The following is a 131,860-nucleotide window of genomic DNA, read 5'->3' as shown; positions in this document are numbered from 1 at the left end:
AGAGCCCAAATTCATGACTCACCACCCCCAAACTCCATCTCCCCATCTCTTTGCCTAGAGCCCCCACCTCCAGTGACTGCCTCTCCCCAACTAGCCAGCAGAGGGAGCCTCTAACATAGACATGTTGGTTTGGACAATAGGAGAGTCTCTGGGAATTATGTATGGAAGACCAGTTTCCCAGTACAGCTGTGTCTGTGGAGAAACCAACCCAGAAGAAGTAGTGAAACTGGGTGCGGTGATGCAACCCTGCGATCCTTGCTCCCGGGAGGCTGAGACTGGTGGACCACTTGAGCTTGGGAGATCTGAGCTACAGGTGGGCTAATACCAATTGGGTGTCTGTCCTAAGTCTTGCACCAATATTAAACCCCTGGAAATGGAGGGCCACCTGGGTCCCCAAGGTGCAGGCTTTCATGTCCAGGAACAGTGGTATTAGGTCCATGTGGGGCTGCTGTGCTTCCAGCCTGGGCAAGACAGGGAAGTTCTGTCTTTAAAAAAAAAAAAAGGAGAAGCTAGTGAAATTTTATTTGTATTGGGGCAGGTAGCCAGGCAAATATTTGTTATATCTATTCCCCAAATTCATATGCTGCCCACCCTCAAAAAAAAGAGAGGAGAGGAAGGACAAAGACTCCTCCTCCTCTTAGTCTTAGAACATGGCACCAAAGGCTAGGAGGCAGAGTTCTCATGGTGTGTCCATGTCCCCAGCCTGGCTGCCAGGTGACCTGAACTGTGTCATCAATTCTCTGCTTCTTCCTTTATGGAATAGGGGGACCTCACCCCTCCACCCAGCTCCACCCTGCTCCTCCAGGGCCCTGGAGCTGAGGGTAAGATTCTGATTCAGGGTGGAGGGGAGGAAGGGAGTCAGAGACTTAGTCAAAGCTGGATAACCCAGGTGATGATGTCCACCCCCTTACTCCCCCCACCCCCACCCCAAGCAGGGCAGTGCCTTCTTCTAGGTGGGTCAGTTGGTGAAAGAGTTTTAGGTTTCATCTTTAGGACATTTCTTCATTGCAGTCCTAAGGAAGGTGAAACCAGAGCCTCTACACCCCACCTCCTCCAAAGTCTAAGGGCTATTATCACCTTTTCCAGACTGCCTTTCCCTCTGTTCCCAAGAGGAAATACTCAGACCAGCAAGGGAGAGCAGCCCTCACAGCATATTTATATATGATCCTTTAAGGTTTGCAAAGGGTTTTACATATGTAAGTTCCCTCATTTTTACACATTTACCCATTCCCTCAAATCTACACATTTTTACACATTTACAAATTTCCTCATATTTAGACACTGGAGCCTCACAACCACTGTGGGAGGTGGGTGCTATTATTATTCCCATTCTACAGTTGAGAAAACTGCGGCTGAGGGAGGTTGTGACTTGCCCAGGATCATACAGCCCTGGACAAGTCACAACCTTCCTCAGTCCCAGTTTTCTCAATAGTAGGATTCAAACCCAGGTCTTACTGACTCCAGGTTCAGCGCTCTATCCACTGTGCTGCTTAGCTGCCTTATAATATAGGGTGTTGTGTATCTGAGCGCATGTATATCTTTATGTCTTTGTCTATGAGTGTGTTCTATGTCACTGTATTTTGTGGAGTATCCAAGAGTGTGTATGGATCTATATATTTGCCTCGGTGGTTTTGTTCATGGGTGTGTGTGTGTGCCCATGAGTAGTTGGTTAGGTGACCATGTCTACACCTGTCTATGGCTCCTGTATATGAATGGATAGCTGTGTACTTGGGGCTGTGAGTACATGTAGGAAGCCACAGCTTTCAGGCATAAGGAGGCAGTCAGTGGTCCCAGTGGTCTCTGCCTTGGCCCAGCCACATGTGGGTTAAGTTCAGTTCTGGGCGTCACCATTTAAGAAAGATATCCATCAACTGGAGAACATCCAGAGGATGACAGCCATGTTTAGCACCTCCCCCCCCCTAAAAAAAAACTGGAGGGGGAGGGTGGTTATTTGAAGAGCAGTCATGTGGAAAAGGGATTTCATTTATTCTGTTTGTCCTCGGTGGGCATAACTAGAGTGATAAGTGGAAGTTACAAAGACGCAAATGTAGAGTTGATGTCAGGAACCTGTCCAAAGAATTGTCTGAAAGTGGAATGGGCTGCCGGGAAGGGGTGGGATTCTTCCTTATCAGCAGTCTTCAAACAAAGGCTGGATGATCAGTTCTTGGGAGACGAGGGGAGGGGCAAGGGATTTCTTTCAGATATGGACTACACAAGGTGGTCACTGAAGTTTCTTCCAATTCTAAAATTCTGTGATTCTCTATTTGTGTGCTTTGTTTCTCTGGGGGAGGTGGGAGATGGGGAGGTGGGGGGGAGGGCGCTAGGCACTGGTGGTCTTTTTCTCTCTCGTCCAGCCTTGTCCCTAAGATCTCCCTTGTGTCCATCAGTTCCTAGCACCATGGGCAGTGGAAGCTGACTGATGTGGGGAGTAGGGGAGGAAGGGGGAGGGGGTTGCTATGCTGGGAGACATTACCCTACACTCTCTTTTCTGTCTTACTCATCTCCCATTCCAGGGGAGCCAGTCCCTCCTACCCTCTCACTGACGCCTCAGTCTCTCCATTACCTAGCCAGCTCCCCAAACCGGTGAGACGGAGTCCTGTCCCAGCGTGGGCCCTCGGGGTGGCTCACACAGTCTGTCTCTCAATCTCGCCCCGCCCTGGACTCTCACCTATTCATTTCTCCCTGCCCCCCTTCCCCAACCCCCTCCCTATTCTTTGCCACATCTTTCTTTACCCAACCCCTGGGATATTTCCACTTATCTTTCAGGGCCTCAATTTGTCCACCTGGAGCATGAGGGGAGAGGGGGAGAGATGATTCCAAAGTAACTGGAGACAAACCCCACAGGGGATCTGCTGGAACGAGAGAGAGTTCCCATGGGTAGGGAGTGGTGGAGGAGAGGGAGAGGACAAAGAGTTTTCAGGCATTCTTCCCTTTCGGTTTATGTCACCATCTGGGATGTTGGGTTTTCTTCTGGGGAAGCAGCCAGGGCCTGAGAGAGGATACTAGGTGGACTGACAGGATGTGGAGACGAAGTCCCCTTTGCAGCCAGAGGCAAGGAATTTAGGAAGGAAGGAAGGAAGGAAAGAAGGGGAGGGGGGCCTCAATCCCTTGGTGTTTCCTCTGCCCTCCTACACAAGGACCCCAGGCTAGACAATAATTTCTTTACCACCGAAGGGCTCTTAGAGGAGGGATTGAAAAGTCATAGGGAGTCTGAATAACAAAGGGAAACTAGGGACTTCCCAGTCTAAAACCCTGATGACCAAAGCCTCTCAGTGGAACCCTTTTTGGGGTATTCTGTTCATCTGTCTTTAGTCAGAACGATTCCTCTCTAGATGGCACAGTGGATAGAGTGCTGGACTTGGAGTCAGAAAGACCTGAATTCAAATCCTACCTCATTCACTTCCTAGCTCTAGGATTCTCAGCAAGTCACTTTACCTCTATTTGCCTCAATGAACTCCTTTCTGAGATGGGGATAGTAATAGCACCTACCTCCAAGGGTTGTTGTGAGGATTAGATGAAATAATATTTGTGAAGTACTTTGTAAACTTTAAAGTGCTATACAAATGCTGGCTGTTATTATTATTTCTGATAGGGAAGGAGCATTCAGGGCTGGAAGGGACATTGAAGACAACCTTGTTCAATCCTTTTTTGCAAATCTAATTTCAGTCTTTCCCTTGGTTAGCAGGTTAGGAATCCCCCCCCAGAGGGCACTGGGACATGTGCTCCAGGGGTGGAGGCAGAGGAGAGTTGCAATGGTTGCCTCTTTCTGGTGGCCAGTGATCTGACATTGCGGGAATGTGACCTAGTTTTGGGGAAGACATCCTGGTCTCTGGTGAAGGGGTTCTTGATAGAGCAGGAATTAACTTGACTTTTCTGAGTGATTCTTCCAAAGGCAAAAGTCGAGGAACCACCAAAGGGAAATTCTATTCTGGATTTGATTTTTACTAACAAGGAGGAAGTGGGGTGGAAATGATGGGAACTCTGGGGGAAAGTGACCATGGCCTTCTAGTTTGTGATAGAGGAAAGGAAACCCAGGCAATAGTCTTACATATATTCTAGATTTTGGGAAGGCAGATTTCAAAGGGTTCAGGGGAAAAATGGCTAGGATCCAAAACATTATAGGAGGAGTTGGTCCAAGAGGGAGGGGAGATGCTCAAGAATGGAATCTGAAGACACCAAAGGAAACAGTTCCAGTGAGGAAGAAAAATGGAATTTATCTGAAAAGGCTTATGTGGATGCACAGGTAACTCGACCAATTGACTAGATTTTAAAAGAAATAAATTGAATATGAAAAAAAAAAGATCAGTTAGGAGAAGGTAAATCTGAGTGTGTCCCAGTCCAGTAAAAATAGTGTCAGGAATATTAAAGTTCAGAATGAGTAGAGGCTGGTAAAGGCAGTTAAGAGCAACAAAAAGGGTTTTTTAAAACTATAGAGGGAGAAAAAGGAGGATCATAGAGCTTAGGGTGGATGGGATGCTGATAACTGACAGAAGGGAGAAGCCAGAGCTTCTCCATTTTTATTTTGTTTCTTTCCTCTGCCAAAGTGAATAGAAATCACAACAGAGTTGACTGAGAGGTAATTGATACCCTGAATAACAAGAGATAATAAGAGAACATCTAGCTGCCCTTGATTTTGAGTCACCTAGGCCAGATGAACAGCCATCCCAGGATACTGAAAGGACTGGTTGTATGACCCTGAGCAAGTTACTTAAACTCTGTTTGTATCAGTTTCCTTATCTGTAAAGTGGAAGTCATAATAGCACCTACCTCCCAGGGTTTTTGCAAGGATGAAATGAGATTACATTTATAAAGTACTATATAAATGCTAGCTGCTTCTTCTTCTTCTTCTTCTTCTTCTTCTTCTTCTTCTTCTTCTTCTTCTTCTTCTTCCTCCTCCTCCTCCTCCTTTTCCTCTTCCTTCTTCTCCTCCTCCTCCTTCTTCTCCTCCTCTCCCTCCTCCTCCTCTCCCTCCTCTTCCTCTTCTCCTCTTTTTCCTCCTCCTTCTTCTCCTTATCTTGGAGAAGGACAGATGTTCCGACTTTCAGAAAAAGGAAGTGAACAGAGTCTGCAAACTATTGTCCAGTGAGTCTGACTTCACTTCCTGGTTTAGATGACTTGCATATCAAATTAAACTTGCAGATGCCAAAACACTGGGAGGGATAGACTGGTGACAAAGTCAAAATCCAAAAGGAACTTAACAGCCTAGAACATTGGGCTGAATCTAACAAGATAACATTCTATGGGGATAAATGTAAACTTTTAGACTTGAGTACAAAAAAATCATCTTCTCAAGTTCAAGATGGGGAATGACTGAAACATTAAATATGGGGGCAAAAATAGGAAAGTAAGATAGTTTCTGCTCTCAAGGAGCTCACATTTGAGTGGAGGAGGCAACACATGAGGAAGGTCTCAGCTACCAGTCAGATGGGAAAGTCTCATGGTCCTTAGGGTGCAATAACAATCCTTTTCACTGATAAGATCATATAATTTTCTGATGTTGGACCACTTAACAGTGCCAAAGACTGGTGAGAAGAACTTTCTTTTCTGGGTCTTCGATGAGTGGAGCTGGGGCAGGTAGGTGGTGAAGTGAATAGAGTCAGGAGGACCTGAGTTCAAATCCTGCCTCAGACACTTACTAGCTGTGTGACCCTGGACTAGTCATTTAACCTTGATTGCCTCTCCAAACAAAACAAAATCAATAAATGGGGCTGTAGCAGCTGCAGGAGCAGTTGCCAGGCTACATCTCCACAGGGGTTGCTTCCCAGGATGAAGGCTGAGGGCATGGACTGGAAGGAAGCATGGCCATTCCCAAGGGTCTCGGGTTCAGCTGCTGGGCTGTCTCTATTAGGGACTGAGGGGAGATGATGGTAGTGGTGGTGGCCTGCACTACCTTTCCCATGGTGTCTCCCATCTTTCCCCCAGGGAAATGGGGGTGATGATGGATTAGACATGATTAGACAGCAGAATTGTTCTGAGCAAGAGCTAGAGTTATTAGTAGAATGCAAGCTTAATTTGAACATGATGGGCCATATTGAGAGACATAGCTTCTAGGAATAGGAAGGTGATAATTTCACTGTACTCTGCCCTTGATCAGACCTTCTCTAAAGTATTGTGCTCAATTCTGGATGTCACAGTATAAGAAATGCATTGATAATAATAACATTAGCTAGCACTTATACAGCACTTTCCAAATACCATCTCATGGGGCAGCTAGGTGGTACAGCTGATAGAGCGCTGGCCCTGAAATCAAGAGGACCTGAGTTCAAATCCAGCTTCAGATACTTACTATGTGACCCTGGGCAAGTCACTTAATTTCCTCCAAAAAAGAAAAAAAATGTGATCTCATTTTATCCTTACAACAGCCCTGGGGAGGTAGATGCTATTATTATCCCAATTTTACAGATAAGGAAACTGAGGCAAACAGGTTAAGTGACTTACTCAGAGTCACACAACTGGTAAGTCAATGAGGCCAGACTTGAACTCAGATCTTCTTGACTCCAGGTCCAGTCCCCTAATCACAGCGTAACCAGACTAGAGTGTCCAGAAGATAACAACCAGGATGGTATAAAGGGGTCTTGAGTTCATGGTCATATGAAGATTGATTGAAGGAACTGAGAAGATTCTTGGGAGAAATGATAGTTGTATTTAAGTATTTGAAGAAATGTCCTGTGGAAGAGGGGCTAAGTTTGTTCTCTTTGGCAGAACCAAGAGTCATGGGTAGAAGTGGCAAAGAGGCCAATGTAAGCTTGTTATCTAACTTCTTAACAATTAGAAGCATCTGAAAGTGGAAAAGGTTGCCTTGAGAGGTGGTGGGTTCCCTCTCCTGGGAGGCCAGACGACCACTTGACGGGTATGTTAAAGTGGGGATTCCTATGGTATACGAGTTGGCCACTGTGTATGATGGCCACTGAGGTTCTTACCAAAGAATTCTAAAATCTATGATTCTGGTTGGGGCAGATCTAGGGTACAAGCTCACTGAGTCTCTTCCCTTTTATGCAGCTGTCTGCTGTACCTACCTCCTACTTCTTTCATAGCCCTTCTTCCCTGGAGAAATGGAAAAGGTATGATCTCATCAACACCCCAAGAAAACCCCTGAGGGCCAGGGAAGAGGTGATTGGCCCTGTTTTGGGAGCACAGAAACCTGAGGCCCATAAGAGGGATGGGGATGGACCCACAGGACCAGGTTCTCATCAGCCATCCATCTTAGACAGCCCCACCCTATCCAGTGATCAGGCTCCTTGATGGCACGAGGACAGGTGCGTCTTGGGAACCAGGGAGAATCTGGGCATTGACCCCATCCCCAGCATGAACGCCTGGCTCTGTTTGCTGGTTAAGTCATCTCATAATCACTGCCTTGACTGGATTACAACTGGCGCCCTGGTACCCATATCTTATCTTCTCTGATCCACAAGTAGCCCCAAGGAGTGGGGATGGCCTCTAATTCTCATTACTCAGGTAGGGAAATTGAGGTTGGGGGCAAATATGTATCTTCTTAATCCCCTCCTTTCCATCTCTTTTGTCCTCCAGCACATTCTTTCTCTTCTTTTTCTTACTAGGCCTATGTCCAAAACAGAAATCATTATTTTTTCTACCCAAATTCTTCAAATTCTGCCTAACTTCCTTATTTCTATTGAGGGTACCATTATACTTTCCATTAATCAGATCCACAGCTTTAAAATCATCCTCCATTCTTCCCTCTCCCTCACACCTCAGACCCAATCAGTTGCCAGGTCTTGTTGATTTTACCACCACAATATATCTCAAATCTGTTCCCTTCTCTCCATTCACATGGCTACCATCTATAGTTCAGACTCTCATCATCTTTTACCAAGACTGTTGCAATAGCCCTCTAACTGGGTTTCTTGCCTCAAATCTTTCACCTCTCCCATCCAACCTCCACATAGCTGCCAAAGCAATCTTACTAAAATACGAATCTGACCATGTTTCTCCCCTACTCAAAAAGGTCTCTCTCTCTTTAGGATAAAAATATAGTCTTTGACTCTTAAAACCTCTTATAAGCTGGCTCCAACCTACCTTTTCAGGCTTAATGAACATTACTCTTCTTCATGCAATCTATGTTCTGGCCAAACTGGTCTGCTCGCTATTTCATCTCCCATCTCCATGTCTTTGTCCAGGATATCTCCCATGCCTGGAATGCCCTCCCTTTTCACTTCTGTCTCTTAGAATTCCTGGCCTCCTTCAAAGCTCAGCTCAAGAGCCGCCTCCTGTCTTGAGACCTTCAGTTGTGAATGCCCTCTGCCCAGAATTTACTTTGCAAATATTTTGTATTTAATTTTCCTTGTGCATGTTGTTTTCCCTCCTAATAAAATGCAAGCTGCTTGAGGGCAGGGACTGTTTATGTTTTATTTTATCTTTTCATCCTCAGCCTCTAGCATGGTTCCTGGCACATAGTAGGTGCTAATAAATCCTTGTTGAATTAAATTGGTTTAATCAACATGTGTTTGCAGCACTCAGTTTGTCTGTCAAAGTTGACTTAGCTAAGGAGATGAAGTAGATATGTAGGCATCTTTCTTTCTTCTACTCATTTTAGTAAAAATACGGGGTGTTGTGAGAGCAGGTAGCAAGATTTTGGGGAACTTATTTCCATTGATTTGTGGAGGCCTCCCTGGAGGAGGTAGCTGGGAAGGATCTATGTATGGAGAAAAAAGGAGCATAGGTGGTGTCCAGTCTGTCTTCCAATCCCTGGACCATCCCTAGCACTCTTCTCTCTTCCAAGCCCTTGCCTCAGCTCTCTCCCAAACATTCGCACTAATCAAAACCCTCCACCCTGACCCTCCCTCCATTTCCTCTCCTCTCATATACTCTGGTTACTAGTAGTCAGTTGGAATGATAAATTATCCATGAGTTGTAGGCTGTTCCTTTAACTGTAGGCTAATGTGCTGATGAAATATTCAGGGAGCTTCGTTCCCAATTCCCACTGCTCCCCTGATGGGGGTGGTGGGTGGTGGTGGGTATTGCTTTTCAAGGCTAAGAACCACCAAATTTCCAAACTGGAGTCCTTGTCCCAGGGAATTATCTACATGAAGGTAGTTTGTACTAAAGGAAAAGAAGGCAGAGGTCAAGAGGATGAGGCTGAGACAACAGGAGAGTGAAGTGGGGGTGGAGGTGGGGGAGTGGCTAGAAGTCTTATTACTTCACTGATATCTCCAGCTGGGGGTAGAGTCATCTGTTCTGATTACAGGGAGCATGGGATAGAAGTGGTTATTGATTTACAATGGAATCCCTGGAGGAAGCAGAGACAGTCAGGAAAAGTCTCCATTGCCTCCCTTCCCCCCAATTCTGGCCTTTCTTCTAAGAGCAAATTTTTTCAGAGGTCTCAACTAAGTCACCTCACTGCAATGATAATAGCAGCCTGAATTGATTTTGGACTTTATAGTTTGCAAAGTAATCTTCTCACAACAATACAATGAGCTGGTATTATTAGCTCTTATTATGACCAAGTATAATTAGCTTTGTTTTACACTTGAGGAAACTGAGGCTGTGCATTACCTATAATCCTGGAGCTCATATGTAGCAGAGCCTGAACCCAGAATTTTGGTTTCAGGTCTAAAACTTTTTTCATTTTTCTGCACAGACTCTTAGACCTCATAGCAGTACTGTAATCATTTCACCCACCTTAGCCTGAATCTTGTAGTTAGAACCATGAACACGCTATTCTAACATGAGGGAGTGTCAAGACCTCTGGGAGAGAAAGAGACCTACCTGAGTTCTAATCCTTGTTCCACTTCTGATAAGCTGTGTGACCTTAAATAGATCCCATCTTGTCTCTGGACCATTTTTTTCTATCTTTTACATTTCTTTGTTATCCCTAGCACTTAGCATAGTACATAGTAGGTGATTTACAAAGAAGAGAATTAGCTGATGCTATGATTCTTCCTTGAGAATCTCTGGAAGCCTCTGGAGAGTTGCTTTGGGGTTGGAAGATAGGGGTGGAGTGCTGAATCTTCCCCCTCACCCCACTTGGAACACCAAAATGTAAATATGGAAGGATGCGGGGAGGCAAGCAAATGGATGTCAGCTGGTGGCATGGGTGCATGTTAGGACGGGCCTTTTCCCTTGCCTTGCCCAGCTTTGGGTATTGGTGGGAAGGTGGGGCAGGTGGGATGGGTGGGGCAACTGCTGTGTCAGCTAGAAAAGTCAGATGAGAAGCAGGTTTAAGGAGCTTGTGTTGTCTACTCTGGCTCCCCCTACACTTCCTCCCCCCCCAACCACCTAGGTGTGTCAAAGGATTTCCAGAAACTTGGGGGGGTGATCCTAGGATAACAAACCACTATATATTGAAGCAGCCTTGGGGAAGGGAAATTTGGCCCTGAACTCCTGAGTGAGGTTTCCCCAGTAAGAGACTTTCAGGGATTTTCTGTTACCAGTGAAAGGAGAACAGCTTGGGCTACCTGGGATGTGTGTTGAGCACAAATATTCTCTGGGATTTCATAGACATGTCTATGAACCTTCCAGATCCATCTCCTCCCCCTGAGCCTGTATCTTCCCTTTCTCCTTCCTCTCCCCCTTCCTCCTCTGTCTCAGTTTCTATGTCTTTCTGTTTTCCCTCTAACATTCCATTTCCATCCACATTTTTAACAGTGAAGTGTTTCTGGAACCACATCTGTAATTAAGTACCCTCCCCAGCATGGGTCAGGCACACCTCACCTTCAGTGTCAGGCCACTGGGCAGTTCGACCTAGAGCTAGGCCACTGTTCCTTTTTCTCTCACACCTCCCCCCCCCCACTCTACCCCAGCCCTTTAGGCTCCAGAGCACAAATCTCTTCTAGCTCTAAACAAGAGGGCTTGCTTGCTTAGGAAGTCATTTTTCCCTCCTTCTGCATCACATATCCCCTTCCCCAGTCCATAATGGTGTCTCTGCTGAGGTATAAAGCATTACAGAAGCTTTGGGTTTCTTTCATTGACCCTAGTTCTGGTGTCTTTCACCATGACCATTAGGGAAGTCCTTAGTTGTCTGACTGTGTTTCTTCTGATGAGCATTTACTATGTGATTAATCAGGAACCAGCCTGATTCAACAACCCAAGTTTGGGGGGATTACCAGACTAACCTCCCCTAGGTACTTTTTTATTCTGACCATTCTTTAAGCCTGAACTGAGTGGAACTGAGGGAAGTGAAGTGTGTGGTGTGTGTGTGTGTGTGTGAATATACATATGCCTGTCTGTGAATGTCTTTCTATGAGTTTGTGGGTATGGAGCTTCATGTGTATGTGAATGTATGTCCATGTGTCTCCCAGTGTGGGTCTTGATTTCTGTGTGGATGGGAATGTGGGTATAACTGTGTATGGGTCTCAGTTCCTATGAGTGTACAAGGTGTGTGTGTATTTAAGTGTGTGTGGGTGGAGTGGAGAGGGGGTTCAAATAACAAGCAGAAGCTTCAGTACCTTATATGGCCAGAGGCCTCAAATGAAGAGGAGGGGAAGGGGAAGATAAGAATGAGAAGGGGAGCCTATTCCTTTTCTGGTATAATGGCTGCCAGAAGCCCTCTGGGCTTCACTGGACAGGGTGAAAAGGAGATCTTCCCCTCTTCCACAGAAACTCACTATCTCCAGACAGGACCTCTACCTGCTCCCCTTCCCCCATAGTACTTCCTGCCACTCTTTGAGCAACTCCATTTTCGAGTTACTTTTGTTCCCCTGGGGGGGTCGACCCCTTTTTATGAGTTAGAGTGAGATGGGGAAACCCTTTCTCCCAGTCTAAATGTAGCCCTAGAAAGCTGAAGTGATGGGGGAAGTGAATTCATCCTTTGAGGGCTAATGTCTCAGCCGCCACAGAAGTCTGGACAAGAGGAAACAGATTTAAACCACAGCAAGGGAATTTATGTTAAAAACAAAACAAAACAAAACAAAACAAAACAAAAACTTTCCACATGTCGCTAGCACAATTGCACTTTTTTTCTAAAGCAATTTGGGAATTTTGTTTTTCCCCAAAAGGAGAATTCCCTGATTGCCTTGGTTTAGAAGCACAGAAATGGCTGTCTCATCTTCCCCAAGCTCAGTTTGTGGCAGAGAGAGAGAAAAAAAAATGTCACTCTTGAGAATCAGTTTAAATTCACCATGTTGACAGAAAAATGATGATCTCCAAGCCTCTAACAAAACAACAACAACAACAGAAATCTGATTTGGGGGTGTAGGAGAGGGACAAGGTTTCTATATGAGGAATAGGGAAAAGAGACCCCTCCTAGTCCAGCTTTTGGGTCTTCTCTGCAAACTCTGCTTCTACTTCCATCTATAGTAACACCCTATGCTTTTTAGTTAGGAGCAGACAAGTTGGGACACGATGTGGGGTGAGACACCCTTGAATTATTGTTGGGAAGAAAGGCACACGTACTGTGTTCTATTCACTCCATTCAGAGGCTTTATGTTTTCCTCTCTTGTTCCTGATACCTTCCCCCTTCCCCTGCTCCCCACCCTCTGACCAAGTCAGTCCAGGACTCTCCTTCTTATTGAGTGGATCATGTGAAACAGAGATGTACCCTAAGTAGGGGTATGGGCGAGAACTAGGACAGAGTAGGTGTTGGCCTTCAGGAAAGGGAAACCCAAGCACCAATGGGGGGAAAGGCTCTTGTCCCCAACCAGGAAAAGTTGATAACTTGGGTGAAGCAGAGGGAGACTGGGTGGGTGTAAGCAATGAAGAGATGAAAAGGCCCAGGGAGGGAGCAGACTAAGGGGGCGGGTCCAGGAGAGCAGAGCAAAGAGTATTTGGAAGGCTGATGTGTTTGGCGCTGCTGCAAAGTCTTTCCTGCCTCTCTGCTCATTATCTCCTGCAGGAAGACCTCCTGGATTGGGGTAGGATGTTTGGTTATCAGCTGTGGGCTGGATTGGAAGGCATCACCGTGCCTGAGGTAGGATGTGGAACCCATTGCGAGCCCTTCTAAAAACATCCATTCAATAAATACCCAGAAAAGGAAAGACCATGTTTTTCTCTCCAGAATCATAGGACCACTGTGGCTCTTTTTTTTTTTTTCCCGCCTGCTGCCTGGTTTTCTTTAGCCCCACAGGCTTGCTTCTTCGAAGTCTTCTTTCCATCATTCCATACGTGGCTATTCTTGGGCCGGCGAGTTTGCATTCAAATCCTCTTTTCACTCAATCCGAGGTCTTTGCCACCTGATGATTACTTTTTTGCCCGCGGTGAATAATCCCCTTAAGGGAATTATTCCCCGATGCTGAGTTGGTTAGGCGTCTACACAGACACGCAGCTTTCCTCCCCAAGAGCCGCTCCCCTGACTCACCTGTAGGACAGGTATGGGGGGGAGGTGGGGGTGGTTTCTACCTGTTGGAGAGCATGGGTGGGGCAAGGCACACCCCAACCATCCCATTGGTTTCTCCCAAAGGCTTACTGACAGCGCCTCACCCATTCACGAGGCAGTATTCCTTCTCCATCCAATGGACGCGGAATTGGGATCGAACCTCGGGCTGGGGTCGGGCCCTAGAGTCGACTGGCAGGGCACAAGGCCAATGGAGAGGCGGTAAACACTGGTGGTCGGGGCGGGGGCGGACTTGGAGCTGGGCCCCGCCTACCAGCGGGACGGGCAGGCCGAGGGGCCAGTGGGAGCGCGCGGCGGCGGGTGGGCGTCGCCCCCGGGGGCGGGGCTCCTAGGGGGAGCCCGAGGCGTGGCTTGGCTGTCAGGTCTCTTCGCCTTTTGTTCGTTTAGGGAGTTGCAGCCGCGGCCAGAGTCCGGAGCAGCCACCGCCCGAGCGGAGCCGATCCTCCGATCCAAACCCAGCCTAGCCCCAGTCCTGCCCGCTGCTCCGAGCCCTAGCTCCAGCCCGGACCCCGGCTACAAGCGCAGGTGAGGGGCGCGTGTGGCTGGGGCGGGGGGCGACAGTGACTCCGAGCGCGCTCGGGTGCGTGGGGTGGGGGCGCCTGGAGAGGCAGGTCCGTCGAGGTGACATTTAGAGGAGGAGAGGAAGGGGGCGCCAATGGGAGGGGGCATGAGAGAGCTTTTGCCGACGGGGCGGTGGGAACAAGCGCCTACTTATAGGGAGTGGAGAGGACGGCTGCTTTTGGAGTATTGAGGTCTGGGATGGGTGGGTGGGTGGTGGGGACAGAAAGGCAATCGGGGTCGCGAGATTTTTCTTGGGGAGAGGGTGTCTGAAGGGTCAGGCTGGCCACTCTGAAGGGGGAGTGGGTTAGTGGAGGACTGAACTGGGTGGGGCGGGAAATGTGGAGCAAGAGATTGAGAGGAGAGTGAGTTTGGGGAGGGTGGATCTCTCTGGTCCTTTTTAAGGAGGGGAGGTGGGCAGCAGTGGCTTGGGAAGGGCTTTGGCCTCGTCCTGGAAAAGTCTGCGCTGGAGGGGATGGGAATTGGAGGAGGGGTACGGTGGAGGGGGGAGAGTCAGGTCTAACTAGAGCACTGCCCTCCCTGGCAGTGGCCTTAGTGGACTGGGATTGAAGGGGAGACTTTGACCTCATTTCGCGTGGTGAGCACATAGAGCATTCTCTCTCTGTCCAGCTGGGAATTTATAGTTAAAGAAACTTGCAGCTGGGCTGCCCTCCCCGTCCCCCTTCCATCTTCCCCCCACCAAGCGTCATTCTTGCCCTCTTCCTCCCCCACTTCCCCAGGCCTGGGTGGGGCCCTATTGTCTGGGTCCAGTTTTCCGAGCCGTGGGGTCAGTGCTTTTGCATTGGAGGCGGGACCTCCATTCCTGGTTTGCTGAGCAGGTGAATTTGTTGTTAGGCATAAATTTGCCATTGGGCATTACACGGATCCCAGGTCCGAAGGAGTTAAAATCAAAGTCCTGGATTTTCTTCTCTCTAATGCCTGTTTGGGTTTCAGGAGGTGCGGAGAAGTAGGTGGCTTGTTTTGTTTTAGAGTGTCTGACTTGCTGAGACTTAGGGAGGGCTTCAGGGAGGAGGTGGTTTATGGAAGGTCAGGAAGCACTAGGGGTGGTGGGCATTGATGGACCAGAACAGCAGAAAGTTACTTGGTCTTGCTGGTGTGTTCTTCCTATGCTGTTGTCTGACTTGTGTAGCTTAGAGACCGAAGAACTCAGGATTCTAAATGGCCCTTAGGAGGGGAGGGCCATTTAGAGAACACCTGGTTCAAATACCTCATTTCACAGACTCTTTTGAAACTAGCTTTTATGAAACTAGATTTATATGGACCTCAGTTTGCCTTAGTTTCCTGAACTGTAACATGGGAATAATACCATTTGCCTTGAGGGGTTGTGAGGACCAAATGAGATAATATTTGCCAAGTGCCTAGCACAGTGCCTGGCACATGGTAGGTGTATATACATGCTTATTTTACCCCTCACCCTGTCTTCCCCCCTGTCCTTTTTTTCTCCTTCCTTCCTAACACTCCTCCCCCCTTTCATTTTTTATTGTGGAAAATTCACCTAGCAATAAACCTTCTTGTTGTTCAGTGCTGCCTGACTCTTCCATGATCCCATTTGGGTTTTTGGGGTTTTTTTTTTTGCAAAGATACTGCAGTGGTTTGCCATTTACTTCTCCAGCTAGTTTTACAGCGGAGGAAACTGAGGCAAACAGGGTTAAATGACTTGCCTAGGGTCACACAGCTAGTAAATGTCTGAGGCTGGATTTGGACTCAGAGCCTCCTGACTCCAGGCCCAAGGCTCCAACTTTCTAGGGGGAATCATGGAATCAGATCTAGAGCAAAAGGATTTTATGGTCCATGAAGTTCAGCTCCCTCCTCCTCAAGACCTTCTTAACTCTGGATAGAGCTCAGAATAGAGAGCTCAGAGTCGATCCTTTCTGATCTTATCCCTTCCCCTCCCCACCTCCATTCTGTTTACTAGTCCCTTGGAGATAGAGGGAGCCCACTTGCACTTTCTTTCCATATCCAGGGGCACCCCTTGTACTCCTCACCCCTCTCTCTTCCCCCATTCAGGCCAAGCCTTTGTAACCTTCTCCTGTAGCCACTGCCCCCAGCCCAGAGCAGGAGATTTGAGCTAGGAAAAGAATTGTGTCAGAGACGCTAATTATCTCATATTCTTACCCTGTCTTTTACCCTTTACCATTCTCTGGTTTAATTAGCCACCTCTTAATTTAGGAGGAAGCTAGCAGCAAGCAATAGGACTTGATTTCCACTTGATTACCAAGTTATGAAGTTTGCTGAAGCGTGACTACTGCAGCTATGTTTGGGATATCTGGGTCTTTTGAGGTACTCCTTGAACAAATCCTAGGGTCAGAGGATTTTTACAGCTGGAAGGGCTTTCATGTAGCCTAGATCCTTGCCAAGACATGGGTAGGGTTGGTAGTCTGGTCCACACTGGAGAAATGGAAGAAAGTTTCATGACTACTTGGGTCTTGACCAAGAAATATAGCTCACATTTATATATTGTTTTCAGGTTTACAAAGCACCCTTTTCAAGCAGATAATGCCAGTACTATTGTCCCCATTTTAGAGATGAGAAAATGGAGGCTGGGAGAGGTAAAAGTGACTGGCTGGTCACACAGCTAGAAGGCAATCCTGAAGGGGAAGAAAAAGGGTTGGATTTGGAATCAGTGCACCAGAGTCTGAACCCCAGCTCTGCTGCCTATTACACACTGGGGTCATTCTTTGGCAAACCTTTTCAATTCTTCTAGTCTCAGTTTCCTCATCTGGGGAAGAAAAAAGAGGATATTGGACTAAAAGACCTCCAAGATACCTTCTAACCCTAAATCTATACTCATAATCCTTTGTCAGATATGATATTTGAACTGAGATCTCCTGACTACATATTTCAGCACTTGGCCATCACATTGCCTCTGAGATTTTCTCATTCCTCTTCCCTTACCCCCTTTGCTGTTGTATTGTTTTTCAGACACGTCCAACTCTTCATGACCCCATTTGGCGTTTTTTTGGCAGTGATACTGGAGTGGTTGGCCATTTCCTTCTCCAGATCATTTTACAGATGAGAAAACTGAGGCAAACAGGGTTAAGTGATTTGGCCAGGGTCATACAGCTAGGAAGTGTCTGAAGCCAGTTTTGAACTTGGGAAGATGGGTCTTCCTTACTTTAGGCCTGGCACTCTATCCACTTCACCACCTAGCTGAATGCCCTCTCCCCCTAATCCCACCATGCCCCCCCCCCAAATCTTTGCAGGTTGAATTTAGGGGATTTATCAATGAGACCTAATTTTCTCCTATTAGCCCAGGGCTTTCCAAGACCTTTCTCATCAGGGTTCAGATTTAGCCCTAGGGGTGAAGAGGTAGAGGGAAAGCTTGGAAGGTTAGTAGTAGAAATCATCTGAATCTAATTCCTTTGCTGTGCTGCTGCTGCTGGTGTGAAGGTGGGGGCAGGGGAGGAATGGTACTGTATGGTTTGTACCAGAGCCAAGGAGGAGGGGAAAAGGCATAGTAATTGCATTAACTCAATGATTAGTTTAGCTAATCTGGTTTGTGGCTGAGTTGAAAAGATTATACTGAAGAAGAATTGCTCTGTACTTGTCTGAGAAAACTAGCTTTTGCTGGAGGAGGAAGGTGAGTATATTAAAAAAAGAAGAAGAAAATGTTTGGATTTGATGTGTTCATTCTGCCTGAGATCTGTACCAATTTAGGTGAAAGGGGATCCTCGTCCTTCTACCCTCCTCTTTACCCCACTGAGTGCTCAAGTCCAGCCTACCCTCCAAAACTCAGTCTTTGTCATCAGTGCCTTACATTCTGAGGAGGAAAGGGAGATAAAAGAATGAGGAAGGCCAGGATTGGAGACCTCTCAGCAAGGCGAAGAGACCCTTCTTTGTCTCAGGACTGGGAAATTGGAGGTTGGGGGCCAGATAGTACTTCTGCAGAGCCCTGAGAAGTCAGTCTTCACTAAGAAGCTTTTTTATTGTTGTTGTTGTTCTTAACTCCCTGGCAGTTCCCTTTTTTTCCCCTCCCAAAACCTCCAGAGGCTCTGTATGAGTGGAGAGAAGGAAAGTTGAGAGGGGACCGTAAAGGGGCACAGTGCTGGCAGGTGGGAGCCGGACTTCTTTGAAGACTGGACTGATTCACTTTCACATTCTCAGTCCTCTGGAGAAAGGAGTTCACCCTTGTGGCCCTTGTGATTTTTGGGGTGGGGCTAAAAGGCTCTTTCGGACCAGTAGATAGTAGGAATATAATGGGGGGTGGGGTAGGGGTGGAAGAAGATCAGACTTCCAGATAGGGAGGCCTCTGGAAGGAGGGAGCTGTGGGTAAAGCTACTAAGTACCAGGGAATGCCTGGCTCCAGCTGGTTGGAGCTCCTGGACTGATCCAGTCTTATGGATGGAACAGAAAGTGAAATGCTCTGCTTTTACTGGTGATAGGACCACGCTAGAAGGAAAGAGGATACATAAAAACAGGGGGGGAACAAACCGGCTGGTAAAAGTTGCTCTCATCTTAAACTTTTGGACCTTCCTTCTTAGGTGGTGGAGAGAGTATCTGAAGAGCCAGACTGGAGAGAAACTCTTAATTAGCTGTGTCCAGCTTTTGATTGGGAGAAATCTAGAGGTTAAACCTATCCATTTCCCTGCCATTGGGTGGCAAGGCCTCTCCCTCAGATTAGTGGAAAAGATTCCTTTCTCCTTTCTGTCCCAGGTGGGAGAACTAAGGCAGCCCAGGATGACAGGGATTCACGAGTCATAGTAGCCACTTTGGTGCTTTTTGAGAATGGAGACTAATTCTCTTGGTGGAACCAGAGGGGCCCTCGGCTCTAACAGTGCTAAACCCTGGACTCACTTTGGGCTAGGTTGGACTAGATGACCTTTGAGGTGCCTTCTAGTGCCTAAACTGTGATTCTATGATTTAGAGGGCCTGGGAATGGGGGAGGGAATCCAAAGGTTTGCTATATAGCTATCTGAACTTCTGTGGTATGTGGGAAGGCAGGCAAAGGTCAGTTTAGAGTTCTGGTCACTAACAGAGTTGGGGTCGGCCCTAACTTTTGTCATCTTTTCTCTAATTTCTCAACAGCCCAGGCCCTGTGAAAAAAAAGAATTGGGGCCCTTGGTATTGGGCTGGGGAAGGCAGCTTCTGCTAAGCAACCTGGGGAATAAGCCTTTGACTAAGCAAGTTTCTGTTGTACTGTGTTTAGGTCTTTTGCTTGTGGTTTAGAGGAAACCACCAATGGTCATCCTTCATTCTTTCCTTTCCTCTAACTCCATTGTTTTTTAAGAAGGATGCTCTATTCTCATTTCTTTCTGACCCATCCCTGGGGTAAAATAAGCTAGGGAGTTTTAGGGTGCTTCTAATGCCCAATCCTGGAGAAAAGACTTGACAAGATGGGAAGAAAATGGGGTTGCAATTTAGATCTCCAGGCATATGAATGGTTATCATACAGAGGGTCTGTCACCACTGAGGATATAAGAAGATGGAAATGGGCTAGAACCACTGAAGGTGGATTGGTTAGATATGTGAAATAGCAAGGATGACTATCAAGATTGGATCTTGATTAGGTTAGATCAGGATTCCTTCCTCACATTGCCATTGCCTTCCCCAGCTTTTTTTTTTCTTTTCTTTTTGGTGAGGCAATTGGGGTTAAGTGACTTGTCCAGGGTCACATAGCTAGTAAGTGTTAAGTGTCTGAGGCTGGATTTGAACTCAGGTCCTTCTGACTCCCAAGGCCAGAGCTCTATTCACTGTGCCACCTAGCTGCCCCCCTGGCTTCTTTTAAGACCTAATTAAAATCCCATTTTCTAAAAGCCTTTTGTATCCTCTCTTAATTCTAGTGCCTTTATTCTCTTAATTGTTTCCTATTTGTCCTGTATGTGGCTTATGTGGATGTATTTCTTTTCTTGTTGTCCCTCTTTTTGCCTCTTTGTAACCCCAGAGCTTAACATGGTGCTTGGGACATAGTAGGTGCTTAATGAATGTTTATTGACTGGAGCCACTGGGATGGGTGTGTGTGTGTGTGTGTGTGTGTGTGTGTGTGTGTGTGTGTGTGTGTGTGTGTGTGTGTGTGTATGCTGAAGGCCACTAGTAGTAGTGAATAAGGATGTCAAGGGCTGACTTTCCTTCTGAACAGGAGCTGACTTTCCTTCTAAACAGGATATTGGTCAACTTGTCTATGTCAGTAGGGAGAAAGGTTCTCTTTGTGTGGGAGAAGAAAGATAACTAAGACTCCGCCCCTAGAGGGGGTGTTTGAGGTTTGAACTGTAGTGACTCTTGAGAGCCTTTTGCTGACTTCAATCAATCAATATTTATTAACTGCCTACTGTGTGCTAGGCATATAAGCCTTAGGTCCTGGGGATGCAAAGATTTGTCCTAAAGTAGGAAAGGCGACAGCAGTATAGAGATGAGTTTCAGAGAAGGTTTAAGATGGAACCATATATAGTGAGGGAAATTGCTGGGTAATTTATTATAGGTGAATGGGAAAGAGCCATCTATACTGTTAAGGAAACTTTTCCTTGATCTTAGTCCAGTTTTATTGGGGATGGAGCTGATGGTACCATTCTCTGGCAGTTCTCTAGGCAGGGCCTGATGAGAGGGGTGAGGGACCACTGTTGTTGGTTTTGTCTAGTTGGATAATCCTGAACTTTAGGTTCCTTGGTTTGGGATGGGAGAGGAGTGTGACCTGAGATTTTTCTGTAGCTTAGATTAACTAGCCATCTGCTTCTCCTACCACAAGTTCAACTAACTCTTGAGTCTTCATGGTTAGCAGGGTCTGGATAATTGAAAACAAACATGGAAAATCTATCAATATTATTTTTTTTCTGTGACTTTTACACTAAACCTTTCTTGTCTCAACCAGCCTACTCAGTTTTACGAGCTGTTAATAAGAAGCGATAATAGCTAATGTTTTCCTACTTTGTTCTGTTTATTCCTCCATCCTTATTCCAAGGAATGAACCCCAAGGGGCTACTAGATTGAGACTGAATGAGTGAATCAGTAGTCCTGAATAAACCACATTCCATGCAGAAACAAAGATGACATTTCTGCACTTTATAAAGAGATATGTAAAGCAATTTCTTCATACCAAGTATGAATGGTTTTGGATTACCCATGTAAATCATCTCCAGTTAGTATGGAAAACTGGCAGTAAATATGATTTCGTCAGTGGGGTGCCTTCAGTGGAGTAGACTAATTTCCCTGAGGGATAGAGTAGTTTAGCAGTGGGCATTTCTGTCTCCCTTGAATCTCCTTCATTTTTTTCCCTCCTGCTTTATTTGCTTTGGGAGCAAGCCAAGAGGGAAAAAAAACCCCAACAACAACAAATAGGCAGCTGTATCCGGCTTGGAACTGTGACCATCTCACAGTCCTCAGCATGTCCCCAGGCGCCAGCTTGGGCCGGACATCTTCCACTATTGAAGCTGGACATGAAGAGGGTTTTTCCTTTGAAGATGCAAGATGTGCCTTCATCCCATCCAAAAACTGGGAGTTCTCATTATGCAGGAGGATGGAGATGCCAAGGAAGGAGGAGACAATATCTCCACCCTTTGGGGAGCTCCCAGTCTGAGCAGGAAGATAGGACATACAAAGGAAGCAGATATGTTTTGGACTCTGAGTATCTAGGCCCCTGGCTATGTACAGGAAGAGCTAGAGACTAGAGGCTAACTCCTAAGGGAAAGAGTTAGTTGGTATCCCTGTTGAATATAATCTCCCTTAAGGTGATAGGGGTGCTATATGGGGAATGTCCACCCATCTGGGCAATGTTCAGTCATCTCTCTGGCCCTGGAATGGCATGGCTTTGGGAGGAGACCCAGTGGCACATGCATATAGATAGATAGTGAAAAAGACTAGATCCCAGCTGCCTGGTGATGGGGAACACCATGGGCAAAACCTGGATGCTGAACGCTAACATAGCCTGACAGTGACAGCTGCCCCTCAGGGTCTTAGAGATTCCTGGCACTAAGGCAGCTCTTCGAGATATGATCAATATGGACAAAGAAGTAAATCGAGACTATGGAGGGGCAGAACTTGTAGATGCCTGACTGGGCATGTGGGCCTCTATAAATGTTTCCACTTAAGCTTCAGCACATCTGTCTCTGTCAGTTTTTGTATATTTCTGTCTCTTGCAAAAATTGCACACTTTACCTCCAACCATTCCAGCCTCTTCCAGGGGCCTTGTAAAGAATCTATCACCTTCAAGAAAAAATTGTATTGATAGCTTTTATTTTTTGTCGCCTTCATTTCCAAATATGTGCCTCTCTCCCCTATCCAGAGAGCAATCTCTTATAAAAAAGGATATGAAAAAGCCAGAGAAAAGAAGAAAGTGATTTCACATCACCTGAATCTGAAAGTATATGCAATGTTCCACACCCATCGTTCCTGTATTTTCTTGTCTCTTCTGGGCCCAGCTTGGTCATTAGAATTACACGGCATGTAGGGGTTTTGTTACTGCTGTTCTTCTTCCCATTTACATTGTGTTTTTTTTTTCCTGGATCTGCTTTGCTTTGAGTCTCTCTGTTCTTGATATTCATTGTTTCTTACAGCCCAGTAATAAGTCCATCACACTCATGCACAAGAATTTGTTTAACTGTTGGCCAATGCATGGGCATCTGCTGAAGAATCTGCTCTCAGCTAAGATCCCAGATCTGCCCTCTTACTGAGATGGCTCCTTGGTTTGGAGATCTTGAGCCCTCTTCCATGTACAAATCATGTCAGCATTTGAGCCACCTTGGATTTAAACAAGAGCATAGATTTACTTAACAAAGGAACGGGGAATATGAATCTAAAAAGAATACACTAGGATAAAGTTTGTGAAATATATTTGAAGTGTGATCATATGGAAGAGGGTTGAAACTGCTGAACTTGGAGCCATGGGTAGAAATTCTAGACAGGCTTGACATAAGAAAGAAACACTTCTTGCCAATTCTGTGCTGTCCCAAAGGGGATACACTACCTCCTCCTCCTCCTCTTTCCCACCCCTGGTAATCTTCAGGTAGAGGCTAGGAGACCAGCTTTTAGGGATATAATAAAGTAGGTTTCCATTCAGTTTGGGTTAAATGATTGACCTCTAGGATTCTGTGATTGTGTGAAAAGTATGTATAAAAGATTTCTGCCCAGTCCAGGCAGGATGGGACCTGTTTTTCTGAAATATCAGAAACAAATGAAAAGTTCCCTGTTGAATTTTCAGTCCTTGAGTGTCTGGCACACCAGAGAGTTAGTGTGGTCTAGTGGAATAATAGAAAAAGAATGGGACTTGAAACTGGGGAACCTGGAGTATTGAGATCTAGGTTCAAGGTCTAGCTTCTGGACAAGGCTCTTTTTTTTTTTTAACCTTTCTTAGCATCAGTTTCCTCATCTGTGAGATGGTCTGTCTCCCTGGGTTGCTGTGAGAAAAGCAAATACTATGTAAAATGAACTGCTATGTATTAATCATTTTACCAATGATTTTATTGTTCTTTTTAATGGGGCTTCTTAGTTCAAATGACAGACCACAAGATCAAATCTTTGAAATCTGCTTCTTTTAATCACTAACTTGCTAACTTCCTCTAGCCAAAGGAAAGAATGTAATCAGATTTTTTTAGGGGAGTAATCTCCAAAGTGGGACAGGTTGGTGGCATACTGGATGGAGTACCAGACTCCTGAGTCTTCCTGAGTTCAAAAATCTGGCCTAGGGGCAGCTAGGTGGTGCAGTGGATAGAGCACCGGCTCTGAAGTCAGGAGGACCTGAGTTCAAATCCGGCCTCAGACCAAACACTTGACATGTACTAGCTGTGTGACCTTGGGCAAGTCTCTTAATCCCAATTGCTTCACTAAAAAAAAAAATCTGGCCTCAGACACCTGACCCTGGGCAAGTCACTTAACCCTATTTGTATCAGTTTCCTCATGTGTATAGTGAGCTGGAGAAGGAAATGGCAAACCACTCCAGTATCTCTGCCAAGAAAACCCCAAATGGGGTCATGAAGTCAATGCAACTGAAATGACTGACCAATAAAGTATCCAAAGTGGGGTCCATGTATGGACCAGGAGTATGTGAGCATCCAATCAAAAGATGGGAAGATGGGCTGCCTCCTACTCTCCTCATGATAACCTATTTCCTGCTTATCTCTAACAGAACCCCACCTACCCTTATCCCTTTACATATCTGCCTCCATGCAAGATCCCCATTTCTTCCCATCCCAGAGGCATTGGTCTCTCAGGGTAATTATAATCCAAGTTCATGTGCTTTTTGGAAAATTTCCTTCTCCCTCTTTCCCCAAAGCTTACTCACTTCCTCCCCTCTAGATCACTTAGTGGCTGGGGCAGGGACCTGAGGGAGCCTCCATAGCTCAGCTCAGGGGGCAATGACCCTCTAAGTAAGAGATTCACCTGCTCCCTTTCTTTTTGGATGCAATGGAGTGAGTTGACAAGGTTGCACAGGCAAAAATGTACCGGAATCCATATCAAGATCCACGGTTATCTCTCCCCACAAACCCACCTACATTCTTACCTTAATAACAATAGCAGATATTTACATAGTGAATAAGGTAGGTAGGTGTGGTAGGTGCTATTCTTATCCCCCATTTTACTGATTGGAGACCTGAGGTTTAGGGAGGTTAAGTGACTTGCTCAGTTAGAGTCACAGCTATGAAGTGCCTGAGGCAGTATCTGGACTCAGGTCTTCCCTATTACTGTCAAAAGACACTACTATCTTAGTACCCAGATTGGCAACCTGTATGTTGTCTTCTATTCCTCGCTCTTCCTTCACCCCACATATCCAAACAGTTGCCAAATCTTATCATTTCTCTCTTTATAACATTTCTTCCATTTGTCCCCTTCTCTCTAGTCACACAGCCACCATCCTACTTCAGTTCCTCATCAGCTGCCTGGACCATTGCAAATTAAAAATAAATAAATAAATAAAAGAGCAGCTAGGTGTCACAGTGGATAAAATTTGGGGTCTGGAGTCAGGAAGATTCATCTTCCTGAGTTCAAATCTGGCCTCAGACACGTAATAGCTGTGTGACCTTGGCCAAGTCACTTAACCTTGTTTGCCTCAGTTTCCTTATTTGGCAAATGAGCTGGAGAAGCAAATGACTAACCACTCCGGCATCTTTGCCAAGAAAACCCTAAATGGAGTCACAAAGAGTCAGACAGGACTGGAAAATGACTGAATAACAAGATTAAGGGTGTAATTAGTCCTAATCGCAACAAATTAATATATGTACCCCCAATAAACCAATTAAATTTTATTGTTAATTGGTCTCCCTGCCTCAATTTCCTCCCCCGTCCAGTCCACACAACTGCCATAGTGATCTTACCAAACCTTGAGCCTGACCCTATCCCTCCCCTACTTAATCAACTCTAGTGGCTCCCTATCTCTCTCTTTATAAATTTCTATTCTTGTGTAAGTTTTGTAAGATATACAATTATTAGTATAGCAGTATGTGTATATAGTTTGTAAATGAGCAAAATAAACTCAAAGTGTTTACTCCATAGTGTTGGATGAACAAAATTTGGAGACCAGTCACATGTCCTCAGAAATAAAAGACAGCATTACAAAGAAAGTAGGAGAGGCAACCAAACCTTTTCCTGTCACCCTAGCTCGTTATCACTGGGGACATAGCAAACTTAGTCCAGGCTGAGAGCCCAAGGCTATTTTTAATTACCCTCCCCTGCCCTCCTCTCCTCCCACCTTGGGTCACACTCTTTGCTGGGTGGATGGGCTCTCCTTCTGTCTGGCTGCATTCAGATTTAGGATGCATGGGTGATATCCAGCTGGAATTACTGCAGTTTTTGCAAAGAGGGCTTTAAAGCTATGGAAAAGGGACCTGGGAGGGAGGGGAGCATCGTGCCTCACACCAGTTACTCTTGGGAGTTTGATTGCCCATGTGATCATGTGAACACACTCAAATCCACTTGCACATATCTCTGGTGCACATACCACTGGACAGTTAGCCTATCTTTTCCCCTACCCTGAGCCAGAAGTTACCCCAGGAGAGACGGCTCCTTCCGCTCTTAGTGCCAACAATAGAACTTGTACTAAACAAAGACTTCCCTATTCAATTTTTAAAAGCCTTTTTCTGTCTCTGTTTCTGGGGCTAGAGGTATAGGTAGGACTTGGTTTCTTTACAGGAAGTAAGGAAGGGCTGACATGAAGCCCAGACCAAACCCAATGGCCCCTTATATTGTTTTCCCTATTCCCATGGTACATAAAGCCCTCCTGGGCTGAGCATTTGGGTAGCAAGGTGTTTACTACTTGGGATGGACTGCCTGAACATCCTGCCAGGCAACAGTGGTGATAAAGGATGATGATAATAATAATAACCGCTAAAATTTGTACAAAATATACAACCTGAAGTAGCGGATTAAGTTATGGATTTGGCATCAAGAAAACTTGGGTTCAGATCCTCCCTAGGACACTAGATATTTAGCTATCAGTGGGCTGCTAGGTGGCACAGTGGCTAGAGTGCCCGGCCTGGAGTCAGGAAGACATATCTCCCTGAGTTCAAATCTGGCTTTAGACACTTACTAGCTGTGTGATCTTGTGCAAGTCATTTTACTCTGCCTCAGTTTCCTCATCTGTAAAATCAGCTGGAGAAGGAAATAGCAAAATACCCCATTATCTTTGCCAAGAAAACCCCAAATGGAGTCACGAAGAGTTGGACACAACTGAACAACAATATTTGGCTATGAGCAAGTCAGTTAATTTCCCCAGCCTCAGTTTCCTTATCAGAACCTACCTTAAAGGGTGAAATAAAGTAATATGTGTAAATGGCTTTGCAAGGTTTAACGTGACTGTAAAGGTCAGTTACTATGTCATGTTTTATAGCAACAAAACCGTGAAATAGCAAAGGTATATTATTCCCATTTTGCAGAGAAGGAAACAGTGATTTGCCCAAAATCACACAATAAGTGACAGAATTGGGGTTCGTGCTCACATCTTCTGATTCAAAGTCATCCTGGGCTCTGTACTCAGTACTGTACTGCCTCACTGTAACCCGTAGCTTGCTTAGACTTAGCCTTATCCTCTGAACCTGTCCTCAGAGAGGAGAAATATTATATTCCCCTTCCACTGAATAATTTTAAGACACTCATTTTGCTAACCCTCAAATTTTTCTCCAGTTAACTTTTCTCCCATTTCCCACCTACACACTTCTCACAGTTACCAAATCTAGAAGGTGACAATGCCTTGGAGATATTGCTCTCCTGGTGAATGTTTTGATCATCCAGACAAATTTGGAGATAGTCACACAATCACCCTTTTCTCACTAGGTGGGATGAACTTAGGGTGGCCCTCAGCGGCTAGATCCTCTCCTTCTGGGGCTGCTGCCCTGTAATCTCCTTCCCCTTATCCCACCAGCCTAAGGTGGATGGATGGAAAAGTGTAGCTGGTGCTCACTTCCCTCTGGCCCCACTGCCAGCATCCTCTTTCCTTCCCTCCTGACTGTCCCAAGCTGCTAACAGGTGATAAAAACCACCTGTGACATCAGACTTACCCCCTTGGGGTATCCAGACTAGGGAGATCTCTGTCACAGCTTTCCCTAACCCCTATTGGAAATCAGAGGAGAAAGTCCAGTGGGAATAGCCTTAACAATGACCTCTGACCTCTGGGATAATTGACTCTGCAGTACAATAAGGAATTAGTACCCTCTCTGTTGCTGCTTCAGCTTGGCTCAAGGCCCTGGGGACAGATGGCTTCCATGTAACCCAGTGTTCCTGTTGCTGGCCTTGACCTTGTTGTCTTCTTTGATTTGGAAGCAGAGCAAATTGATTTGGATGGAGTAGGGGGATGAGGGGCTTAAATAGAAACCTCTCTGTGGCCATAATTAATGGGACTGGGCTAATGGAAGAGCCAGAGCGTTCCTGTCCTTGTTGACCTCGAGGTTAATGTCAGGAGGTGAGCCCTCCTCCCTGCCCAGACAGAGCTGAATGCCGTCTAGGGGGTTAAGGTGACCTTATTTACTGACATAGTTTGCCTCTTCCTACGCTGGTTTTCTTCCACACTGGAGGAGGAAATGAAAACCAGAACTCAAGTGACAGGCTTGAACTGTGTAGGATGAATGTATGGCATTCCCTTTACCCCCCACCTCTAACCTTAAGGACTCTGGTTTTGGGGATGGAGGAAAAGTCTTCAGGGACCTGGATTACTGGCTCCAAAGGTTTCGTCTAGGCCTCCTGTTGCCTCACCCCCCTCCTCTCTCTTTGCCTCCTGGAGGCCCTGGGGAAGAGTGTGGGAGCAGGGGCAGGGAGCTGTGGGCTTGCTCCTGAAATAGCCAGAGACGGCCCTGTCTTTCCTGTAGAGAATGCCAGGAAAGCAGCTGGGCGCATCTGGCTGGAGCCTGTGCCTGTCCTGTCTGTCTTTCTGGGCCTCTCTGGCACATTCCACTTATCAGCCCTGAAACTCTGAGTCATTCGGGGAAGGAGGGAAGAAGCTGATCTCTCTCTCCTGGCCCTGCCTGTCTCAGGTGGTGTGCTGGCAGGGAGCTGGGCGGAGCTGGCTTTATCTGGCCATGAAAGGCAGCAAGAAAAGAAGAAATAAGATCTTCCTTTATGGGGATGACCCTCTAATTGACCCATTGTCAGTGGGACGGGCACTCTGAATTGTTTATTCTGCTGGTGGGAATGAGTTAACTCTGAATGAACTAGCTTTCTGTCACCCTGCCCTTCCCTTGTAACAAATGGAGTGTGTTCTGGCTAGAATTAAGTGCCCAATCTGTTGGGAAAACGGAGTTTTTCCATTGTGTGGTGCTTACTCAGCCTAGGGGGGATTGAAGCTGTGATGTTGGCTTCATTAACACAGTACTCTAGCTAACTGAATCAATCATTTCTGAAGTAGAGAAAAAGGAAGCATTCTCTATTAATGCATGGAGAAGTCAGGCTTTTAGCTCTTAAGGATCTGCAGGTTGAAGTAAAAGACAACTGTTGTCATTGGCCATCCACAGGGTCTTACCTGATTGACTAGATTCTGTAGGATAAGGGGAAAGAGGTGGCAGCAGGGCAGCAACCCTAGAAGGAGAGGCTATCTCTATAAGGAAAGTTAGTGTCTGGCCTCCTGTGAATTATCCCACGTTAGCTCTTGCTTCACCTAGGAAGGGAGAGTGACTATGTGATTGTCTCAACGTATGACTGTGACCAAGTGTTCATAATATTTTCCCTGTTTTCTGGATAGTTGGTCCCTGGAGAAACCAGTTTGGCCTGTTCCCCTAAGCCCTGCCCATCACTCCCTGCTGCTATTGAATCCTTCTTGGGAGTGGAGCTATCAGAAATAGCCCCCTAGAGCCCCACGTGAGGTGGTAGGATGGAATGGGATGGGTACCTCAGAGACCTATCGTTCTGATTTTGGGGGAGTGGTGGAGAGGAGGGGATGAGCTAGTCTAGTCTTGGAGAGGTAGTTCTTTCCTGCCTCTTTGCACATACATACCTATGATGTCATGCACCCCTCCCATCCCAAACTCCTTTCACTGGAGTGGACAGTTCGGTGATGGTGAGTGGAGTGCATGTACACCCTGGTGTCCACCCACCCAGCTCCAGGCACCTTGTAACTCCACCTTCCCCTTGAGACCGTGCGTCATTTCTCTGCCGCTCCCTGTGTACTCACTCCTCTCTCTACCTGTTCAGACAACACTGGGACACTGAACAGATAGCTCTGTGCCCTTTCTGGGTAAGCTTCCTGGATCTTCAGCTTGATTCCTACAGCTGATCCTGGTGGGAAGAGTGGGTGAAGGAGGTGGGGGACAGCCGTGTCTGTGGGTGAGGGCAGCCTGTCTAGGTTGTTGGGAAGGGTCCAGTAAAAAAACTCCTTTTAGCTTTCAGCAATAGGAGGAAGAGCTGGCATTGGATTGGGAAGGGAGGTGGGAGAGAAGAATTAACAGGCTAGAAGAGACTGGTGGATGCAGCTGAAATGGGGAAAGGGTTTAAAAGAAAATTGATGGTGATGGGAGCTAGAAAGAAGCCTAGGGAGTGGTGTGAGGGACCTTTCCTGGAGCTGTCTGACCCTTTTATCCCTTGCATGTATCAGCAGCAACTGCCATGGAGGTGATCAATCTGGTTGAGCAGCCCATCAAGGTGACAGAATGGCAGCAGACATACACCTACGACTCGGGCATCCACTCTGGGGCCAACACCTGTGTGCCATCAGTCAGCGGTAAAGGTATTGTCGAGGAGGATGAGGCCTGTGGCCGCCAATACACACTCAAGAAAACCACCACCTACTCCCAGGGGGCTCCCCAGAGCCAAGGTTAGTGCAGTCACATGACTCTCTGTGTTGGCACTAGAGAAGGAGCCAATCTGATGGGAGAGAAAAGCCCCATGCCCATACAAAATGTTCAGGGACAAACTGGGTGCAATGCCAAGGGGCCATAGAGTGGTAAGAGTGGGGTGGTGGGAAGACTTATTGGAATAGATGAGGGGAGATTGTTCTGCTTTGACTGGGCAAAGAGGAGTCCTAGGTGTGTGCAGGCTCATATTTCTGGGTGTATGCCAGGATCATTACTGGTCCATTGATTATTTAGCAGCCAACTATCTGTAAGCAACTTGGCCTTCATGGAAGGCCCAGACCAGGTCTTGGTTAAATTTGTATCTCTCGGGGGTGGAGCTAAGATGGCAGAGTAAAAACAGTGACTTGCTTGAGCTGTCCTCCACACCCCTCTAAATTTGTATCTCTCTCATCACCCAACACAGTGATCTACCCATAGAAGGCTTTTAAGAAATGACTGTTGTAGTTGTTTTCTCTGGATTGTGGATTATCTGTGTCTTTTGATTGTTAAAAGCTAGTAACGACTTTCAGTGTTCATGGATGGGTAAGGCTGCATGTATTTGTCTGAGCTGGTAATAGTAAAGGTGAGGTCTCTGAAAGGGCTCTGAGGGCACTAAGGACCTTAGCAATCAGGGCATCTATCTGTGGGCAGCCAGCCCTTATGTTTGGCATTGTCAGGTATTGCTTTGGTAGCTGAAAGCCTGGAATCACTGCAGGCAGGCAGGGAGGGAGCAGAGACTGTCTCCTCCTTCCTGTCTAATTAGAGGGTGGGGCTGTTCCAACTCCCTCTGCCAAGGGGCATTTGGGCAATTGCCAGGGTGGGGCTGCTCTGGGAAGCCTCTGGATCTACCACTCCCAGACTGGGGGAGGTGCTTATTGAGGGTTTGGGGGGGGGTAGGGAGACCCATTCGGCTAAGTCCTATTCTATATCTGGGGAAACTGCCTTAGACAGGAGACAGAAGGGCATACTCTTCTCAATTTCCAGAATGAGGAGAAAGTGCCAACTCCATTGCCAAGGCAAGGCAGCGGAGTTTCAGTATTCCATCTGTCTATCTGATGAATGGATCTCTGGGCTGAAAGGCAGGACTCTTGATTCCCAGCCCCTGCTCTTTCCCTGGCAGGATAGTGTTGGACATCATTGACCTCTTGGTTTCTGTGTCAGGTCTACCCATCATACAGTTGGGTATATGGTGGAATGTCATCTTTCCCATGTCTAATCCTGTCTTATCTCTTGAATCTGTTCCTTCCTTCGTACTTTACTGCCACCACCCTGGTATAGACCATTATTACCTCTCACCTGGCTGATTGCAATAGCTTACTAACTGGTCTTCCTGCCTCTGATATTTCCTATGCCCTGTTGTGGGATTAATCTAATTTATGCATAGCAGTTCTGATTATGTTACACTCTGTTCAAAACTTTCTTGGGCCCTTATTACTTACAGGATAGTCTTAAATCCTCAGCCTGACATTCAGGGCCTTCCACAATCTGGCTTTGGCCTTATCTCATTTACTCCCATCCAAGTTTTCTATGCTCTAGCCAAGCTGTACTGCTCACTAACATGTCCCACTAATGTTCCTTGCTCATAGGATTCCCTCTGCCTGGAATACTCACATTTTCGCTTTTTTTTTTTTTTAGAGACAATGGGGTTAAATGACTTGCCCAGGGTCACACAGCTAATAAATGTCTAAGGCTGGATTTGAACTTGGGTCTTCCTAACTCCAGGGCCAGTGCTCTATCTACTGCTCTACCTAGCTGTCTCTACATTTTCACTTTTTAAAATCCTACTTATGCTTCAAGGCCCTGCTCAAATGCTAGCCTTTTTATGAATTCTTGTCAGAAAAGATCTTTTCCAGGGCAGCTAGGTGGCGCAGTGGATAGAGTGCTGGCCCTGAAGTCAGGAGGACCTGAGTTCAAATCTGACCTCAAACCAAGCACTTGACACTTACTAGCTGTGTGACCCTGGGCAAGTTGCTTAACCCCAATTGCCTGAAACCAGAAAACAAACAAACAAACAGAAATGATCTTTTCCTCCTCTGAACCTTTGCCCAAGTTCCATTTTGAATTGAACTTATCTTATTTCCCCTACTAGGTTGTCAGCATTTTGAGGGCAGTGACCCTTGTTTTATGTCTCATTACCATAGTGCCTTATACATAATGTACTTAATAAATCTTTGTGGAGTTTCATGGGGAAATTATCATCTTATATTTCTATAGTGCCTATGTGGTAGGTAGATTAGTTTCTATTATGTAGGGAAAGGAAGCTAAGGCCTGATAAAGTTAAGCAACTTAACTATGATCTTTTGGCAAGTTACTCTCAGAGCTGGCATTAGAATTCATATCTCCTGACAAACCAGCCTTCTGGTCTTTCCATTAGAACACATAGCCACAGCAAGATAGGCAAGATGTCAAAGAAGGGGGCTGAGGGAAGTCCTAGAGAAATCTGGAGGTGGGGCCAGGGCAGTGGTTAGGGCCATTCCACATACGGCACCGTTCTCCACGTACATGGAACCCCACCTTTCAAACCTGCCTTTCCTTTGCTTCCAGGTGATCCTAGAATGCCAGATGGCAATGACAAGGGCCCAGAGGGTGAGGGCAGCCATGTACCCTGAGACGACCGAGGACCGTTCTGTCCTATTGACCACCCAGATTGAAGGACAGGCCACCAACGTGCAGCGATTAGCCGAGCCCTCACAGCTATTAAAAATCGGCCATCGTCCACCTCATCAACTACCAGGATGATGCTGAGCTGGCCACACGAGCCCTGCCTGAACTCACCAAGCTGCTCAATGATGAGGACCCGGTTGGTGGCAGGGGCTGGGGAGAAATGGGAAAACCTGATTATAAGGAATTTGCTGATAGTGCTGAGGGGTGGGGGTGGGGGTGAATCCTAAGAAATCAGCATCAAGGCCATTGGTTATAGGATTATTATGGGAGGGTCCAGCCTCCCTGCTTCCAGGGTAGGGCAGCCCCTCTGTGGTCTTTCAGCACCAATGCTAACCTTCTCCAATCTTTCCCTTCCACCCCACTATCCTGCAGGTGGTGGTGAGTAAGGCAGCCATGATTGTGAATCAGCTATCAAAGAAGGAGGCGTCCCGGCGGGCGCTGATGGGCTCACCCCAGCTGGTGGCCGCTGTCGTGCGCACCATGCAGAACACCAGTGATCTGGATACTGCCCGCTGCACCACCAGCATCCTGCACAATCTCTCTCACCATCGTGAGGGGCTGCTTGCCATCTTCAAGTCAGGGGGCATCCCTGCTTTGGTCCGCATGCTCAGGTATTAATTGGGCAGCGAGTATTTATCAAGTACCTAGATATAGAGAAGCACAAGGCGGGATAGGATCCCTGTCCCCAAGAAACTTACTGTCAAGTTGAAATGAGTCTTAGCACGTTTGAAGCGATGAAGGAGCAATAAATGATAGTAAAGGGGGTACAGTACAGAATGTTAAGTCTACAGTGCAAAAATGGGAGAGGACTGTGAGGAGTTGGAGTAGTCTGGGAAGGCTTCATGGAGGAGATGGGCCCTGATGATGGGGTGCCAAGAATCCTGTGTCTCCTGGCCCAGTGCTGTAGCTTAAGCTAATCCTTACCCTAGCTTCTCATTGCTATATTACCCCTAGCTGCCATCTTCCCTTTCCCAACTGGGAGCTCTTTGAACCTCATTTTCTGATGACATGGGGTATGAGGCTCTGGGTGCATTGAAGGGGGTGCATCTTTCATGCCTTCCCTAACCCCCCATGGCTCTATCTTCCCCTCACAGTTCTCCAGTGGAATCAGTCCTGTTCTATGCCATCACAACATTGCATAACCTGCTGCTGTATCAAGAGGGTGCCAAGATGGCTGTCCGCCTGGCTGATGGGCTACAGAAAATGGTGCCCCTCCTCAACAAGAACAACCCCAAATTCCTGGCCATCACCACTGACTGCCTGCAGCTACTTGCCTATGGCAACCAGGAGAGCAAGGTGAGGTCGTCATCTGGGTGCCTTGAGTCTCTCCCCTCTCCAGCTGCCACAGGGATTTTCCTGCAGCATTCATCTTGCCCACACTCAAATTCCAGTGGCTCCCTTCTACCCCATCAGGATCAAACATGAAATCCTCTGCTTGTTGTTTAAGGGCTCTACAGCTTGTCTTCTTTCTGCTTTCCCACTCTCTTCTCATGCTTTACTCTCCTCCACGTTCCTAGCTTCTTTGGCCTCCTTGCTGTTCCGTCAACGCTACGCTCTACCTTCCGGCATGGTGCCTTTCCACTGGCTCCCCCCGTGCCTGGAGTGCTCTCCTTCCTCATCACTATCTCCTTCCTCTCCTGGCTTTCTTCAAGATCCCATCTTCTGTAGGAAGCCTTTCTTACTCTGGTTCCCACCCTTGGCTGTTCCTTTGAGATCTGAGATTACTTTCCATCTGTTCTGGCTATCTTTGTATGTGAAGAAACGTAGATGCACAAATTGAGAGACATCTCCACTGCCAATGTCCACATGGACAATTTGTGCCCGACTTGTGGTAGAGCCTTCTAAGCTCCTATTGGTTTGATCAGCCACAGTCAGACACACTGTAACTTGACCCCGACATAAGTCATGTCATGTTGATCCTCTTTGAGGATGAAGGCTAACAACCAACTGCATCTTTGTATTTACATAGTTGCTTTTGTCTCCCCAACTAAATTATGAGCTTCTGGAGAACAGAAATTGTGTTTTTTTGCCTTTCTCTATATCCCCAGCACTTAGCACAATAGCTGGCATGTAGTAAGCACTTAATAAATGTTTGTTGACTATTCACTGACTGTTTGTCGAGAAGCCTCTTCTGCCGGCTGCCCTCTCTGCCCTGCTGAAGCCTCCGCCTCTGGCCCGTCCAGTTTCTAGTTGAAACCACATAGATCCATGGTCCATGTTAACATCCTCCTGCCAACACTGCCTATGCTCAGCCTCCCTCTCTCACTTTGCTTCCTCTACAGCTCATCATCCTGGCCAATGGGGGCCCCCAGGCCCTGGTGCAGATTATGCGTAACTATAGTTACGAGAAGCTGCTCTGGACCACAAGCCGCGTGCTCAAGGTGCTGTCTGTGTGCCCCAGCAACAAGCCTGCCATCGTGGAGGCTGGTGAGGCACTCATTTAGCAGAGACCTTTGAATGAGACTTGGGGGATGAGCCAGTGGGTAGGTGGGGCTCTGCATGCATCACTGGCTATGTCAATCCCTCATAATGCTATTTCTTCTCCATATCTAGGTGGTATGCAGGCCCTGGGCAAACACTTGACAAGCAACAGCCCTCGCCTTGTGCAAAACTGTCTGTGGACCCTGCGTAACCTCTCAGATGTAGCCACTAAGCAGGTAAGAGCCTGGGGACTCATCCCTCCTGAGCCCTTCATGTCCTCCCATTCCTCTCCTGTTGGTGGCCTCCTTAACCCCACCCCCTCCACATCCACTCCCCAGGGATCTAATACCCCTTCCTTTATGTGGTATGACTGAAGCAGCCAGGAATGCCAGATATTCTGAAATCCTCTCCTACTTGGAAGCTGATGCCTGAAATCCATCTTCAGAGCTTCTTCACTTTGATTTACAGCTTTAATCCTTGGAAGGGATCATTTACATATTAATGTGTAGGAAGGACTCAAGATTCGGTTTTGTTAGGAAAAATTTGTGGAATAGAGACTTTGAAGGTACTAGGGATTTGAGATGAAAGAGGATAGTGGGAAATGAGGAAGCGGTGGGACAGTTTACTTCAAAATATTGCATAGTATTAGCCCAATTTTCCACATCTCCCCCCATAATGCCAATGTCTTACCTAGTCCGCTGTCCTTAAGGGCTGCATGCCCTACCCCACTCTGTTCAGGTGACAAGGACAGAGTTGGAATGGCAGACCAGTGGAGAGAAGTATGCCAGACACTGGCTCAGTCTGGAGGATTAGTTAGGACTTCAGAGTCTGTGTTGCTGTTGGGGGTGGGGGGGAAGGGAGAGGTGGTGGGACCTGGTAGGTCAGCTCAGCTGAAGCATGGTATAAGGTCAAGAACACTGGAAAGTTGGAAGGAGGGAGGATTTCAGAAGGAGTACCTTGTTCAATCAATTGATAAGCATTTACTATGGGCTAGACACTGTACTAAACACTGGGCATATGCAGAAAAGGCAGAAACAGTCCTTGTCCTCAAGGAGCTCGCGTTCTCTTCTCTTCCCCAGGAGGGCCTGGACAGCGTGTTGAAGGTCCTGGTCAACCAGCTGAGTGTGGACGATGTGAACGTGCTGACCTGTGCCACGGGCACCCTTTCCAACCTGACCTGCAACAACAGCAAGAACAAGACGCTAGTGACGCAGAACAGTGGCGTGGAGGCGCTGATCCATGCCATCCTGCGTGCCGGCGACAAAGACGACATCACCGAGCCTGCTGTCTGTGCGCTGCGGCATCTCACCAGCCGCCACCCGGAGGCTGAGATGGCCCAGAATTCTGTGCGCCTGAACTATGGCATCCCTGCCATCGTCAAGCTGCTGAACCAGCCCAGCCAGTGGCCTCTGGTTAAGGTATTGCCTTCTAGACGGGCTGAGGGAGGGAGCTGGCAGAGCAGCCCGATCGGCAGAATCTTCTGAGTGCAATACGGTCACAACTGAAGCCAGTTAGACTAGAGCAAGTCTCACTTTTCGATGGCCAGAGTTAAGAGAGAGGATGACAAAGAATAACACCTTTCCTGAAGACTTCTTCATGCAGCAAATATTTATTGAGCACCTACTAGATGCAAGGCACTGTATTAAGATCTATGGGGATATCAAGTTGAAGAAGGTAAAACTTTCAGCCTAAGACTATCCATTTTCACATCATGAACTGCCTAATAGATACCTACAGTTGGATGTCCCATAAGCATCTCAAACTCAATATGTTCTAAGTAGAACTCATTTTCTTTCTCCCAAAACATCGCTCCTTTCATAACTTCTCTATTTCCAATGAAGGCACCACCATCTTTTTGGTGCCCAACTTCCCAATCCCAGAGTCACCTTCCATTCTTCCTTCCCCCAAATTGTTCACATCCAATATGTGGCCAAGTCTTGTCCATTCTTCCTCCATAATGTGTCGTGAATCCTTCCCCTTTTGTCCACTCACATGGCCACCACCCTAATTCAGACCCTCATCACTCTTTGCCTACACGATTGTCGTTTCCTAACTGGCCCCCTTGTATCCAATACCTCCCCTCTCCAGTCCATCACTCACATGGTTCCTGAAGTAATAGTCTTAAAGTGTAGGCCTGACCCCATTACTCCTGTGCTCAAGAAGCTCTAGTGGTACCTTTTGCCTCTAGGATAAAAATACAATCTTCTTTATTTGGTTTTTAATACCCTTCCCAATATGACTCCATCTTACTTTCCGGGGTTCTTGCTCATCAACTCTCCTTCATGCATTCTGCCTTTCAGCCAAACTGGCCACTAAGATCCTTGAGGGCAGGGGGCTGTTTCATTTTTTCTTGCATCTCCTTGTGCCTAGCACAATGCCCTGCATGGATCAGGCTTTCAATAAATATTTATTGAATTGAATAGCAGAAGGGATAAGACAAATACACAAATATAAGCACAATATGTTATGGTGAGGTATACAAGAGGAGCCCAAAGTTCTATGAGGTACACGCCTTAGCTTGAGAAGGATGTCTTTAGTTGACGTGAGGTGACCAGAATGAGAGAAGGTCTAAAGGGCCGTGATGCTGGGAAGTGGGGTTTGGGGTGATGGTGGCAGGACCTTTCAGAGCAGCTCAATTGATACATGGTATAAGATCAAAGCACTGATCCATGCATATGTACATCCTTGCCTTTTACCCATATGGCCACTTCCCTAGTTCAGGCCCTCATCACCTGTCACCTGGATTTATGGAATAGCTTCCCAGAATCCAATCCTCTCCAATCGCTTCTCCACTTAGCTGCCAAAATGATATTCCTAAAGCAGTAGGTTGATTATATTAGTCTCTTGCTCTCAAAGCTCTGGGGGTCCCCTCATGCCTCTGGGGATCAAATATAAAACTTCTGTTTGGCATTTAAAGCCTTTCACAGTCTGGCTCCTGTTTCTCTTTCCTGGCTGTTTACACATTATTCTGCACCCCATGCTCTGTTCTTGCCAAACTGGAATGCTCTCCCTCCTCACTTCTACCTCAAGGAGCCCCTCCTTCCCTTTGAGGCTCAAGTCAAGTGCCACCTCCTACAAGAAGCCTTCCTTGATCCCCTAAGTCAACATTCTCCCAGTCCAAGTCCTACACCTTTTGATCTTCATTTTGCATATACTTTGTATTTACTGCTCTTTGTACCAGCTGTTGCCTGTCAATAGAGTGTAAGCTCCTTGAGGGCAAGGGGTGTTTTCAATTTTGTCTTCGTATCCCTTGTGCCTAACCCATACTGAGTGCAGCATATATTCTTTTTTTTTTTAACATTTCATTTTCACCCCAATTACATGTAAATATAATTTTTAACATTTGTGGGTTTTTTTTTAAAGTTTTGAGTTCCAAATTCTATCCTTCCCTCCCTCCCCTTCTCCCTTCCCTGAGACAGTAAGCAATCTGATAGAGGTTATACAGCTGCATACATTCCTATTGAATTGGATTGAATTACAAGCATGCCCAGGCCTCCTCTGTTCTTAAAAACCCATCAGTTGACCCTTCCATCCCTTTGAACCCTCATCCTGTATATCCTCTCCCTCTCACAGCCAGACTCTTAGTAAAGGTTGTCTGTACTGCTCGCCTCCATTGCCTCACCTCTAACTCACTTCTCAATCCCTTACAACCCCATGGACCTTCAACCCCAAGACTTGGCAGAAACTTCTGTCTCCAAAGTTACCTGTCATCTCTTAACTGCTAAATACACTCCAGTGTTCTCAGTCTGAAATTTATTTGACCTCTCTGCAATTTTTGACACTATCAACCATCCCCTCCACTGCCCTGTGACCTCCCCAAGACGTGTTCTTTCCCTCTCAGAATTACTTTGTATGTGCTTGTCTTTACTTATTTGGGAATACGGTATATTCTATAGAAGAATGCAAATGCCTTAAAGGCAGAGACTTTTATTTTTTTTTTTATTTTATTTTTTATTCCAGCACCATGCAAGGGCATATAGTATGTATTTAATGTTTGTTGAATTGAATTGACTGTGATTGATCAGGAAGAGGAGAGAAGGAAATCTATTGATGAGGCTATTTGATTCACTGCAAATCTTTTATCATGTTCCTGTGTTAAAGTTAAGGGATTTGATGCTGTGGTGCTGGGAAGCTGATCAATTCTCTGGGTGTTCAGAAAGTGCTTGTATTCACTGTCCTTTCCCCTTTCCCCTTTTTTATCAGGCAACTATTGGATTAATCAGGAACCTGGCCTTGTGTCCTGCCAACCATGCTCCCCTGCAAGAGGCGGCGGTCATTCCCCGCCTTGTCCAGTTGTTGGTCAAGGCCCATCAGGACGCCCAACGCCATGTGGCTGCAGGCACACAGCAGCCCTACACGGTGAGTATACTTGGATGGTACCCCCTTTGCCCTACTTTTTCCCCTTCCCCAAGCTCTGCTACTCATCAAGGAGAGGCCTGTAAAGGGCCAGACAACAGAGAAGGGATTTGGTGCCACCCCATCGTCAGGGAGGGGTGCCTGCTCCTTGGTTTGGCTCTGGACTGTGAATGTAGTACCTGCTGTTTGCTGGAACTCTGAGGACTGCTCTGTTGTCTCCCTCTCATAATGCCAGTATATGTTTGCAGGATGGTGTAAAGATGGAGGAAATTGTAGAAGGCTGTACTGGTGCCCTGCACATCCTTGCCCGGGATCCCATGAACCGTATGGAGATCTTCCGGTTGAACACCATCCCTCTGTTTGTACAGGTGAGTTCAGGGTGGGTGGGCAGCAGGATAGGCCCAGACACGCTATCTTTTTCTACTCTTTACCCAACTGAAGGGAAAGTCTTATGTTGTGCTGATGGGAAATATGGAGAATGGGAGAAGTCCAGTTTCCTTAGTTTCTGATCTCAGAAGCTCCCTGTCAAGGTACCTTTCTTAACTACCTGCTTCATGTCTAGAACCACAGGCTTCTCTGCACTCAGGCAGAGATGTCTGTGCCTTGGCATTCTTATTCCTTCAGAAATGCCCCGTCCCAGTGTGGCTTTCACTGTGAAAATAGGAAGGAAGGTGATAATGTTGAGGAGCCCTTTGGAAAGCAGGAAGGCGGAGAGGTAGTAGGGGGTGGGGGTGGGGCCAGCAGCCCTTTGCCCATGTCACATTCTGACCTATGTCCTGTCCTTATCCTCCCCAGCTCCTGTACTCATCAGTGGAGAACATTCAGCGGGTGGCAGCTGGAGTGCTGTGTGAGCTGGCCCAGGACAAAGAGGCTGCCGACTCCATCGATGCCGAGGGGGCCTCGGCCCCGCTCATGGAGCTCTTGCACTGCCGCAATGAAGGCACTGGTGAGGAAGCGGCTGAGGGAGGGGAGAGGAGGGCTTGAAACCCCGCAGAGCTCCCATGGCCATGATGGCAAGGAGGCTGGCTTTGTCCTGACTTTGTCCTCCCCCTCTCTTCTAACTCCCTGTGTTCCTGCCTCCCTACCACCAGCGACCTATGCCGCTGCCGTTCTATTCCGTATCTCTGAGGACAAGAACCCGGATTATCGCAAACGTGTTTCTGTAGAGCTCACAAATTCACTCTTCAAACATGATCCGGCTGCCTGGGAGGCTGTGAGTATCGTGGGCCTCAGCCCAGTCATCCTCTTCCCTCTTCCCCAGGATCATCAACCCACCCAGTTCCTTTACATTTTCTGCCTCCCTCATCTTTGTAATGGGGACCACCAGAACATAAGTAGGGTGACTATTTAAGCTTGGGGTTTGAACTTGGGAAGTGAATTTGTGGTGAGAAGAGGGCCATGAACTTATTGCTACATTTCCCCACCTTCCTCCAAGGAGACTTCACCCGTCTACCTGTTCAGTATTTCTAGAGGCAGCTGTTTCTGCCATTTGTCGTCTTCTCCCTCCCTCTACCAACCCCACATCTTAAGTTTCCTTCTTCTCTAGGCCCAGAGCATGATCCCCATTAACGAACCTTACCAAGAGGGTGAGTATATGGCAGAGAATAGCCCAAGAATGTTTCCATGTATGTGTGTCCTGTACTGTCTGTGTCCTATCTCCAAAGCTAGCTGATAAATGACTATAAAAATCCCTGGGGCCCCTGATATCTCAAGTAGTAACTGTGGGGCACTGAAAAATGTAGGTGGGGGATGTGGGGAGGAAGGGGATGGAGTTGGATGGCAGAAGCTTCCTGGGCCCATTCTCTTTTCCGGTGACCTTGGAGGTTCCGCAACTGAGCCCTTTTCTCCTCAGACCTGGATGCCACATACCGTTCCATGTACCCGAATGATGGACCCCTGGACCCCATGGAGATGCACATGGACATGGATGGGGACTACCCCATTGACACCTACAGTGATGGTCTCCGGCCTCCCTACCCTACTGCTGACCATATGCTAGCCTAACCCAGCCCCTCACTCATGGTATGACCTTCATCCCCAAGAGACTTCTTTGTCTAGCTTTACATGCGGGCCTAACCCAGTTCACTTCTCTCCCTTCTGGGGTTCCCTTCATCTCTTCCCTGGAGGTTGTTCCTTTTTCTTATTGCAATAGCAACATGAGATTGGTGGGAGAGTCTCTTCTGTGCAGAGATCTCCCAAGAAAGTTATGCTCTGAGGTGCCCGTATTCCTGTGATTTAAAAAAAACAACACACTTTTAAAGAATACATAGAGTACCCACTACATGTACATCACTATTCTGATCACTGTGGGAAAGACAAAGAACATTCTGTTTCCCACTTGGAATGTCCTTCCAGAGCTAATCTTTCTTATCTCCACCTTGATGGAGCAGGCAGAAAGAGAAGCAATTCTCCTGGGGTAGAACACCTGCCCAGGACTTTGGGAGGGGGAAGATGAGGGAGGGGAAGAGAGGGTGGTGTAGGGCTAATATGGGCAATCTCACGGAGAAGAAATAGTCTGGTCAGTGACTGTTTCACTTTTTCTTTTCCCCCCCAGGTATCATTCTTGATCCCTAAGTGGCTAACTCCAGGTGAGGGACTGAGACAGAAAGTGCCTGAGCAGAGGACCAAGCTGAATGGCTGGGACTTCACTTGCCCATGCCCATAAGAGGTTCTCCTCTTTAGGGTTTTTATTAATTTTGAGTTTTCTTTCTGTGTGTGTGTGTGTGTGTGTGAGTGTGTGTGACTGAGCGCTGTGGGGTGTAGGGCCTGACATCCCCTGACCCTCTCCCCCAGCCCTGTGCCACGGGAGCTTTATCTCCCTCCCCTGGCTCCTGAAGCTTTAATATATATATATATATGCCACCTTTCCATTACTCTGCCTCAATGACCTGCCCCTGGTCCAATCACTCAGGCACCCTTCCCCCTTTCCAAACTCTCAGTGCAGGTAGTCTGGAGCCTGGGGAAGCTTTGGTTTGTGCTGATTTCTGAATTTACTTTTTCCAGTCCCCTCCTGATCCCCAGCCCAGAGTTTAGGACTCAAACTTCAGAAACTCAAAGTTTCTCTATTCCAAAGGACTCTGAAAAATAAAGGGACAGACCACATGAAATGAGCCCAGAGAGAGAAAGAGTCATCTCACTCTGGGACACTTTCTGCTTCTCTCTCCAGGATGCTGAAATGGCTTTTTAGCTGATAAAGAGAGCTCAGTGCATAGCCCCTTCTCTCCTCCCACTTCCCCATGTAACCGCTCTGACCCCTGGAAAAGCAACTCATACTCTTGACTGACCCTCTCTGGTGTGTGGTGTGGGTTTCTTCCCTCTTCCTGTTTCATTCTCCCCCCACTGCCCTGCTTGGGAGTGGTAGGGGAAGCTGAGGAGAGCAATAACTGAGAGTTTGATTATAATCTCTGTAAGTTTTTGGTTATTGGTTTTTTTTTGTATAGACCAAAGCAAAGAATAAAAATAAAAAACGTATCAAGGGTCTGAAAAGCAGCTGCTTTGGAGAGCCGGGGTTGTGCGTAGGGATGGGGGGGAAACAAGGGAGGGTCAAGGTTCCATAACTCCCTCATTACCTCCAAAACCATCTTGCATGGAGGTTTAGGGATGAGAGATCACAACCACAGATAAAAAAAAATCCCAGAAAGTTTATTTTGTCCTTCAATTAATGAATTTCTTGTATTGAATGATCTTGGGTAGAATACTCAGGTCTCACAGAAGATGCTCCAGAGGATGGAGGAAATATTGTCCTCTGAAGGTCCTTTCTCTTAGTGAGTTGAGCTCTTAATTTAATGGAGGAGACAGGACACACACGGTGATGTAAGAATATTTACGTAGCAATATACAGACAAGGAATGGAGTAGAGAAAAAGAGATAACCAGTAGGTAAATTTAATAAGAGCCTATTGTTTTGATCAGACACAATCCTGGGGTCATGCATATTCTAGTAATTTTGGAGATACCTCCTCCACTGAAACGGATCTGAAGCCCTTGGTAACTGTTCTTTGAGAACCGTGGCTAAAAATCCCACCACCTTGCTACCAAATTGTCTCTTCAGACTTAGCTAGGCTGGTCCTCAGATGAGAAGACACATAGTTATCACCAAGGCTGTACCTGGAGCCTTTCCTACCAGAGCTTATGCCCATTTTATTGATGTGGCTTTCAAGAATTCAGTGTCTCCTGAATACCATAATGAGGATTGGAGTAGGGCTTTAACAACACAGTATTATATAAGGGCATTAGTCTTAAATGTTGGCTCTGAAAAGGAAGATGGTTTTCAAATTTGCAGGGTGATCAGATCAGAAGACTTTATGGAAGAGGTGGCATTTGAATTGTGATTTAAAAGATAAATAAAATAAAGTAAAATTCAATAGGCAAAGAGGGGACAGAGGGCCCAGCAGTCCCAGGGAGCAGTGTGAACCAAGCCACGCCGTGTGATTGCAGCCCAAGGTCAGAAAGAGAGTGCAGTGTGGATGACAGAGTGCATGATGGGGAGCAATATGAGACAAGCCTGGAAAGGTAGGGGTGGTGGCGGAAGTGGAAAAGGGCTGTGGAAGATTTTGGGCAGAGGAGTAACAAGACCAGATCTGTGCGTAGTAGAAAGATGATTCTGATGGTGAAGTGACAGATGGATGGGAGGTGGAAGAAATAGCAGGAAAACTTGTTAAGGGAGGGTATTGGAGTGGTGCAGGGAGGTGGCAAAAGCCTGTATTAGGGTGACAGCAGTGGAATTAAAGCGGAGGGAATGCTTGCGTGATCCAGGTAGAGCCAACAGGACTTGGTAACTGCTTGTGAGGGAAAAGAAGGAGTCAAAGAAAACCATTAAAGGTGTGAACATGGAGCCATGGGTGATGCTGCGGACAGAGGTGGTGAGGCCCGGAGGAACGAGTTTAAAGGGGAAGCATAAGGACTTTCAGGTGACAGTGGAACTTTTAGTTGGAGATACCCTTCAGGCAGTTGAAGATGCGGACGTGAAATTTCAAAGAGAAGTCAGGACTGCATGTGTGGAAGATTGCACAGAAGTGTTAACTGGAGCCATGGGAGCAAATGAAATTTTTGAAAAACTCAATTTTGGGGGGGAAAAAGTTTTCTTTAGTTTGTATTTTTTAATTAATTTTTAATTTTCAACATTCACTTTTATAAGATTTTGAGTTCTAAATTTTCCCCCTTCCCTGCCCTCCCCCCTCCCCAAGAAAGCATGCAATCTAATATAGGCTATTGAACATATTTCCACATTCCATATTAAATTTACCTACTTGTGAAAGAAGAATCAGAACAAAAAGGAAAAACCATGAGAGAGAAAAAAGAGAGAAAATAGTATGGAAAACAGATTTTTTTTTTGAAAACTAAGGAGTCTTGAAGTTTATTGTTCAGTTGTTTTCAGTCATGTCCCTATTTGGAGTTTTCTTGGCAAAGATACTGGCATGGTTTGCCATTTCCTTTTCCAGCTCATTTGACAGTTGAGGAAACTGAGGCAAACAGGGTTAAGTGAGTTACCCCGGGGTCACACACCTAGAAAGTGTCTGAGGTCAGATTTGAACTCTGGTCTTTCTGGCTCCAGACCCAGCCAGCCCTTATCCGCTGCACCACCAGTTCCCCTGGGAATGTTTGTAGGTAGATGGGAAAGAGGCAGTGAGTGGTAAGTCCGAGATTGAAGAGAGGTGAAAGAGAAAGGACGACTATTGCCTTGGGCTTCTGGAGGAAGGCAGGAAGGAATGGGATGGATACCTCTAGTGAAGTGACCAAAGGGAAGCAAGAGTGGATGATGGGGGTAAAGAGTTCCGAAGTTGCATAGCCTCTATATTTTCAAAGGAAGTGGGTTAGGTTATCTTGGGAGCCAGGCTGTAACTGGGGCTGAGAGGAAGTTTGGAATGGTCTTTTGGGGAAATAAGATAAAAAGTAAATAAACATAGATCGGAGGATTGTTGAGTAGCTGCAAGAAGAGCCTGACTGAGATTTTGTATCAAGAATTTGTAGTGAGTAGAATTGTTGGTCTTGTAAATTGCTCAGAATCCCAGGAGTGAAGGAATCAGGTGGTGAGGGTTACACAAGGTTGAGGATTCATTGGGAACAGGAGAATGTTAACGGGACAAGACATTTTTGGGTAATAGCTGGTAAGAGGTTAAGGTGCCACACCATCTGTAAAATGAACGCATTGGAATATCGGAATCTGAGGTCCTTTCTAGTTCTAAATTCTATGATGTTATGTAGGGAAGCCAATACATAGACAAAGGAAGTGAGGGAAAACGAATGGGGAGAACAGAATAGGGGCTGGTGATGAGAGCAAAGAGTAGATTTTAATGTGAAGGAGAATTGGAAGGATAGACAGTTGTGGTTGGAAAGAGGAATTTCAAAATTCTAGATCTTGGAGCTGGTGTAATAAAGACCCAGTTTCTATCCTCAAGAAACTTAGAATTTGGTAGATAGGACAATATGGGGGACACATAGCATAGTATGTTAATGATTGAGTCTCATAAAAGAAGTACAAAGTAATTTAGGAGTCCTGTCTGGAATAATCAGGCAAAACTTCACAGAGATGGAATTTAAACTTGGCCTTGAAGAATAAATAGAATTCCAATAGGCAAAAGCTGAGGGTGAGAAGGGGATTCTAGATGGTGGGAACCTGAGCAAAGGTAAGAATTCAGCAAAATACAAAGTGTGCTTGGTAAACTGAAGTAATTCAGGTTGGGAGGACCACAATGTATGTGTGTATGTATGTATACATACATACATGCATACATATATATCTTTAGTGGGCCATATGGGCAGAAAGGTAGATTGAGTCTAGGTCAAGGAAGGCCTTGAATACCAGGGCTGATGTGAAGAGGCAACGGATAGGGGAAAAAAAGTGGCATAGGTAGTAACTGACAAAAATGGAGGGTACAAGAGAAGAAGCAAAAGGTTTTGAGCCTGAGTAACTTTGAGAATTGAATTTCATAACTAGGAGGTCATTGGTGACCTTTGAAAGAAGGAGTAATTTCAACAGAGAATGTGTTCATTGTTGAATGAATGAGTCATAGCAAAGAATCAGATTGTCAGGAAATCAGATTGTGAGTGGGTGATGAATCAGAGCCATTGAGTATAAAGCCTTCTTTTAAGAAGGTGAAAGAAAGGAGAGAAAAGATAGTATTGGCAGGATCAAGGGAAAGTTTTTGTTCTGGGGAGTAATGGGTAGAAAGTCTCCTTGAAATCAGGAAGACCCAGGTTCAAGTCCTGCCTCTGACAAAATATAGGTTGTGTGACCTTAGGCAAATCACTTAATCTCTCAGTGTTCTAGGCCACTCTCTAAGATTATAAATTTCTGACCATGTGCCATCTTACATTGGTAGAGGGAATTTGCTTATGACCTGGGTGGGGTAAGTTCTCTACCATGAAATCACCAGTTCAATCCACATCCCTATCCCTAACATAAGGGACACTTGGGCACATCTATAGGCAGAAGAAGGGGCCGGTAGAAAGGGAAAGATTAAAGGTTTAGTGAAGACAAAGGATAATTGATGGGACTAGATCCTGGAGGACTCAGAAAAGATTGGAATTCACTGCACAGAAGGGTTTGCCTCGAAGGGGTAAGGGGACAGTTCATCTTCTTAGATGGGAGGGAAGGAGAAAAGTGAAAATACTGAACAATTCTAGGGTGGAAAAGAAAAATTGAAGGTGTTACAGCTTGAGGACTTCTCTTTTCTCCAATGGGATAATATTTGTAAAGCACTTAGCACAGTGCCTGGCACGCAATAGGTGCTTAATCAATGCCCTTCTCTTCCCTTTCCCATCTCTCAGTAGAATAACAGCCGCTGAGGTCATCTCCTGGGAGTGAACAGGGTTGGGCTGGGCTCCAGAGTTTAGGTGCATGCAAAATATTTTGACTAATTAAAAAGTCAACGAGAATTTTTTTTTAGCATCACTTGCAGCAGAGGGGGGTTAAGCTAGAGTTAGACAGTATGGATCTGTAGTAAACAAAGTAAGCACAGGTTCTCAACTTTAGCAATGTTTGGTAGCTAAAGAGTAGAAGCGGAGAGGAGGATATTGGGGGATTACTCAGGCTTGGGAATTAGCAAAGGACAAAGGTGGAAGGTTAAGATGGGAAGGATTTCTAGCACAAGTATGATGAAATGGCTGATTGCATGGTGCAGTTTGGGTACAGAGCCAATTGAAGCTTTGTTGTTCAGTCATTTTCAGTCCATTCTGACTCTTACATGACCCCATTTGAGGTTTTCCTGGCAGAAATACTGGAGAGGTTTGACATTTCCTTCTCCAGCTCATTTTACAGGTGAGGAAACTGAAGCAAACACAGTTAAGTGACTTGCCCAGGATCATATAGCTAGGAAGTGTCTAAGGCCGTTTTTGAACTCTGGTCTTCCTGACCCTAGGCCTGGTGCTTTGTCTACTAAGACACATAGCTGCACAAGAGGCCTAAAGAATAGGGAAGAATTGAGGGATTTGGAGGTCATATTAAAGGAGAAGAACAGGTTCAATAAGGGTAGGAGTGAGATGAGAGGGATGGAAGTTATAAAGGTTTTAAGGCAGAGAAGTTAGAGTTGTTCCTTGTGATGCCAGGGTCCAGCACATGGCTATGCTTGGGGGTGGTTGAAAGCGGAAGGAAAGGAGCTGTTCAAGATGATAGAATTGGAGAGTTGGAAGGGACCTTTGTAGTCGACTGGCCTAACCCATAGCTGAAGCAAGAATCTTCTCTGCAAGTGGTCATCCTGCCTCGGCCTGAAGATGTACAGTGGTTGGGAATTTACTGCTTCTCGAGGGAGCCCTTCCCTCTATCGGACAGCTTGAATTGTTTAGTCAATTAAATTCAGCAAACATCAATCCTATCATGTGTAAAGTATTGTACTACCTTCCGGGAACAAAAAGATATGATGCAGACCCTATCCTCAAGAAACTTATAAACCAGGGCCAGCTAGGTGGTGCAGTGGATAGAGCACAGGCCCTGGAGTCAGGAGGACCTGAGTTCAAATCCAGTCTCAGACACTTGACACTTTACATTTACCAGCTGTTTGACCCATGGCAAGTCACTTAATCCCATTGCTTAGCCAAAAAACAAAACAAACAAACAAACAAAAAAAACCCAAAAAGAAACTTATAGACCAATGGGGGAAGGGACACACACACACACACACAAATAGTAATGCAAGATAAGTACATAATATTATGAGGAACTTGGGGAGGGAAAGATGACTTTCATCTGGGAGAGTCAGGGTCAGCACTGTGGGCCTTGGAGAAAAGGAGGGAGTTCAACAGAAGATGATGGTCAGGAAGAGGAGTCCATGCTAGGCATGGCAGACAACTTGAGCCAAGGCAAAAAATGTGGAAGGGGACACTAAATGAGTGTAGTCTGGTTTAATTTGAACAGAGTACACAAAGAGGGGAAAAGTGAAATAAAGATGGGAAGGTAGGCTGGAACTGAACTGTACAGGGCCTTAACACCTACTATGTACCAGACACCCTGCTAAGTGCCTTACAAATATCTCATTTGATCCTCACAACCCTAAGAGGTAGATTATAGTTGAGGAAACTGAGGTTAAATGACTTGTCCAGTGTCCACACAGCAAATAAATGTCTAGGGCAGATTTGAACTCAGTTCTTCCTGACTCCAGGCCCAGGGCTCTATCCTGCTGTACTGCCTGGTTGCTAGCTGATCGGATTTTTGTACTTAATTTCAATTCAATTAAATTTTATTCATTAAATATTTATTAAGTGTCTACTATGTGTCAGGCACTGTACTAAGCACTGGGGATACAAAAAGAGGGGAAAGACAGTCCCTGCCCTCATGGAGCTTACGATCTAAGGGGGAGACAACATGCAAACAAATACATACAAAGCAAGCTATATAATTAACAAGAGGGAAGGCACTGGAATTAAGAGGGGTTGGAGAAGGCTTCCCATAGGAGGTGGGATTTTAGTTGGGACTTAAAGGAAGCCAGGGTCAATAGTCAGAGTGGAGGAGGGAGAGCATTCCAGCCATGGAAGATAGCCAGAGAGAATGCCTGGAGCTGAGAGATGGAGCGTCTTGTCCAGTGTCACTGGGTTGAAGAGTTATGTTGGGGGGTAAGGTGTAAGAAGACTGGAAAGGTAGGCAATGTATTTGACATGCAATGGGAGACCCCAAAGGTATGAAGTAGAGGAATAATTAGATCAAAGGGGTACAATAGGCATATAGCTTGGGAAATGCTGTGAAGAATGAATTGAAGAGGGGACAAACTGGGCAAAAAGATCAGTTAAGGGACTATAGTATGGGGGCAGCTAGGTGGTGCAGTGGATAGAACACCGGCCCTGGAGTCAGGAGGACCTGAGTTCAAATTTGACCTCAGACACTTGACACTTACTAGCTGTGTGACCCTGGGCAAGTCTAGCCCTAGACTATGGTATGGAAAGATGAGACCCTGAACTAAAATGATTTCAGTGAGAATGGAAAGGGATCAGGGAAGCAGAACCATTCAACAGAAGATTAGAACTTGAAGGAATCTTAACAATAATTTAGTCCTACCTTATTTTACAGATAAACAAATTGAAATGACTTGAACAAGTTCAGGCAGGTGATGGGAATCAACACCAATTCTCTTTCCACTCCCAACACAACTACTCAGCAAGACCTGACAATGGATTGGATTGGGGGGTGGTGGTAAGGGAGAGGAAACAGTCAATAATGATTCTGGGGTAACAGTCTTAGATTTCAAGGGCTATGGAAGAGAAATGGAGGTAGGTGCAGGGTTTTGGGGGAGGCTCATTAATTTAGATTTAGATATGTTGGACTTGAGATACAAGTAGGTCTTCTAAGTGGAGACCAGTAGACAGTTGGAAATGTCTGAAAGACTGAAAGCTGAAGGACTTCTGCTGAATATAAGGTTTGGAAATCATCTGTAGAGGTGGTAATTGAAACCATCTGAGTGTAGATCACTAAAGGTGAATAGAGAGAGAAGAAGGAAGGACTTTGGTTAAGCTAGTGAAGTCATTCCAGCAAACACCATAAAAGGGTCCCAGAAAAACTAATGGTAAAGAAATCAGAAAAAATAAAAGAAAAGCAGAAGTACTCTCCATCCAATCCAGTCCAGAACTACACAAAAAGATGGCTGGGATCCTCAGGAAGCCAGTAGAGACAGATGTCTAGGGATGCCAGCATGAGTGCAGGTAAACACAAAAGTCCAAAGTGTCTAAGGTGAGCTTGGGAAATCAGTGAGAGCTGCTGTAGTGGTGGGAGGAGGGGAAGTCTTGCCAATGGATCTGAAGCCAGATGAGCAGAGATGTTGTAAGCCAGTACCAGTAATCTGGTGCCTGAAGCCAGATCCTGGTCCTCACCTATCAGAACACAAATGGGGGATAGAACAACCTGCCTAGGAAGCAGCAGATTGTAGCCAATTCTGTCCATAGGTGTCAACTCCAGGACAGCTGCCTCCTAGGAAGCTTACTCTTCTATTTTGTCATTCATAAAATAAGGAAAATGTAAACCTCCTCAAGCTATGGTGGAAAAATGACCTATGACATAATAATTTTCAGGAACTGAGGTACAATCCTCATCATCACAACTAGCATTTATATAGCTCTTTGAGGAAGTTTTCAAAACACTACATACATCTCATGCAATCCTAATAATTCTGGGAAGTAGGTGCTGTTATTATCCCTATTTTAAAGATGAGAAAACTGAGACAGACAAAGGTAAAGTGACTTGCCTAGGGTCACACAGCCAGGAGGAGTTAAGATTTGGACTCAGGTCATCCTGACTCCAGGTCCAGTGTTTTATCCATTGTACCACCTAGCTGCTGGGAAATGTATGATTGGAAAAGAAGGGTCAGTCATGAAGCAAGAATAAGGACTGACAGATGGTTATCCTGAGTGCTTCATTGTTTCTAGTATAATATTAAAAGACCTAGAGGAAGGCCTCCAGTATATCAGATAGACATCCTCTTGGCAGATTTATGAGAGAATTGTTTGTCCTTCGTTCTCGAAGAGGACCAGGACATCAGGAAGGTGATGCCATGACTTCCAGGAGAATTGGATTTAAGTGAGAGAGGACTGTGCAAAGTCACCAGCCTTATTTTCTCCTCTAGAGCCATCTGGGTCCAGTGGCCAGATATAGTTCAGGAGGACTGGATATGGCCCTTATGGGAGAATATACAAGAGTCAAACAGGATGAAAAGATATGGAAGGGTTGTAAACTGCACCATTGGAAGATGGACCCTCATGAATGCAGTTGTGGAGCCATGGAAATCCCATTATTCTCAAAACTTTTTGGATCCTGCTTATGTCATACAACATATTTTTAGCTACCCCTCCAAGCTTGGCACAATCTAAAATTTTGCTAAGCATGCCATTTCTGTCTCTTTCCAAATGATTGACAAACACATTGAATATCATATATCCAAGGACAAAGCCCGGAGACACTCCACTAGAGACTACCCTCCAGGTTGACATTGATTTGTTAATCAATACTCTGGCTCTTGTCATTCATCTGCCGTCTCATCCGTTCCACATTTCTCCATCTTGTCCACAGCGATATTACGGGAGACTTGGTCAAATACTCTAAGGTTCCTTCTAGTTCTAAATCAATTATTCGTGTGATCCCAGTGTAGTACCCCAACCCCATACTCCTCCAATTAGCCCTCAAGAGTTGGAGGCTACTATTCAGTAATTGGATACTTAGTAGGCTACACTCAGGTTCTAGGATTAATTTGACTGTAGATTCCCAGGGATAATTCTCTCAAGTCTATGGTCAGCTCTCTTCTTTGCTGCCAAAGGTCTTGTTCCTTGAAGCTCCTTCCTGCTTAACTGTGTCAGTGTCTGTCTAAAGAGGGTATGTCCCTGTTTCCTGATGGATTTAGTGTCTTCTACCAATAAGACAGCTCTATTTCAAAACTCCATAGCCAATGAAGAGGAAAAAATAGAAAATCCCTTCCTCCCCCTCTTCTCCAGAGGTAAAGAGTGATTTCCTTTTAGGAACTAGGTTGAGGCAGCTAGGTTGTAAATTAGTGTTGAAAACTTGAGTTCAAATCCAGCCTTAGACACTTGCTAGTTATGTGAATCTCAGCAAGTCTCTTACCCTCTGTTTGCCTCAGTTTCCTTATTTATAAAATGGGGGAAATAAAAACATCTACCTCCTTGGATTGTATTGAGGATAAAATGAGATAATATTTGTAATGCACTTTGCACATTTTAAAGTGCTATATACATGTTGCTATTACAAGCTATTGGGTTCTTACTAATACTGTTTTCCTGCTTAGATGGACCCAAGAAATAAGGAACTGAGCTTTTTAAAAAGCCATCGTGGGAGTCATGGCCAAGCTTCCTTTCTAATTCATTGGAGGAGAACTCTTTCACGTTTGCGTTAAGGGATACAAAGTATAAACATATTTTTACATTTAGTTCAACAACTCATTACTGCCCCTTACTTTCTATTTTTATATCTTCAGCTGGGGAGTTGGTCAAAAACCAATCCCACTACATAAGTCTAGAGTCTCTATTGGTCTTTACACTCTTAAAAATTATTGAGGATCCCTCTAAGATCTTTAATTTTTTGTGGGTTATAGCTATCAATATTTATTGTATTAGAAACTAAAACATCTTAATATTATTATGAAAGTAGTTTTGCAAGGACCCCCTAAATAAGTATCTTGGACAGAGGTGTTCTGGATACAGTTTGATTGTTAAATTTTCATTGCAAACATTTACATCTTGGAAATTGTCAAATGCTACAAATCAGGGCTTGATTTATTGTTCTGTTGAATGTCTAGATTTAAGAAAATGATGGAGGAAATGGTAATAATACATTTTAAACTTAAAAGTGTGTCTTTCACACATTTTTGGGGTGGGGGGAGAGCTGGTTAAACATTTACCAGCATACCTGTGGTGTTATGGAAGCCCAAGGGTTCTTTTTTTTTTTTTGGCTAGGCAATGGGGTTAAGTGACTTGCCCAGGGTCACACAGCTAGTAAGTGTAATATGTCCCAAACCAGATTTGAACTCAGGTCCTCCTGAATCCAGGACCGGTGCTCTATCCACTGTGACACCTAGCTGCCCCCCAAGGGTTCCAAGACCACACTTTCAGAACTGCTGGTCCAATCTTGTTTTTCAGTCGTTTCAGTTGTGTCCGACCCTTCCTGACCCCATTTGGGGTTTTCTTGGCAAAGATACTTGAATGGTTTGCCATTTCCTTCTCCAGTGGATTCATTCTGTCAGACAATCAGCAGCTAAGTGACTTGCCCAGGGTCACACAGCAGGAAGTGTCTGAGGCAGGTTTTGAAATCAGAGCTTCCTGACTCCAGGCCCAGTGCTCCATCCACGGAGCCACCAGCTGTCTCCCCTCCAATTTAGTAATTCTCTAAAAAAGAAAATGAAGTAGGTTTGACATGCTTTCCAGCATGAACCCCTTCTAGCTCCTAGTGATCACCCTTTCTTTTTCTAAGACTTATGAACTGTCTTTGAATTATCTCTTCTAGGAGCTTGCCAAATATTCATGTCAGGCTCACCTGCTCATCATGTGAAGAATTCACTCTCTTCCATGTTTTTGAAAATTGTAACGACTGGTGATCTCCAGTCCCCCAACACTTCTCTCATTTGTCACAGTTCCTCAGAGATGATTAACAGCAGTTCAGCGATCACATGTCCGCTTTTTTAGTCCTTTCCCCCTACTCCCCTAGATGTCATTCACCTAGGTCTAGAGACTTGAACTCTGTAAGAACAATCACATTCATTTTTAAATGTCCAGAGACATATCCGTATCCAAAGAGTGACTCTCCACCACTTCAATTACCTTGTTAAACAGTGTTCTGCCTTTTTAATCTGAAGATCATTATCCTTGGTAAGAAGAACAAAAACAAATAGGACCTCTTTATTATCAATTATTCTCTGGCACACCCTAATCCAATGGCTTAATTCCTTCCTTATTTCTCTTCTCTTTCTCTTCCCTCCCCTCCCTCCCCCCTCCCCTCCCCTCTTCTCCTTTCCTCTTTTCTTTTTTTCCTTTTTTCTCCAGCATGGCTTCTCTCAGCCAAATACATCCTCAGCTAGTTCTGACACAATTCTGATAGGACTATACCATGTTTGTATGCAACTGTAATTACTTGCCCATTTTCCCATACACTGTATACTTATTTGGGGCCGCTAGGTGGCACAGTGGATAGAGTACTTACTAGCTGTTGACCCTGGGCAAGTCACTTAACCCTGTTTGCCTCAGAGGCTCCTCACCTGTAAAATGAGCTGGAGAGCTCCTGTATCTTTGCCAAGAAAACTCCAAATGAGGTCACAGAGAGTTGGACACAACTGAAACAACTGAGCAACAAGAACGAGTATTTTTATTCTTAAAATCCAAGTTCATTGATGAGTATTCAGGGCAACCATATGGATCTCTTTAGATAACTGTTCCTGGCAGCTGGGTAGCTTATCAGATAAAGCACTGTGCTCAGAGTTAGGAAGACCATCTGAGTTAAAATCCTGCCTTACACAGATACTAAGCAAATCATGTAGGGGCAGGTAGGTGGTCTAGTGGATGGAGTGCCTCTGGAGTCAGGAAGACCTGAGTTCAAATGTGGCCTCAGACACTTACTAGCTATGTGACCTTGGGCAAGTCACTTGACCCTGTTGGCTTCAGTTTCCTCATCTGTAAAATGAGCTAGAGTGGGAAATGGCAAATTACTCCAGTATCTTTGCCAAGAAAACCCCAAATGGAGTCACAAAGAGTCCGACGTGACTGAAAAATGACTGAACAACAAAAAAGCAAAGCCTTTTGTGCCGTGCCTCAGTTTCCTCATCTGTAAAATGGGGATAATAGCATCACCTACTCGTTAATAACAGCAACTTCAGGGATATTTCGAGAATCAAATGAGATGAAAGCACTTTGTATACCTTAAAGTGCTATATAAATATTATCTATTATTATTATTATTATCATTTCACCTTGACAGCCTCTGATCCCTCATTAGCAAATTTAACTTTGAAAGTTTCAGGCTGTGGGTTCCTACCTATTTTTCCCCTGAAATTTTTGAAATCGATTCCCCAGGCTCTCCTGTACTTATCATATTACGTTGAGTATTCTCCTTCTTATCTGTTATGAACTTTGAACTTATTTGTTACGATCCCTCCTCACCACCACCCAAAAACCATTTTCCCTTTATTGGTCATCAACATACGTATTAGCATCAGGTGCTAAAGCTATTAAAGAAAGTGGAAGAGTTCTCCAGTTCATAGGTCATGGCTCTCATCATATGTAGAGCTGAGGGACACATTAAAGATTATCTAGTCTCGCTCCTTCATTTTATGTGTATAGTACTCCTAAGACTCACATTAGACTAGCTGTTTGGGCTTCCAGAAAGGAGAATACCACTTTTCCTTTCATGGTTTTAAGGGGTAACCCTAAGGATTTGGAGATTTCTAGTACTGTCACTCATAGGTCCCCACCCAGTGTGCTACCCAATATCAATCAAAATAGTGGATACAAATTAGTTCCTACAAAAGAGGTATTTACTGAAAAGATGTAGCAAAGACAAAAATTATGAAATATTTCTCAAACGGAGGGTGCACTCTCCCTTCAACACACTTATAGTTCCTGGGACAGTGGGTTCAAATTTAAAGCACAAAGGCACACATATAGGGAGCACGTCGGGGCAAGCCAAGGTTTATCTTATGGTTCCCGGCTCTGGGAGTATTTTTTTTTTCCCTTTTGTGATGTTCTCACTGATATGCTTTGGGGCAATGGAAAAGTTATTCCCTTGCTCAGCTGGGATGACTCTTTTCAGGGCTCAGTGTCTTGGCTTGTGGATCAATCCATTGCCGGGTTGGGTCAGGCAGGTCGCTTGGCTGTTACCCTGACTCATTGGACTCAGCTGCTACTGCTCCTAATTAAGATTGCTGATTATACCTCGTATGGCTTTGGATGGTCTCAACAATTACCTGGGCACTCCTCTCTTGGAATGCTTGTTCATCCAAGATTGGGAAAGAGTAAACACAAAAGTAAATGAGTGTCCATGTATTCATGGACAAATGGGTGGGCAGTGGGTGTGTCTTATTCCTACTTGGCAACTCTTTTCTGTTCTTGTATTTCTCATTGCCCCTCAAAAAAGGCCAGCCCAAAGAGTCCTAGTCACTACATAGCATCAGCCCTTTAGTTATTCATGGCCAGAAGATGGCTCACCAAGCCTCCATGTATTGGGCTGGAACTCGGCAGGGAATGTTGTCTATGTTCTGTAAATTCCATCAGCAAGGACAAATCCAAGAGGACTCTTAAGTTTGGCCATCCCCCTCCAACATATATATAAAGGAGGGACCCCTTCCTTTAATTGATATGCTCAAAGGATCTAATCACATGATGAGGTGTTCCCCGGTATTCCTTTCTGAAGGACAAACACTGAGTTGGAAGGCTCACCTCCATTGGCTAGCTGTCTAGTTGGCCACTGAAGGACTTTAAGTAGCTAAGCCCTGTAGTTAGTCAGGAGGTTGTGAGACCTTGAGGGAGTTAAAGGGCAAGTCAGCAATTGGAGAAGAGCCCAGTTTTTCATCTTTGTGGGTTGGGAGGAGAAGCAAGAGAGGATGTTTTCTAAGTTCTGGGCCACTGCAACTCCCTCAGGTTCTCAAAATTGCTTGATACAGTTAAGGGAATTTAGGACCACCCCCCCCCCAAGCAAAATTATTTTCCTAAGGTCACACAAGTACTAAGTACCAGAACTTGATTTGAGCTGAGGTCCTCTGATCCCAAATCCTGCATTCTTTCCACTATACATGGGGTTCTTATTCTCCCAGGGTTCATGAATTTAAAAAAAAAATCTGGATAATTGTATTTCACTATTATTGGTTTCCTTTGTAACCTGATATAATTATTTTTGTCTGTTTAAAAACATCATTCTTAGAGGGGGCCATAAGTTGTGAATTGATTCAACCATTATTTAGAGTAATTTGGAACTATGCCAAAAGGCCTATAAAACCCTGCATATGCTTTGACCTAGCAATACCACTACTAGGTCTGTATCTCAAAAGGGATAAAAAGCAGAGGAAAAGGACCTATATGTGCAAAAATATTTATAGCATATCTTTTCTTGTGACAAAGAATTGGAAATTGAGGGGATGTCCATTAAATGTGGAATGGCTGAAAAATTTGTAGCACACGATTGATGGAATACTATTGTGCTATGAGAAATAATGAGCTAGACGCTCTCAGAAAAACCTGGAAAGACTTACATGAACTGATACAAAGTGAAATGAGTAGAACCAGGAGAACACTGCACACAGTAACAGCAATATTGTAAAATGATCAACTGTGAATGACTTAGCTATTCTCTGCAATACAATGATCCAAGACAACTCTGAAGGACTTATGAAAAATGCTGTCACTCCCCAGAGAAGGAACTGATGGAGTCTGAACACAGATTGAAGCATACCTTTTTTAACTTTATTTTTCTTGGATTTTTATTTTGGCCTATGTTTTTTTTTTTACTCCATGACTAATACGGAAATATGTTTTGCATGACTACATATGTATAACCTATATCAAATTGCTTGCCTTCTCAATGAGGGGAATGAGGAGGGAGAGAGAGAATTTGGAACTCAATTTTTAAAATGAAAGTTGAAAATTATTTTTACGTATAATTGGGGGAAAATAAAATACTAAATAAAAAAATGGGTCCATAGACTGCCAAAGGAGTCCATGGTACCCCAGAGGTTAAGAACTTCTATCCATACCTGATGTTTCAGTAGACAGAAGTGATAAGAATTGAGGAGAGCATAATATGGATGATTAGCATAAATTTGAAAAGATGGTGATCTTGGGGAATAAGTAATATGCTTAAAAGCATAGCACGTTAAAGCTAGAAGAAAACTCAGAGACTCATTTAAGAACTATTTCTTGGGGCAGCTAGGTGGCGCAGTGAATAGAGTACCAGCCCTGGAATCAGGAGGACCTGAGTTCAAATTTGACCTCAGATGCATGATACTTACTAGCTGTGTGACCCTGGGCAAGTCACGTAACCCCTACGCCTCACTCCAAAAAACAAAAACAAAAAGAACTATTTCTTGTCCCATGAGTTGGGGAGAGATGGAGGAGGATATGTGAGTAATGCCCTTTCTCCCCAATTCTTCCTTCTGGCCTTGTCATTTTCTGGGCTCAGGCTCTGGGACCAATGGGTACCTCTGGTTGGAAGTGACTTTCAGAAGTCATTGCATCTGGGCAAGGCTAGCTTCTTGCCTGTCCTGCTCAACCAGAAATCCCCCTTTCAACATCTCAGGGTAAGGAGACTTTTCTCTTGGCTACATTTCCTAGTGTAACCCTCTTGGTTTGGAAAGGTTTTTTCAGATGACTTCTCACCTGAATCCTTTCTGCTGCGATAAGTTCTGAGATCTACTTGGGATGGAAAGAGTCTAGGGCCAGGAACCTGAGTATACCTCTTCTTAAGCCAGTTACTATCTAGGAATGTCTATAGGGGAAAGGATCGTATAGCCTATAGGATACCATAGTCTACGTGAGTTTTTTGGCTATTTCTTTTCTGCTTTTCAACAATTCAGTTCAACAAACATTCATTAAATAGCCACTGTGGGCTAAAGCACTATGCTAGATGATGGGAATTAAAAAAAAGACATAAAAAAATGATCTCAAAGTCAAGGGGTTTATGGACTGCTGAGTAGATACAATATGTACACAGATAAATAAATACAAGAGAGTTTTAGGATGGGAGGAACACAGAAGATTCAGGGGAAAGGTGGTGGTCATTTTGTGTAGGAGATGGCACCTGAAGTGTGCCTCAAAGGGAGTTTGGGGTTGTAAGAGGTAGATGTGACAAAGGCATGTACTCCAAGTGCATCTCCACTTGTGGGGTGCCCTAGATAAAGGTGTGGGAATTAATAAAAATAATAATAATGATGATGATGGTGGTGATGATGATGATAGCTAGCATTTATATAGGTGTACTATGTGACAGGCACTGTACTAAGTGACTTACAGTTTTTTTTATCATATTTGATCTTCACAATAACCCTGGGAGGTATTGTATTTGGGAAACAATTAGTAGTCCAGTTTGCCTGGAACAGAGAATGCATGAAAGGAAGTAAGAGGAGATGAACCTCCCCAGATAGGCTGAAGCTAGATTCTTACACAGGCTTTGGGGCTTCCCCTCCAGTACCTTTTCTCTCCTCCTTCCCCTCCCCCCTCCCCCTTTCTCCCCTCCTTCCTCCCCCCTCCCCCCTCCTCCCCATCTCTGGAAACCACTGTATGCCTAGCACCACCTAGTGCCTATCTGGCACCATAGCATCCCTCTGCGTTAGGTTCAGTGAACAAATATTTATTGAGCCCCTGTTATATGCACGATACTCTGCTAAGTATTGTGGGGGATAGAGAAATAAGTAAGGCATGGCTCCTGCCCTCTGGGAGCTTTATTTTAACCAGGAAAATACCAACTTACGAACACACACCCATGCCCAGCATGAGATGTCACCAGCAAGTCTGGTGCAAAGTTCTCCAGGCGATATGAGGTCAGGGCGAAGATAAGGTCACTGGGAGCACTAGTGTTCTGGGAAGGCTTCAGGAAGAGGAAGCTGAAATGGGTATTGAAGGAAGGACCCTGGAATTCGCAAAGAGCCCTAGATTTGGAATCCAAAGACCTGGTTTTTCATTTGTGTCACCCTTGAGAGTCTGGAAGATCTCGGTTCAAATCCTGCCTCTGACACTTAGCTATGTGACCACAGATAAATTATTTAACCTCTCTGAGCCTCATTTTTCTTATCTGGGTAATGAGAGATAATGAGACTTGAAATCCTTAAACTCTCAACCTACAATCTACCGGTGTGACCTTAGGCAAATTTCCCCTCTCAAGTCTTCAGCTGCTTCTTGTATAAAATGAGGTGGTTCATGTCTAGCTTGAAGCCCTAGGATCCTGCGGCCTGTCTCCTTTCCCTTCTTTCCTCCCTTCTATGGATCTTTAAAATATAAGAAGAGCCTTACAAATAAACATGCCCCTGGGTATGGGACCAAGGCATTTTCCTCCTTATACATCTTCACAATCTTCATTACCCTCATTCACAAGACCCCCTCCAGGGTCCTGGAGATGAAATCTATACTGGACATCCTTCCGGCTGTAGGGCACAGCAGTGGCCTGAGCCCCTGGACACTCCCCAGTGGACTGGTCTCTTTATATGAGTGTAGGAAGCTTTCTTGAGAATATCTTAACCTGTATCCCTCTTTAGTTTGCTAAATTGACATGACCCCAGAGACAAGGATGTCCCAAATGCCCACTGAGGTATTGGGTTGGGGAAAGTGCCTTTAAACCAGTGGGAGTTGCCAAGGTGTCTGCTAATTCTGGCTTCATGTAGGAGATCAGGGTGCCCCTTCTAGGGCATGTGGGGGAGGGGAGCCTGGGCCCTGCTTCCTTGAGGCAGGATATTGGAGTATCTTCACCAGCTGTCATCACGTAAGTTCTGCGCCCTAGGACTGGTTAATCATTGCAGAAAACGGAGTGAAAGGGAGGGGAAAGGAGGGAAGAGGAAGGCTGGACTGAGCTGGGCGAGGCTTCAGGGAGGTTTGTAGTGGGGCTCAGCAAGCTAGAACAGGATCTGGGAGCAAGACTGGAGCCAGAGCGAGTGAGTGTCTGGAACGACCCCTCCACCTTCCCTCTCTGTCCTCAGGGCAGTCTCGGGGCCGAAGGAGTTGTTAGTGTTGGTGGTGGTGGTGGTGGTGGTGGTGGTCCTTCCTTAGGAGCTGGGCAGGTGTCTGGGTTTCCTGAAAGGGTAGCTGGTTCTCTGAACCAAGGAAAGTAGAGACTGGAGAAGGAGTAGGAGAAAGGGATGTTGGGGAGGGTTAGTGTTGCATCTCTTTTCAGGGCTCCAGGGAGATCTCTCTGTCCACTACCTCTTGGGTGTAAGGAGTCTTGAAATTAGGGTGGATTTTTACTATGATTCCCCCTGGCTTGTGTTTGGGGTGAGGGAGGTTGCTCTGTTGTTTGGCTTGGGGGTAGAGGAAGCGTGGGCTGAGCTGGGACCCATTTCCTTCCGGAAACTCAAAAACCTCAGGGAGGTCAAATATGTATGTCTCTGTCCCTTGTCCTAGCCACCTGTTCTGTATCCTGTATCCTGAAGTGCCTTTCCCAAATAGCCCAAGTGACCTGGAGGGAGTGACCGGTGATAGGTACCTGGCTTCTCAGCCCCAGGTGTCCTAGAGAAGGAGAACTGGCCGTGGGGCAGCTTGGTGGAAGAGAGCCCAGACCAGGCAGTCAGTAGTCTTGGGTTCTAATCCTGTCTGCCATTTACCAGTTGTGTAATTTCAGGCAATGACTTAACTTCTCAACCTCAGTTTCCGCATATGAGAAATGAGGATAACAATACTTATCCTGCCTACTACCTCCAAGGCACTACTCGCCCTGGGCACAACTGAGTCCCTGGCTTCCCTCTCTGGGGTGGGCATAATGTGGGGACTGCCCCTAGGCTCCCCTCCTACCCCCTTTTTTCCCCATACTCTTCTCCACCCCCACCCCACCCTGTTTTCTCTGTGCCCACAACCCTGGCATTTTAGTTTTCTGCTGATTTCAGGTAGAAGAGCAGCATCCCCCAGGCAAAGGGCTCTGCTGCTCGTCTCAGCCTGCCTGGGCTCTTCTCCCCTCTTTCCCTCCCTTCCTGCCTGAGGTTTCCTGAACGTCCTTTGTCTGAGGAAGTTGAGGAGGGCAGACAGAAGGAGGGAATGGGGGGAGGAAGGGGGAGTAACAAAACCCTAGGATGATGGGAGAGGAATTTGTCCTGTTTGCCCTTTTCCAGGCAAGTTGGGAACAAGGGCCCTTGGCCAATTCATCCTAGGAGGGGTTAGGAGTGGGGGTGGGGTCATCCATCCCCCAGGAAGAAGGAACCTACCTATGGAAATAGAGGCAGATAGGTGCTGCAGGAGGTAGGATGCCAGATTTGGAGTCAGGAAGAATCAGATTTAAATCTTGCCTCAGACACTTATAATCTGTGTGGGACCCTGGTTAATAAGTCACTTCCCCTCAGCCTCAGTTTTCTCAATTGTAACCTAGGGATAATGAAATAATAGCACCTACCTCCTAGGCTTGTTGGGAGGATCAAATGGGATAGCTATGTAAAGCACTTTGCAAATCTTGCACCCTATATAAATACTAGCTATTGTTATTATTAATGCTGGTTTTGGAGTCAGACCACTCAAGTGAGAATTCTGCCTCCACAACTAACTAGCTGCCATGTTGTTTGTCCTTCCGGAAGAGGACCATGACATCAGGAAGGTGATGCCATGATTTGCAAGTGAATTGGGTTTAAGTGAGGGGGGCTGTGTAAAGTCAGCCTCACTCTTTTCTGGGGCCATCTGGGTTCAGTGGCGAGGTATAGATCAGGACGACTGGAGATGGCCCTGGAACTAGCTGTGTAACCTTTGGCAAAGCACTAGACTCTTCTGGATCTGCTTTCTTTGATTTCATTTGTTTGTTCTGTAAAATATAAACTTGGAGAAAGTGATCTCTGAAGTCCTTGCCATCTCTGACATTCTGATTCTGTGGTTCTATCCCTTATTCTCCTATAGGGAGCCCTGTTTGATCACCTCTTCTACCATCCCCTCTTTCCTTCCCCATTCCCTTGCTTCCTCTCATCTTCAGTATTATTATTACCCAAACCAGAGACATTTAAGTAGTTAATTCCTCTCCAGATGCCAGCCATCTGTAAAAATGATGGGGTTGAATTTTGTGGGTCCTAGGTCCTAGGTCCCAAGGTCTTTGGTCTGTTGCTCCTATTCCATAGCTGAATCTACCTTCAATCCCCCCTGCTCCTCTTGGACTTTTCAGAGTGTAGGGGGAGAGGGGGAGGGGAGAGTAAAGTTAGCAGATTCTGCACCAAATCTCCTCCCTCTAGAATCCTTTGCTATATTGTTATCCTAGCTCTGCCACTAACTTCCTATGTGATATCCAGCATACCACTGATTTCTTAATGGACTCAGTTTCTTCATCTATAAATCAATAGAGGTTGAACCAGATTGTCTCCAACGCCCCTTTTCTTTCTTTAAAAAAAACAGTATTTTATTTTTTCCATTATATAGAAAGACAATTTTTAGCATTCATTTTAACAAAATGTTGAGTTTGAAATTTTTCTCCCTCTCTACCTCCCTTTCCCTTTTCCTAAAATGGTAAGCAGTTTGATATAGGTTATGTATGTCCAAAGCCCCTTTTCAATTCTAACATCAAGATTCTGTGAATCTATTTCTTGTTATACTGTAGGGAATTCCCTTTTGGATGACTTTTATCCTTCTCAATTTACTATGCCCTTTTCTCACTTCTTCCCTCCAGGAGCCCTCCTCTTCCTCCCACCCCTCAACATTCCTCACACCCAGATCCAGAGAAACCCAAGGAGTTAATCCCTTTCTAGAAGCTTGGCCAAAATACCCTCCCCTCCACCCCATCCACATGAAGAATGCTGACTCACACAGTTCTCTCCACCTTCTCCTATCCCCAGACACATCTGGGAATGAGCAGCAGAGAGGAGCCAGGCCTGGCTACCTGAGCCGCGGGAAGAAGCTTATGGTTTGACCGGACCTAGGTGCCCCAGACAAGGGAAAAAAGCAGAGTTGAGGGTTATGGTGTTTGGACGTGACTCCCCTGCCTGTAGCTGACCCCTTTTAGATCAGAGCCCATTGTGCCAGGAGTTGGGGCCAGGGAGAGAGATCCTTAAGAGACAGGGGTGAGGAGGAGGAAGAACACAGCAGAAGACGTCTGAAAGCTACTGCCATCCTGTATTCAGATCTGCCTGGGGGTGGGACTGAGGGAGGTGTGTGTTGGGGAGCCTTGTGGAAGAGTTAGGGGGCCGATCAGCAGCAGCATCTCTGGCTGGTAAGAGTGTGGAGGGGAGGTGGGGGGGGCTCCTTAGTCGGGGGTAAAGGAGTGTTCCCCCACAGGGGAAACCAAGGGAGGCATGGGGACCAAAGGATGGGGAGAGGAGAACCTTCCAACCTCAAATTCTCTCTTAGGATCGGCGCTCCTGGTCTTGGCACTGTCCAGTCCCAGGCCTCAGGGAGCAATAAGACTTTTCCTAAGGGGAAACAGCTTCTATTTTCCTTTTTTTTTTTTTTGAGACTGGGAAGGGTTTGCAGCAATGACCTGTAACCTAGACACGGTACAGTGCTCTATGGCTTTGCATTGCAGAGGGGGTGTGCCCAGCTGCCTCTGGGAAGGGTCAAGTCAATCAGCCTTGACAGTAGGCAGTGTTTATGAGCCCTCCTGACTTTGGGTGTGTCAGGCTGTACCAGTAGAATCTTTATTGCCTGGCCTGAAGCTTAGGGAAGTGTAGAACACCTCCTGGCGGAGGGTACTCTCTTTCCTGGTCACCTCCTGGGATTTTCCTATCCCCTTCCCCCCAGGAAGGAATATAGGCAGAGGCCAGAGGCAAAATGCAAGGAAAGATGGGGACAGACAGGCAGGTAGGTAAGCATGGAGTGGAGTCTTCTTCTTTTCATTAGGTCAGCAGAATAGCCTTAAATATAGAATAGAGAGGAGAGATTTGGGGAGCTTCCTAACTGAAAGACCTCCCAGAAGTCTCCAAGACAGAGCAGGAGAATATTCAGAGCACTCCTGGAATCCAGTATTGGGCTTGTGCTGGCACTGCCCTCTGGTGGGCACAGAGAGGTGAGTGGAGTGTCCTAGCCCAGCACAGAAAGCTCCAGAGAGATTGACAGAAGCTTTGAAAAATCCCTGGACACTGCTCCCATCCTCCCCAGCCCCCTACTCTATTGTCAAGGTACAAAAGAGCCTCCCCACTCCTTTTCCCCAAGTTCTGGTACCCCCAATCTCCCAAATTCTCCCTCCCTTTAAAATAACTTTATTATAAACTTAATATCTCAACAAATACCAACAATCAAATACACTGAAGTACCCTCTTCTCCAGTGGCACTGGGATACCATCAGTGGGTACTCCCTCTAATGGACAGAGCTCTTAGCCCATCCAGGCCTGTCTAACTTGTATGAATCTTATTCATGACCTCCCCGTATATTTGCCGCAGGAGATCTACCCAATGTGCTGGAAACCTTCCTAAAGTTCTTTTTTATTTTATCCCTCATTTTATTTATTTATTTTTGTAAATAATTGTTTCATGAAAAGGGGCAAGGGGAAAGAGAGTGAACAGAGAAGGAAGGGGGCGCCATTCTCAAATAGTTGATATTTATGTATTATTTCATGGGAAATAAGTAAATAAACAAAATGAGCAAAAACTCCCCCAAAATCAAACTCAAAGAAAGCCTTAAACTTCAAACTATTTCCATTAAAAAAAGAATATTTATGTGAACATTAGCAAAGTAACAACCGTAGAAATGTATTTTCTCTGTACCCACCTCTGATCTCTTTTCATTTTTTAAATGTAGCTTTAATTTTTATTGATACTTTTTTGTCTTTATATCACCTTCATGTGTGAATATATCCTTCTCTCTTTCTCTACCCATTGAACCATCCCTTGTAATAAAGAAAAAGAAAAAAAACTAATTTATCAAAACTGACCAACTTGGCAAGTCTGTAACAGGAGCAAATGTGGTGTTCCCTACCCATAGCCTATCTCTACAAAGGGCTGAAGGCATGTTTGCTTATTTCTTCTTTGGAGTTAAGCTTGGTTTTGATTTCTCAATCATTAGGTGTCTATAAAATTTGATTTTCCCTATTCTTAGTCAATGTGTCAATCCTATCCCTATCCAAATCCTTATTTTCTTTGCTTTGCTTCACTTCATAAAGTATTTCCTTATTTCTTTGTATTCTTCATATTTGTCATCCTCAGGAGTTTAATAGTATTCATTGCATTGATTTACAGAGATTGGTCAGTGACACAATAGATAGAACTCTGGACTCAAGAAGATCTGGTCTCAAATCTGATCTTGGACACTTACTAGCTAAGCGATCTTGGATAACTCATTTAAACTTTTTTCAGCCTCATTCTCTTCAACTGTAAAATGGGAATAATAATAGTTCCTACCTCCCAGAGTTGTTTTAAGGATCAAAGAGGTAATATTTTTGTAAAGCTTTTAGCACAGTGTCTGACATGAAGTAGTAGAAACTTAATAAAAATTTTATTTCCTTTCCTACCTACCTTCCCACCTCAGTTTGCTCAAATTGCTGATTTTCACATATTGTTTTGAGGTTGGTCAAACACTTTACTTACATTACCTCATTAGCTTCTCTAATTATTGGACATAGATGATAGCTAGCTTTATATAGCCCTTGAAGATTTTGTAAAGGCCTATACACATTTTATCTCATTTGATCCACACAACAGTCCTGCCAAGAGGCAGGTACTATTATCATCCCTATTTTATAGATAAGGAAATTGAGGCTAAGAGTCCTTAAGTGATTTGTCCAGGGTCACCCAGCTAGTATGTTTTTGGGGCAGGATTGGAACTCAAGTTTTCTTGACTCCAGGAACAGTGCTCACCTGCACTGCCCAGCTGCCTAGCAACAACAAAGAGGTTGTTACTAGCTATGTGACCTGGCTCAAGTCACTGAACCTTCTAAGCCTCAATTTCCTTATCTGTCAAAAAAGCTTATAGGGGCACCTAGGTGGTACAGTGGATAGAGCAATGGCCCTGGAGTCAGGAGGACCTGAGTTCAAATCCAGCCTCCGACATTTGACACTTACTAGCTGTGTGGCCCTGGGCAAGTCACTTAACCCCACTGCTTCACCAAAAAAAAAAAGTTATACTATATTATCTCTTAAGCCCCTTCCAGATAGAAATCTATGGTTCTTTTTTTCTGTTACAAATAAAGTTGCTAAGGATATTTTTACAGGTGTAGTTCATAAGATTATAGATCATAAGATTATTGTATAGATTATTCTACATTATATTATGGATTACACAGATTATTATTATTATATAGATTTAGAGTTAGAAAGAACCTAAGAGGCAGGCTGTGGAGTCCAAACCTCTTATTTTAACAGATGAGGAAACTGAGGCACAGAGAGATTAAGTGATTTGCTCAGGGTCACCCAACCAGTAAGTGTCCAAGGTGGGATGTGAACACAGGTCTACCAGTCTCCAAGTCCAATGTCCTATCCACAATATCACAACTTTTTTTTTTTAGGCAATTGGGATTAAGTGACTTGCCCAGGGTCACACAGCTAGTAAGTGTCAAGTGTTTGGTCTGAGGCCGGATTTGAACTCAGGTCCTCCTGGCTCCAGGGCCGGTGCTGTATCCACTGTGCCACCTAGCTGCTCCTCTTTTTTCTTTTTTAATAACATTGTTAAGTTATAGTTTTAGCAGTGAGATCCCTGGGCCATAGGATCCAAAACTTATTGCTAACTTGGCAGAGCTAAGATTCAAATGCAGGTCCTCTAATTCAGTCAGTCAATTAGCATTTATTAAGCACCTACTGTGTGTAAGGCACTGTGCTAAGTACTGGGGATCTAAAGACAGGTAGAAAGGAAAGAAAGAAAGAAAGAAAGAAAGAAAGAAAGAAAGAAAGAAAGAAAGAAAGAAAGAAAGAAAGAAAGAAAGAAAGAAAGAAAGGAAGAAAGATAGAAAGAAAAAGAAAGAAAGAGAAAGAAAGAAAGAAAAAAGAGAAAGAAAGAAAGAGAAAGGAAGAAAGAAAGACAGAAAGAAAAAGAAAGGAAGAAAGAAAAAGAAAGAAAGAGAAAGAAAGAAAGAAAGAAAAAGAAAGAAAGAAAGAAAGAAAGAGAAAGAAAGACAGAAAGAAAAAGAAAGGAAGAAAGAAAAAGAAAGAAAGAGAAAGAAAGAAAGAAAGAAAGAAAGAAAGAAAGAAAGAAAGAAAGAAAGAAAGAAAGACAGAAAGAAAGAAAACAGTTCCTGTCCTTCAGTCTAATGGGGGACAACATGACTATGTACAAACAGGATACAAAGATAAATTAGAGAGAATCAACTGTGGGAAAGTGCTAGCGTTAAAAAGCATTGAGAAAGGCTTCTTGTAGAAGCTGACATTTTAACTGACACTTGATTGAAACCAGGGAAGCTAGGAGGGAGAGAATTCCAGGTATGGGGATAACATGGGAAAATAGCAGGAGGGAGATGGGAGATGGAATGCTTTATTTGAGGAATAGCTGGGGGGCTAGTGTCATGGGACTGCAGTGAGCGCTCTTAGGGGAGAGAGAGAGACAGAGACAGAGAGAAAGAGAGAGAGAGACAGAGAGAGAGAGACAGAGACAGACAGAGAGAGAGACAGAGACAGAGACCTGCAGAGAAAGACACAGAGAGTGACAGAGACAGAGATAGAGACAGAGAGAGAGAGACAGAGAGAAAGAGTCAGAGAGAGAGAGAGAGAGAGAGAGAGAGAGAGAGAGAGAGAGAGAGAGTGAGAGAGTGAGTGTGTATGTGTAAAGTATAAGAAAACTGGAAAGATAGGGTTTTAAAAGCCAGACAGAACCTTCTATATTTGACCCTGAAGGTGACAAAGAGCCATTTATTGGAAAGGGGGAAGTGATATAGTTAAATCTGCACTTTAGGAAGATCACTTTAAAACAGAAAGGAAAGGGCAGCTAGGTAGTGCAGTGGATAGAGCACTGGCCCTGGAGTCAGGAGGATCTGAGTTCAAATTTGACCTCAGACACTTGACACTTACTAGCTGTGTGACCCTAGGCAAGTCACTTAACCCCAATTGCCTGGCAAAACAACAACAACAAAAAAAACTGAATAGAGGCTGGGAAGACTTGAGATAGGGACATCAACCAGCAATAGTCCAGGCATGAAGTATATTGCCAGATTGCCATCCCCACAGGATTGTAGCAATTCACAGCTCTACCAAAAATGTAATATCATGCTTGTTTCCCTACAGCCCCAATGATATTGATCTGCTTTGTTTTTATAACGAATTATTCCTTATTCTTTCCCCTCAAATTTTCTACTTGTCAGCAGAGAAACAAATGAGAGCAGGGCTGTTTCTTCTTCTCTAGGGACAGTGGGAAAGTAAACTTCCCTTTTCCAATCTCCATCCCCACAGAAAGGATGCTAGGTATAGAACCGTGCAATAGTGTGAAGGTACAGAGGCCAGAACCCTACTGTAGAGCAAAGACAGGGACAGTGGGAAGGAAGCCCATACCTACTCTGATGCCAATCATCCTTTCTCTCTCACTTTTATCCTGGCAGCCTCCCTGTGCTCCTCACCTGCTTCTAGGTGTCATTGCCCTCTACCCATGGACACAGGCCTTTTCCTCTGACTCTGGCCAAACTGGATGATCAGAGCCCCCCAAAGGGACACCTGGATGTGGCTGAAGCAGCTACCCTCTGTGACGCTACCACACTCACTGGTGATGAGGGGATACATGCATGTGCTGGGGGTGGTTTATTGGACAGATTTCAAAGGTGGGAGGAGATCAGCATTGGATTCTGGAGTCTGTTATTTCCCCATTATGAGGTGCCATGATAAAGGTACAGATGAGACAATCATTGTCATTGGGGAACATCTTTGGGAGCCCGGTGGGGCACAGTAGGGGGCAAACTCTGATTTTTTCAGGTGTGTTGTCTGTAATAATAATAACTATGTAATAATAATTACATTTCTGTAACATTTTAAGATTTAGAAAGTGCTTTCCTCAGAACAACTCTATGAGAACGGTAGTACAAATATTATCACAATTTTACAGATGAATAAACTGAGGCACAGAGAGGTAAAGAAATAAATATTTATTAAGTACCATTAATAGACCCAGGGAGGTTTAGGGGAGAAGCAGATACGAGTGGAGAGGGGCAGAGATGATTCCATTGTGGATATTTTGAGTTTGAAATGCTGATGAGACGTCCTTGAATATTCTGGATGGGAAGGGAATAGGGTTCAGGAGACAAATGAGGGCTGGAGATGCAGATCTGGGATCTGGGAGTCACCTACAGAGAGGTGATAATTGAACCAATGGGAACAGATGAGAAAGTGTAGAGAGAGAAGAGGGCTTGAGACAGAGCCTTGTGGGATATTTATGCTTTAGGGTGGGAGATGGATGAGAATCCAAGGAAGGAAACTGAGAAGCAAACTCTGGACAGGTAGGAGGAGAACCAGGAAGGAACAGGATCATAGAAGAGGAAGCAGTGTCTAGGAGGTAGTCAATAGTGTCAGAGGAAATGGATATTGTCAGATGAAAACTTGAATTTATGTCTCTTGACTCTAGATCAGACTAGGAGTCGGGCCATCAACTCATTCTGTTGCCTTAGGCAAGTCATTTAATTGTCTCTGCCTCAGTTTCCTCATCTGCAAAATGAGGCTTTTACCTAGCAAATGCACTACCTACCTCCTAGGATTTGTTGTGAAGATTAAATGAAATAACAGATGTTAAAAGTACATTGGAACCTTGGAAAAAAATTGTTTGTAATTAGTAATTATCAGAGGGGGGTAGGGGAGGTCTAAGTGACAGCCAGGAATCAGGATGAGGGAAGAGAGTCAGTAGCAACCTATTGGGTAAAAATCTGGAGCTCGGTAAGTGCTCCTTTCTCTACCAATCTGCACCCCACCTTCCTGAGTCCCTTTTCCCTTCCTGGCAGAACTCTGTAACAATGTGCCTGAGGTGGAGATCATCACCCTCCTTGGGGAGCAGCTGCCCCATTACAAGCTTCGAGCTGACTCTGTCTTCGGCTATGAACATCACGATTGGATTCAGACTCCGATAGTACCCCCTGATGTCTCCAGAAACCTGACACCCACCCAGATCCAGGAAACACTGCGATATTTCTGTAAGTACCCATTGGCCAGACTTGGGCCCAGATAGTTGTATTGGCTCAAATGAATAATTAATCAATCAATTGATAGGCATTTATTAAGCACCTACTATATGCCAGGTACCATGTCAGTTACTGGCGGTATAAAAAATAAAAATGAAACTGCCCTCAAGGATTTTCCATTCTGTAGGACTGTATCATTGTGAGAATCTCTGTTCTTTTCCCTCGTTGAGCTGGTAGGACCTGGTTCTGGGCTGATAGAGCCTGGGAAGCTATTTGCAAGTCTGTTTTACAAATCTTGGTTTTATGTCAGATCTTATGAGTTCCTTGGGAAGAGAATTAGGCTGGATTCTGGGGAAGGTAAAGTGGAGAGTTAGAGAGGGGTTGGAGTTGAGGCCAACACTAAGGGAAGAGGGAGAGGGCCTGGCCTGATGGTCAGACTGAACAGAAGGAGAGGGTAATTAATCTCCTTTGCTGAGGCTTCCTTCCAGGTCAGGGGAGCAGGCATAACTGGATCTCCTTTATTTTCCTCCTCCCCCTCCCAAGTTCTGAGAAGAAGCTTAAGGCTCCTAGTAAAAGCCTGGGGACTGCCTGACCCCCTCATTCCTTCCCACTTGGGGCCACTAGGATTTTTGCAATGTACATTAAGCCCAGGACCTCCCAATATATTCAGGGGGCCCAGAGAACACCTCTAGAACCCTTCAGACTTGGAAGGTATTTAAAGAAGGGAGAGGGGCTATACCCTAAAACTCCATTTATCTCCAGAGCAAATTCTTCCCTACTTAAGGGCAGTTATTCCTATGGGTACAAGTGGACACCCCCACCTCTTTGTTGCCAATGTTCTAGATTCATAGATTGGACTATATCAGGCCCTCCTGCCCCTGAGCTCCAATGGCTGTCTCCATTACCTTCAGGATCAAACATAAACCCCTTGATTTGATATTTAAAATCTTCATAACCTGGCTTTTTTTCTTTTCCATTGTTCTTTTCCACACACTATACACTGAAGCAACATCAGCCCCCTGTACGCATCACTCCATCTCAAACCTCTGCAGCTTTGTAAAAGTTTTCCCCCAAGCCAAGAATGAGCTATAAACAAGATGTAGATTATAGAGTATGTGGGGCTGCGGACTGAAGAGCCCTTGCAAGGGACTGGCAGGTGGGCTTACGGGTAGCTGAGGGTGCCAGGTCAGCACATCTCTGTCAGTGCAGTCACCCCATCCCTATCCCTTCACCTTATGCCTATTCATTTTCCTGAGTGCTTTTCAATCAATCAATATGAATTAAGTACCTACTATGTGCCGGGCACTGTGCTAGGAATACAAAAACAAAAAAGAAAGGCCTTTTCTCAAGGAGTTTACAATCTAATGGGGGAAAGATAACATACAAGAGAAAGAGTGTGTGTGTGTGTGTGTGTGTGTGTGTGAGTGTGTTCCCGAGGGGTGTAGGTAGTGGGGTGGAGGGGAAGATGGAGAAGTCAGATCCAAAGCAGGGCAGCCAGGTGAGGAATTCTTAAACATATTCGAGTTTCTTCAGCTTCCTTTAAGACTCTAATTGAATCCCACCTACTCCAGGTGGCCTTTCCTAGTTCCTTCAGCTGCTAATGTCTTCCCTCTCAGAGTCCCTTCTATCTACTCTGTATGTGTCTTATGACTACCTAGTTGTGTACTGGTCTTGCCCCTAAGAATGTAAAGTCCTCAGAGACTATGTTTTTGCCTTGCTTTGTTTCCCTGGCGCTTTACTGACTGACTGGTGGCCAGCCTTGGACCCCCCTACCTCAGTCCAGGGCCCTAGGCATAGGTGACACAGCCTTTTGGGGTGGAGCGAAGGGACTCCTCAGGGAAGCCTGGGGGATGCTGATCAGCTGTTCTGGTTACCCCATGTCAGCTGAAAAGTTCTCCATCCCTTAAGCTGATTGCAAGAAGTCAAGTGGAGCCACAAATCCCATTTGGGAGAATTAGAGCTAGAGGCCTGCTTGTCCTTGGCCCCCAGTGTCCTCCTGACTCTGGCAGGGCCTGAGGCCAAGGAAAAACACTGTCAACAGTATCCCCTCCCCAACATTTTAGTATAGACTAGATCAGGTTACATACAGTAAACAGTAAGGGCAGTCTTGAAGGGGAAAAGATGTTGATGGGACATTCTCCAATTCTCTTGATGATATAGAAGTTTGTAGGCTAAACATAGGTCCATGAGCCTAGCTTTTTTTGTTTGTTTTTTAGTACAAGTTGAGTGCCCCAGGGCCATGATTTGCTATACCCTAGAGACACCTCCTGCTGTTCCCTGCTCCCCTCCCCCCTTACTTCCATTTGCTTTCCAACCCGGTTAGTCTTACAAAAAGAAGCAATACTAGCTGTGTATCTTTGACCACTTAACATCAAAGTGTCCCTAGATGCTTGTTTCTCCTCCCTAACCCAATCGTGTGATCATAGCTGAAAGGAGCTCCCTGGTTTTACAGAGAAGGAAAGTGAGACCCAGAGAGGTTGGAGTAGTAGTTAATAATAACATTTACGTATTGCCAGGCACTGTGCTAAGTGCTTTATAGTGATCTCATTTGGTCCAAAAACAACCCTGGGAGGTAAGTATTGTTATTATACTCATTTTTCGGATAAGGAAAATAAAGCAAGTCAGAGGTTAAGTTGCAGGGCAGCTAGGTGGTGAAGTGGATAGAGCTCCAGCCTTGGAGTCAGGAGGACCTGAGTTCAAATCCAGCCTCAGACACTTGATATTTACTAGCTGTGTGACCCTAGGCAAGTAACTTAACTCTGATTGCCTCACCCAAAAAAAAGGTCAGAGGTTAAGCGACTTCCCCAAGGTCACACAGCTAGTGTCTAAGGTCAGATCTTCCTTAGTCCAAGTCCAGTTTTATTCACTGCACCACCTAGCGGCAATCCTGTGTTTCAAAGCCACCAGGTCCTCTCATTCTGATTCCAGTATTCTTTTCACCACTCCACTCCATGTGTCCCCAAACCTGGCCCTGTATTTCAGGTTTGTTTAAGGGGAACCTAAGGAAAGACATGTGGGAGGCAGCATGGTACAAGGGAGAGAGTGCTGACTCTGAGATCAGCGACCATGGGTTTTAATCATGCCTCTGATTCTTACTTGGATAGGTCACAACATCCTTGGGGATTTTGGTTTCTTCATCCGTAAACGAGGTCGTTGGACCAACTGGCTTCTGAGCTCCTATCCAGCTCTAAATCTGTGATCTGATGATTGGTCTCACCTTCGTGTGTGTGTGTGTGTGTGTGTGTGTGTGTGTGTGTGTGTGTGTGTGTGTGTGTATGCGTCTGGAGGGGAGACGCATAAGGAAAGGACCCAGGCGTCCTCTGCACCTGCAAACCCAGACTGTGCTGCTTTGGGCTAAACCACTCTGGCGAGAGAGCTGGAGGGAGACCAATGTGGAGGGAGGGGCAAGGCAGCATCTGCTTTAAATCCCGAAGAAATCTTCTCAAGCCCCTCACCCTACCCCGTCTGCCTTGCCTCCACCCGTCTCATCTCTGCACATGGAGGATCCCAGTATGGTCTCTGTTGGGAGCAACAGTAACTGACTCTCTGCTAAAGCCTGGTCTGCCTCTCTTTGCACATGCCCCTCATCCCAATCCCCTCCCTGTCACGTGGGATGGCTCAACCAGGTGCAATAAACAAGAGCAGGTTATAAATAGAGCGCGCAAGGCTGCGGGCTGCAGAGCCCAGGCTAGGGTACTGGACGGTGGACGTCTGGGTAGCTTTGGGGGTGGGGTGGGGGTCCCCATTCAGCACATCTGTCTGTTAGTACAACCATTGCCCGTTTCTTGGCCGCCCCACCCCCGATCCTTCTCAGGGACGTGACTCTAGTTCCCTTCGGCCCGCGTGGCCGCGGACATGGAGGGTCCGGTGACAGTAGAAATTTGGAGCAGCCCCGCTGCATACTGCGCGGGGGGAACCGGCCCCGAAAGAGCCTCGGAACTGCTCATCCGAGAGCTGGAGGAAGGTAACACGGGGGCCCAGGACTCTCGAGCAGGGAGACCGGCTTGGGGTGGGGGTAAGGATGCCCAAGGAATGCGCATCCTTGACTGGCAACTGCCCTTCGCGTTCGAGGTCCGCAATCTTGGGCATCTTGAGTCCTCTAGGGTTAGAGCTGTGGGGAGAATGAAATGAGATAATATTTGTAAAAATACTTGCAAAAATATTTGTAAAAAATTTGTAAAACTAAAATATTAGTACAGTCCCTGGCACATGGTAGGCGCTTAATGCGTGCGTATTTCTTTCCCTTTAGCACCCACCTCTTCTTTGTGACCTCTAAGTTATCTGCCCCCTGTCCCTAACTGGAGTTTTTCTAGTTATATTCACCCTCTCCCTGGACCCGGCTCCCTTTTTTGTCTTTTGTCGGGACTCTTTGGTTCTCCCCGCCCTCCACCCCAACCCGCAGCAGCAGATCTATGCATTTCTCTAGCTTCCTTTCCCTTCCCTCTCTTCTCCCCACCCCCACCCCAAAATCCTGAGTAAAGCGAGCGCAGTGTCTCGGCTGGGAAATGTGTTTTCAATGTGGGTCCTTCTGAGCTGGACACTTAGCCAAAATCTGCTGCTTAGCCATTTTCACTGTATGCTGTTTCCTTTATAATTACTGGAGAGGGAAGGAAGGAGGAGAGGGGTCTTCTATCTAGGTCAGGTTGGCTTTTCTTCTCACTACGCCTCCCCCCCTTCATAGCATAGATGGGGAAGGGACTTTTGCCTTGAGCCTGGGCCCTGGTCGGGGCTATGAAAATCCCTGTCTTCTTTCCTTCTCCACGTATTTGGGGAGCAAAGCTGAGAAATGGTGAGAGGAAGAGAACAGCCAGATCTCTAGCATAAGAGATGGCACAGAACCTTCTTTTCCTCACTGCTCCAATGGACATTTCCCCCATCCCACTTTTAGGAAGGGGAATGAGAAGAAAGGCTCCGCTCAGGTCAAGGGGCTCCTAATTAATGAGGCTTATGTGGCAATTAGTACCAATTAGAGGCTGATGAGCTTGACAGGGGACCTGGAAGGCTCTAATTCTTGGAGTCTGAGAAGGAAGGTTGTCGCACCCAAGTGGACGTGCAGGTCTACACATCCCCCAGCCCCGGTCTAATCTCCTGACTCATCTGTTCTTTTGGGCAGCAGGAGACCTAGGCAAACTGAAGCACCTTGACATATCTCTCCTCTTCCAAAAATGTTTAAGCCCAGAAAAGCAATAAAAGATGCCGGGGAGAGGGCCACTCACTTATACTTTTGAGGGGGAAGGGACAGCAATTGACTCATTCTTCTAGCAGATCAACACTCGATTCTTCCCCCCACACCCCCACCAGAGAAACTGGGTCAAATGAGATCTCTCTTGGAGGTGGGGAGAGGGTTTCATCTTTGCTGCACAGATGTAGAATGATTATTTGGAACTGTGGATTTGAGCATTTTATGGGGGTAGTGTGAAGGCACATGTCTAATATCTTTCTTCATTCTAACCCCTTTAGGGGGAAGTGGGAATGGGGTTGTAAAGGTAAAACTGGATTGGGACCCCCTGAGGTCTCCCCTCTTTCTCACTGTGTCTTCTCTTCCTAACCCCTGCAGTGCTCTGCTCAGAGAGAGTCAGCCAAGTTACCAAGACCTATCATGATATTGATGCCGTGACTAGCCTACTGGAAGAGGTGAATATCCCCTAGAACTGTTCTGCCCCGGTAATGACTTTGCTCTACCTTTATTTTTTCTGCCGTCCTCCCATGCCCCAGTCCAACAGGTAGGGGTCAAATCTCATTCTCAATTCTAAAAGCTTGCTGAGTGAAAGAGGGGTCTTGTTTTTATTGTCCTGCCTCTGGTGTCCTACCTTCCTGGGTCCCTGGCTATCTGTCAGACCAGGTGGAGGGGTCAGGCAGAGGGTAGTGGAGGGAATAGATTTACAGAATGCTAAAGTTCTAAAGAGCCTCAGCAATTCTTAAATCCAACCTCACTTAGCAGAAGAGGAAACAGGACCAGAGAAGCAGTTAGCCCTAAGGGCATAAAGCAAGTTTGGGGCAGAGCTAGGTGAATCAGGTGTCTTGATTCCTAACATAGGGCTCTTTCTGTTAGACCTATGGTTCTCAAACTTTTTGGTCTCAGGATCCCCTTCACACTTTTAAAAATTATTGAGGACTCTAAAGAATTTTTGTTTATGTGGGCTGTATCCATTAATATTTACTGTATTGAAAATGAAAACAGATAAAATGTTTCATATTTATTCATTAAATTAAAAAAAAAACATTACATGTTGACTTAACATTTTAATGAAAAATAACTATATTTTCCCCAAGAAAAACAGTTATGAGAAGAATGGCATTGTTTTTCCTATTTTTCAAATCTTTTTAATGTCTCTGGCTTCATAGAATACAGTTGAATTCTTTTATCTGCTGCTGCATTTGGTTCAATCCAAACATTGTTTTGGTTGAAGTGTATGAAGAAAATATGGTCTCACACAGATAGGTAGCTGGAAAAAGAAAGAGTATTTTTATAGACAAAAACATTGTAGTATTATTATGAAAATAGTTTTGACCTCAGAATTAGGAAAGGGTCTTGGGGGGCTCTTGGGGAGTTGGAGTTCTACACTTTAAGAACCTCTGTTTTAGACCATTGTGCCTACCCAAGTCAGTCTCAACCAGAAAGGCCCCACAGGCATCTTCTCAGATGAAACTTGATATTGTGGGCAGCATTCCTCACCCCTCTAACTCCCCTGGACTACCCTAATGGCTAGTTGAACCCATAAAGAATTTTCCCCCTCTTTCCCTTTCCTTGGCCTGCAGAAAGAACGGGACTTGGAGCTGGCAGCTCGGATTGGCCAATCTCTTCTCAAACAGAATTGCTCCTTGTCTAAGCAGAATGAGTTGCTGGAAGAGCAGCTGGAATTAGCCAGGGAGGAGGTAAAATGCCCAGGGGATGGGCCCTTCCTAGCAGGCTCTCTGTTCCCCCTTCTCTTAAGGGTACCCTCTTGCAGACCTTTCAGGAAGAGAGGTCTATCAGTCTCCCTCACTATCCTTTTTCCCTGGCTTGTAATCCATCCCTAAATCACTGGGGCTTCCTATTCTGTTCCACCCTTGCCCGGCAAAGATTACCCCTCTTGTTAGCCTCATACTTTTTCTCTTCTACTCACCCCAGATTGCCCAGCTTAGGCATGAAGTTGCTATGCGTGACAATCTCCTCCACCTCTATACAGACACTGTTGAGGAAAGTGAGCCCTCCAGCACTGCCCCTACTCCGTGAGTTCCTGGGCCCTGCTCTTCTTTCCCCATGCTGCCCTCACCATATCGGTGTCAGATGATCCAGGAGGGGCTTATGGGATGTCTGAGAGTTGAAATCACTGGGATCCCTTCCCTCCACCCTACCCCAAACCAGAATCATTGAGCAGAAAATATCCAATTTGGCAGGGACCTTAGAGCCCAATCTCGTCTAATTCTCATTTTGTTGTTGTTCAGTCGTTCAGACATGTGAGACTCTTTGTGATCCCGTGGACTTGTCCATGGGGGTTTTCTTGGCAAAGATACCGGAGTGGGTTGCCATTTCCTTCTCCAGTGTCCCTATTTTACAGATGAAGAACTGAGGCAAATAGGGGTTAAGTGACTTGCCCAGGATCACACAGCTAGTAAGTAAATTCTCATTGTGTCACTGAGAAGATGAAGGTCCATAGAGGGAAGTGACTTGTTCAAGGTCTCACTACAAGTTAGTGACAGAATTAGTACCATATCTTATGTCTTCCAACATCTAGTCTGAGATCAGAGAACACTGGTTCAAAATATGCTTCTGATGCTTACTACCTGTGTGACTTGGGGTTTTTTATTTCCTTTTCTGTAAAATGAAGAGGCAGGACTGGCCAGTTTTTTTTTTCCTTTTGTTGCTACTCAGACTTCCCTAAACAGGTCATAGGGACAGGGACTTGATAGAGGAGACTCTCAGATGAGGAAGCTAGTGGTGCAGCGGATAGAGTGCTGGGCCTGGAGTCAGGAGGACTTGTGTTCAAATCTGGCCTCAGACACTTACTAGCTGTGTGACCCTGGGCAAATCACTTAACCCTGTTTGCCTCAGTTTCCTCATCTGTAAGATGAGCTGGAGAAGGAAATGGCAACCTGCTCCAGTATCTTTGCCAAGAAAACCCCAAATGAGGTCTTGAAGAGTCAGACTCTACTGATGACAATTGAACAACAACAGCAGATGAGGAAACTCCCTTCAATGCAGATTGGGACTTGAACCTAGCTAGGTTTTGAGGCCTGCCTTATCTACTATACTAAGAGTAGTCATAAATCAGCTAATCTGTCTCTAGCCCTGAGGTTTCCCACCATCAGAAGGCTAGATCTCTATCTTCTGAGCAGGCATGTGTGTGTGTGTGTGTGTTGGGGGGGGTATAGGGGGCCCTCCCCATCACTTTCCTCTCTCTGATCTTCTTCCCCTTTCTATCTCCCCCCACACAAACCAGACTTCGCCATTGTGATTCCTCAGTTTCTCTTCAGCATTGTATCCAGTTGGACACCTTGCAACAGAAGCTGAGGGGCCTGGAGGAGGAGAACCAGCAGCTTAGGCTGGAGGTGGGAAAAGGGGTTTGATGCTAGCCAGGGAGTAAGGATTGCTTTGCTTCTGCCTGGGAGGAGTACAGCAGCCAGCTGGTTTGGTGGGGTTTTTTCCCTGTTGTTGCTACTCAGACTTCCTTCAACATGCACACCATAGGGACAGGGGCTGGATAGGGGAGACTCAGATGAGGAAGCTAGTGGTACAGTGCTGTCAGCTAGGTAGTGATGGAGTGGTCATGCCCTTCTTTTACCTCCTCTTTCTTCCAGGCCACCAGTATCGTCACGGAGACCTGCCAGTATGAGGACCAGGAGCAGCAGCTGATGCTGGATTGTGTGGAGCAGTTCTGTATGTGGCAAGGAAGCTGCGTGCGGGGTCTGGGTGGCTCTGCCTGGGAGCTGACCACGCTGCCCCCAGCTTATAAGACCATCCTCTTGACCATTATTTGGCAGCTAGGTAGAATGCTGGACTTGGAGCTGGGAAAACCTGAGTTCCAATCTTGCCTCAGACACTTACTGGGCAAATCACTTCACCTCTTTTGGCCTCAGTTTCCCCATCTGTAAAATGAGGATAGTAACAGTGCCTACCTCACAGGGTGGTTGTGAAGATCAAATGAAATAGCATATATAAAGTGCTTTGCAAATTGAGAAGCACTGTATAAATGTTAGCTATTATATAACTATTGTTGTTGTTTAGTTGTTTTCAGTCAAGTCCAACTCTTCGTGACCCTGTTTGGGGTTTTCTTGGCAAAGATACTGGAGTGGTTTGCCATTTCCTTCTCCAGCTTATTTTACACATGAGGAAATTGAAGCAAACAGGGTTAAATGACTTGCCCAGGGTCGTACAGCTAGTAAGTGCCTGAGGACGAATTTGAACTCAGGTCTTCCTGCCTCCAGGCCTGACACTGTCATATATTATTATTTTATAGCTATCATTATCATCATCATCTTCATTATTATTGATGATAGCTCACATTTATAAAAGACTTCATAGTTCATAAAAAGCTTTCACAGACTTCCTCTCATTTGGTCTTCGAAACCACCCTTCAAGGTAGGTTGTGAAAGTCTCATTATCCCCATTTTACAGGTGAGGACATTGAGGCTCAGAATTTAAAGGCCTTGTCCCAACTTAGGCAGTTGGTAAGTGGCAACGTCAGGATGCAGTCAGGTCCTCTGACTTCTAGGTATTAGTTGTGTTCTACTCTCCTATTTTCTCCCAGAAATCAGGGGAGGATCTTTACCTTAGATCTCAAACTTTCCCTCTCTTTAAAAATTTTTAATTTTTAAATTAAGTTACATTTTAATTTCCTTCTCTTTAATTTTTTTAATTTAATTTTTTTCTATTATCAAAAATATCTTTTCTTTCCTTTCTAACTCTTCCTTTTCTCTCTCAAAATTTTCTTCCCCAAATTGGGGAAACAGACAAAAATAAAAACAAAACAAAACTCTCATAACAAATATACATAAGCCAAGCAAAAACAAATTCCTGTATTGTCCATGTCCAAAAAGATACATGTTCCATTTGGTACCTGAGTCCATCCCCTCTCTCTCAGGAGGCGGGTGGTGTGCTTCATCATAAGCTCTCAGGAAGAGTGGTTAGTGATTGCATCGATCAGTTCTTAAATCCTATATTAACAACATGATTGTACTAATTGTTCTCCTGGTTCTGCTCACTTCACGCTTCATCAGTCCATAGCATGAGCCTTTCTGAATTTCTCTGAAACCACCCCCTTCATTTTTTTTATGGCACCATAGTACCCTTTACATTTATATATTACAATTTATGCAGAGATCCCCCAACTAATGGGCACCCCTTTTGTTTCTAGTTTTTTTGCACCCACAAAAAGAGTTGCTATGAATATTTTTGTACACATGGGTCCTTTTTTCTCTTTCTTTGATCCATTTGAGTCTTTTTTTGAGGGTGGAGCTGAGCTCCTCACCAGCACTGTAACAGTGAGATCTAATCAGACAACAAGGATGTTTTGAAAACAGACTTTACCCTTAGCGCCATAAGCCCCTTCTGGTTTTTTTAGCTAAAGAAACAAAAATACTGTACAAAGAACAGAGGGAGGGCTCAATGCCAAAAGATGCTTTTTTAAGAGTTTCAGTGAGAATTTGGGAGAAGACCTGCCTCTTGGTTTTCAGGTCTTAGCCAAAGTCTTACCTTCTATAAGAAGACTTTTCCAGTCGCTAGTCTTAGAGTCTTCCCACTGAGATTATCTCCAGTTGACCCTGTATATTTCCTGTTTGTACTTAAGCATGTTGGTGCCTCCATTTGACTGTGAGCTCCTTGAAGTAGGGAATGGTGTTTTTGACCTTTCTTTGTATCTCCAGCATTTAGCATGGTGCCTGGCACGTAGTAGACTATGCCCAATAAATTTGTTGACTGATGCCTGACTGAAAGCAGAGGCTGGCGTATTCATGGAGGAGGCAGGACTTGAGTTTGAAAGACAACCCCCTGCTCCTTTTCTCACAACCCCCCAAACTTTTATTTAAAAAATGCATGTATGTATAGGTATATGCAAGGTTTTAGGTGCTGTTAATATAAAGACAAAAATAAAAAAAACTCAGACCTCAAGGATTTTTCATTCTACCAGGCAGATTATGGCATGAACACAGATAAATAGAATACTAAACAGGGAACAATAGGACAAAGGAGAGACTAAGGAATTGCTTGAGAAAAATTTGGTGGGGGTGAGGGGAGAGTTCTAGAAACCCGTGTCCAAATCCTGCTTCTGACTTTTTCCAGTTGCTTCACATTTGAGCCTTAGTTTATTGTTCAGTCCTGTCCAACTCTTCATGACCCTATCTGGGGTTTTCTTGGCAAAGATACTGGAGTGGTTTGCCATTTCTTTCTCCAGCTCATTTTACAGGTGAGGAAACTGAGGCAAGCAGGGTTAACTGACTTACCCAGGGTCACACAGCTAGGAAGTGTCTAAGGCCATGTTTGAACTAGGGTCTTCCTGACTCCAGGCTCAGCACTCTATCCACTTCACCACCTAGCTGCCTGTCTCACAGGGTTGTAAGACTCAGATGAGCTAAATATTCATAAAGTGTTTCACAAACCTTAAATATATCATTGTTACATATGTCAGGATTGGGGGTTAGGGCTTTATTTAAGTGGAAGGTGGGAGACATCTCCTTCCCATTTCCCTCTTATCCACAGCGGAGGTGAGCCAGCAGGTAGCTTTGTTGACAGAGGAATTGGCCCGAAAGACAGAGGACCAGGCCCGTCAGCAGGAAGAGATCAGCGTGCTGCTAGCCCAGATTGTGGGGCTCCAGCAGCGGTGCCGGACAGTGAGTGATGCATTCTGTCTCTCCTTGGGAGATCAGCCCTTACTCTTGCTTCAAAGAGCCTTCCAGGGGGAGATAGAATTCCAAGGAGGGAGCTTTACAATCTATTTAGATAGGGCAGTTGGTACCCAGAGACTCAGGGACCTTGAGGTTGGGGTGATGGTTCTTAAGCACAGGGACTGTGGTGGTCCTAGGACACCTTGGTGGTGGTGGTGGGGGAGATGGTAGCTGTTGGCCCCAGATGGTGACAACTCATAGTTGCTTTCCAGTATGGGACAGAGATGGAGGAGCTGCAGCAGCACCTGGCATCAGCCAAAGAGGTCCAGAGGAAACTTCACACAGAGGTGAGGCCCCCTTCATCTCATCTGCCTCTTCTTTCTGACCCTCAGATATGAAGAGCAGTTGAACTGGAAGAGGAGAGAACATTTAATCCAAATCTCCTTATTTTATTAACTTTTTTCTAAACTTAGCAGCCTTCAACAAAAGCATTCAAACAAACCTTTAAAAAAATTACAAAACTCTTTGTTTTAACTGTTATCAACAAATTAAGGAAGCAACGTCCAGAGTGAGTTGAAGACTTGTCTCTGACATATAGTAGAATGTGTTTGACCTTGGGTCCTGACTTTCTCAGGCAACTTTTTTCCCCCTTTGGTGAGGCAATTGGGGCTAAGTAACTTGCCTAGAGTGGCATAGCTAGTTAAGTGTCAGGTGTCTGAGGTCCGATTTGCACTCGGGTTGTCCTGACTCCAGGGCAGGCGCTCTAACCACTGTGCCACCTAGCTGCCCTGCAGGCAGCTTTCTAAGACTAAGTTTCAGATGAGTGTCTAGTCTGCATTGACAGGGAGTTTCCTCACTAATGAAATCATAGATCTGGTGCCACCATCTTACAGCAACTACTCTCTGACCCCCTTCCCCCAGGAAAAGCATAAGTATTTAAATATGAACAATAAGAGATAAAAATGAAGAAAGCTTAAACCAAATTGATTATAACCCTGGTTTTTTAATTATTTAAAAGTTTTTATATTGTTTGTTTTGATATGTACTTCTCAGATTTCTCAGTTTCCCCACCCACCCCATAGTATCTTCCTACAGAAAGACAATTAAACAAAACAATTAAATATGTGCAACAGACAGCACATTTAACTTTTCATTTTTGTGGCTCTTTGGACAGAAAAGATGTGGTTTAATTAATTTGTTTTTTAGAACTGGAGAAACAATGTAGCTCCATAGAGAAGGTGTTGGGCTTAGAATCAGGAAAACCTAGGTTCAGATGTCCCCTCTGACACTAGCCCTGTGACCATGACTCTGAGCCTTATACTACTCTCAGACTATAAATTCTATGAATGAGTTGATTTAAGTTGGAATCAGGTTTGTCCCTGGTATTTGACCTGGGTCATAATGCCTCTTAGTGTTTTCCTCATGATTGTCATGGTGGTTCATTCTGTTTTCTTCACCCTGGCATATAGTAGATACTTAGCACTTGTACTAAATGTGTATTGAGTGAATGTGTCAGTTAATACAAGATTTACTGTGTTTTTCTGAATTCTTCATATCTGTTGATCTTTGTGGTTCAAACCTTGGCTTTTAAAAACTTAGTTGTGGCCCGCCTCGGAAGCCAAGCCTCTTAGAGTGAAAAGGTCTTCAACAGTGGCATTTACAAATACACCAGCTTATCAGACGTGCAAGGGGAGGATGGGGGTGGGGAGTGGGGAGTGGGGCAGAGTAGTGACCCCTCCCAGGGTCCTGACAGTGCCTGTGGTGTCCACAGGTGCAAGACCTGCAAGAGAAATACGCTGAGTGTGATGGGTTGCTGAACGAAGCCCAGGAAGAACTTAAAAAGCTCCGTCTTCAAAGCCTACCCACTGGCACGATCAGCCATTATAACAGTGTGTATAGCCTGCCACTGGTGAGCACATGGCACATACGTCTTCCTCCTTCTCCCAGGGTCACAGCTAGTAGGGAGAGTGCCCACACCCAGTATTTTTAAAAATTAAATTAGCAACTTTTAATAATAATAAATTTTAAACTATTTTTTTCAATGATCAATCATTTCTTTTCTCCCCCACCCCCATTGAAAACAGAAATGAAGCCCTTGAAACAAACATAGTTAAGCAAGATAAATTTCTATATGCTTGCTTTTCCTATGATCTCTGAGAGGGGTCTTTTTCACATCTTCAGGATTCCCTGGCTGCAGAGATCAAAGGGACCATGAGAAAGGGAACTGAGAGTCCTTCCTCTTCTGATTGCAGGTGAGCAGACGGGCTGGGGTGGGTTCTTGTCTTGTGACCAGACTGAAGTTTGTCTCTAGCCTTCCAAATACTCTCCCCCTCCCCCAACACAATGTCACATGTGTCCCCCCCCACCCCCAGCCTTCCTACCCTTCCCGCACACTCTATTTTTTTTCTGTTTCCCTCAACACCTGGGAAATGACTTGAGATCCCTCAGTGCATTTGAGGACACAGCATTTCAAACTTCTGCTCTTTGTCCAATACTTTGCACAATTCTTGGCACATACTGAGTGCTTAACTTACTATTTGTTGACTAACTAGGTGCTTCCTCTGCTGACAAAGAGCTTGATTCATTGTAAGCTGTAGCAGGTTTTCATTTTGTTGTTCAGGCTTTCAGTTGTGTCTGACTCTTCCTGACCTCATTTGGGGTTTTCTTGGCAGAGATACTGGAGTGGTTTGCCATTTCCTTCTCTAGCTCATTTTACACATGAGGAAACTGAGGCAAACAGGGTTAAGTGACTTGCCCAGGGTTGCACAGCTAGTGAATGTCTGAGGCTAAATTTAAAATCGGGTCTTCCCAACTCCAGGCCTGGTGCACTATCCACTGTGCCACCTCGATGCCCAGATTAAGAGCTGGAAGGCATGAGAGGCCCTGAGAGGCTATCTCATCTGAATCATGAATTGTTCTGGTGGAGGAAAAAAAATCTTTGCCCAGCAACCAACTTTTTGGTCATGAATTGTAAGTGAGGCTGGGGCTCAGATGGTGAACAGTCTCTTGTGAGAACTGTTTGAGTAGTGTGGCCCAATGTTTGCATTCTACTAGTAATCACTCACCTGCAAGAACCCAGGGGTGCCACCAGACTTACATGAAATCCTTTTTGCCTTATTATGAGTTTGGCGTTGTTTCCTTTCCCAGCAATATTTGCATTCTTTTTAAAAATTTAATGCATGCATTCTTAACTTCCGCTGGTGTTAATGGCTTTGTCACTGGGTAAAGAAATTTCAGGTATGGATCTGTAGGTGGCGGGGTGGGGGAGGGTTAAGGAGGGAAGTGGTCCTTTTTGGCACCCCCCGAAAACATACCAAATAAAACCTGCTCCTCCCCAGAGAAGGGTGTTGTGAGTAAAAGTTACAATCATAGTAATCGATGTAATGCTTTACAATTCTTCCCAAATGGGCCACTCCATTTCCCATCTCTGTGCCTTTTGCACTGACTGTTCTTCATGCTCCGTACCTCTGCCCAGGCTTCCCTGGCTTTCTTCAAGATTCAACTGAAATCCCACCTTAAGCTACTGCTTTCCCTCTGAGAACACCTTCCATCTGTGCTATCGAGGTCTTTCACGTCCATAGTTCTTTGCATGTTGTCTCCCCACTGTGAGGGCAGGGCCTGGGGGTTTTTGGTTTTTGCTTTTCTTTGTATCCTGAGCACTAAGTATAGTGCCTGGCACATAGCAAGTGCTTACTAAATACTTGTCGACAGTTGACTGACTTTGACTTTTGCAAGTGCTCATTTCATTGATGTGAAATGGATTGTGCAAGAAATTATTATTGCTCAGTTGTGTCTGACTCCTTCTAACACCATGGACCGTACTGTCCATTGGGTTTTCTGGGCAAAGATACTGAAGTGGTTTGCCATTTCCTTCTCCAGTGGGTTAAGGAAGACAGAAATTAAGTGACTTGCCCAGAGTCACACAGCTAGTAAATATCTGAAGCTGTATTTGAATTTGGGTCTTCCTGACTCCAGGCCCTGTGCTTTATCATACACTGAGCTGCCTCTGTACAAGTAGTAGTAGCATCTTGATTTTACGGTTGAGGAAACTAAGGCTCAGGGAGGTTGTGACTTACCAGTGGTCACACAGCTAGTAGGAAAGGGAATAAGCATTTCTATAACATCTGCTGAGTACTTTTTATAACTATTTTCTCACACCATTCCCAAGAGGTAAGTGCTGTTATTATAGCAGTTGATGACATGGAAACTGGAAGAGGTTAAGTGACTTGCACAAGGTCACACAGCTAGTAAGTGTCTGAGGCTAGATTTGAATTCAGTTTTCCTGATTCTTAAGTTCAGTGCTCTTTCCCTTATATCACAGGCAGCCAGTCAGCATTTATTAAGTGCTTAACATGGTCCAGACCCTGGAACATAGTAGTGCCTGGGGGTAGGGGGTAAGAAATTAAAAGCAACAAGCAACAAAGGCAAAAAAACCCCCCAAAACCCACAGCCCCTCTCTCAAGGAGCGCCCAGTCTAACGCGGGAGACAAACTAACATGTAAATAACTACATCCAAGAGCAGATAGAAGGGGATCTCAGAGGGAAGGCCCTGGTAGTGGCAGGGATCTGGAAAGGTCTCCTGTAGAAGGTAGGATCTGAAGTCAAGAAGCAGAGGTGAGGGGCCTGAGCATTGCAGGCATGGGGAACATTCAGCCTTTGCAAAGGTAGTTTCAGCCCCTTCTCTTCCGGGTCAGCAGAAAAAGCATCAACTGGCCATTACTTTCCTTGCCATGCCCGACTCTGTCTGCCTTGTCTGGCATAGCAGGTATTTACTAAGGTGATTTTGTAACTTTGCATCCCTTTCCCCCAAGGAACCTTCGCCGGGTGTTTGAGACAGTGAAGGCTGTGAACCAGGGCGGTAGGTCCCGGTCAGGCTCGCTCCATCCCCTCCCGGGGTCTCCCCCGCCCTCTGTGGCTAGTAGTCCATCTGGCAGTCCCCTTACAAACCACCGCTGTTCGGATCACTCTGGTGATGCTCTCCTGTAAGTACCTGAAGTGGGAGGTGCTGAAGGGAGAGACTAATGGGGAAATTCAAATGGTGTGGACAGCAGTGATGGTGGGAATGGACTGAGGAGTAGGTAGAAAGTGGAGGGGGAAAAAACTCTTCTTGATGATAGAGCAGTGATTGGTGTGGTTCTATCCCCAATATAAGGAATGCCCAGAAGGAACCTTAAACAAAATGACTAATGGGGAAATGTTGTACATGATTGCACATGGATAACCTATATTGGTTTGCTTACCATCTCAGGGAGGGAGGAGGGGAGAGAGGGAGGGAGAGAGAGATTTGGAGCTCAGAACTTTAAAAAAAACCCTCAAGTGTTTAAAAATTGTTTTAATGTGTAATTGGGGAAATACATATGATATATAACATAATATTTTATATCTACCTGTCTGTCTATGAGAAATGATGGGAGCTCACTGACACATCCTTCCTTCCTGGGCAGCACTAGTGACTCTTGGTGTGGGTGTCCCCTCAGGGCCTGGCATGGGGCAGGGTGGGTGGGGAAGAGGTGTAGATGAGCTCATCCTGGATCTGGGTTCTTCTAGGTTGGAGGAGGCCTCTGGTGAGGAAGAAGAGAAGAAGGTGGGTTGCCCAGGCGCCCCTGGGAGCCAGGACCTGGCGCTGGCCCTGCAGCGCCTGGCAGCTTGGCAGGAGGCCCAGGAGGCCGAGCCGGTCCTGGAGAAGCTGGATGAGGATGCTGAGAGTTCCAGCGGGGTCCTGACTCCCAGTGAGAGCCTTCTATCAGGCAGCTCAGATCCCCCTGGGGGCTCTATCTTCTCCATGGGCTCCCTTGCCTACCTGCCTGACAAACTGCAGATTGTCAAGCCACTGGAAGGTAAAAGTAGGTGAAGAGGGAAGGAGATTGGGGAGGCTGGAGAAGGTGGAAGAGTTAAGGACCCTAGCCCTAATCCTATCCCTTCCATTCTGGAACAGTGAGACCTCCCACTGCCACTGCCTTGGAATCCCCACAGCAGCACCAATGCTTCTCCACTCACACGCCTTCAGTGCTGATTGGCATATATGTTTGCACGCTCTTTGTGCCTTGTGCATTACTATGCCTCCTGAGCCTGACTGTGATCCAAAGCACACACCTGTGTGTGACTTATATTTGGGCCATGCTTTGTCCTGTGAGGCTGGGGGAGGGTCGCAGGAGGGCAGGATTAGGGTGGGAGAGCCAGAGTTAGGTAATTTGTCTATACGTGCTTATCCCCCGTCCACTTTCAAGGCTCGGCGACTCTGCACCACTGGCAGCAGCTGGCCCAGCCCCACCTGGCAGGGATCCTGGATCCTCGTCCTGGTGTGCTGACCAAGGATTTCCGTCAGCTAGAGGTGGATGTGGAGAAGGTATATAGTCTTCAGGACCCTGAAGAAGATGAGGAAGAAGAGGAGAAGGTGGCGGTATCCAAGGCTTCTCTGGTCAACGATAAGGCCCATCCTCTATGTGAGTCGGACCTCCTTTCTCTCTCCTACCCCAAATAAAATCCAAACCAGGGTAGGGTTTGCGAAAAAAGGATGTGAGATGGAGAGAGGGAAGGTAAAACCATCATCTCCCATGATTCTTCAGAATGTTTACACTACAGCTACTTTTGTACATCTGGCCAGGGGTTTTAGAGCCCTCTCCTATAATGCCTTATAATAAGATAACAGTTGACATTTATGTAGAAAGAACTTTTCATGTGTGTAACCTTGTTTGATCCTGGCAACACTCCTGTGAGGTAGGCATCTTAGATACTATACCCAGTTTACAGCTGAGGAAACTGAGGATCTGAAGATTGGGTGGTTAAAGTCACCCCATTGCTTAGTGTCAATGTCTGAAAATGCAGCATCTCTGATGCTTGGTCCAGGGCGCTCCCCACCCCTCCCTGCCCGATACACTACAATGACTCTCCTTTCTGACACGCACTGTCCTGTCTGTCGTATTGTCTGCCTGATCCTATGTCTGTGTGACTCTACTTCATGTACCATCTCTCCCGTGAAATCGGTCCTGGCATGGCTTGTTCTTTCTTTCATTCTATAAGCATCTCCCTGTGCTGGATGCTGGGGGTGGGAGTGGGGGATGGAGAACTGGTAGAAAGTCCTGTTCATGCACAACTCATAGAGCCTAGCTGGGGAGGCAGAGCGTGGGCAACATGACTAAAGGAATCAGGGCAAAGCTAATAATTGAAAGCACAAGAGAATATGTCATAGACTGAGTATACTGATACTGGAGGTGATGCCAAGAGGACGGGTTAGTCAGGGGTGAGGTTAAGTTAAGCCAAGTCTTGAAGAATGAAGCCTCATTTGGGTTCGGTCCTATCTGACCTTTGGCTATGGCTATTGTCTACCCATTCATTCCCTCTCATCCTCTGATCTTTTCATCAGTGGGCTGGCTCAGTGAGGATCTGGGGAGGAGGGAGGGACATCTTTGCTCATGGGGAAAGAAGTGTGAATGTCACCCCTCCCCACCTGGTGTGTTCTTCCTCCTTCCTTTCAACCCCCCCCCCCCGTGTGTGTTAATCCCACATTTCCTGTCCCCTTCCAGTGTTGCACTCTGTTAACAATCTCCCCCAGACCCCAGCCACCTACACAATCACTACCTGCCGCCTGGTCTGCCCCTCCTCTGATGTCACCTTCGTCACCCCCAGGTAAGGCAACTGGTGCCTCTAAAGCCTCATTTCTGCATCCCGGAGACCAGTCCCTTCCAGACACCACCGATGGGGGCTCTCTGGTCTCTTTCCCCTACCCCTACCCCAGTAGGGCCTCTTTGTTATTTCAACTCACCGAGTTCTCCCCTCCTTTCTCTTTCTTCTCCAGCCTTTGCCATTCTGCCACCCCCTGCTGCAGTCCCGCAGAGGGCATAAGCCCCATCCATCCACGGCCTCCCCAGGCCCTGCTCTCTCTTCTGAAGGAACAGGGCATCTGTGCCATCACTGAGCCCACATTGTATCCACCCCTGGTTCCAGGCTGGAGAGGCTGGCCTCTGGGAAGCTTTGGTCTAGCCAGAGAACGGCATCAAGATGGATGGGGGGCATCGAGATGGGGTGGGAGGTGGATTGGTCAGGAAAGGACCAATGGCTTCAGCATCAACTTGGTACAGAAGCTACGGCAGCTGGGGCTGGACTGCGTGGTGGCCAGAGGGGCCTCAAAAGGATGGCAAGTGGGGGCTCGAGAGTCCCCCTGACCCTGGTCCAGCCCCCAGACAAGGGACAGGTTGACTGGTGCTGAGAAAATATCCCTTGGGTATGTTTTTGTTGGCGAGGCAGGGTGTGTCTCTTCCCTTACCTCTCACCATCTCCCGCATCCTGTTGCTGAGAGGCAGCTGAAGTTGAGTTTATGGACCCCCTTCCTTCTTCCCTCTCTCCGACCACCCCCACCCCCACATACACCCCCACCCTCACATCCTGAGGCCCACCTCACCTCCCCACTTGCCACATGCACTTTTGAGGACCTGGCACTTAGTTTCCCTATACACCCTTCCTCCTTCTCCCTACCAGCTTAGTCTTGGTTGTAAATAGAGGTTAATATATTACTGTGGTGAGGAGTTCTCTGTCCTGAGTCTTCTTACCTGTGAATAATGTAAGATAGTGTGAGCCCAAGTTCCTGCTCCCTGGATTCCCTACCCACCACCCTATTTTGTTTTTTAAAGCTTTCTGCTCCAAAATCTACCAGTTTCTACATGTGCACTGCTGGGGAGAGGTAGCTAAGACCCCCCATCCCTTGCGATCACCATATGGATGCTCATTAAACTCATCTGAGTTCTTCCTTCTTGTAGAGGGTGGCTCAGGGCCATGCAATAAATAATATGATCTTGGTGACTGCCTGAGTTCTGTCTCTTTGGAGGGTGAATGGTTTGGGGAGGTGGCGCATGGGAGGGAAGGAACTCTTTCTAGAGTTATAGAACCTTGAAGCTAGGAGGGACCTTAGATAGAAGAGAGCACCTTTTCCAACATTGGCTAGAGGAAAAAACTGAGGCTCAGGTCACATACACAGAGTTAGTGGCATAGTTAGAATTAGAGCTCCCAAGTCCCTAGTGTATTTTTTTTTTTTTGCTATCCCGCCTCTCAGATTTCTGCTCCTTTAGAGAGATAAATATGGTTTTTCTAGGGGAGACAGGGGGAGTGGAATGGGGAAAGATCGTATTGATTGTCTTTTACTTTGCCTGGTGTGGGGAACCTGTGGCCTCGAGGCCATATCTGGCCCTCTAGGTCCTCAAGTGCAGCCCTTTGAATCCAGACTTCACAGAACAAATTTGTTCCCCACCCGTGGGTTGTAGTATAATGAATGCTAGAGTTGGAGTCAGAAGGCTTCAAATCAAATCTTGGTTTTGTCACTCTGCATGACCTTGTGGGGAATTACTTCACTTCTCTAAACCTTTATTTTCTTATTTGTAAAATGGGAATAGCACCTGCGATAGCTGCCTTACTGGCTTGGGGTGAAGAAAACTATAGAAATGTCAAGTTGTTTCTCCTCATCTCCTTTATCCATAAGAGAGCAAAAGTCCATTCAGCACCTGTACTCTTGGCCTGAGTGGGAGAGGGCAGCTCCCTCCGAGCTGGCTTTCATGTTCTTTATTCTCCATTCTTTCACACCCCCTCATCCCCCTACTCCCCAACCACCACCCAAATCAAGAGGCTGACAGTGTTGTAGGGTGAGAAAATGTTTATTCTGAGTTGGCACTGAACAGTGGGTAGGATGGAGAAGAGGTGGGGGGTAGGTGGAGGGGGGTGCATACTAGGGGAGCTGGTCCCTTTCCTCGGCACTGCGGCGTCCAAAGTCCATCCAGCCATATGCCTCCTCCTCTTCCTGCCATGGTCCTTGCTTCTTGGATAGATCTGGTAGTAAGAAAGAAGGGGAATATGTTGAGAATAAGAGAATCGAGGGTGGAGGGGATGAATTGAGGGGGTATAGGAGAGGAGGCAGCCTGTGTTCTTAGGCCTGAGACTCGAATTCTCAGATCAACTTACTGGACTTGAGGTCAGAAAGACCTGGGTACACAGGAGCTTACTACCTGTGGAACCCTGGGCAAGTTAATTTCTCCAGGCCTCAGTTTCCTCGTATGGTGAACGAAGGGTTGGACTTGGCCTCTTCCAGTTCTAAGTCAATGATTCTAAGGCCTGGTGTTTGTTTCCCCATCCTTACCCTGGCAGCTGGGGATTTCTTGGCAATTCCTACCTGCCATGAGGTGAGGAAGGTCCTGAGGGTGGAGTTGTCTCCGGTAGTGGGAAGGAGATCTCAGAGCAGTTGGCCATCGCATTCCCAGGCTCCTGCTGGCTTCAGGGCCTGGAGGAGTGTCCTGGAGCAGGGCTTTGGGCTTTGGAGAGGCTTCAGAGAAGGTGGACAGGGCCAGGGCAGAGATCAGCACACACCCCCACAGCTGCCGCATTCTGTCTGCTAAGGGTGTAACTCAGTGTAGGAGGAAAGGAAGGCCTGTTAGAGAGCTCCTGTACCTCCCTCCCCCAAGTCGGGCTCCTCTTCTCCTGCCCATCCCAGTCATGGGATCATAGGCTTTAGAACTAAGAAGAATCTTATAGATAGATCGTCTAATTTAATCCCCACATTTCGTAGAGGAAGAAACTGAGGACTATAGTAGGAGGGGGTGAATTCAAACTAATAAATAATAAGCAACAGAGCTAGCACTTGAAACCCAGGAATTTCCCCAATCCAAGGCTTTTCCCACTATACCAAGGGGGATGTGAATTAATGGGAACAACTTGCATTTTCTCTAGTTTTCCCTGGAAAATTAGGTGACATCCTCCCATCCCTCTTTTTCCTCCAGTCCCTCCTTTTACCCTCCCCTTGTACCAGGGTGCCCCCAGCTTTTACTTTTCTTATAGAAACCGAACCAGGCAGAAAGCCCGGGAGAAGGAAAATCCTTGAGCTTTTTGCCTTGGGAGTTGTGGATTCTACAGTACTCCTAGCCCTACCACTAATTGCCACCTTGAGCCTCAGTTTCCTTATCTAGAGTGGAAGGAGATTACAGTAGTCCTCCTCCCTATTTGCCAGGATTTGTGGGAATGTATAAGACAGAATAAGGGTTCTTGGAGGGGTGATGGAGCCTAAAGCTGCTCTAAAAAGTCCTAAAGCAATGACTGAGGCTCCAGTTCTCCCCCACCTTTGGGAATTTGGCCACTACTCTGATGTAAAGAGGTCTAGGATGACGGTGGTGGGATCCTTCCCTGTTTGTCCCTCTTTGGAGGGGAGCAAACAGAGGTGTCCTGAGCTACCCTGAGGAGCCTGGGCCCTTCAGCTTGGCTAGCATCATGGGTGTGTGCCAGGCTACCTATAGGGAGGATGTCTTTCTGTCACCCATGCTCTTTCCCTTCCCAGTGTTTCTCACCTGTAGAGCTCCTGAGGAGGGTCTTGGATGGTGGGGGCAGTTCTTCAGTGTCCTCTGGGTGTGTTCTGCTCTGCAGGAGAACGCTCTCCCTTTTATAGTCCTGAGGCCCCTCCCTTTACCTCCCCCCACCACCTCCCACCATGAGGTCAGAGGAAGGAAAGAGGGAGAGGAGGTGTATATGGAAGTGGAGGAGGAGAGGAAGGGGAGGGAGGTGGAGGCACAGATGGAAAGCACACCAGTTGCTTCCTTTGATGATTCTGGCTACAGCTTGCAGCCAAGGGCAGCTGTGGATATCAGAAGCAGACCATCACTCAATGAACATTTATTAAGCAACCATTATGTGCCAGGCACCATGCGAGGCACTGGAGATGCAAAGAGTCTTTGCCCTTAAGGAGCTGATGTTTTATCTGACCATAGCCTGTACATTCTATTTCTGAGTAACCCAAAGCAGAGAGTGAGGAGTCAGGGGAACAGGAGGATCCCAACTATTAAGGAACCAGAGGAGGTATTTTCCACTTCTCACCTTTCCTTAGAATAAGCTGGTCAGGGCAGGTAGAGTTCCTTTTCTTTAGGCTAGGCCTCCCCCCACCCCTGGAGGCAGAGGGATGAACCAGATGACCTTGGAACCAGAAGCCCATAGTGGTAGGTCTGGAGGTGATGGAGAGAGCAGATATGTATTGATCTTTCCTTGCCCTCAGATTTGGCAAACAGAACATGCATGATTATCAGGGGGCAATGGGCCATGCAACGATAACACACTTCCTTACTTGTTCTGTTTACTAGCCCAGTGGTGCCTACTGGACAGCTGCTTAGCACCCCTGTCCAAGCCCCAACTCCTAGGCAGTACATCTCTCTGCCAGCTGTCCCTCTGCATGGGACTGTTAAACTCATCTCTCCCATTCAAAACTTCTTCCCCTTCTTGATCTTTTGAATTAGTTCTGATTCTGTCAGCAAAACCCACCACCATCTTTCCTCTTTGGTGTGTGCCCTCTTAGCACCAGTTCATAGGGTCAGCCCTTCTGGATGTGATGTGCCCATGAGTTCTTCCTTGTTCATCTCTGAGGGAGCTGCGCTGGGTGGCCTATGAAATCTAACATCCTGTGATACTATGATCCCATGATTATTGTCTTCTGTAGTGTTCTTCATAGAGGAAGAAACTGAGGACTATAGTGGGAGGGGGTGAATTCAAACTAATAAATAATAAGCAATAGAGCTAGCACTTGAAACCCAGGAATTTCCCCAATCCAAGGCTTTTCCCACTATACCAAGGGGGATGTGAATTAATGGAAACAACTTGCATTTTCTTGGTAGTCAATATGGTAAGTGTGTCTTCACAGTAAGGCCTCACTGATTTGGATCCTGGCAATTTAGGAATTGGTGATGACCTAGCCCACTTTGATTCTTATTGGGCCACTGGTTTAGAATAATTCCTTCTGACTTTTTCTTCTGGTGACACAGGGCAGAGCCAATCCTGTGGATTTTCCTTAGTTCTTCTTGACCTTTCTGCACTGTTGGCCTTGTCCTCTTACCTGACCATACTATTCTTCTGGATACTCTTTTCTCCTTTGCCTTCTGTACTGCTGCTCTCTCTCCTGGTTTTCCCCTTTACCTATTGGATTCTTCCTTCTTAGTCTTCTTGAATCTGATTAGTCTAGGCAAAAACTCAGAGAGTAAAGGATTCCTTCAGTGTACCTTTGACTTAGGGCATGATCCTATCTCTAGAACATCTTTCTCAACCATCTTTTTATTCACATTACCAACCTGAGTGGGTTAGGCCCTTGTTACCTCAACCATGGACTGCTGCTATAACTTTCTATTAGGTCTTTCTGTCTAAACTCTTTCCTCACCGCCATTCTTGGTAGTGATGGATTCATCCTCCATCTGATCAATGTCACTTCTCTGACCAAAAATCTTCACTGGCCTCCTATTGCCTTCTGAAATAGTTCAAACCTTTTACTTGGTCCGACATTCAAGCCCTTCTACAAGCTGGCATTTCACTACCCATCCAATCTTTTCCCATGCTTCTCCCTTCCCCTTTATTCTACTTCCTAATGTTGGTTTCCTGTCTCTTTATGCTTATGTTGTTTCTGATACCTGGAATGCCATTCACTCTCCTCTTTGCCTGCTGAATTTCTTCTCTTTTTAAAGCTTATATCAGATACCACCTCTTTCAGAAAGACTTTCTTGACCTCATTTTTATAAGGACCTTTCATATCCCCTCAGATTTCAAATAGCACTTGGACCATCTCTAAGGCATTTAACATGCATGATTAGTATTAAATATCTGTGTATGTGTCTTAGCTCCCTAGTAGATTATAAGCTCCCTGAGGAAAGGGTTCATATCTTACCTAAACTTTGTGTATTTCACAGAGCTTCAGACCTGGTGGATGATTAATAAATGTTTATTGAATCAAATTGAACAATGAAATCTTCTTTATGAAAGAAATGTCATGTGAATGAGAAATTATTATGGAAAGAAGGCTTATTTGGAACTGGCATTTCCCCATGAATTTTCCATGATGCTTCGTTTTTTTTTTCTTGGCAAAGGTCCCAGAATGGAATCACCTCCCCAAACCAACCCTTGACTCCTGGAGGGCAGGGTCTATTTTTGTCTTTGTATCTCCAGCACATGGCACGCCACATATCTTTTTTTTTTGGGGGGGGGAGTAAGAGCTGTGATTTCATTGGTATGTGGACCTCCCAATGAGATCATTCCTTGTAGCAATGCAGTTCTATGATTTATAGTCTTACAGAGTTGTCTGGGGACATTGAGAGGTTAAGTCACTTGTCCTGGGTGACATAAATATCAGAGGTGGGGCTAGAACCTAGATTTTCCTGGCTCCAAGGTCAGCTCTCTGTCTGCTGTACCATACTGCCCATAATAGGCTCTTAATACAAAATTTGCTGAATGAGTGTTGAATGTATTGCCATCTTCTTTCCCACTCCCACCTTCACATGACTCAAGGTTGTCAGTCACTTTGCAGAGTGTGTCACCAAGTATGAGAACTAAGGTGGGGCGGTGGGGAGGAGAAAGAAGAGAGAAAGTAAGTGGAAATTAAGAGTGGAAGGAAAAGAATGGGTTGGCTACCAATGAGAATAGAGGGAGGAAGTGCTATCCAATGAAGAACTAAGGCACACAGATGTAGTTCTGATACATCAAATCCTGGAAATGTGTTTTGGACTGGAATGTGCATGATAGAATCTTAGCATTAGAAGGGACCTTAGACGTCATCTAGTCCAACCCTACCCAAAATATGAATTTCCTCTACAAGATCTCAGAAAGGTGACCTTTTGATGTTTATTCATTTTTATAATCATTTAATGTGTCTCCCTCCTACTGCACTCCCTGAATTGAAAATTTTTTAAATATAAATTTATTTATTTATTTTTTTAGTTTTCAACATTTACTTCCACAAGATTTTGAGTTCCAAATTTTTACCCCATCTTGCCCCCCCTCCACCTCAAGATGCCATGCATTCTGAATACCCCTTCCTCTAGTCTGCCCTCTCTTCTATATCTCCCCTCCTTCTCTTATCCCCTTTCCCTTCTATTTTCCTACAGGGCAGGATAGACTTCTGTACCCCATTTCCTGTATTTCTTATTTCCCAGTTGCATTTGAAAACATTTTTTAAAACATGTGTTTTTAAAACTTTGGGTTCCAAATTTTCTCCCTTCCTCCCTCCCCACCCACCCTCATTGAAAAGGCAAGAAACTCAATATAGGTTGTACATGTGCAGTTATGCAAAACACTTCCATAGTAGACATGTTATGAAAAACTAACTCTATTTCCCTTAATCCTATCCTGCCCCCCCCTTATCCTATTCTTTCTTTTGACCCTGTCACTCCTCAGAAGTATTTGCTTCTGATTACCCCCTTTCCCATTCTGCCCTCCTCTCTATCATCCCCCTGCTCTCTTGTCCCCTTCCTCCCATATTATCCTGTAGGGGTAAGACATGCATTGAAAATTTTTAAAAAATGAAATCTAAAACTCAAAACAACTCAAAACAAACACGCAAAACAAATTGCACATTTCCAAGTCCAAAAATGTATTTCTTTCTGCATTTAAATCCATCACTTCTCTAGCCAGAGGTAGGAAGTATGCTTTATCTTCAGTTCTCTAGACTTGTGGTTATTGCATTGATCAAAGATCTAAAGTCTTCCAAAGTTGTTTTTCTTTATAATAGTATTTCTATTGTATAAGTTGTTCTCCTAGTTCTTCTCTCTTCACTCTGCAGAACCTCAGTTCACAGAAGTCTTCCCAGGTTCCTCCAAAATTATCCGCTTTGCCATTTATTTGATTCATCATAATATTCCATTACTTTCATATAATTTGTTCCCCAATAGTTCAGCATGTGTTTAGTTTAATCATACTTAATCTAGACTAGCTCTATTCCTCCCCATCTGGTATTCCAAACGAACAAGGTTGAAGTCTCTAATCTGCCATTAATTTGTGGTGCAATCTTAGTCAAGACACAACTTTTTTTTTGCTTTACATAGATGTTTTATTGATTTTTTTATACATTGCTGTTACTTCTTAATAATCCCTTCTCTTACCCCAACTTACCCCTCCATTGTAACAAATAAGCATAGTTAAGTAAAACAAAATCACACATCAGTCATATCTGACAATACAGGTCTCATTTTGTAAGTAGGGTCTAGTAACATTCCTGGAGTGAGGTATGTTTCACAGGCAGTATTCTGCATTGCACTCATCAAAATTCCTGTCCGCTACTGTTGTTTTCCTTTATATTACCACAGTCATTATGCAAAGTCTTCTTTTCCTTAAGATAACTCTTTATCAACCTTCTTGAGTTTTCATGTCCTCATCTATAAATTGAAAGGGTCGAACTAAAGAACCTCAAAGATCTCTTTTAACTATGATATTTTATGGTTCTATGACTTGATAGTATTTCATTTATAATTTATAATTCCATAATTTATTTCATTCATAATTTATCCAACTCGTCCATCCATTATCTATCTATCACTAAAATTTAACTTGGTATAGAGGGAACACCAATGAATTTGGAATCAGATGGCTTGGCTTGGAATCCTAGCTCCACCAGTTCCCAGCTGGGTGACCTTGGACAAATCATTTCATCTCTGAGCCTCAGTTTCCTAATCTGAAAAATGTTGATAACAATTATTAATGAAGATCAAATGAGATAATGCATGTAAATGCTTTGGAAATATTATTTGTTGTTGCTAAGTTATTTTCAATCCTGACTCTTTGTGACCCCATTTGGGGTTTTCTTGACAAAGGTGCTGGAGTGGTTTGCCATTTCTTTCTCCAGGTCATTTTACAGATGAGGAAACTGAAGCAAATGTCTCTATCCACTGCACTCCCTAGCTGCCCTGTAAACATTATAGTGCTATACAAACATTAACTATTGTTAGTATAATATTTAGAGCTTGAAGGGACCTTAGAGATCCCTCTTCATCTGAAAGAGGTAGAAATGAAGGCAACAGAAATCAGAGTGACTAAGTAACGACAAAAGAAATGAAGGCCTAGAAGGGGAAGTAACTTGTCAGGGTCACTCAGTTTGAGTAGCAGTGACTGCATTTGAACCCAGGTCTTCTGACTCCAAATGGCATGCACTTTCCTATATACTATGATATAAATTTAAAAAATTATGAAATATATATGTAGTTGGGGTGGTCAGGTGAACCCCATGATGGCAATTATCAAATGTGAATACCATCCAAGGTGCTCTTCTGTTCTCTCCTGGCCTTCATTTTCCATTTATTACTAAACATCTCCAGTTCTTTAGATTAATTTTGCTTTATACTTTGCTTTTATCCTTTCTGATCTATGCTCCTGCCCTGGCATGGGGTCACTTTGTGACTGTCATTTCAATTGGTCAGCTTGGCATGATCTTGGTTTCCCCCATTGTCTCCTTTCTCTGTCTCTCTCTGTCTCTCTCTGTCTTTCTCCCTCTCTCTGTCTCTGTCTCTGTCTCTCTCTACCCCCCCTCTCCCTACCTGGTCTTCTTTCTCTTTGGTGACTTCAGTAGAGAGTGGTGGAAAGATCACTGAATTTGAAAAGAGAAAGAAAGCCTGGATTAAAGTTCTTGGGACCAGCCATGTGATCTTGGCCTGGGGTCCTGACTGAGCAAAGGGGTGGCCTTGCTGTACTTCTGCCCTGGTCAGATTACATCTTGGGTATTGGGTTAAGTTCTGGGAAGCAGGACCATCAGGATGGTGAGAGGCCAGGAGTTTACGCTGTATAAGGATTGATGGAAGGAACTGGGGATGATTATCTTGGAAAAGAGAATACCTGGAGTTGAGGAAAGGACATCAATCAATCAACAAACATTTATCAATATATGCAGGGGTATGGAGATACAATGACAAAAAGAAAATTGATCCTGTCCTCAAGGAACTTACATTCTATAGAGGGAGATAGATACCTATCTTCAAATATATTTTTTCTTTTTTTATTATGCACTTGATAAACACACACTTGAAACCACAGCTCTCCATTATATCTAGTTGTTTTAAAAATATATTTCAATTTTAACATGGTGGTTCCAGCACTGCCCTTCTTCTCTGCATTCCTTTTGGAGCTTCCTTTTGCCCTTTTCTGTGTACTTTTTAAATGATTCACTGACACGCTTTTCATCTTTTAATTTAGTGTGTTTCAGTATCTTCTTTTCCCTGCCTTGTAAGCAATTAAATATTTTTACAGAATACGGACCCACACGTTGACTGTGTGTGAAAATGTAGGTGTCATCTGTCAAGAAGTGGAAAACCCAGAATTGATGCTGAGTGAAATGAGCAGAACAGGAGAACATTGTAGTCAGTAACAACAACATTGTGCGATGATCAACTGTGATAGACTTAGCTCTTCTCAGCAATACAAAGATCTAAGACAATTCCAAGACTCATGATGGGAAATGCTATCCACATCCAGAGGAAAAAGCTATGGAGTCTGAATGCAGATTGAAACATAAATTTCATTTTCACTTTTTTTGTTTTTCCTTTCTCGTAGTTTCTTCCTCCTCCTCCTCTTCTTCTTCTTCTTCTTCTTCTTCTTCTTCTTCTTCTTCTTCTTCTTCTTCTTCTTCTTCTTCTTCTTCTTCTTCTTCTTTCACATCATGAACAATGTGGAAATAAGTTTAACGTGGTTGTATGTGTATAACCTATATTAGATTGCTTGCTGAGTTGGGGAGGGGGGAAGGAAGGAAGGAAGGGAGAAAAATTTGAAACTCAAAATGTTACAAAAATGAATGTTGAAAACTATCTTTACCTGTAATTGGAAAAAATAAAATACAGTTAAGTGAAGAAAAAAAGAAGTGGGAAACCCAACATTCATCATTAGTCTTCTGGAGAATTGATTGGTCTTTGCATTGAGCAGAATTCTTAATTCTTCCATAGCAATTTTCCCTCACAATGTTGTAGTCATTGTATACATTGTTCTTCTGGTTCTTCTCATTTCACTTTACAACAGTTCATACAAGTCTTTCTAAGTTTTTCTGAATCATTGTTTCTTATGGTATAAACATTCCTTTGCTTCCATATACCATAATTACTTTCAGATATTCATTCCCCCAGCTGATGGACACCCACTTTATTTTGCTACAACAGAAAAGTTCTGTTGTAAATATTCTTATATGTATGGATCCTTTCCCTCATTCTTTGATCTCCTAAGAGTATGAGCCTAGTGGTATCCTTGGATCAAAGGATATGCACAATTTAGATACTTTTTTTGGGGTATAGTTCAGAAGTGTTTTCTAGACTGATTAGACTGCTTCTCAACTTTACCTGCCCTTACACATCACTTAACAACAGCAGCCATTTTCTTTTTTGTTACCTTTGCCAATATGATTGGTGTTTGGTGGAACCTCAGAGCTGTTTCAATTTGCATTTCTCTTTATTAATGATTTGGTGAATTTTCCCCCCATAAGGTTGCTGGTTGTTTGCCTGTCTTCTTTGAAAACTACCTGCCCATATCCTTTGACCATTTGTCTATTGAGGAATGGCTTTTGTTCTAAAATATTTATATCAATTCCCTATTTATCTTGAATATCAGACTTTTATTAGAGAAACTTGTCCCAAAGATTTTTCCCCAGTTATGTTTCCTTTTTAATTTTAACTACATTAATTTTGTCTGTGTAAAGATTTTTCAATTTTGTGTAATTGAAATTGTTCATTTTATCTTCAGGGATGTTCTCTCTCCCTTGATAGGTCAAGAATTCTTTTCTTATCCATAGTTGTGAAAAACATTTCCTTTGCTTCTCTAATTCTTTTATCATATGACCTTAACATGTCCAGATCATACTTCTCTTTGGAGCTTATTATAATATGTACTGTGAGATATGGTTCCATACTTTTCTTTTTTGCCAGATTTCTTTCTACTTTTCCCAACAGTTTTGGCAAATAATGAACCCTTTCTCCAGTAGCTGGAGTTTTTGAACATCAGATTACTATGTTTGCTTGCTTGCCTCTGGGTCTTGTTTTACTAATCTGTTGTATTGAGCAGCCTTTCTATTTTTTAACCAGTACCAAATAGTTTTGATGATTACTGTTTAATAGCATAGTTTCCCCCCTCAAGATGTATTTTATTATTATTTTTTGGTAACTACCCTTTGGTAGTTTGATTGATAAGACACTGGATCTGTAATTATTATCTTCTATTATGTTATATCTGCAAATATCATTTTTATTACATTTGAAGGTCCCAACCATGGGCAATTAATATCTCACTATTATTTTAGTCTGTCTTTATTTCTTTTGTTTGTTTGTTTGTTTTTGTTTTTTTTTTTTGCTAGGCAATGGGGTTAAGTGACTTGCCCAGGGTCACAAGCTAGTAATTATGAAGTGTCTGAGGCCAGATTTGAACACAGGTCTTTTGACTCCAGGGCTGGTGCTCTATCCACTGTGCCACCTAGCTGTCCCCAATCTGTCTTTATTTCTGAAAAGTGTATTATATTTGTATTCATATGATTCTTCTTTATGTCTTAATATCACATATTTTATATATTCTGAGGTTTTTTTGTATGGATTTTTTTGTATATTTTTCTGAAGTTGTTTGTATGTTTTTCCATTTATCCCCATGCTTTTTAATGATATTGCATTTTGTCAAAAACTTTCTGCATCTATTGATAAAATCATGTGATTAAATTTTTTTTAATTATTTATATTGTCTATTATGTTTATAGTTTTTCTAATATTGAACCAACCTTACATTCCTTCTATAAATCCAACCTGGTTATAGTGTATAATTTTTTCAACATGTCTCTTTATTCAATATTTTTGCATTAGTATTCATTAGCAAGTATTGTTAGTTTATAGTTTTCTTTCTCTGATTTGTCTCTCCCTGGTTTAGGTATCAGGACCATCATTATCTCATAAAAGGAATTCATAGGATTCCTTCTTTTCTTCTTTTCTTTTTTTTAATATAAATTTATTTATTTTTAGTTTTCAATATTCACTTCCACAAGTTTTTGAATTCCAAATTTCTCACCCCTCCCCCCACCCCAAGACGGCATGCATTCTGAATAACCCTTCCCCTGGTCTGCCTTCTCTTCTATCTCTCCCCCCTCCCTTCTCTTATCCCCTTCCCCTTCTATTTTCCTGTAGAGCAGGATAGACTTCTGTACCCCATTTCCTGTATTTCTTATTTCCCAGTTGCATGTGAAAAATTTTTTTTTAAATATGTTTTTAAAACTTTGAGTTCCAAATTTTCTCCCTTCCTCCCTCCCCACCCACCCTCAGTGAAAAGGCAAGAAACTCAATATAGGTTATACATGTGTAGTTATGCAAAACACTTCCATAGTAGTCATGTGAAAAACTAACTCTATTTCCCTTAATCCTATCCTGCCCTCCCATTTATTCTATTCTTTCTTTTGACCCTGTCCCTCCTCAGAAGTATTTGCTTCTGATTACCCTTTCCCAATCTGCCCTCCTCTCTATCACCCCCTGCTCTCTTGTCCCCTTCTCCCCCTATTTTCCTGTAGGGTAAGACAGATTTCCATACCCAATTGAACGTGTATGTTATTCTCTCCTTAAGCCAAATCCTATGAGAATAAGATTCCTCATTCCCTCTCACCTTCCCCTGTTTCCCCTCCACTGTGAGACTTTTCTTTTCTGTTTTTTTTTGTGAGATAATTTACCCCATTCTACCTCTCCCTTTCTTCTCTGAGTATCATCCTCTCTCATCCCTTAATTTTATTCTCCAGATATGACCCCTTAATCTTCAACTCACCCTGTGCCCTCTATCTATCTATCTATCTATCTATCTATCTATCTATCTATCTATCTATCTATCTATCTATCTATCTATCCATACAATTTTTTCTTCAACTACCCTAATACTGACAAAGTTCTCATGAGTTACAAATATCATCTTTCCATGCAGGAATGTAAACAGTTCAATCTTAATAAGTCTCTTATGATTTCTCTTTCCTGTTTACCTCTTCATGTTCCACTGAGTCCTGTATTTGAAAGTCAAATTTTCTATTTAGCTCTGGTCTTTTCATCAGGAATGCTTGAAAGTCCTCTATTTCACTGAATGACCATTTTTTCCCCTGAAGGATTATACTCAGTTTTGCTGGGTAGGTGATTCTTGGTTGTAATCCTATCTCCTTTGCCCTCTGAATATTATATTCCATGCCCTGCGGTCCTTTAATGTAGAAGCTGCTAAATCTTGTGTTATCCTGATTGTGTTTCCACAGTACTTGAATTGTTTCCTTCTGGCAGCTTGTAATATTTTCTCCTTGACCTGGGAACTCTGGAATTTGGCTACAATATTCCTAGGAGTTTTCCTTTGGGGATCTCTTTCAGGAGGAGATCTTTGGATTCTTTCAATTTCTATTTTGCCCTCTGGTTCTAAATATCAGGGCAGTTTTCCTTGATAATTTCTTGAAAGATGATGTCTAGGCTCTTTTTTTGATCATGGCTTTCAGATAGTCCAATAATTTTTAAATTCTCTCTCCTGGATCTATTTTCCAGGTCAGTTGTTTTTCCAATGAGATATTTCACATTGTTTTCTAATTTTTCATTCTTTTGGATTTGTTTTACAGTGTCTTGATTTCTCATAAAGTCACTGTCTTCCAATTGCTCTATTCTAATTTTTAAGGAAGTATTTTCTTCAGTAATCTTTTGGACTTCCTTTTCCATTTGGCCAATTTTTCTTTTTAGGGCATTTTTCTCCTCATTGGCTTTTTGGACCTCTTTTGCCATTTGGGTTAGGCTGTTTTTTAAGGTGTTATTTTCTTCAGTATTTTTTTGGGTCTCCTTTAGCAAGCTGTTGACTTGTTTTTCATGATTTTCTTGCATCACTCTCATTTCTCTTCCCAGTTTTTCCTCTACTTCCCTTACTTGCTTCTTAAAATCCCTTTTGAGCTCTTCCAGGGCCTGGACTGATTCATATTTTTCTTGGAGGCTTTGGATGTAGGAGCTTTGATTTTGTTGTCTTCTTCTGGTTGTATATTTTGATCTTCTTTTTCACCAAAGTAAATAATATAGTCTGACTCTTTTTGTGCTGCTTGCTCATGATCCCAGCCAATTACTTGAGTTTTAAACTCTTTGTTAAGGTAAGAGTCTGCTTCCAATGTGGAGAGTGTACTGTCCCAAGCTTCAGGGGTTTGTGTAGCTGTTTTCAGAGATACTTGTAGGGACCTGTAAATTTTCAGTTCTACCAAGGTGGTATGATAAGGGGCGAGGTGTTTACTCCTTTCCTGGCCTGTGACCGTAGGTATTCCTTTCTGTCCCATAACTGTGAGGAGGGGTTCCTCTCCACAGCCACTACAAGCTCCACCACTCCAGCTCTCCTCCTCACCCCAGCACTGCCGTCCAGAATTGTAAGCCAGATCCACACATGGGCAAAGCAAGAGATTCCTGCCTCAGCACTGGCAAAGAGATCCCTGCAGTCCCTCTCTGATCAGCCACTGGATTCCCCCTCAGTCTGTGGGCCAGAAGCTTGGGAAGCAGCTGGCCCCCCTAGGGCCATGCTCTTGGGGAATGGAGCTGAAACCCCGCCTTCCTCTCTAACCACCGACAGAAACAGACTTTTCCCACTGACCTTCTAAGTTGTCTTTGGCGTTTGTGGATTGAGGAGTCTGGAAACCTCCACAGCTGCCCGCGATTCAGTCCTCTGAGGCCTGCTCCAGGTTTGCTGTGGCCTGCGCGCCCATGCTGCGCTGCGCTGCACTCCCAGCCCGGCGCGAGACACCTTTCTGATCAATCATCCAGGTTGTCTTGGGCTGGAAATTTGTTTCACTTTGTCTTTTTGTGGGTTCTGCTGCTTCAGAATTTGTTTAGAGCCATTTTTTTTATGAGTATTTGGAGGGGTTTGGGGGAGAGCTCAAGCAAGTCACTGCTTTCACTCTGCCATCTTGGCTCTGCCCCCCCTTTTCTTCTTTTTGAAAACAAGTTTATATATATGTATACACACATATGTAACATAAATTATATGTTGAAATTAACTCTTCTTTGAATGTTTCTTGGAATTCACTTGCAAATCCATCTTTTTTTTTTTAACCCCCTTGGGATCTCCTTTATGACATGCATAATTTCCTTTTCTGAGGCTTTTATTTAAAATCTCTATTTTCTTTTTCGGTTAATCTGGATATTTCATGTTTTTGTAAATATTCACCATATTTCAATTATATCATCATTTTATTGGCATGTAATTAGGCAAAATAGTGTCTAGTAATTTACTTTATTTTCCTTTTATTATTTTAAATTATATTATATTATTATTTTACTTTATTTTCTTGTTGTAAATTCTCCTTTTTTTTATATTGGCAATTGGGTTTTTCTCTTTTTTTCCCTTAAGATTTGTTATTGTATGTCATGTATTTTATTAAAAAAACAAAACAAAACACCAATGCCTAGTATAATTTGTCAATTCAGTGTTTTTATTTTAATTTTGTTTTAACTTTTATTTTCAGAATTTCTATTTCTGTTTTGGCCTTAAAATTTTTGCTTTTAAAACTTTTGAGGCGCACACTCCAACTTATTGATTTATTCTTTCTCTCTCTTGTTGATGAAAATGTTTAGAGAAATAAATTTTCCCCTAAGGAACTGCTTTGTCTCTACTCCCAACAGATCTATTATATTGTCTCATTATTGTAATTTTCTTTAATTAAATGATCTATTGTTTATGTTTTTTGCTTTGGCCCAACTATTCTTTAAGATCAAATTATGTAGTTTTCATTTAAGTTAGGATCTTTTTTTCAAAGGTACTTTATCGATTATAATTTTTATTGTAGTAAGGTCAGTAAAGGATTTTAAAAAAAATTTCTGCTCTTTTGCATTTGTTTATGAAGTTTTCATGCATTAGGATAGAACATGGCCAATTTTTGCAAAGGTGCTATGTACAGTTGAGGAATATGTATATTTCTTTTCTTTTTCATTAATCACAAAAAATCTATTGTATCTAACTTCTCTAAAATCTATTTTAGGTCCTTAACTTTTTACTTGTTTATGTTAGCTTTTTTTTTTTGACTAGGCAATAGGGTTAAGTGGCTTGCCCAGGGTCACATAGTACATGTCAAGTGTCTGAGGCTGGATTTGAACTCAGGTCCTCCTGACTCCGGGCCCGGTGCGCTATCCACTGAGCCATTTACCTGTTCCCTATGTTAGATTTCTTTAGCTCTGAAAGGAGAACACTAAGACCCCCAACTATTTAGTTTTTCTGTCTATTTCTCTAGGTAATTTGATGAATTTTTCCATCATGTGCACACACACACGTATCTATATACACATTATTTGATTACCTATGACGACTTCAAGCATAATATGATTTCCCTGTTCATCTCTTTTAGCCATGTTTATTTTTCACTGTTGCCTTGAGATCATGGTTGCTAGCTACTGTTGCTTTTTTTTCTAGTAAGCCTAAAAAAGCACAGTAATGTCTGCTTCAGCATTTAATTTTAACTCCTTGTAAATCTTTGCTTCAAATGTGATTATAAATAGAAATATTGTATTTTTAAAAAGTCCATCCTGCTACCTTTTTCTGTTTTATGGGTAAGTTCATCCCATTTTTCTTCAAGTATGGAAGAGGGTTTGGATTTATTCTGTTTGGTCCCAGAGAGCAGAACTAGGAGTAATGGATGTAAAAAGGCAGCTTTTGGATTCATGTAAGGAAAAAAAATCCCAACAATAGATTTGGTCACAAATGGAATGATTGGCAATTAATGAGATAATGATTTCTTCATTACTCATTGGGTAACTTAAAGTGGTAGCTGGAAGACCATTTTTGAGAGATGTTGTGGACATTGTTCACATAGAAGTCAGACAAGATGCTCTGAGATTTTGTGATCTTGGAATCTCTGAAAACATTCTTTATCCAGATTCCCCATCTAAATGGTACTTATAATCCTTTCCTTAACTCATGCAGGGTTCTGGGTATAAAACCATACAATGAGAAATAGGCATTTATTAAATGCCTCTATATTATGTGCCAACTGTGCTAGGTTGCTCTGGGGATACAAAATCAAACAGTCCCTCCTTCGAGGAGCCTCCATTCTAGAATGATAAGACTTGTATAAAGATAAGCAAAAACAAAATATATACAATATACAAGGTAGTTTCAGGGGAAAGGCATTAGAAGCTGAGAACCAAGGGATTAGGAAGATTGCATTTGTACTGAGTTTTGAGAGAAACTAGGGGATTTTAAGGGGTGGAGGTGAAGAGGGAGTGTGCTTTTTCAAGTAGTGAGGACATCCTGTGGAAGATGGAATGTTGTAAAAGTCAAAGCATGAAGGAGAAGTTTGGCTGGACCCTACAGTGCATGAAAGTAATATGTAATAAACCTAAAAAGGTAGATTGGAACCAAGCATAAATATAATTGTTCTATTAAACAGTAACTAACCACAGTGGACTTTTTTTTTTGTTAATCTAACTCAACTCTGCATGCTCCCTAACAATCCCCCCCAAAACACACCCCCCTACCCCCATTGCATATTTTGTAATTTACTTATCTGTATACATGTTGTTTTCCCCAGTAGAATGTGAGCTTCTTGGGGGAGCTGTTTTAACTTTTGTCTTTGTATTCCCAGTGTCTATAATCATACCTGGCAAATAGTATATTAATAGAATACTTGTTGAATTTGATAGAGTGGAAAAGACAGAAAGAGAAAGGGCACAATTGTTATTTTTCTCTTTTTTCCAATTAATTTATTTCTTTTTAGTTTTTAACATTCACTTCCATGAGATTTTGAGTTCCAAATTTCCTCCCTATCCTTCCCATCCCCCCCACCCCATGCATACATTCACCCTTCTCTCAATCTGCTTTCCCTTCTATCATCCCCACCCCCCTTCTCTTTTTCCCTTCCCCTTCTATTTTCCTGTGGAATAAGATAGATTTCTATACCCCATTGCTTGTGTATCTTATTTCCCAGTTGCATGCAGAAACAACTTTTAACATTCATTTTAAAACTTTAAGTTCCAAATTATCTCCCCTCCTCTCTCCCCACAATTGATCTTTTCCTTTTTTGTTTGTTTGTTTTTGCTTTTAGGCAATTGGGGTCAAGTGACTTGCCCAGGGTCACACAGCTAGGAAGTGTAAAGTGTTTGGTCTGAGTTCGGATTTGAACTCATGTCCTTCCAACTTCAGGGCCGGTGCTCTATCCACAGCGCCACCTAGCTGCCCCCAATTGGTGTTTTTCAATGAGTGGTCAGTTTCCAAAGGATTCCAATCCATGAGTACTTGGAACTTCTGCTTAGGGTTGCCTTCGTTTGCTGGGGTGGAGTGTTTCATGATATTCCCCTGCGTGAATTCTTGAACTGTGTGCTATATTCTAGAGACACTTCTGTGTAAAAAGGATGCACAGAAGGCACATATTTAGCAGCATTGTAATGGAGTAATGTTGCCATGTGGTGCAAAGTAGTATCTTCTCCACATGGGGGCAGTTCACTCAGCTACATTGTTAAAGGAACCATAAGCAATACTGTAGCATCCTGGCCTTGTGAAAGCTACTTTCTCAAAACGTTTATGGAAATCTCAGCATCAGAAGGAATCAGGTACCCTTTTTGGAGGTATGCATCCTCTTTAACTTCTTAATCTTTCTGGAAATGTGAATTACTATCTCCCTGACAAGTGGTTTCCCCTGCAATTTGCACCTACATAGGTCCTGCCAGCTGGGATGACATTATTTTCCTCATTCCTCTTTCATGTACTAATAACCCTTCAGATATTTGGTCATCTATACCATGCCTCTGAGTTTTCTCTTCTCCAGACTAAGATATCCCTGACTGTTCCTTCAAGGTGAATCCTCACAAAGCATGGATGACAATTGGAGAAAGTTATTACATAGCCACATTTGTTCATTTCTTTTTGTTCTATGAGACCTGGCTTAGAAATGGCTTCTCTATGTCCATGTATACCTTTGTGTTTCCAGTACAAGATTTTAAAGTGGATGTATCAGTTAACCATTATATGACGAGTAATGAGCAGATTCATTAAAGATATAAATTATGTATAGTATTAGCTATAGGATTTACAGAGTGCTTTATATACATTTTATCTGATTTGAGTCCCTCAGCTATGAGATAGGTCCACTCTTATCCTTATATTTTAGAAGGGAGGAAACCTTGTGACCCCCATGGATGGGTTTCCTCACTTGTAAAGTACTAAGTCCAGCTCCCCCAGTTTCTCTTTTAGTGAGATACTCCTTTTTTATGTAATTTATTTATTTTTAGTTTTCAACATTCATTTCCATAAGATTTTGAGTTTTAAATCTTCTCTCCCTCCCTCTTCTCCCAAGACAGTGTGCAATCTGATATGGGCTCTACTTATACAGCCATATTAAACATATTTTCACATTATTCATGATGTAAAGAAGAATTAAAACTAATGGTGGTCACCATGAGAAATAAGAAACAAAACAAAACAACAAAAGGAGAGCAAATAATATGCTTCCATCTGCATTCAGACTCCATAGTTCTTTCTTTGGATGTGGATAGCATCTTCCATCATGAGTCTCTTGGAGCTGTCTTAGATCCTTGCATTGCCATCGAAGTAAGTCATTGAACAATGCGGCTATTATTGTGTACAATGTTCTCCTGGTTCTGCTCATTTTAGTTAGATACTCTCAGCAGAAGAAATGGCGCATCCCCCACTCCCTGCTAGAGCAGGTAAACACTCAATGCCCTTGCAACAACAGAGTGGGCCATTCCTAGAAACAGGTTGGGATCACTGAGTGGCAAAGAGTTACTTCCCTGCACATGATGGCTGTCATCTCTGTCCAGTTCTGCAGCTTCCTAATTGGTTATTGATAACAAAATGATGACTGTCTATTGCTTGACCAATCATCCAGCCCTTGGCAACCTTAGGCTTTTGGAATTGTATGGTGTAGCTATTTACTATTGGAAGTGTTAGTGTCAACACTATTACCAATTATCCTCCTAGGAGAGGAAGCTGAATTCACGCATTCTGTTGTATCACCTGCTGTCCACAGCTGATAAAGGGATGAGAAATCAGAAGGAGCTGCCTGTGAAGTAATAAATTCAACCTATTGGAGAGGATTAGGGGTAAAGGAAGTATTTATTAAGTGCTTACCATATATCTATCTATCTATCTATCTATATCTATATCTATATCTATATATCTATATATATATCAGGCACTGTGACTAAGCATTTTGCAAATATTATCTCATTTGAACCTCACAACAACTTTGGGAGGTAGGTGTATTATTATCCCCATTGTACAGTTGAGGTAACTGAGGCAGACAGTGGTTAAGTGATTTGCCTGGGGCCAGCTAGCTGATTTCAACTCAGGTCTTTCGGACTTCCGGAGGCACTATGCCTCCTGGCTTAAATTTCAGACTTGGTAACTTGGTAGATTTCCTCCTGGCTTTTTATATCCATCTGCCCAATAATCAACCCTTAAAAATTTTTTTTTTCCTAGTTAGTATGCATTTTTTGCCCTTTCCCTACCACTTTCTCACCCCCACTATTCAAAAACATTCCAAAACTCTTGTAACAAACATGCCTAAAACAAATTTGCTATATCCAAAAATGTATCTCATTCTGCATATTGAGTCCATCATCTATTTGTCAGGGGTCAACTCTTTTTCTTTACACATCCCTTTAAAATGCTTCAAGCCTTGCCTTATCCACAGATTTTCAGAATTGGCAGGGACCTCAGAAGCCATCTACAGCCAGGTTCCAGTCAGTATAGATAGTAAATACACAGCTACACTGCTTTTGGACTTCCCTGAACTCTCCAGAATGTCTTCCTTTCCAAGGAAACATCACTGGGAAATCTCATTGCAAGACGGAATCTGCCTGGTACATTTCATCAGTGCCCTCTGCCCCTCTAAAATTAGATCCTATGACTGAAGCCAGGGTGGAGTTTCCAGGACCTCTATTTAAAGAGGGGGCATAGAACATTTTTTTCCCTCTCCCTTTCACCTAGCTTCCCTCTCTCCTTTCTTAACTTCTTTTTCTGTTATCTTCCTCCACTAGATGGTAATCTCCTTGAGGGCTGGGGACTTTTTTTATTTGTTTCCCCAGTGTTTAGCATAGTGCCTCACACATATTAGGCATTTAAAAAATGTTTACTGACTGACCACATTATTCTAATTTGCAGTGAATATTTCCCTTAGACTGGAAACAATGACTGTATTTTGCATAATTACAACTTCAAAGAGCGCAAATTTAAATACATGCAACCACTTCAGTGGACTATTTGCACCAATTCTGTGGAGGTATTCCAACCTATACTTGAATGAACTTTTCAACACATTCATCAAAGTGCCCTCTCACGTACTGGGCTTCAAGACTTCCAGAGAGAAACAGCTCACACTAGGAGCGTTTTACTTTTGGATAGCTCCAATTAAGATTTTTTTTTCAAAGATCAAATCTAAATTTGTCTCTGCTACAGTCCACCCATGCTCCTGTATCATCCCCTCTGGACCAAGCTGAGCAATTTTCATTCACTTTCCACAGTGTTTGCTAAAAAGGGTACTATCAAACGCTCTGGGAATCATGAGCTTTCTTCAGCCCAGGCAAAGACTTTTTCAAGGTCAGACTTAGTTACAGATCTTTCTTGAAGTTAGCCTGGGCACAAAGCAAGCCAGGTAGGGATCTCTCTAAAAAATTGACAATTATTAGCACCTCAGTAGAGAAGTTAGGCCATCACCTACAAGAAAGGCTAGCTGTGCAAGCCAACTGTAAAAATTCTCACTAAACCTTTCTGACTGTGAGGTTTAGTATTTGCAGAATGAAGTTGGTCCTCAGAAAATATGTATATTGTGATAGTCTAATAAGCTTAATTCCAATCTACTAAATACATAACCCTACAAGGGGGTATTAAGAGTAACACCAACTGAGCATGCTGTTACTGGAAGGCCTCACATGAGTAAAACTCAAGGCCCAATTCTAAAATAGGATGGATTGTGTCTTTCAAAGTGGCTCTGAATTTCGCAAATGGCTTTTGCTCATCAATTCGCACTAGTTGTACAAATGGTAATACCAGAGCTTCCTAATGAGGATTCAACTCTTCCACTTCAGGCACACACTTCATGAGCACTAGAAATAGAAGATTCAAATGCCCTGCTGTTAAAGTACTTCACATTGATCAAAGAAACTTTTATTCACTTAATACACAAGGTTGTTGAGAATGCCTTATTTTTTGTATTCCATGCTCCAAATTTATGCATGAAAACTTTTGCTACCATATACTAGATTAAGTACTAAAGTAATCCCTATTAGGTTATAGTGAGGTGAGCTATTTGGAATTTCATAGTATTGGGGTGCCTCCGGCAAAAGGTAACAGTGCTTTCTTCTAACCCAGAGGTTCCCATACTTATTTGGCCTACCACCCCCTTTAACAAAAATTACTCAGTGCCCTCCTAGAAATCTACTTTTAACCTTTTTCGAAAGTTGTTATTTCACATAATAAAAAAAAATTAGGCATCTTAAATTTAGCTTATTGTACATGTTTTTTCCCTGCACTGAAATTTTGATGAAGCTATATTTCACCACGTAGCCGTATAGTATCATAAACAAGTTGTTGTTCCAGGCATGTTTCTGTTGATTCCATTGCACTTCCCCTACAATGCTGTGCAATACCCTCACCTGCCAGCACTTGCTGAAGACTTGTCACTGAACTTGACCACTGAGGTCGTAACTTACATTTCGTGTATCTGGAAAATAATGTCATCACTATGACTTTTACCTGTTACAGAACAGATAGTAACATATGACAGCTTTTCAAAACTTTCTCTTCTTTCCTTTTGCTTTTCGCTACCCCCTTCTAGCTAGCACCTAAGGTTACTACCCTCCCATTTGTTCCAGCTCCCCAAAGGGGTACTATCACCCACATTGGGAACCTATGCTTCTAACCCCACTATAAATCCCTTTGGATTCTTTACATAAACCCTGCACCAAACTCTTGTCCACTAATAAGTGACTTTATACTTAATTCTATTTCCTTCAAACTCAACCTTTTTATCTCAGTTACTTCATATGATCTTGAGATTAAAAGCCACTTTACTACAAAGATTTACACTATATAAGGGCTCCTTAGAAACCCAGCAGTAGGCCTAGGACTGTCCAGAGGCTCTTCAATGAGTCAGTTGCCAGAGTTGTCATATGCTATTTATTCCAACTACTGCCCTTTTGTACCTATTTAAAATGGTGATGACATATACCATATAACAATCTTACCCAACAACTGCTTGCTCAATCCAAAAACCTGCCCTTAGGTTGAACAGACAGAGTCTACTGGGCACCAAAACCAGTTTGGGAGGTAATGAAGAATCTTATCTAAATCTCTAAAAGTATCCTACAGGAAAAGAAATAATTATGGGCTCATTCCAGGTAGTGTTTAAGGATTATACCAATTTTTATTCCCTTATAACATGTAAGTTTGTGAAAGCTATTACAAAAAAAGGGAATATATACAAAGTCACATTTCTGAAAACCAGTTTTATTTAAATAAGAGTTTAAATACATTACATAACATTTAAACTAAAAAAAAAAAAAAGGAAACCAAAACCAAACCAGTCTGTTACTTCACATGGCATTGGGCAGCTGTTGCTAGTAAATTGCAAGCTCTGCAGTTACTACATTGACTGTTTTGATACATTAGTTCAAAATTTGTTCCCTTGTCAAAAGTTTAATTCAGGTAAAGTTGGCCTCACAGTATGGTGTTTTCTCCACTCGTGCATCCCCCAGAGGTAGGGCACTACTACTACTAAAAAAAAGTCTGGTCAGACAACATTGGACCTTGGTGTGATGTAAGAAAGAAAACGTCATGACACTGCCCCAAAATGAAACTCCTCCCTGGTCAGGTGGTGGAAATCACCAGGGACATCCCTGTTTTGCTACCAAAGGCTAACTCTTGTGGTGATATAACTGGACTGGATGGTGGTGGCTTTAACTTACTCTTCCGAGCATCGCCAAGGGCAGCTCAGAGGGTAGTAATGTTCTCTTAAATGGACAGGGAGCCCTGAAGAGGGATCACCAAGGAGCCTCTGGACAGACATGGTCTCAGATGCTACCTAGGGCTTTGGACTTGACTGAAACATTAGATTATTTGTGTTTCAGGCTGGGAACTGCCAGGCTTTACCTCTGTTTAAATGAGGGACTGCAAGACTAGACAGCATGGCTCTTTTCAGTTTATTACATGAATGAGTTACACTAGTCCAAGTTAAAAAGCGGACCCCAAATGGTTACATTATACAAGCTGTGAGGTTTTTAAACTTGTGACAAGGGACAGAAGGGAATTTTTCTACTCATTGCAAGGAAATCCTCACTTAAGCTTCAGCGAGCCACAAGCACTTAAAACCCATGAACCTTCAGCTGGTCGTCCTTAGCCAGTCCAATCTGGAAGGAAAAAAAAAAGTGTTTTTAGGACAAAAATATCCTCATTACAAGACTTTTCTTTCATATACACTATGTTTGTTTGCCACGACACAGAACGTCAGCACTAATTTTAACAGAATGCTGACAATGACTGAGCCATGACTTAACTTCCACTTAAGTTTTGAAATTAGCATAACTTGTTTTGCCAATTCAAATGGATTTATTAGTGCCACTTTATTTAGGTGCATCAACACTCGCAGGCTCTACAAGTTAGAAGAAAACTTCGATTAAAACTTGCCATTATTAAACAATTTTGAGATCTGAAGCACAGAATGATAAAATCAAATCTTGGCCCTGCTACTTGAGTAACACTTACGAAACCCTGATAAAGCCACTACTCTTTGAACCATTATGAAACATAAATGTGTGCACAGATGATAATGGTTGCTTTCCAATTCTAAATCCTCACTGACAATGCTTTTATGAAGATACTGAATTCAAACCTGCCACATCTACTTCCTGGATAGATTCTCAACCAAGCCCAAAGCAGTTTTTACCTCGACGAGGAACTGGCATATGTTCTTGCGCTGGTCACCCTGTAGCTGAATTACTTCTCCATATTCTGGATGCTCAATTACAGTACCATTGCAGGCAAATTTCTGCAAAATTAAATTCAAATTAGTTCAATTAGTGTATTAACTGCGGGACAGATGACAATGGCACTGTCTTTTAAAATGTGCAACAACCTAATTATAAATAATCGACAAACTTTTAACACCACCACTTACCTTCTTGAATGCCTTCACTAGTTTCTTTTTATCGTAATCATCAGCGATCCCCTGGACTGTAGTGAGGGTCTTCCTGCCGTTTCTCTGTTGAATTCTTATATGGATATAATCCTCAGTCCCAGCAGGAAGCAGGTCATCACCCTTACTTGCATCAGCAAAGGGGTCTGGGAGAAAAGACAAAAGTTCTTAGTCAGGGGCCTTTTAGCTGTTAATTTTAGCCTGGCACAAAATCTTCTTTCTGTGTAGTTCCTCAGTAGAACTTGTAAAGGGTTTTCTTAGAACTCGGTAAAAATTTCAAAGACCAGAATGTACACAAAAGTTGGGGTAAGAGTTCCCAAGAGGAGCCCAATCCAGGCCAGAAGTCCCACCCTCCCCCTCGCTAACTAGCCCCTTTGGACTCTCACAAGCCAGAGAAACCAGAACATAAAAGTGGCTCCGCCCCACTGACGCAATCCGGCAGCTTACAGGCTTGCGCCCCCATCATTCACAGTTGACTCCGCCTCCACTCAGACCGCACCCTCCACGGCAACGGCCGGTGACGTGGGAGGACGTGACGCACGGCGGCGGGTGTGACCAAGACAGGGGAGAAGCCACTAGTAAATGCGCCACCTTCGATTCTCGGAGGGGTACGCCTAAGGCCTGGCCTCGTACCCACCACTTCGAACCGCGTCAAGAAAAATATGACCTAACGCCTCAGACGGGGCCGAAACCACAGCTTGATCATCTTTCTTTCATCCATTCCCCCCCACCTCACAGTGTTGGGAGGCTTAGGCCTTCAGTAGGCCCGGATCCCCTTCCTTCCCTTCTCCGCCCGCCCCATCCTGCGGCTCCGCCCAGTGCTCACCGAAAGAGTGGAGGTTCTGGATAGCGGACATACGATACGATTCCTTTTCCTCGGTGGAAACGGCCTGCGGAAGGCGGTGGCGGGAGAAGGCGGGCGGGGGGGACGGAGCGTCGGGAAGCGAGGGGGCTCGAGGGGGAAGCTGCTGAGTCCTCGGCGGCGGCTCAGTGACTGGGGCGGGGGGGCGGTGCCGGCACCCAGTTATATAGCCGCCCCTGTGACGCCAGCGCGCTGCCCTCACGTCCTAGCCCCACCTACGGAGCTCTGCCCCGAGCTCCTGGGGCTGTGCCACTTCCAATTGGTCGGGGAGAAGAGAAGGTGGGAAGGCGGCTGCGCAGTCACAGGCCACTGCGGGGGAGGGCGTTCTCTTGGCTTGGGGAGGCTTCCTGCCCCCCCCGACCCCAACCCCTCCAACCCCGACCCCAACCCCCCAAGAATTTGCACCGTGTGGTGCGACCGAGAAGGGTGGAGAGATCTCTGACGCATGCGCACTAGAAAATCTTCTCCGCTCTTTTTCTCCTTTCCAATCACCACCTCCACGGTCTGAGATACCGCTTGCCCTAGGAGGGAGGGGTGTGGCCCAGACATTACCAGTCAAACGTCGAGCCAACCAGCCCAACCTTGCACTGCCCAGGCCGAGTCCATTCTCGGGGAGTGCACCCAGAGTACCCGCCGCCCCCCCCACTTAAAGAAGAGAGGTCTCTGGATCTCAATTACATCTGTGAAGTTCCACCCCCCATACATACGCTTTATTCCCTAGAAAGGCCCTCTAAATTCTGAGATTCCCTCAAATCACATTTGAGGTTGTATTCAGTTCTGAGTGCGAATTTAGGGTATTGATAGGGTACTGTTTATAACTGGAGAGTGTCTCCAGAAGAGCAACCAGTCTAGTGAGTTTTCTCAGTTCAGGTCCTTTGAGGACTGTTTGGAGGAACTGGGGATAATTTAATTTTTCTCCAGGCTGAAGCCTGAAAAACAGAAGACTTAGGGGGCTGAGGTGGGCTGGGAGGGGGGATATATGGTGATTGCTGCGCTCCACTATTGGGAGAGTTCTCAGAAGAGAGATCTTGTCAGTTGTGTCCATGTTGGCTCCAGGGGGCAGAACCTGTAGCTAAGGGGGGTGAAAGGCTAAGGGGCCGATTGAGGCCTGTCCTAATGGAAAATTTTCCTAAATTAGAGCCTAAAATAAACTAGTATGCCTTGGGGAGTAGTGAGTTCCCTTTTATTAAAGGTCTTCAAGCAGAGGCTGGGTTACCACTCTGGGGGGGCTATGTGGGGATTCTTTGGATATAGGTTGGATTAGACAGATCAGGGCTTCTTAACCTTTGGGCCGTCTGGGGAAGCCTGTGGTTCCCTTCTCAAAATGATGTTTGTAAATGCATAAAATAAAATATATAGAATTACCAAGGAAGCCAATTCTATTGAAATAGTTATCAAAATATTAAAAAAAAACCAAACCCAAGTTCTTAGACCCCCTGGTTAAGAATTCCAGGGTTCTTGAAATGAAGTCTCTTCCAACTCTGTTATTAAAAAAAAGATGGGATGTGGGGATCTGGGTGGGTTAGGTATTAGTCTTGGGATCATCAATATTGGGTGTGAATTCCAGTTTTGCCACTTGGAAATTATATGACTATGGACAAATAATTTCTTCCTCCTGGGCTTCAGGTTCCTCCTAAGTATACAATAAGAAGGATTAGAAACAGGGGTGGGAAACCTTTGATCTTGAGGCCCCATAGGGCCCTCTAGCTCCTCAAGGGCCCACCCCTGGACTAAGTAATCTCTGAGATTTTGAGGAGCTCTCAATATATCAATCCTATAAACTCCCTGTTATGTTCCTCTGTAGTATATGGTCTAAAATATATCCTGTTTATTCATTCAAGAAGCACTTATTAAGTATTTACTATGTGCTAAGTGCTAGGAATATAAAGAAAACAAAACAAAAAAGCCAAACAAGAAATCAACTTGCATGACTTTCCTTAGTAATGGTGCCATCGAAGGCACACTTATAACCTCGTTCTTGATACTTTCAGGGGTAAAGAGATCTGTCTTCTAATCAGCAGATGGGTCTTTTTAAGTTTTAGGGGTTGAAACTCTTGTTAAAGAGGATAGCCTCCATGTAAACTCCAACTTAACTATAGTTTCTTCCTGGGGTTTAAGCTTCTGTTGGAGACCCATCTCCAGCTTCACTGGAATGTCATCAGCATGGATAACAAGCCCATAGATTCACACCGGTTGGTCAAGTGAACAAATATTTAACATGTTCGCCGAATGTCAGGACTGATCAAAGACTAATTTTATAGATAAACATATAACAAATCACACGTGACAGGACCTGGGCTTTCAAACACTAAGCATTTATTTATTCCCACACAGATTAAAAAAACACCACACATGGCTGCATTTTTTCTTTCTTTTCTTTTTGTTAGAGAGGTGAGGAAGATGTTTAAACTTCTGAGTTAAGTGACTACAGAGGGAGGAAAGAGGTTGTTAGGAGAAACAGCATAATCAAGGTGACACTAGGTGAAAACAATAAATTGAGGGAAGGAGAACTCACCCGAGAATTGAAGAGCCAGGGTTTAGAAAGAAGGGAGTGTAGGATAGTGATAATCTACCATAGTTACACCCTCTGCTCCAATTCTTCAAACAGTAAAGATAATGGAGTCGTATTTTCCTTTCACTGGAAAGTCCTAATCTGCATTGATATAGGGAGTTTCCTCTCCCAGGCTCTCTGATATTGAATCACTGGTCCAGTCCCAATCCTCATCCATTTTTGTTAGATGCTAATAAGGATTTGAAAACTAATGAGATCAAAGAGCCAGCTCCTGAGGAATTGCAGTTTCCCAATTGTTATCTGTGTTTCTCCCAAATGTATTCAACATTCATTCAACAAACATTAATATGTTGCACCCAACCTTGGACACATAATGTTAAGGTGCTGGGGTGGGGGGGAGGATATAAAACCAACCAAACAAAAAAACTGTCCCTGCCCTCAGGGAACTTACAGTCTTGGGGGAATGGGAAACACATTCATGTATTTAATATTATAAATGTGTGTATGTATGTGTGCATATATGTGTGTGTATGTATGTATGTGTCTATACACACATATTATCAAGTAATTTGGTGGATGGAGGACACTGGAGCTGGGAGGTAGGGTTAAGGATCAGACTCCTGTAGGAGGTGTACTTGAGCTAATTTTTTTTTTTTAGGCAGTTGGAGTTAAGTGACTTGCCCAGGGTCACACTGCTAGTAAGTGTCAAAGTGTTTGGTCTGAGGCTGGATTTGAACTCAGGTCCTCCTGACTTCAGGGCTGGTGTTCTATCCACTGCACCACCTAGCTGCCCCCACTTGAGCTAATTCTTAAAAATAATTTATTGTTGTTCAGTTGTGTCTGACTTTTTGTGACCTCATTTGGGGTTTTCTTAGCAAAGTACTACAGTGGTTTGCCATTTCCTTCTCTAGCTCATTTTACAAATGAAGAAACTGAGGCAAATCAACTTAAGTGACTTTTCCAGGGTCACACAACTAGGAAGTGTCTGCAGCCGGATTTGAACTCAGGAAGAATAGTCTTCCTGACTTCAGGTCAGGTACCCTATCCATTGTATCACCCAGATGCTCCTTTAAAAATAATAATAGCTAACATTTATATAGGGCTTACTATATACCAGGCTCTGTGCTAAGTGCTTTACAATGTCTCATTTGATCCTCACGACAACCTTGGGAGGCAGGTGCCATTATTATCCCCGTTTTACAGATGAGAAAACTTAGGTAAATAGAGTTATATGACTTGCCCAGAGTCACAGTTAATAAGTGTTTGAGACTGGATTTGAATTCAATTCTTCCTAATTCCAGGTTCATTGCTCTATCCACTGTACCACCTAGTTGCCTTGAAGGACTATTCTTAGGCACCTAATGGGAAGTGGAATGTTAAATTTTACTACTACTAAGAATAATAATAATAATGATAGCTAACATTTATATAGTGCTTATACTGTGCTGAGTGGCTTACAACTATTATTTCATCTGATTCTTACAACAACCCTGGGAGGTAGTTGCTATTATTATCTCCATTTTACAGATGAGAAAACTAAGGCAAACAGCAGTTAAATGACTTCCCCAGGGTCACACAGCTAGGAAGTGTCTGAGGCCACATTTGAACTCAGGTCTTCCTGATACCAATCCTGGCACTCTGTCCACTGTACCACCTAGCTGCCAGGATTATTAGGATCCTATAGCTAGAAGGGACCTCAGGAGCCCTTCATTTTTTATAAATGAAGAACCTGGGAGGCTAATCGACTTATTTGCCCAAGGTCACAAAGGTAGTAAAGCATCAGCGGTAACTGCATTTGAAGCCTTCTCTTGAGACTCCAATAGAAGGCTCAGTGGACAGAGTGCCAGGGCTAGAATTAGGAAGACCTGAGTTCAAATCCAACCTCAACAAGTCTCAGATACTTACTAGCTGTGTGACCCTGGACAAGTCACTTAACTCTGCCTCAGTTTTCTCATCTGTAAAATAAGCTGGAGATGGAAATGGCAAACCACTCCAGTATCTTTGCCAAGAAAACCCCAAATGGAGTCAGGAAGAGTTTGACACTACTGAAAATGACTCAACAGCAACAAACAAAAAAAACCTTCTGAATCTAGAGCCAATGATGTTATGTATACCTACCTACTAGCAGGTAGTAGGCTGGTTTGTATGGAATTTGGATTTCACCAAGTAGCAGTGGTGTAATGCTGTTGGGGAGGTCAATCATAGGGCAGGTCATTGCTGTTCAGGAAGGAAGTTAGAGACAGTGTTGCTACTGCATAGGTATGGAGACTATAGGTTAGGATTTTTCAGAAGATTAAACCTACTTTGAAGAGGGTTTTCCAAAAGATGTACACACACACAGACACACACACACACACACACACACACACACAGAGACATATATATGGGTGTGGGTGTGTATTTATATGTACAAATAGATATATATATTTTGTTAGATAATGTCCTAAGTTTTGGTTGAAGTAACACTGCCTTCTTATGTAGAGTAAATTTGCCAGTGTGTCCTTTTTTCCCCTACTCTGGATCTCTTTTGGGCCAAGGGCTATGCACTTGATTTGACATCAGCAACCTCTCTCTTATCCAATTGCAAATCACTGTGTTCCCTGACAGCTGCTGAGTGGGGTGTGATCCCCACGGTCCTCCCGACACTGCTGTACGCCAGGCTGGACCCTCACTGTCAGGAACTTGTGGCTTTCTAGCTGACTTGGTTGAGAAACAGTCTTTGAATCCTCACCAGTCCTTGCAGATAGGAAGCCCCTGAAGGGACAGCTCAGACAACTCACATTCTTCAGCTTCCCCTCTGATGACCTCTTCCTGACAGGTGCTAGGATTGAGCTCATAGACAATAAATAGTTATTGCTGCAAACACAAACATGCATGGTTAAGGGAGGGACTGAAAGCTGGTTGGAGCAGATCAGAGGTCAAGCAGGAGTCATTGACTCAATAAACAGGAAGAGCTCTGGGATTCATACAGATTGGAGAAAAGAGAATAATTAAGTTAGGGTAAAAGAGGGGGAGCTCTCTCCTCACCCTAAGGGTCTTTACAATCTCTCTTGGAGAGGAAAGTCATTTATACATAATAATTAAACAATATATTGCCCACTGTATAGACATTTGCCCTTCCTTTTTATTGATGCCTTTTGATTTTATATGATAGCCAGTTTCTCAATATAACAATAGCAACTGAGTAGGGAAACATTTCCAGAGCAGAGACATTGATAATCTAACACTGAGGTACGATCTGCTAGAAATTTGGTTTAGGCTGGGGGCTTGGAGCTAAAACATTCAAAGCACTTCGCAACCTCCAGTCTTCTTACTTCTTACTCCTTACTCCCCACCACACATTTTTCCATCCAGTGACACTGGCTTCCTGACTGTTCCAAGAACAAGAAATTCCATTTCTTGGCCCTGGGAATTTTTTCCCATACAGACCTCCTTAAAGAGTCAGACAAGGACTGAAAAACAATATGATCACAGCTCTGAAAGCGTTTTGAAAAATTAAAATGCCTAACAACCCAGAGATCCCACCACTAGGCATGAAAACCAAGAGAGGATTAAAAACAAGGAAAGGTCCTATATATGCTAAAATACTCATGGCAGCACTTTTTATGGTAGACAAAGTCCTGAAAACAAATCAAATTCCCACTGATTGGGGATGTTGTTGAATCATTTCAGTTACGTCTGACTCCTTGTGATCCCATTTGGGGTTTTCTTGTCAAAAGATGTTGGAGTGGGTTTGCCATGTCTTTCTCCAGCTCATTTGATGAGGAAGCTGAGGCAAACAGGGTTAAGTGACTTGCCCAGGGTCACATAGCTAGTAAATATCTGAGGCTGGATTTGAACTCAGCTCTTCCTGACTCCAGACCTGGCACTCTATCCACTGTGCCACCCAGCTGCCCCTTATTATAGGAAAAGCTTAATCAAACACTGACATACCCTTCAGGTTTTTGTTATATTATCAAAACCATACACAATTCTTAGTCCAGTGGCATTTAAAATCCTCAACAATATGATACTTCTGGTATATCTTTCTAAATTTATTTTTCCTATTACTCTACTTCACTCACCCTCTGTTCTAGTCAAACTGGCTTCCTGCGCCCTGTACCTTTTGCACAGACTGTCCCCTTGTCTAAAATGTACTACCTTCTTATTTGTGAGGCCATTTGGAATCTTTTACTTCCTTCAAAATACAGCTCAGGTGACATCCCATAATGCTCAGGTGCCATCTCTGACATAGGCCTTTTCTTACCTCTTAATCCCTTCAGTAATTAGTATTCTCACTTAACTTGGCATTTACTTGTGTGCACTTTGTATTTTCGAGAAGTCTTTCCCAGTTCCCTCTTCCCTACTCCCCACTTACTATTAGTACTTCCCTACCCAACCCCATCATCTTTTGTATATACTGTGTATAATTTTTTGGTACATTGTTTCACCCATTAGAATGTGAAGTCCTTGAGGGCAGAGAGTGATGTTAGAGCCATTTGAACTGCTGATTTTTAAATTTTCAGTGTGAACATTTACAAACCCATACATCAGGGCTTTTGTTGATCATCTAAGAATGAAGAAAATATTAATAATGCAAAGTAAATGTAAAAGTGTGTCCAATTCTTTTCAGAGAACCAGTTGTTAAATGTTTACCAGCACATCCCTGGTTGGAGGACCACGCATTTGCCTTTCTTTGTCTCTCCAACATAAGAGTACAGTGGCGGGCACTTTAATAAATATTTGTGGATTGATGACTTCATCCCCTAAAAAATAGAATGCAAATTCCATGCTTTTCCTTTTTGCTTTTGTAACAAGGTAATAGCATTAAACACTGACCTAACTTCAAGTTTTTATTATATTATCAAAACCATACAAAATCCTTAGCCCAATGGCATCTAAAGCCCTCAACAATATAGTGCCCCTGGAATACCTATTTTAGGCACTGGCCTGCCACAATAAATGTTTGTTAATTAAGGTAGCCCCTGAATTGCTGGACCTTTGGTGGCTGTGAGAGATTTAAGCTATCCTAGAGTTCTCCAGTAGGTGATGTATTTGAAACTTTGACTTCTGGGACTGCACTGTCAGAGATTTTGGGGACAGGAAAGCCAGAAACCAGAATCTTAGCCGCCATTTTCTGCTGGCAGCCACCACTCAAAGAGGGAGGCAAAGAGGATAGTCCAATGAGAGGGAAACATGACAAACCTCTGGGTGCTTGCCTTCCTTCTTCCTTTTCCCCATGCCATGGAGGGCAAACTCCAGCACTTCTTTAAACATTGGAAAGGCTTGGTTATGGATTTTTAGTTTAGCTTGGCAAATCTGTTAAGCAACTTCTATGTGTCCTAGAAAAACCCCTCCACAGTTTTGTTTCCCCTTAGAGTATTTCCTGTCTGCATAGAAGGCCTTCCGTCTCAAGTGGAAGCAAGTTCCATAGAAAACAAAAACAGATATTCCTAGCTAAGTAGATTCCAAGCCAAAGTGTGTCTTATCTTTGGAGTCAATTACCTGGGCTTAAGATCTCCCTGGGGTAAACTCACTTTAACTTACTCCTTCCACCTCTGCAAAGAATGGAGGGAGGATTTAGCTAATCTTGCCTAGCACATTTTGTTCAGTCACTTTCAGTCATGTTCAACTCTTTGTGACCCAATTTGAGGTTTTCTTGGCAAAGATACTGGAGTGTTTGCCATTTCTTTCTCCAACTCATTTTAAAGATGAGGAAACTGAGACAGACAGGGCTAATTGACCCCATTTGGTGTTTTCTTGGCAAAGATACTGGAGTGTTTGCCATTTCCTTCTCCAGCTTGTTTTACAGGTGAGGAAAATGAGACGAACAGGGTTAAGTGACTTACCCAGGGTCACATAGCTAGTGAGTTTCTGAGGCCAGATTTGAACTCAGATCTTCTGGACTCTGGGGCCTGGCACTCTATCCACTGCATCAGCTAGGTGCCCACAGTGTTGTTACAGCATAAAAAAGAAAAAGCATTCATACTTTAACCACAAATTGTTCATAGCTATGATTTACTTAATCTTTACTCAGGAATGCAGTGTTTCTATGGGAAAATGCATTCTGCTTTACAAAGAGCTACTTCATGACATCATTTCCAGACTCAATCAATCAATAAGCATCTATTAATCTAGCTGGCACATAGGAGGCAATAAATAAATGCCTGTCAGTTGCTTGATGGATAGCTAACCAGGTGCTAAATTCTGAAGGGCTGGATTGCGCTGGTCATTTGTCATGCACGGGCTCATGTGTCAAACAGGGGTTCTCCAGTTTTGTTTTTTTCAACTTCTGGTTTGGGGGCAGGGTGGATGCGGGGGCGGGGGGGGGGACCAAGGAGACATTGCCTCTCCTACCATTGAAGCCACATTTCCGGCTGTTCATATATAGATACTGAAAGTAAAATCTGAAAAGGCTTTGAGTTCACTCTTACATTACCCTGCTTACATTTTATATTTCCTTTATCTGTGTACATGTTCCCATAGTAATAAGTGTATGCCCTTTGAGGGCAAGGACTGTTATCATTTTTGTCTTTGGGGCCCCAGCAACCAGCAGAGTGACTGAAAAGTATAGGTGATCAATAAATACTTTGCAGCATTGTAAGTAGTAAAAATACTATTATCTCCATTTAATGGCTGAGGAAACCAAGGGAAAGAGAGGTTAACTTATTAACTGACTTGCCCATGATCCTAGTAAGTGTTTGATGCAAGATTTGAACCAGCATTCTTTCCAAGTTGCTGCTCTGCTGTGGTTTTGGCTATCAGTGCAGGTGGGGCAGGCGTGACTCAGGGCAGTCTGGTGGTTTAGGTTCTGGACTGGAAAAAAATGAGGTATACCAAATAACATATTATGAAAGGAAGTTTACTTAGCAATAAGCACGGGAGGGATATTCTGCAAGCATATATAGCTTTGGGTTCAAATGGATAGATGCAATTCCCCTTGCCTCTAGATTTGTCATGGTGGCCCTTGTCCACTCATAAGGGTGGATAGCTGTTGACTGCTTGTACACTGGGTTTTTATTCCTTAGGTGACCAGGGAGTTATATCAATGGTTAGAATCTTAGTCCCCTGGACCAATTAAATTTCAAGGATGATTTCATTGCCTTTTAAGGGAAAAATTAGCCTGGCTGGCCTACCTCATAAGAATTTTCCAGTCCTAGCAGATATTGCTTTTCTATAGTACCACACAATCCCTCTTGTGCCTTGGTAGGCAAATTTCAACGTATGAGTTGCTGTGGCCAACCTTGTGAGCCAATTCTTCAAACAGGTATGCTGCTATTCCTTGGCCTTAGCTAGGAAATTTTTGTGCCAGGCCCAAGTAACACAGACCCTGCTGATCAGCACAAAGTGATGTCATTTTGGGGTGGGACACCTCTGAGGATGACCACTGAAAGGGTGGGGTGAGAGAGGAACTCATCTCAGAAGCTATTCATTAGCTATTTTAACTAATCATTCTTTCAAAAAAATTTTTATTGATATATTTTGTTTATACATATTCTTTTCCAAATATATCTATCTTTCATCCCCTATCCAGAGAGCTGTTCTGTGAAACAGAATAAAAAAAAGAGAAGAAAAAACTTAGCAAAATCAATCTATATTTATCAACCAAGTGTGACAGTATATGCAGAATTCCACACCCATATTCCTTCCACTTTTGCAAAGAAGAAAGGGAGTGACAGGGTGCTTGTGTTTTGATGCTTGTACTTGGACCTCAGTTTCTCCCTAGCCTCAGAAACACTGTCCCTGACAGTTTCTCCCCAGCCCAAGGACCCTGTGCTTAGCAATAACTCATGTGTGGGCCCCAGCAAGACCCTTATCTCTCTCCCTGGTGCAGTTCCAAACAGCTCCTGAAGGATTTATTAGTTTAAACTGGCTTTGCACTGGGTCATAAAGACATTCTTACCTACTACTATACTATCCTACCGCCCTACCTTATTATCTATATCCTGGGCTCCTTGTTAACTGTATCCTAGACTTAAGACATATGTATACTGTCTACATCTATCTTGTGTAACAAGACATTGATTGGTGGCAGACTGGACAACTCTCAGTTACCCTGAACTCTAGTTAACTTGGTGATGTAGCAGGCCTAAAACCACACCTCCATGTGGCCCCCCTTGTGGGCTTTTCCTAATGAACTCTGGGTAAAATGCCTCCGCAGTAGGTACAAGAAATGCATGTTCTTTTAAGAACTGACCACTCTTTAACCACTCCCTAATCCCACCCTGAATCCCCTAGTTAGCATATTTGGCACATGTTTTATTGTATTTTATCCTATATAAACTTTAACTGTACCTCTCTAAGGTTGCAGGATCCTTTAAGAATCCTTGCTCGCTGAAAAGTGTAACAATAAACTTTGCCACCTTGACTTAAAGAATGCTTGAGTCAGTGAATTCATTCCAGACGACCCATCCTGTAATTCAGTCTTTGAGGGGTCACAACCTCTCAACCTCTCAGCCCGCAACAGGAGGAATCAGCTAACTATTCTTGCCTAGTAAATACTAGGCACTTAATAAATGCTTGTCAGTTGCTTCATTGATTGCTAGTCAGATGCAAAGTTCTGTTGTTTCTTTTCTTTTCTTTCTTTTTTTTTTAAGTATTGCACATCACTCCTTTATTATAGTGAACAAGAAAAGGTGGGGAAGGGGCAGGGTTAGTACAGTTATGCTCAAACTGATGAGAACCCAGGTGGCTGGACAAGAGTGGAAGGACATTGAGACATATTTCAATATAATCTAGAGGCATTTCACTGCCACAGAACAGAGGCTATAAAATACACAGTGAGATGTACTCCACCCCTTAGAAATCAAGAAACTCTTCCTTCTCTGATGCGGCTTGATATCTCTGATAACTACCAAGTGGGACAGTTTAATTTTGAAAGCCACTAATAACCACCAGTCTGGAAGGGTCTTTTGTGAAAGCAAATGCAATATTAGGACATAGTCTCAACCTCTCAGATCCATTTTTCTTGGGTTAGGGAGGAAACATCCAAGCAAGACTTTTATGATTCGTTAAATGACCACCTGGGAAATGGACAGCTTCCTACAACAGCCAGGGAGAGAGCTGCCCTATTGGAAGGACTGGCTCATAGGAATAACTCCAACAATTGCTTCTTTCAACTCCCCACATTGGCTGCTTCTTACGATGTCTCCATTCCTAACCCCTAACCTGGTCCTTATTGAGCCAAACCGCCCGGATGCATTTTGACTAATGTGGTTGAGGGGATGGACAACAGGAGAGAAAGAAATTGGTCTGAAATAGGAAGAAATGAGAAAAGGAACCATCAGTCTCCCACCCGCAGCTATGTGTTGTGATCCCTAAGATGATGGTTAGTGTGTGGAGCAGGCAGGGGAGAGAGATAGTGGAGACAGTGAGAAGGGAAGGATCTGGAAGTAGCTGGTAGCCTGCTTTCACTTCTTGTCCTTGTGCTGCCACAATCTACATGGCTTTGCTATGGTCTCTTCATCCCAGAGGAACTTCGAGGACTTGATGAGTTTCAGATTCTTGCCCAACTCACTGCAAGATGGGAATGCCAGTGGGCAGATTCAGCTCCTTGATTTCTTCTTCAGACAGACCTTCGAGATGTTTGATAATCCCTCCAAGAAGACTGCCATGGGCTGCATCACAACATGTTTTCCTTCCTTGATCTGGAGGACGATTTCTTCATTCCAGAAAGGTAGAGCCCTGGCAATGGTGTCTTTCAGGCTCTCACGGGAAGGCAGCTGATCTTCAGTAAGATCTGCATAGCAGCAGTCCTTACTGATGTTGTTGTAGAAGCTGTGGTCAGGCTCCATTGGAAGTGGTGGGATGTTGTAGGATCGTCACCAGATCTTCACCTGGACTTCACTGTGCCTAGCAGCGGTCTCTGCTTTGTTGAGACCTGTCAAGCTCCATCGTGCTGCTCACTGAGGCACCAAGTCCTCACTACAGGCAACCACATCTGGTCAGTGACTCCAGTACCATCCAGTACTGTCCAAAGGGTACAAATCGCTCCCTTTCAGACAGAGGTGAAGTGATGTCAAATTCATAGCCAGCATCTCCCAGTGCTTGGCCTCCTCGTGGGAGGCAGGGCTCTGTTCCCTGTGTTGAACCAGCTGCTGAAGTGGTTCTCCAGGGCCCAGGTGCTCTCTCCACGCTGGACTGACACCAGCTTGTAGCACCAGCTTGTAGGCAGCCATGGCGGTCCAGAGGCTCTGGGCAGCAGGTCGCAAGGAGATGTGAGACAGGCAACCACTCACTGAGATTCAGGTGGAGCCAGGGGCCAGCCTGCTCTTCAATTCCTGGTCCGACTGATTCTCAGCTCTGTTGTATCTATGACTGAAGAGCTAATCGGGTTGTCAGCTCCTTCTAAATTCAAGTACTAGTAGCAAAGCCTCAGTTACCCTACCTAATTATATATCCTTGGCTGGTTTTCTTCCCTCTTCCTTCATATGTGAAAATACCGGTCAAGCCTGACAAATGCCAGCACCCCGTGAAGCATCACTGCTTTGGATAGGATACTCTCATTATACCATTTTGTCATTTTCAAAGCAGCTAACCCCGTACTTTTCCTTTGTGTTCTTTCTGCTATCTGACTTTAATTAAATTTCCACTTCCCCCATTCCTTCTGTCTCCCCATCTCATATAGCAAGGAGTAGGGACTGTTGTTCAGTTGTGTGGGACTCTTTAGTTGTGTTCGACTCTTCACAACACCATTTGGGGTTTTCTTGGCAAGGATATTAGAGTGACTTCTCATTTCCTTCTCCAGCTGGTTTTATAGATGAGGAACTGAGGTAAACAAGATTAAGTTACTTCCCCAGGGGTCACACAGCTAGTAAGTGACTGAGGCTGGATTTGAACTCCCAAAAAGGAGTCTTCCTGACTCCAGACCCAGTGCTGGACCCACTGTACCACCTAGCTGCCCTAAAAAGTAGGGATCCCCTGCTATAATCCCAAACCAGGGTATCCTTGGTTTCCTTCCTTTAGCAGAAGTTTTTTTTGAATTCCCAGATCTCAAGAATAGATTAGTTCCTCTTTGCTCTTCTGTATTGTAGGGGGTGGTGGAGCTGGGTGGCCTCTAATAGTCTCCTTCCTCTCAAGTTCCCCAGGCCCTAAGCCAAGCAGGCTCATTAGCAAGTTTAGCTTATTATCTGTTCTGCCCCCAGAGAAAATCTCCGATGAGCTAGATCTGGCTCCTCTCAATTTTGCCAAGAGATCTTTCTCTTTCTAAGTGAACAATTCTTTGTGGGAGATCACTCTGTGAGGGGGCCTATAGGGGCTTCCCAGGGGAAGTTCCCGGAAACATCCTGGCTGGGGGAATCTGTCAGTAAGTAGGAAAAACAACAGCTCCTGGTCAGGTGTTTCCTGTGGGGTTCCAGGGGTTTCCCTCAGCTGGATATTTGCCCTTGAGGGTAGAATGAGTCAGTCTGTTTGAACATGGGAGCCAGTATCAAGGTGGGTCTTCACTGAAACAAGGAGAGATTTTCACATTTTTGAAAAGTGATGTTGGAAAAAAAAAAGTGATATTGGGATGAAGTTAAATGAATGAAAAAAAATCACTTATTAAATACCTACTGTGTACAGGTGCTGAGCATACAAACACAAAAGTTATCAGATGTTCAAGCCTGGTCATTTGCATAAGACCCTAATAATTGCAAGAGGAGAGGGCACAATGGTTCCAGATAAAAGAGAAAGAAAAGACTTTGGGAAGTGGCAGACTTTTGAGGTGTCAGCTTCTTTATATATGTGTCTGTTACTTCTCAAAGACTTTTCTCTCTT

At 44.3% G+C, this 131,860-nt stretch overlaps 4 protein-coding genes and 1 pseudogene across 5 annotated transcripts; 2 read left to right on the top strand and 3 right to left on the bottom strand.

Moving 5' to 3' along the window:
- Positions 1–29,804: 29,804 nt before the first annotated feature.
- On the top strand, positions 29,805–42,951 carry JUP (junction plakoglobin). Its single transcript, XM_020972737.1, is given in 15 exon segments — positions 29,805–30,029; positions 32,594–32,739; positions 32,741–32,839; positions 33,076–33,314; positions 33,798–33,999; positions 34,986–35,130; positions 35,257–35,360; positions 36,204–36,542; positions 39,328–39,483; positions 39,729–39,848; positions 40,276–40,426; positions 40,572–40,693; positions 41,027–41,066; positions 41,333–41,502; positions 42,035–42,951. Coding segments are annotated over 14 exon segments (2,232 nt in total). The 5' UTR covers positions 29,805–29,812; the 3' UTR covers positions 41,485–41,502; positions 42,035–42,951.
- A 1,357-nt stretch (positions 42,952–44,308) lies between these two features.
- HAP1 (huntingtin associated protein 1) lies at positions 44,309–91,657 on the top strand. Its single transcript, XM_020972691.1, has 17 exons — positions 44,309–44,461; positions 69,528–69,660; positions 70,883–71,071; positions 76,617–76,693; positions 77,819–77,935; positions 78,171–78,271; positions 79,483–79,591; positions 79,841–79,919; positions 82,737–82,867; positions 83,134–83,208; positions 84,633–84,770; positions 85,043–85,113; positions 87,673–87,843; positions 88,409–88,698; positions 89,089–89,304; positions 90,385–90,487; positions 90,657–91,657. The coding sequence occupies exons 1-17, from the start codon at positions 44,309–44,311 to the stop codon at positions 91,021–91,023; spliced, it is 2,520 nt and encodes an 839-aa protein (XP_020828350.1). The 3' UTR covers positions 91,024–91,657.
- An 837-nt stretch (positions 91,658–92,494) lies between these two features.
- Positions 92,495–94,269, bottom strand: GAST (gastrin). 2 transcript variants are annotated; one of them, XM_020972780.1, is made up of 3 exons: positions 94,180–94,269; positions 93,015–93,233; positions 92,495–92,674 (listed from the first exon to the last, which is right to left on the bottom strand). In XM_020972780.1, the coding sequence occupies exons 2-3, from the start codon at positions 93,223–93,225 to the stop codon at positions 92,574–92,576; spliced, it is 312 nt and encodes a 103-aa protein (XP_020828439.1). In that variant the 5' UTR covers positions 93,226–93,233; positions 94,180–94,269; the 3' UTR covers positions 92,495–92,573. The 2 variants fall into 2 exon arrangements, with proteins under 2 accessions (XP_020828439.1, XP_020828440.1); XM_020972781.1 differs by having other exon boundaries at positions 93,015–93,230.
- A 20,776-nt stretch (positions 94,270–115,045) lies between these two features.
- On the bottom strand, positions 115,046–117,769 carry EIF1 (eukaryotic translation initiation factor 1). The gene is made up of 4 exons (XM_020972776.2): positions 117,577–117,769; positions 116,733–116,896; positions 116,502–116,603; positions 115,046–115,965 (listed from the first exon to the last, which is right to left on the bottom strand). Exons 1-4 carry the CDS (start codon positions 117,605–117,607, stop codon positions 115,921–115,923), a joined length of 342 nt encoding a protein of 113 aa, XP_020828435.1. The 5' UTR covers positions 117,608–117,769; the 3' UTR covers positions 115,046–115,920.
- Positions 117,770–129,280: 11,511 nt separating this feature from the next.
- Positions 129,281–130,583, bottom strand: LOC110198418 (phosphoglycerate mutase 1-like; annotated as a pseudogene).
- Positions 130,584–131,860: the final 1,277 nt, after the last annotated feature.

This window comes from Phascolarctos cinereus, unplaced genomic scaffold (genome assembly GCF_003287225.1).
Source record: "Phascolarctos cinereus isolate Bilbo 61053 unplaced genomic scaffold, phaCin_HiC Scaffold_5;HRSCAF=322, whole genome shotgun sequence".
Classification (NCBI taxonomy): Eukaryota; Metazoa; Chordata; class Mammalia; order Diprotodontia; family Phascolarctidae; genus Phascolarctos; species Phascolarctos cinereus.
The sequence above is the reverse complement of the archived record's forward strand: the minus strand, read 5'-3'. Positions and strand labels throughout refer to the sequence as shown.

Bases quoted from the DNA above. Each gene is read 5' to 3' on its own strand.
- HAP1 (XM_020972691.1), top strand. From the start codon at position 44,309: ATGGAGCCATGGGTGATGCTGCGGACAGAGGTGGTGAGGCCCGGAGGA. The intron at 76,694-77,818 runs GTGAATATCCCC...CTTGGCCTGCAG, and splicing joins TGACTAGCCTACTGGAAGAG to AAAGAACGGGACTTGGAGCT. The intron at 79,920-82,736 runs GTATGTGGCAAG...TCTTATCCACAG, and splicing joins GGATTGTGTGGAGCAGTTCT to CGGAGGTGAGCCAGCAGGTA.
- GAST (XM_020972780.1), bottom strand. From the start codon at position 93,225: ATGCGGCAGCTGTGGGGGTGTGTGCTGATCTCTGCCCTGGCCCTGTCC. The intron at 92,675-93,014 runs GTAGGAATTGCC...TCTTACTACCAG, and splicing joins CCTTCCTCACCTCATGGCAG to ATCTATCCAAGAAGCAAGGA.
- EIF1 (XM_020972776.2), bottom strand. From the start codon at position 117,607: ATGTCCGCTATCCAGAACCTCCACTCTTTCG. The intron at 116,897-117,576 runs GTGAGCACTGGG...CTTTTCTCCCAG, and splicing joins CCAGAACCTCCACTCTTTCG to ACCCCTTTGCTGATGCAAGT. The intron at 116,604-116,732 runs GTAAGTGGTGGT...TTAATTTTGCAG, and splicing joins TAGTGAAGGCATTCAAGAAG to AAATTTGCCTGCAATGGTAC.